Genomic DNA, 142435 nt, shown 5'->3' with positions numbered 1-142435 from the left:
CCTTAAGAATGTGATAGGCCTGCCTTTTTCTGGGTTATGCCTTTACCAACAAAGCGATTGGCCGTTTGGTGTAAAAGTGGGACTTCCCTTAATGCAACCGCCACATTATGACCAATGCCATTCATATTTCAACGAGTGGTCTGTCTCCTCCTTTGTAATGTCTCTGACACACCTCTCTCTCAATTTTCAATTTCAAATTTCATTTCCAAAGAGCTTTATTGACATGACAAATATACACATACACATCTCTCTCTCTCTCTCTCTCTCTCTCTCATGGAGTGCTCAGAAATCAGAAATCTCATGGTACGCACAGTGCGTACAGCCGTAGGCACCCATGGCCTCATTTGTAAGTTGCTTTGGATAAATGTGTCTGCCAAATGAATAAATGTAGATGTAATATATAGGTAATAATACATGAATTAGGTGTAACCTGAACCAATCTCTAATAAGCGCTTAGTAACCATGTATTAATGTGGTGTTATTTAACAATTAGTTAGGTCTTCATTAGTCCTTAATATGTAAACCCTAAAATAAAATACCAGAATTAAAAGAGAACTGGTCATATTGTCATAACATATTGTCATACAATACATTAATTTTGTTTTTCCAACAAATCCAAATGCTATGATAGTTCAGAATAAAAAACAAGTTTTAATGTATCAAAGGCTTTGAAATAATAAAAAATAAATAAAGTCATTATTCTCAATAACCTCACTGTAGTCTGGAATGTCCAACACAAGATGGATATGGTTATTGTTCTTCTTTCCATAATTGCAAATAGAAAACAAGAAAACTGTTTTTTCTATTTTTGGATTCAGACAACAGGTGTTGTAATTTAATGATTTACTGGCAGATGGAGTGAAAACTGCAGAGTGTGGTCACTTGATTACTTTTTCCTGTCTGTGCATCAGAATGAGTATTTATGGAAGCTCTTAAATGAATGTTACAAATACCTTAATTGATTAATAGGTGTGATTAAACAAAAATACCACACATATGGGGGCGTGGTGGTGGACGAGCAATATGTTCCCTCTTGTTAGCTACATTCTTGGACTGACTGAGGCCAGATAAAATCTTCCAGCAAACCTAGTCAAGCTCAGTTAAGACAATGCCCTTATTTCAGCCCTGTGTAAACCTACCTAGCCATGAAGAAGTGTGAAGTACAGTTGAAGAGTACAGGTGTAGAGGGTGAAATAAAAGAGTTTTTGCAGAGTCATGAGTGGTGAGTTGAACTTGTTTTTGGCCTGTCCACTGAAACTTTTTGTTTTCTGGGAACTGAATTCATGTTTTCATCCTAATGAAAATGTGGAATTCTTTGTTGCTCTGGTAGCCAGCTTAGCAGGGAAGTCTTAGATGGGTACCACCCTTAGATGGGTTTAGTTAGTCTCTTCAGCAGGATATTTTCCAGGTGCTCTTGGCATCTGTCAAAACAAATCTTCCAGTTTTCTTATATTTCCTTCTGTTTTTCCCATCATTTTATTGCACAGCTCCATGACTCACCCCAACCGTTTTAGCAACTACCTCAAGGGTATAGAGGCACTATACCCCACATGGAAACTGAACATGTAACTTTGTGGTTACAACTTTGTGGTTACAGTTTCTTCACAACCATAATATATTGTTGCTCTTATCCATTATGCTATGTGTTAAAAGCAGTTAAATTGGTGTTATTGGATCAGTTCACAGCCTCCTGTTTACATGGTGAGTCAATATAGCTATGTTAGGGAGAATGGACCTCTGGCTGTGTCTCTCTTAAGCCTTCAGACAGCTCCTATCTTAGCAGAATGGTGATGGACAAGGAAACATGCAACTGAAATCTGTTTAGGGCAGGAGTGTCAGATTCAGTCTTACTGAGGGCCATGCTGAGGGTTGTGAATAAAATCAGGGGCCAGACATTTATTACTATGATTATTTTTTTATTTAAGAAATATAAGTAGGCTATTAACTGTATTAAATAAAAAAAAATGTATTGCATGCATGCACAGTTCAAATGTTATGGTTTTTCCATGTTTGTGGGTAATTCTTACCAGCAAAACTGATTAATAAAGCAAAATCGTATTTATCAAGTGCTGAACCATGTTTTTTGTATAAAATGATAACTGCACAATTAAACAAACCACATTTGCATCATAGTAGCCTGCTTTTGTCTGTAACAAATCTATACTTTCAATGTAAAAAAAACGTGATGTGTCATTTCAGTAAAGTTTGGCGTCGCGTTGGTGTGTTGTGTGACAGTCACGAAGGTTCTGCCCAAATAATGTAATAATAATAATAATGTAAGCTTTGGAAACTAATAAATACTGAGTATTGCTAACTTGGCTAGAACTAGTTGAAAATGCTCTTCTGTGTTAAGTAAATGTTACTCACTGTGAAAGTGTGGGTTATTGAAAAATATCAAGTCACTCAAACTTAAAATAAGATTGATGTTAAGTAACTTTACTTTATTGATTCAAGGCATTGAGTTTGCATGATTTTTTTAAGTTAACATTGAAATTTAGTGTTCCTCTATACTTTTAAATGTACAGAAGAGAAACCTCAGATTGCAAATAAAATGAATTTTTTCATCATTTTGTATTTTTATATATTATTCATCTAATGTTATTCATTCTTATTGATCTGAATTTTGTGCAATATTATATGGTGCCCCATAGCAAAAAAAAAAAAAAATGAATTAGCCATGTAAAACTGAGCTGAAGATGCAGGTCTCACTGGAAATTGCTACACTGTTGCAATGCGTTGACCTTTGACTTTATGGGATTTCTGTGGTTCGAAACATTTTGAGACAAACACTCATAGAATTCGAAAGCTTAAAAATGAGAACCAAAATAATATTGATATAATAGAATGTAATAGTAAATATTTTGGCCTGTTTGTGAATTAGACAAAGTAAGTTGTAAATAGTCTTTTTCGCATTCATGACACTGTGGCCTGTCTGAATAACCAAGTTTACAATAGTGCTAGCATGGAAATTACATTTTCTGTTTTTGCCCACTCTACTCTAGCTGCACAGTGATGGGCAGGTGTTGGGGGCAGTTTCATACTGTGTGTAGTTGTTAAATTAGATTGACTTTGTCTTGACACCATATTACAGTCTTAGGATACCATATTGCCTGGATTAGAGGAATTTGCAAATGCACTGGAGACTGCCATCATCCCTCCTAGCAGGTGGTAACAGGCAGAACTCAAGGTAAACTGTTAGGCTGGCATCCCAGTGCAAACCTCCTCTTTGACTTGCCATGGCAACACAGGGTGCTTAGGGGAACTGGCAGAGTAGAGATAGTATGTCTTGTACCATAAAGATGACTGCACTGGAGACTCCTTTTCCCCACCGCCAACCCAATGCTCAGCTATTGACTATGGCCTATGATTTCTTGACAAAAAATGTTTAATGTTCCATATGTTAGATATGTTACATAGCATTTACTGATCAACACAGATCTTGATGCAATACAGGTGATGATGTCGAAGGGTGCCATATTAAAGAAGACCATTTATATATAAATCTCTCCATTCTCCTTATGTCCTTGTTTAATAAGCAAGGCACCCTTTCTCTCTCTCTCACACACACACACACACACACTACGATACAATTCAGAGAAGGAATGAAAGGGCAGAGAGGAAAGAACCCCACTTCAGGAAAGGTCACACAGATCATAACTCATACCAATGCACAATGTGTTACTTCCTCAGAACAGCTGAAAGAGATGCATGCAGAGAATATTCTGACTATATTGTTGTCTTAAGAGTGGCCCAAGGCCAGATCTGTAAGCCTTTGTAGCAATCCCCCTCAGGCTGCTGGCTGGAGGAAAGATACACAGAAGTACTGATGGCTGGGGAGAACCAAAGGGTCACTCGGCTTGTATGTGTTTTGTCCTGTGGTGTGAGGTCCATTTTGGATGTTATGTGGATACAACGACAAAACAAAGTGACAAAGCCTATACCTCTCTTATCTTCCTGCTTTATCTCCTCAAATAGAGTGAAAAACAAATTCACAGTCCTGTCTTAAAACCACATTAGGATGCTAGGGTTCTTTCAATGTCGTTGTCGTTGCAAAATGACATGTAATATACATTCAAATACGGTTTATAACAGAAGCAGTATCAAAACATGAAACCTTTCACATGGAATATGTCAAAGCCGCATAGTTTAAATGTATTGTAGAAATGAATGCATTAATCCAGAAATCAGTGTATTACATAGATTCAAGGTAAAGTATACTATACACCACATTATCAGCATGTAGCAGATGCTGTTATCCAGAGTAACATAGGTTACAATTTTATCCATTTAAGCAGCTGGATATATTTACTGAGGCAACTGTGGGTTAAATACCTTGTCCAAGGGTGCAACAGCAGTCTCCCAGTAGGGAACTGAACCAGCAACCTTTTGGCTACAAGCCCTGCTGCTTGCCACACTTATGTTCACATACATCTCACCTGCTTGATGAAAAAGTCTGCAAACTTTTCAACTGACCTTACATTCTAGCCCAGCATGACACCCTTGGTCTATTAGGAAACAACCTTGCCCTCACCATTTAATGGTGCTGACAACACTAATTGGACTCCCATGTTCTCAGCAAAAAGCTATATTGAAAAGATTATTTATTACTGCATACAAACTGGTCCAGTCCATAACAACTGTGATCGATTGCAATGCGTCCTTCTTTCTGTTGAGTAAGGGAGAGGTCATTGTGTCGCTTTGCCTGAGTTCTTTTTCTGAGCAGCTTTACACTCACGCTGATATCGTCGACCCTGAGGTTAGAGCTCTGAACAGATGAATTGATTTTACCTGATTGCCAAAACAATCCATCTGTTTGATGTAGTGAGATGTGATTCAAGTATTCCTGTGCAGGAGTGTGAAGCTGCCATTGCCAATGTGGATATTTTCACATTAACTGTGATAGTTGGAACAGAGCAATGCAATACCTCATTTGAGGAAGTGCTTAAGTGTCCTCTGTCAACTTTGAAAGGCCAGGCTGTGATTATACATAATGACATGGTAACTGTGAACAAGCACTTCTAAGGTACTTAAGCAAACAACATCTCACCCCATAATATATATTTGTTGTCTGAATGATATGTGTTAAGAATGCACGGCAATTTTTTTGATGTCGATACTCTATGCAGTACCATTTCTCCCCACAAGTAATCAATCAAATCTTGGAAAAACAATAGTTTCTCAGACTAGCGAGAGGAAGAAATAAATGTCCTCATTTACAAGATCACCATACTTCATTTAAATTTTATACAGGATCTTTAAAATGTAGGTCATTTTCATTTTTTCAGTCCACTCAAAATGTGCCATGCTTCAATCACTATTGCCAAACAGTCACACACATTATTGACAGCCACAATTTATTCTCTTTCATATTCTGTGAGATTCAGTATGTGCTGGATTTGGACAAAGATTGGCAGCACAACATGCATGAACAGCATGAACAGGGACAAAAAACTGTAGTTTTATCATTTATCAAAGCTTCTCCATCATGTTAACCTGTCAATCTCAACTTTGTAGAGCAGCAAAACAAGGAATGGAAGAATAGGGCAAAATTTGAAGTACTTGTCTCTATATCTGCATATATAACTATATATAACTATATAACTGTCTCATTGTGGAACTGTACACATCCTGTCCCCGTACTGTCGCTGTACCTACTGTATGCACTTTTGTAAGTCGCTTTGGATAAAAGCGTCTGCTAAATAAATAAATGTAAATGTAAATGTAAATCAATATGCCCTATCATAGCCATACTTTTTACATACTTTTTGTAGTTATTAACTTTGTTGGTTCAATCCTAATGCATATCCTAATTTAGTCATATAGTGTGAATAATGACTCCATAAAAATGATTAGGAATTAATTACTGAGAAAACTGAGAACACCGAAGACATCGAACTGCATTTGTCAATAGTCATTCTAACTATGTTCTAGACGTCATGTTGAGATACAGACAGTAGTTGAAGTAGCTTAATACGGTACTACTGTTTAGGCAAATCAGACTAGATGACAAAGTACAAAGACATTCTAAATAAAGCACGTATGTTTCTACCTGCATACTGGTAACGTAACTCCCAGTACAGACTCACCATTGCATTGGTTTACTTATGTGAGCCATAGTAGGACGTAACCCTATGTATCCCTACCAATGCATTCCAGCTGTAAGGTAATTTGCCACTGTACTTTCATTGCTCAGGAATTGTAGTGAAAATGAACAAACAAGAATGTCTTGGAAAAGGAGTTTATGCTACCAAGCGAGTGGTAAGATGCACTTTTTGTTTTATAATTTTTTATGTCCTTGTGTCAGTGCTCCCGCCCCCTAGCTATTGTGTTTTTGTTTTTCCCTGTCCATGTGCTTTTGTTTTCCTTGTGTTCTAGCCCTGCCCCACTCTCCCCCCATCTTCTCATCAGCCCAGCCCTATATCTACCCTGTTTGTCTCTGTCTTGTTGCCAGTTTGTTGCAGTGTGTTTGTACCTGTCTCGTTCCTGCTGTGTTTTCTGCCTGATCGCTGTTCCCCGAATCGACCCTGCCTGCTCTTCGACCTTGGTCCTGCATGCTGCCCTGCCCTGTTCACCTGATCTTCCTGACTACCTGGTTTAACCCTGCCTGTCCCCGGCTTTGATTCCTGACTGCGTTTGGACTGCCTGCCTGGTCTCTACCCCGCCTGTTTTTTGGTCACGATTTCTGCCCGGCGTCCTTATAAAGGCACTTTATCTGGAGTTCTCGTGGTCCGTGCCTTAGTCCTTGCCTGTGCCCTGACACCTTGGTTCTCATAGATTTTATGTTTGCATCTTTATATTGTAATTTGGTACTTTTGGAATATTGAGTGAAAGACAGAATAATACAAGGGTACCGAGATCTTTCTCATTTTAGATATCTGCCTGTCTGCATCAACAAGTGTGTGCACATTGTCAGCCTTGTGCCTTGTATCACATTGTTTTTCAGTTCAGTACCACAAGTGTATATTTCCTAGCTATCTGACAGTTTTTTCCACAGACAGTCCAGCAAACAGCCTAGGGTCAAACGCTAATCATGTTCTTTTACAGTCTGAGGGTAATCTACCAGAAGGTTCCATATCTCTTCAAAAGTTGTTCCAAGGGTATTAACAAAGTGTCTGTGTCCAAAGCTAGTTTTACAAACATGCAATAAGCTTCTTACTCCCAACACTAAAGAAGGTCTGGTAGTCTCTTAAATTAGGAAAGGAAGATTGCTGCCAGGTGGCTCTCATAATGAGCTTTCAGGCTGGTAAATTTCCAAGCTCCAGTCCCTCAGAGTGCCCAGGAGTGGAGCCACCTTTGACTGATGTACCTCCCATCCAACAACAACCCTCTGACTCCTCCCTACTTATGTCAGATACACCCCTCCTCAGCTCCAGTCTCAAGAGAGGTGATTATTGACCACAGGGCATCTCTCCGGGACAAGGCACCCATGTTTTTATCAGCCCTCACTGACTAATGGATAACTGAGAACACATACTGTTGGAGAGTATGAAATCAGCATTTGACCCTGGAGTTAGTTTCTTTGTTTTTCAGCATCCAAACAAGGGGAGAATGATCTGTGACTAAACTGAAGCGGTGTCCTGATAAATAATACTTACTTTAGTGTGTCCAAAGCCCATTTGATAGCAGGTCATTCTTTTTCAGCCCTTGAGTACCTCTGTTCCTGGGGCCTCCTACTGCTCTGAAGAACTAGATGTTCTTCACTTGGCAGTTCATGGGAGAGGATGGCACCAATCCCACTTTCTGGTGCATCTTTATTAACTATCATCTCTTTCTTGAAGTGCACTGTAATTGACACTGTTCAGGAACACAATATGTTTTAACTGCTGGAAGACAACTTCTGCTTCCTTGGTCCATCTCACCATGTTGAGTAACATCTTTCATTAGGTCTGTTGAGGGGGTGGCTAGGGATGCAAGGATGCTAGAGAAGTGAGGAATAAATCTATGATAATAACTTGTAAGACCAATGAATGTTCTCACCTGAGTTTTTGTTTCTGTTATATATTGGAATTTTGATTTTTATTTACTGTTCATACCTAAACTTAACTGTTTTTTGTTTTTTATATATTGAGCATCATTCAGTTTTAATGCCATTGCTTTTACACCATTATTTGATAATTTATCTACCTGAACTTACAATTATATTCCATTCTAAAAAAATAACAATAACAGTTATCTTAGATATCTTATATCTTAGTTATCTTATCTAGTTTCTGAAATTGAAAACAATGGAAAACTTAATCGTTGTGTGGACTGAAATGTCTTAATCACCATTGTTTGTGTAGGTAAGGTTTAAATTTCAGGTGAGCCATTGTGACTTCACATAAAAAATGATCCTTCTTTACTTTACTAAAATGCAGTTTTATTTTAAATTATTTCTTAATTTGCCATAGTTTGCCAGGTGGATAACACTGCATTTTCACTATTGTTCTTTGTTATTCTGAAAGAGACACAGGAAGATGAGAGAGATGTTGGTATGAGTGTTAATGGCCTGAGAAGAGCCAGGACAGGTCTGCAGAGTGCTTAACCAAATTAGAGGCCAAATTAAGATAGACGACACACTATTAACACTCCAGAATGTGCCCAGGGCTCCCTAGGTCCCAGCCAGGCGGCAGCTCCTGCATGATTAATTGGTGTTAATAGCCTTTTCTACTCCACTGGTGGATTTGCGCATCATCCAGTCTGCAAATATCTTACCTCAAAGTTTGTTTCATAAGACCCTTTTTTCTGTACAGCCTTTAACCTTGCAACAGTGTGAATGAATTAAAACATTTCTTTGATACAGCTAGGGAAAGCCCTTTATACTCACCTTTAAATTCACTTGGATTTTCATTATTGTTAACCAGATAGAAGTGGTTTTGATTTCAGATTTGGTTGACTGTGTTGAGGAACATATCAGCACATTAACAGTATGCTAGCATACTGTATCCCTTCCTGTGGGCCCTTTCCTGTGGTGGTTGGGGTGTGTGTGTGTGTGTTTGTGTGTGTCAGGTTGGAGGTCTGAGCTCTGATTATGTGCTGATATAAAAACCCTCCATTCTCTCATCTTTGATTCCCTTCCAGACGATGAAAACAGTGGTGCCCATCATATTTAAATATGCAGTGGACAGCCTGAACCAGATGTCAGGAAACCTGCTGAACCTGAGCAATGTGCCAAACATTGTGGCAACCATGGCAACTGTTGTCCTGATTGGCTGCAAGTCCTGCTTGGTTGTCTCTCAGCAGGGGTTGACTTCTTCTTGGGAAGGTTACTGCATGTTATGTAACAGCTGGCCTTTCTGTAAAGATTCATATTAATGCCATTCGTAGTTGTTGTGTTCTTATTTTTGCCTCCGCCCCCTCTCCAAATGGAGTCTGGCTTTTCTGTTGTTTACTTATTTGTTAAGTCACTTAATTGTAACAGAAGTGTTGTCAGGCACAAAGCCAAAGTTAGTCAGTAATTTACCAGCTCAGAGAAAAAGGATTAGTGGATTAGTTATCTTGCCATTACTGCGATGGAAGCCCAACACCTGCACTGCAAAGAACAGCATGAACTTTTCTCACGTATACTGTAAAGATCATTCAATCAGGATAGCAGGCCCCCATGGTGTAAGAATATTACCTGTCCTTTTTGGGTAGGATTTGATGCTAGAAAAGTGTTCCTTCATTGGCTGAATTGATTGATTGATTGGTTGATCTTTGTGTGCTGTGTTAGAGAAATATCTTTGGACTGTGCTTTTAGTGGGACTGGTTAGGTACTTCTCTCAGTGCTGCATGAATGCCCATGGCTTTCTTTTAGTGTGCAATCCAGCACTCGTTGAATTGGTGTCAGCAGGGACAAGATGCAGTTTTTGCATGAATATGAAAGCTTGCTCTGATTAAAAAGTTTCTGCTTTAAAAAAATAGAAATCAAATAAATAAATGTGAGCGATTCATCTCTGTGCGCAAGTCACTCTTCCGTGGAATAAAATTCACTCACACTTTCCCTTTCCCCGCAGCTGCATATTTTAATGAGACCATTTAAGTTCCGTGCACTGAATGCTGTTCAGGATTAATTGGAGCTGTGAAAGAGAAGTTCTTGTGGAAAACAAAGGGGAGGGGGGGAGACATTTCCCTCTCACATCACAAAGGCCTAGCTCTCAAATTGGAATTCATGTAAGCTTCTTATTTGTAATTCTTCAAACTCAATTCAGCAGCCAAAAGTAATTGTTCATATATTTCTTTGCTGGAATGACAGTAGGGATTTAAGTATAAATACACACACACACAAACAAATATACATGCATACATACATATATATATATATATATATATATACATATATAGTATACTGAAATACAAATGATACATTGAAATTTCATTCTTTGTGGTATTTTATTTTACAATACAAATTAATCAAAATTAATTATTTCAAGGTGACATTTTTATGCTAAAATATTTTCTGAGAAAAAATTAATGTTAAGCATGTACATGAAAATAAAAGATAAAATGAAGTACATGGCTTGACTTCCTTGACTGTCACAGGATTTGAGCATGTCACATTGATAATGCTGTGCCACAGCCAGGATGTGCTTAAATGCAGCAATGTTCTTAGGTTGACAAATTTCTGTGCTTGTCATCTTGTCCGCATGTCTCTGTGAAGAGCTGTTATGTGAAAATGAGTCTTCCCTGTTAAAAGATCGTGAATGTATAAAAATCAGTGGAATGATGAAACACTTTCACTTGAGAAGGGGCACCACTAGACAAAGGGAATTGCACATGTGCAGGCCCAGCCCTGATAACAAAGCCCTCCTGAGAGCGCTCCTTCATGTCTGAAGTACTGAGGATCCAGTCTTCTCTCCTTTCTTCCTCCTCCGAACACATAGCTGATGCAGAGGTCGACACTTCCTCAGTAATGATAATTGCTCACCAAAGTCACTTGACAGCTGTTGTCCTCACTGGGCCCTTTATACTGCTTTGTGAGACTCTCTTTGTTGAGGAAACTGTAGTGGATTAACCCTCATTACTGTCTGTGACCTCGAGCAGGAGAACATAAAAAACGGGTTACCCAGATCTTCCACGCCCCCAGAAGTCAGCCTTTCTGCTTCATTAATGAGACGTTCCTCATACTGTACGGACACAAAGGTGCCCTCTGAAGTCATTTGCTTTGTTGTGGAAGCCAGCAATTCAAATTTAGGGTTTATGTCTGTAATTAGAGAGTACATAGCAGAGAGAGCCTGGGATTGCAGTTGAGTTTTCTTAAACTTGAGACACTAAATGATTCATCGAAATCCCTTTTTATCCTTAGTAAAGTCCTCTGAGCAATTTTCAGTGTAGCCCAAGGCAGCTGAATGATGTTGGGTCTGCATTTTGGGGTTAGAAGAAAGCTGAAGTGACCATTTTGTGGCCATATATAGTCCACTTTCAAAACGTTTGCTAGTTTCAGTTTGCTTGATAGTTAAAAAGTGAATTTGAACCTGATGATGTCTGACATATTTTATGACAGTACATTTGAAAAGTAATAGAGGTTGAGTTGCAAAAAGCAGAGTCTAAATCACTATAAAACAACTGACTGGCCCTGCTCTTCTCTACAGTCTATGCTGGCCCTCATTTCAAAGGAAATAAAATGGTGCATAAGTTAAATCATTTTTAGTAGTTATACACACAATCCTTTGCAGTCCATGTATTTATAACTTTGTTGCTTATTGATCATTACAGAAAAGAAAATGTAAAACCATAAAGCTTTGTTCTAATTTGCCAACACTGGGCTATCCGATTTACTGAATTTTATCCAGTTCTGTGACATACAGATATACTTGCTTTTGTGACTTCATTGTTCACATGTGCAATGCAGTATGTTCTGGATACTTTTATTTGGTAGAATTTAAGTATCCATTATTATAAATGAACAAATGTCACTGATGAAAATGTTTAATTTTGTAATAGTAGGTTTGTAATTTTGTAATAGGAGGTAAGTTTGATATTTACACCATTTTCCCATCCAAGTGAGCAAGTGATCAAGATATGATTTATTTAGATCTAGCTGCTCTGTTGGCTTGCTTTTTGATGCTGCAGTTTATTAAATAGCAAAAGAAATATAGTAACCTAGCAATTAATACAATCCCCACATGTCTGAATCAATCTGGTTTAGCATGAGGCCAGTCTTGGGAAGAGTCATGAAAGCTATGCCTGGGTAAACACAGCTTTGGTAGTATAACAGTGATCATTTTTACATTTTTATATGGTAAAATATTTTGCAATGACTAGTTATCCACTCCATCATTAAAAATGCATTTATCACATGCTTTTTACTAAGCTTTAATAAAACTAGTTATTAAGGGTCCCTTTCAAGAGTTGAGAATCAAAGTCCTGATATATAATGGTTACAGTTTTTGTGCACCTGCATTTTGTAGTTGATAGATTTATTTTGGGAGTATTTTGTATTTTTGCTAAATATGTAGATACAGTATATTTGTCTCACATAGGTATATAATTACAATTTCAATTTAGTCATTTAGCAGATGCTATTATCCAGAGCAAAAGTGTGCTCACGTGTTAACCACATTCAGCATTTTAGTGCTGACAAGTACCACATTCAAAGTCCATGCAGTACATTGCTACAGTTGTTCGAAATGCCAAGGGAACCTGGAGGAAAAGATGGTTCTGATGAGATTAGAAACAATAAGAAGGTGACTACATTTGTCAATTTGTTTGTTTTGCAAACCATTCTTGAATGGTACCAATATGTTAAGTAGGAAAGATATAGCAAAAAAAGACTACTTTTATTAAAATGTTATAGAAATAGCATAATCATGACAATTGTATATGACATTGTTTGTAGAAACCAAGAAAAAACAATGATATTACTAATGCAGTCTAATAGAATAATGTTATGAACAGGTTCTGCAGTTTAGGAAAAAATTCCTTTGTATTTTGCATCACGATTGGTTAACTGGCTAACTACTCACTTTGCTGCCATTTACATTGGTTCACAGGTCTAATAATTGATTCAACAGAATTCTTGGTTTCATGTGGCAGCATGTGTAGGTTTTTCTGGGGGTATAATTGGGTTTGCTGGTTTATATACTGGCTAAATGGCTGACTTTTTGATTGGTGCATTAACATGTACATTGATCTGTTGATATTCATTCAGATAGATAAAGAGTTAAGCAAGAGTTGCCATATCTGTTGGTTTGCTGCTTAGTGTACTGGTCTGCAGTTAAATGTATTGGTTTACTGGTGTAGGTATTGATTTGTTGGTTTATGTATTGGATTAGTTGTGCAAATATTAGATTGTCAGTGAATGTACTTGTTTACAGATATATGTGCAGTATTCATTTTTACACCATTTGTTGATTCAGCCATAGTCTTAGTCTTTTAAAATGTCCTTTAATTTACTCAACATGCTGTTGTGATCACAGTAAATAAAATGTGTTCTGTTCCCTTCTTATAAAGCAGTAAACATCATGTGCTTAACAGTACTGAAGATCTACAAGATGTAGCCTAAATAGTCAGGAATTTTATGTTTTTCAATGTTCTCAAACAATTAAGGTACAGGAAGCACAGTAAACAAAACACTTCTTTTCTTGATAACATAACAAAACCTCTATCAGTAATGATATGACATATTGCGTCAAATAAAATAATCAGGTCTACAACATGGTAACAGTTAGTTACCCAAACTGTTGGGTATCACTGGTTGGTTCACTGGTTTGTTTTTATTCATGAAGGCATTCTGTTCTAGGCGAACCCTAGCTTGGTTCAACTACCCTCTGGTAAGGTCACCAGTGATACTAGACACTCTCTCTGGAGAGTTTTGCGATGCTGGCATTGAGAGTAAGTCCAGTAGAAGGGGCTTGAATGTTGGAAACACACTGTTGAGCTGAGTTTTCCTGAAAAAAATGTTACTGTCCTCTTCCCAACTCTATGACAATGGTTTATACTTGGTTTATACATCAATTCATGTTTGATGTATGTTTTGGGGCACGTGGAGTGTTTTGGCTTGTATTTTGCAATTAGGGTGTCTACTCTTGAGGAGCACCTTGAAAGCAAGACATGACGTAGCCTTCAGCTGACCTTAGAAACACACGGACCTCCTCATCTTCATTCTGTGCCAATGTCTCATTTGCCATATCCAGAAGGGAAGCAGAAACTGCCAGCAGATAGAAATGGTCTGCTTCTGGAAAGTGTGCAATACGTTCCTTCAGGTTATTTTTTATGTTTATGTTTTTTATGTTTGATAGAGCTACAAGGACAATTGGTACATGCACTGTCACCCAGGTGAGCAAGAAAGTCTGCAGAGCTGGGAGGACCAGTGAAATTTTGTTGTTTTGGAGTGTTTTTGTGTATTCTGCATGACAACATAATAAACCTTCTAAAGTACTCATGTGCTGTGATTTGCTGAGCATGAACAGTCTCAGCCCTCTTGACCAGCCAATTGGCATAGGTTGTCCTTCACCTAGAAAAGGCCATGCAAAAACGCTGCTCCACCTTGTGAGGTAGTTGATAATTAGGCACAATTCGCAAGCCTTCAGGAGCTTCTCTATAGCCTTTGAGGACCTCTTGAACCTTCTCACAATGATGTGAATTTTGTGCAGCAAACATCATAGATTGGATTCCTTATGGATTATGTTCACTACAAGCTGAAGTGTGTGGACCACACACAGCCTGCTTCTGTTTCTGAATACCTTTCAGCCTCATCATCATTTGAAGAGACACTCTGTTGTTCTATTTCTGTTTAGTCTTTCCGAGGCTGCCACCACGTTGCTTCCATTGTTACAAATTACTGTAAGGACTTTCTGGGTTGGGATCTTCCACTCAAAGACACAGTGATCCACACATGCCTTGATAGACTCAGCTGTGTGGGGATGAGCAATTTGTTGTGATGACAGAAGGACATGCCTAGCCTTATATTCTATGGGACAATGGAAATGGGCACTAATGGGGAAAGAAGTTATCATCCCCCTCTTAGTCCAAATGTCTAATCCAATCGTCACCTTTCAGCCATGAGCCAGTGTGGAAATTAGTTTCAGCTTCCCCTCTTCAAACAATTTGTCAGCGAGGTTTCCTATATTCCTCTTTTTCGGTGTGTTGAATCTTTTGTCAAAGATTTTTATCATCTCATGGAAATCCTTTTCTTCAACAATCCTTGAGAGAAGGCCTGAGAAGGCTATCCATTTCACCCTGGCTTCCTCTCATGTGCATTGCACTTTTGCCGCAAATATTTAGTTACCAAGAACAGGGATTTTTGTTTGTTTCCTTAGTTCTCTTGTGAACTGGATTTTGGATTTCAAGGGGATCTGAAGGACAAAATAAATATCATAAGTGTGCTGACCACATATGACTTTTTTTGTTATCTACTGTATGTTTTTATTATTTCAGTATTTCACATGCATGGGAGAAATGTAGTCTATCAATATATTTATTCGTCAAGGTATTCAATGACATCATATTGTTTTTAATGGTTGCACTGACTTTTTACATCTGCGTGTCCATTTGAATTTAAATGGCATGTCATCTCACCTGTGGCTTAATAACACAATATGTTATCTATGTTTGAGTTATATCTTATACGGAAGCTGAGAACAGTCGTGCTTGCAGTAAATTTTTTTTTAATGCTGTTATCTCGAGATCATGAGTTAATAAATTCGTTATCTTGAGATAACAAAGCTCGTTTTCTTGTGATAATGAGTTAATTATTTCTTTATCACGAGAAAATAAAAGGTTGTTTCCTCTTTTTACTTATAATGTTTACCAGAGATCAGGAGTGCCATGCCAGCATGCATCTTGACAACTGTAGCAACTGATTTAAACTGAAAATGTCAGGAGTACCCATTATTGATCAATGCATCAGACTGTATTTCAGTCAAGGTCTAACACAGGCAGAAATTGCATTGTGGCCTCTTGTTAGAGATAACATTCAGGAATCGATGGAATCAATGAAGGAATCAATGACTCAATGAACAGTGACTCTTCATGCTGAAGTAAACAAAATGATTCGATTCAGTTAAATGAGTCAAAATTCCCATCACTGTTTGTATTGGTTTGCTTGCTTATGTATTGGTTGAACAACGTATATATTGGTTTGTATGTATTGGGTAGCTGGCTAATACATTGTTATGCTGGTTTATATACTGGTTGCAGGGTATACATGTTTACAAATTTCGCAATGGTTTATTGAAAAGTGTGTCAGTTTATTTGTATTGGTTTGCTGGTGAATGCACTGGTTTAATTGCATATGTTTTGGATTTGTGGCACATATAATAGCTTGCAGGCATTTACAATTGGTTTACACTGCACCACCTATTGGGATGGGTTTACACTGCAGCCCATCCCAATAGGTGGTAATATGTACCTTTAAAATACACCCATGGTTGGCATGGTAATGCCAGGCAGCATAAGCGTGTGGGAAATTTCTTTCAGCTTGCTAGCAAGGTAAAGAAAGATACAGAAGTTTAAAACATTTAGCGAGCTAGTAAATATATTACTTATACATTTTTTAAGCAACAAGGTCTGATTAATCCAAGTTACTCATGCGAGCATTGTTCTCCCACCATGCTGCCCATGGGTGTATTCCTATTTACATAACTCTTTGCTAATGCAATTAGTCCATTTTGTTGTTCCCCTTTAACATAATTTGTCATGCAAGCAATGTGTTTATGGGGTTGTGCATGATGATCCAGTTGAAGGTGACAGCACTACTTAATGATCTTTGCTTTTATTGGCCAAATGGATAAAACAATGCGCTCTTTTCTGATAGTCTGCAAATAAGCGCCCTGTGAATCAAATGTAATAATCACTCACTGGGATTGGGAGATAACTTTCATAGTGTGCGTATCTCACACAGCATGTGAAATCATCCTTTGTCTGAGCATTATTCTCTCCTATTATAGGTGCGGGAGGAGTATAGAGAAGTCTGTGTAATTACAGATGTGAATGGAATTGGCCCTTTCTTGGAAATGTGTATTGTAGAAGGTGGGCGATCGTTATGATGATTTGCATAATGTGGTCTGGTCCCTGACAACGGCAGAAACCAACTGGTGCCTCTTTTTATTTAAGACACATATTCATAGTTGGGCCACAGTGTGCAGTTCCCAATATGGCACTTCGCGATGGTATTCATATTTCAATATTACATCTTAGTCATTCAGTGTAGTGGAGCTCCTTAATGCAATATAGCAGCTTGAATCAAAATATTTTGGGATTTTTGATCTTCTGTAAACCAGCATCTTTGATAATTCAAAGGATGTCAAAGATGTGTTTCTCTTTGTGATATATAATATTAGAAGTTTGGAGGTCACCTTACATCGGTCATCCTGTCTGTGTATATACAATTCACCTCTGCAGTGGAAGTGTAGAGTGCGTGATCAATGAAGCGCTGACATTTCACACAGGAGGTGGTGAAAGTGGCTTTCTTCTCTGTTACTCTCTCATGACCTCCCTGAGCTGAGCATTGGCTTCTGTCATGCATATGCCTGGTTTATTTACTCTGGTAGCTCAAGTATGCATTTCTTGTCCTATAAATCTGCCTTTCACGTTGGCCCCTCAGATGAAATGAGTGATTTTGGTTCTGTTGCCTTTCTCTTCTAACTCCTGCTGCAAGTGTTTATAGGTTTCCAAACCTTTTCAATAAAAAGGCTCCCCCATTTAATCCTTAAACTGATTTTGCTTATCATCTTTATTCAGCATTGCACCACCATGTTTAAATAAATAGGATTAACAAAGTCTTCAGTAGTAGTATTCTTATCCATCTCCTTCTAACCCTTAGTATAGCTGTGTTTTTCAGCCTAGATTTATTTTGTGTTGCCTTGTACTTGGTGTCAGCATGGCTGATTTAAGTATCACTGCAAGCCTGTATGCATATTTAATTGGATCTCCACCCACTCAAGATCAGTTCTGCCTGCACAAAGGCATCCTCTAGATCCTGAGCTGGCTCTCGATTGTGTTTTCTTTTTTGCTGCTAACACCATTCTGAACACGGACTCTTAGATCCGGTGATCTCAGTTTTGCCTTGTCAAGTTTGTAGATTTGATGTGCATATAATGCTTTATAATTTTTGCACCTGTAGTTACATTCTGGGTCAGACTTTTTGTCTGCATATAGAACGCACCATGCAACATTTGTCAGATTTCAGCAGCTTCCATATGAAATTACACTGTGCTCCCTGTCAACTGAGTGCCACTGTCACATGTCTGCTTCAAACTCTAAGGAAAGCTTTGTCTCACTTCAGCGCTCCTGTATGACAGAAGCTGTTACAAACATAATGTGCAACTGGTTATTCCAAAGTTACAAGTTACAGAAACAGAAAAACTATAGAAGAGAAATTGAATGACATGTTTTGATGGTGTATCAACATTTAGTTTTGTCAAGATAGGGCCAATTTGTATTCCTGCATGCAACATGACCTAGGAGAATAATTTATGAAAATGTCAATTAATAGCCCTTCTTTTAAATCAGACACAATTACTGTGTTTTAAAAGACCACTCTCTCTGAGCTTACAACACTGTTTTGTTAAAGACATTTCCCAGCCACTTTCAATTAATTGTACAAGTATATAATGAATATTCTAGAATACACTGAAGTATCTGGTATAATATATTGAATCTTGTATCTCTAATGCAAGTACCAGGAAGAAGCCAATGGCTGGAGGTATAAAAAGCATTGTCGCCTGATGAAGCTCATTATTCATTTGGTTCATTTGTATGCAACCTATAATTACTGTGATTAACATCTGTCCAATTGTTTCCAGCAATCAGTAATTGCTTTCATTGTGCTTCTCTGTATGACAGCACAGCACATCCAAAGCCATTACTGACCCACTAAAACGTTTTTATGAATGCAAATATAAACGTATAAGAGTGGAAATTTTTATCACTGCAATCAGTGTTGCTTTTTCCTTTTGTGTCCCAACCTTCCAAATAGCAGTGAAATTACAGCTGTTCAAGTAAAAGGCCCAATGGGGTTTAAAGGCACCTACAGTGGTTTTGTGAAAATAGAACCCAGGGACAATGTTTGGTTGTACGTACAGAGTAATTTTAAATCTGTCTGAACATTTGCCCTGGGGTTCATTTTCAGATACTAATTGACTTTTTCAAAAAAAAAAAACTATATGATTGTCAAGTTCCAATTTGTTTTTCATGTGAAGTGGTAATTATTATGTGAATTTAATGTCATCATATAAAATCAGACTCAGGCCCTGTTGTTGAACTGAAGTTTCCATCACCACAACTCCTTAATTTAACAATTCAAAAGCATATCTTTTACATGTTCGACCCATATGTAACATAAACTGCTAAATCTAGTAAACTACTGACAGATTTTTGAAGGCCTTTGGTGCCATCAAAGTCTACAGAAGATAAACATTCATGTAACACTGACAGAGGGCCATGAGTGTCTGTTGTGTCTTGATATTTGGCACTGTCTGTCACAAGTCCAGGGTAAAACCCAACAGCTCTGTTGGTGGCACTCACCCATTGCTCATGCCAGTCTTACATTCCCACTTATCTGTGATTTACGCTGATAGGAGGCAAATTCAAGCCTCAAGGATATGTACTTTACCTTTTAAAAGACTAAAAGGCACAAAAAGTGCTTAACAGCATTCCATTCTTTGTGCATTCTGAGAGGATAGCCATTATTGGTGGCAGTGGTTGCCTGTAGATATCACTATGTACATTCATTGAAGTACAGGGCCAGTTGGCTGTTGTATGCACACTGTTAAGTAGGCTGCACTGATTTGGGGTTAATATTAACACTATCCCCTGCAGTTGTGATGCAATGCATTGTGATGCAATGTATGTCATTTTGGTTTTAATTTTTGCTGAGCATGAAATTTGTTCTAAAGCTGTGTATGGACAAGTTATGTCTGAATTGTCTACATTATCAAATGTTTTGAATAGAGAAGTAATAAGTTAAGAATGGAATCAAACTTCCGGGTATTATGGATCTCCTTGGTGTTTGGGGACTTGACCTTTGAACAGTTAATGCTGCACTCTTATACAAATGCATTAAATGTCAAGCATGCCAATGCATTCAGTTTAGACACTACTCCATCTGACACATCCTGCATTATGAAATTTGGATTTCTGATTGTAAACATGACCTTCAGCTACCATTTTTGTTAGAAAAATAAAAACACTGTAAAAGAAAGTTGGAACATAACCACAGGGTAACATTTAATAAATGCCAAGCACTGCTACCACAGCCCATTATAGGATGCGGTTTGTTGTGAAATTGCTGTTCTGAGTGCAAAATGTATTGAGCAATCAATTTTCCTGTTATCTGCCATATTAGATAAAACACTGTGGTGTAAATACGCTGAAGTCATTGGCATAGCAGTGTGTTTTTATTCACTTTGTCTCTGCATATTGATTTGACCCTAAACGCCTAGTTAGCTATACCAAGGTAGCCGAATGCTTTTTTGGTCTGTAATCGAGCTGTAGAGACTTCATATGCCTCTAAACAGAACCGTGCAATCAATAAACCTGTTGTTGCACAGCCCTCCCTCCATTATCTATCTAATGACTACCTTCTGAGAGAGATCGCCTTTCTGTGTTCCACTCACACATCTCTTCCGTGGGCTGAGCAAGTCTCTGGCTGACACCCTACATTGTGTGGTGGATTTGCCATGCATTGACTGATATCTTATTAATTATGGTAAGAAAAGTATAAGAAAACAGTTCAACAATATAAAGGCAGTGTCTAGATTGCTGACAAAATTATTTGAGGCATAGGCTTGTAGAGCCTGAGAAAATCCATGGGGGGGTGGGGGGGTCATACCACAGGGAGAGAAGAGTACTCAGAAGAGAACTCAGGCCAATCAAGGAGCTGCTTTCATTTTTTCCTCATTAATGTCCAATGATATGGACTGCTTGTGCAAGATTTCATCTGTTATTATCCTCATTTACTTCTAGAAAGAAAGATCTGCATTTACACTCCAGGTACAGTATCACAAGGGGGTGGACAGAAAACACTTCCCAGCAAGGGCCACCTGATGTCCTATCACAGCATTATAAAGCATTTTTTTGCTACAGTTAGCACAATTTTTCACTAGCTATCACTTGTCGCCAACTAGCTATTATTATAAATTCTAAAAATCACTATGAGTATCTGTACAGTCCTTCACATTTCTGTTGTGTAGATGATAAATTTTACTTTAATAAGCATTATGACTTTTGCAACTTACCGCAGTGCACGTGATCTGCTTGGTGGGTGCTTAGGGTGGTGTGTGTAGTGCCCCACCACTACCGACAATTACATGTTATGAGTTAAGATAACTGTGTCTTCTGAACACCTCGCTGTAGGAAAAAACAGAAGCAGACAAGACACATTCCTGTTGTGCAGCAGTCATTGGTGCATCTAGCACAAGGACAGGATTCTTCTAAAGGAGAGTATGTAGAACCAAAGCAAGCCTGTCAAAAGGAGTATTTTATTCTTACAAGTGGAATTTTTATACAACATTAATACAGGAATGTGTTTTTTCCTATTTTTTGGCTGGTATGTAAAACATAATCCCTCTAGTTAAAAACTTGCACCACAGGGCATATGACATGGTACAGCAAGGTTAAAATAGCTGGCTTTCCATATAGTCTTGGACTTTTTACAAATGGCTTTCTTGTCATTAGCAGACACACTAAAATCAAAATTGTTATATTACATAGTTTGCTACAATTAATGTGTGAATAAACCAACTGTAAAATTGGTTTATTTGAAGAATCTAATGTTGTGTTCAGGCTAACAATGCCGGAGATTCAACTGTAAAGGATGTTCATTGAATTGATATGTTTGCTGGAATTAGATATGATTTTGTATGCATTCATATACATGTGCTTGCCTAAGGTACATAAACTCTATGACTATGCATAGATGTGTGTGGGTATGTGTATATGCATGTAGATATGTAGGCACATTTATGCAGATGTATGTATACATGAGGAAGTGTATGTGTTGCACACCTTATCTGAATATGTATTTATAAATGTGGGTACCCACATAGAGCATAACTTTCATAGTTATTTGATTGCAGTGTGTGTATGTATGCACATGCATGCATGCATCTCTGCACGCAGGTGTGTTGATGTGTACATGTACATATGTGCCTTAGCACAATTTGATGTGTGTGTCTGTGTATGTCCATGCACAGGCACATAGTTAAGTATGGGTGTGTATATATGCATGCATACATGCATTTAGACAATTCAACAGGCATTAGCACATGTGTTCATGTACTGTATGCATGAAGATGTACATATAGGCATGTCCTTGCATGCATGTGCATACATATGTATGTACACTATATAATGCACATAATATGTCATGTATACTGTATTTTGTGCTGATCATTGTATGTAATGTCTTGTATATAGGTTGGGCATCACCATGTGTATAAAATGAAATAAATAAATCAATCAATAATATTTGTGTGCATGTGCATGTGTGTGTGAATGAATAAAGTGTCAGTGAGTAAAGTTTTATGTATTTTTTCTACAACAGTGTAACCCCCACCAAATAAATAAATACATAAATGTGCTGCTCATGGTCTCTATTAAATTTCTGCCTCTTTTTAGTTTTCCCTCTACCTCTTTTTTCACCACTTTCCATTTTTATTTTAAATTCTGCAAATTGGCTTTAAAAATGGTAAAAGATATATATATATATATTCAAAGGTATGTAAAGATTGCTCCTATTGCTGAGCGAGGATGGATGTGGAGGTAATCTCCTAAAATGCTGGTGACTATGTTAGCGAAAGATTTTTTTCAGTAAATGGCAAACATTAAAGGAGCAGTGGGGCAACTGTTTAACCACTGCTGATTCCAGTGCTTACCTTGGAGATTACAGTGACAGGAAGCTTTGACTGAATGGCAGGTAAACAAGACAGTAGTAAACTTCAGGCTCTGCAGCAGGGATAATTTCTTGTTTTTATTGCTGAGTGTCATGACTGCGGCGTCTTAGCCGGTTGTTTTCTTTTCCCTGTCCATGTGCTTTTGTTTTTCCTTGTGTTCTAGCCCTGCCCCGTTCTCCGCCCACCTGATTGTCTCTACCTGCCTGCCTGCACACCTGCATCCCATCTTGTCATCTGCCTTGCCCTATATATTCCCCGTTTGTTTCTTGTCTCGTTGCTAGTTCGTCTCAGTTATCTGTTTCGCTACAAGCTATTTTCCTGTTCTGCCTGCCAGCCTGTTTTCCCGATCTTGCCTGTTTCCCTCGACCGTGTTTTTGGATCTGTTTGGTACTGTTTGCCGTGTTTTTCTGGTTTTCTGACTTTGCCTGTTTTTGACTTCGTTTTTCTGGATTCCCCGTATCGGCTTGTTATACTTCGCTTGGTGCACCCCATTCCGCTGTCTGCGCTTGAGTCCCTGCCTGAGTTGTGACACTGAGGCCTGAAATGAAAACCCATTAAATCAGATTTTATTCCACATTCATTTAGACATGATAACCCACAAAATCAAAGTAAGAAGAGAAGGCACCACATTTGTGAATATAAATTTAAAATAGATAAAGCCACTTTGCACAAAGAACATGATCCAGTCTTGTCTGAATTATGCCAAATGATACTCTGTATCTCCTGTTGTCATGTGGAAAAGGGTGTGGTCTGAAGAGACTAAGAACTTTTTAGCCTTAATTCCCAGTTACAGTATATGTTTGGCTCAAAGCCAACACAGCCCCTACACAATCCCTACTGTCGAGCATGGTGGTGGCAGCATCATGCAATGGGGTGGACAGGACAGGACAGGAGCTCTGGTGAGGATAGAGCGGAACATGAACAGTGCAAAATACCAAAAGATTTTAGAGAAAATCCTGCTACCCTCTGCAAAAATACTGAGAATGGGGAAGAATTTCACCTTTCAGCATGAAAATGACCCAAAGCATACAACCAAATCCGTACTGGAATGGCTGGCAACGGGAATATCTATGACCTGGAATGAAAGTCTTTTCACTGACCTGAACAGAGTTGTTCATAAATGGTCCCCTCACAATTTAAGTGATCTGGAACTCTACTGCAAAGAAGAATGAGAGAAAATTGCAAAATTTCGATGCAAGAAGTTGGTAGAGTGTTACCCAACCAGACTCACTGCAGTTATCAAAGCAACAGAACACTGCGTCTCTTGATCAGAAGGCTTCATTTGGATTGTTAGAGTAGATCATAATTGTATAGCTCCTCAGGAGTAACATACTTTTTGTACACTTGATTTTCCTGTGTGTTGGCTTTTTGCTACAGGCATATGTTTAGGACAGCTGCTTTTGGCAATGGTAAAAAAAATATTTTGACAGTGGCAGTATGAACATGGAGTTGTCAAAGAAAAAGACATTTTTACTGTTACTATTCCCAGCGAAAAGTGTCTGCAGGAACTTTAATAAATTCACCGCCAATTAAATGTTTGCTTTCTTTCTTCTGAAACCAATATAAAGATAAAATGAGAAAATAAGTATCATAATTATTTACTGTATATGCAGATACCCTCTTGTTATTAAAGTTCCTCCCACAGAATAAAATTGTATTTACTTAGTTGCCTTTGTATAGATTAAATTTTTATGTCTTCCTTGTGTCTAAAAGCAATTTTCATATATATTCTGTCACTCATGTCTACATGTGATATTTTAGAACAACACAAAGAGGTCCAGGATGTCTTAATCCAAGGATGCAGTCCATTAGATTTGGGTGAGATGTTAGCTAGAGCTAGACTATCTTTCCACACTCCAGGACAGTTGCATTGTCCCTTAACCTTCATTAGGGCTGTCAATGCCAATAAAAGCCATTCACCAAGATTTTTCTCATTAAGTACAGTGTGTGCATGTGTGTGTGTTATGTACATATGTGTATGCTTGTGAGTGATGGAAAGAGGTTGGTTGGTTGTAAGAAAACAACATTTTCTTTACTGAAGACTAAAGAACAAAAAGTAGTCTTAGCATGCAAGTACATACACACAGCATGGCAACTCAAAACTGAGCAACGAGCATGGGAAAAGGCCGGGCTTATAAATAATAGACAAAGTACCTGACACCACTAACTAGACACATTATATAACACATATGTATATAACACTTTAACTAAATGAGACAGTGAGCAAGCAGGAGGTGAGGCCATCTCGTGGCAGTCCTGGGAAGCAGCAGCGAGAAACCCAGGCAGGATGTTATGAGGGCACCTGTTGGTCATTGTGGGAAGCAGCAGCAAGGGAAACCCTAAGAGTATCATAATCCTGCCTTGTCTTGTAATTGTTATTGCATGTCTGGATACAATGTGATTAGTAACTATACCCTCATAAGAAGGATAAAAATCTATTGGTTTGGACTATTGTCATGCTGCATTACAGTATATCTATGTGCATGTCTGTATTTATTAGTATTTGTGAATTCTAGCAAAAATGATGATCGTCTTAGCTCACCAGTTTGATGCCTTAATTTGAACTAAACTTTGTTTCAAATCAAATTCACAGCCTTATTTATACATCATTGAATCATCTTTCCCATACATCATTTATCTGTTCTCACTATTTTGTAATGTTGGGTTGGGGCACAGACACGTCACTCACATACCCATTGCTATTTTGTTCCTTTTATTTAGCAAGTGTCGTTGGTGTCATCACACAGCTTGAGGCAGACTCCCTTCTAGGTACACATGAAAAGCTGAACTGCTGGAGGGAAGGCAAGTAGAGAAAGCCTGTGGTGGTAAGCTTGAAAGTGATGGAGATATTGGTGACAGGTAACTAATGTGGTTTGTTTGGTGCTTTGGGGCCATCGCTTTAAATTAAAATAAGCTCAACTAAGTGTCACACCCAAGATTATGGAACCATTTGCTGAGGGACCAGGAAGACAGAGCTGGTCCTATATGATTGCATGCTGAGAAACTTTTAGGGAAACAGGCGTTCATGTATCTCCCAAAGCGGAAGGATCTTTATTGCATGCAATGAGAAGGAACTCATCTGCTCCACCCGTCAGATGGCCAGATCAAATTGTCCCCCCGATTGGAACAATGTTGCCAAGTGATAGGCCAATTCCCAAGGAATGGATGACTCTGGAAGGCTTGTTAAACAGGCGCTATGTCTCTGTTTACTCCCCCCCTGCATGTGCCCTTACGTTGTCCTCTGACTGTGTGGGTCGGTAGGGTGGAAATGCAAGTGTCTTGGCTGTGCTTGGAAATGTGTTGATGTCTAGCCCCAGCCTCATTCACACGGTAGAAGTGCTGAAGGAGGAAGGGCAGGGCAGTGCTCCCCTGAGTGTACAGCCTTCCATGTGTTTATTCATCTTTCATGGTAGTCTACTAACAATAGTAACATGTTAGCTGAGATTTGCTCCAACCTGAGCTGTGTCCAATGAGCTGTTCAAGGAGCAACAAAATTTGACTATTTACTCAGTTGATGCTGTGAAGAGACCCTAGCTGACTGCTGGGTGGGTATCAGAACCTTAATTACCTGCTGTTGATTAAGTCTGCCTGAGGCATGGCAACCTCACACAGTCTGTGGGACAATTATACGGCTGCTCTCTCTTTTCTCTGCCCCTGCTCTTCATGGTTTGGCTGAACTAAGGGCCATCTGAGACAGTAGGGATGGAGTTATTATGTGATGGAGCTTCACCATGGATATGGTGGCCCCATCTCCTTCCCACTGGCCACACCCCATACTGCTCATAGCCAGGAAAGGAAACTGAGGGAAAGTCTCTGTCCTGCATGGAAAAATAATATTATCTTCACAAATGTCATTTGTTTACACACAAGTATCATTTACATAATTGTAGTCATATCTAACCATTTGTAGGTAAACATTTTATCAAACTAATTATGACAGAATTATTATGTCTTTAGTGACTGCCTAGTTCCCTTTTCTGACATCACAAATGAAATCTCAGGCTTGGAAATGTCAGTGTTTTAAGAGAAATAGTTGGTTTTGAACATGTGCTCAGATGAAACTTGCATTGTACTTTCATTTGACTTCCCTCTTATCCTTTTGATATTTTTTTCTGTGTTGTTATACATAATTTACTTAATTACTTACTTAGTTACTGTTAAAAAGTGTTAAAGAACAAATTTATAATTTGTTCATTAATTCAGAGAAACTCAGCACATTAATTTTTTTTCATGTTTCATTGATAAAAGAGGGTAATATAAGACATTTTTAGAAGGATAGTCAGTTTTATTGCAGAAATGTTTTAAGGCTTATTAACAGTACCCAACAATATTAAGGGAAGAACAGCTGGAAACAGCAGCTTGGATGAAGAGGGAATTGAGGATGAGATATGGGATTGCATAGACCATTGCATAGAAATAGTACTTATACATCACATCCAAATGTCAGAAAATATCACGGTTAAAATTCATATTTATTTGCTTCACAGCCACCTTTAACAAAAGGTGCCATAGAGCACCTTACATTTTATATGTACTGAGAGACATTAAAAATTCAGCGAACAATTTTGGCTCTAGTATTTCCTCAGAATATGTGTTCCTAAATTATCAACACAAGTATTGTCTTTCACCTATTTCACTTATAACAGTCAAATAACTGGCAATTAAGCTGAACAACTTAAATAGTTTCCCCACACGAGTGTATTAGAAAGGTTTGCATAAATGTAAAAGGTACATGTGTACATTGAAGCATCTCTGGGATTGTCATCTTCCTGTATTTGAAGTAATTCCCTTAATATTGTGATGTCCAGATCAGTTAATCATATTTAAAATAAGATGTTGGCTCCAGCATACAAACATTGGAGCCTGTCATACTCAGTGACAAGAGTATGTCAGCCTGATGCTAAATATATCAGTGGCATATGTTGTAGCACACAGATATTGAAAAGAAACTGCCATAACAAAATGGTTTCAATGTTATGTTGAGTTGCAAGCCCTTGTTCAACCTGCAGACAGTCCTTATATTACAACTAAGGATCAAAAATTTAACCCTGTGATTATAAGCCCAATTCTCTAATAATAACGTCACAATTCTCCTAGAAGCCAGGATTAATACTTTAATACAAATACTTTAATTCCAAGAATTAAAATTATTAATCTGCCAAACAGTGGATTGATGTTTGTTGTGTGGCTTTATGGGTTCAGTTCTGTTCATGTAAATTTTTCCAGACCAACTTAATGTAGTGTTTGTCCTCATTTATAATGTTTCAGTGAGATTAGTCTCAATAAATGGGACTCAAAAAGACAAGCCTATTCAATATTTTTTGACCAAAAGCTTCTTAAAGCTTTGTTGCACAGCTACATGCAATGTCAGTCACATGACTGCTGTATGTCTGCCCTATACTTGATGTCAGTGAATGATGTTTTAGCCTCTCATTTTCATGACTGTGCTGCTGTTCCACACATGCTGATGCCTGCATAGTCATATTAGTTGCTTGTTCTCCCAGTGAAGTGTAACTGTGTCCCATAGATGCTGTTAGCTCTGGGAGATCAAGATCTCGGCCAAAAATTAATGCAACTCTGGAAATAAATGTTGTGATGTTGCATAAGGTTGTTGAAACAATGCCGCAGCGAATACACGCCGTAATCAAAGCTAAAGGCGGTCCAACAAAATATTAGAGTGTGTGACTTTTTTTTTGGCCAGGCAGTGTACATGTATCTTACCACCTCCTAGAAAAAATCATTAGCTTATGTTGCCATGTTGTTGTGTAACTCATTATACGGCTCACTAGTTGCCTTCCACTCAAGGTTAATTATCAAACCATAAAAATCAACTTCATGGACTTTATAGTCTGACGCATTTTGTGTACTTACATCTCTTAGTTTTGTTGTTCACAGCAATATTCTCCCTTCTTTCTAAAAGAATTCTTTACAAGAAATTCTGTTATGAAACCCTCTCACTCCCACCTCCTTTCCTACCCAAACAGGGCAGTAGCGAGCTAACTAAAATGGGAAGACCCATGGGAAGGAGAAAACTTTGTTGTCTCTGTCAGCTCTGCCAGCTCTGTCTCTGTGCCTCAAAAGTGGCGTGTGATGACTCTTCTGGGCAGGGGACGCCTCCATCATTCAACATTCACAGTTTATGTTAAGTGCATCCTAACCCAGAACAAAAGATGATACTGGGCCAAAAAACCTCAAAAGGTCTCAGTGTAGTTAAACACTTTGTGATTATAAGTTACTCAAAAGGAAGTCTGCAAAAAGCATTTGCACATAAACACACCTAATGGGTGGGGTCCTGAGTGGTTCAGTCAGCAAAGCATCCAAAGCTGACTGTGCCATTTGACAGAGATCCCAGGTGGTGCAAATTAGTTTTGTTCCACTAGGGATAGTGGTGAGTAGCCAGGGCCTCCTCATCTCACTGTTTTCGGGCGGAATGTGACTCTTTGGGCACCTGCCAGTTGCTCAGATGATGTCTTTGGAATAGCGCCTATCCTTCATTTTAGCACGCTGTGTGACTTGGATTGTGAAAAATAGCCACTGGCTGCATGTGAGCGTATTGCAGGACTGCCTATGCCTCGGTTCAGTGCTCCTGTATGAGTACAGGGGTTGTTGTGGTGAGAGTAGCCTAAAATATTATTGACAGTTCCAAAACAGGTTATGTAAAGGCAAAAAGCACCAAAGCATGACACTAATGATGCCTAAGGAGAAAAAGCATTACAACAGCTGTTGCCTAACTATGCCTTCCAGTTTACACCTATACCTCCCCTCCAAAACTACCAATGCTTCAGCAATTACCCACAAGAGAGTTAACTAACCATGTTTCAAATCTGACTAGCAATTACAGGTTTTGTCACTGCTTTTTTATTGGCTTCAGATATGTAACACCCTCCTGCTCCAGGTTTACACCACACACACACACACACATATATATATATATATATATATGGATGTTGCTGTTTACTTGGTAACAGTACAAACAGAAAAACTGACAACACAAAAAATATATACAAAATCACTAGTTAAATAAAAAAGAGCATTATGTTATACCTTCGTCAGTAGTATTCTAATAGTTAATACTTTAATGGGAGTATGAGGTCAAATGCAATTTAACCTTTTCAGTATTTTAAATTTGTTATGAAATGTGATTCAGGCAACTACAGTTGAGGAATGTGCATTATGCTGAATATGAGTTGTATGAAAAGTTGTATGAGATGAGACACATCAATTCCCATCAAAGCAGCTGAAATATAGGTTCCTTTCTTTGTATGCAATACTTTAAAGAACCCAAGATTCTTTCTTAGATGGAGTATTCTGAGTATCTGTGATCTTTAAGAGCAGACATGCTTGGTCTCTCACCTGCGCAAGGCATTGTGACAAGAAAAATTACAGATGCTGTTGAGGCCAAGAAGTACCACTATGACTTTTCATCCTGCATGTCCCTTTACAAATGTGGTGCTGAAAATAAAGCTCTAATAGTACTTTATCTCATTAGCAAACTTAAGATCTAGCATATTGGTTCTTAGCTTAAAAAAATGAATGACTAATCAAAAGACTGAGTTACTCGGGAAGAGTTTCAAACATCTGCCATGAAATCAGTCACAAAATTATGCATTTCTGAGATTTATATGTTCCACTAAAATACTTGTCACTTTTGCTGGTATGTGATGGAACAGCAAATGAAGTGTACCAGGCACAGATGTCCATATCTAGAGCTTTCTGCGCTGTTGTGTCTCCATGTTGCGGCATTGGTTGGGTTGATAATGATGGTGACCTCTCTGTGGTTATCAGAATAATACTTCCACACATCCAGAGAGTCACACAAAACCCTCTAATATGAACTGAGGCACAGCCAGCAATAGGGAAGCATACCTGAGATTTAAAATTTTGCATCATAAGGTGAAGGCAGTGCATATGTCCACGTGAGCTCCTATTCTTCAGTGTAGAATAAATTTGTTAAAAAGCTCTCAAACACCAATAATATTCCCATACATTTTTACAGATCATCACACTATCCTTCAAGCAGACGACCATAGATGTGCTGCCTTGATTGGGTATATTGAATGACATAAAGAATTCTGGATGCCAATAAACAGAATGAGAAGACATCAAAAGTCATTGCGTGACCCAAACTCCAGCTTATTCTCCAGGGATGCAATAGAAGAAGCAGACATGTTGAGTATCAGATGGAAGCACATTGCTCCCTCTTAAAAAGACATTAGGCATTTATTTATTTTTACTGTTGAGTGTGGGAGTGTGCATTTTCCATTTATGTCTGTCTCCGCATGATACTCATTATGATCTTGGTATAAAAAAAAAACATTGGATTGTTAGCATTATTCAGAGTAAAAATCAATGGTATTTTAGAATGGGTGAATACTGGAGCCTTGTCTTCTGGTTTGACCATATTCTTGGCCTAACATGAATGGAGATGGTATTGAGGAACAAGTGGACCATACATAATTCCCCTCTCCCATCTCCCCTGAGAGAGTGGATGCCAGCTTTGTCCTACACGCTTGGAGCCCTGCCCAGAATGGCAAGTGCACAGTTGTGGCACAAAACTAGCGGAGGTCACATGACTGCTTCCTGCTGCGCCCCAACTGGAGTCCTGAAGCAAGGCTTCCTGCTCTGAATCAAAGTTTGAGCAAGTGGGAGATAACATCACTCATAAGAATAATAGACAGTTTGGTGAATCATGCCCCAGGCAGTTCCTCTCCCCAGGGCTTGAGGAAGGGGCTGAATCTTTTGATCTTTTATCATTTGTTAGCAAATTTAAAAATGGTTATGAGGAAAACTCCTGACATTAGGTGACTTCATGGTGTGTACCCTGCCTGAATTTGACAACTATAATTTTGATGTTAAATTTGATAAGCCAATAATGACCCGACTTAATGAGGCTGACATGCCCTAACACTGGAAGGTATTTTTGCTAACGGTAGTATTTACATCTACCAACTGGTTTCCACTAGAGAAGAGAGTACTATGGTGAAATACTAGATGTGTGTTTCCTCGTTTGGATCTGTATTGGATCAGTATATTTCATTTATATATCCTTACACGAGAATGTTACAGAATATAAGTAAATATTGGGTGAGGGTTGAAGCTGGCTGGGGTTCTTTTCTTTCTCATGGGGATTCTCTCCTAGTCTGTACTTAAACGACAGATTGTATCTATACTTAGACTGAGGCTGTATTTATCTACTGGTTTAAGCCTTTGGAGCTGTTGCTTGAAGGAAAAAAAATGTCTGAATTAGTAGCTAATTAACACTGCATTCAGGTCTGAAGCATTTAAGTACCAATATTAATTACTGTTTTTTTTTCACATGCACTACCGCTGACCTGTAACCATCTCATGGTATTAAAAATGTATTTTTAAAACCTGTTTGCTTGCGAATTGTGTTACTATGGAGATAATTTAGTCTTTGTTCATGGCTTTTAACCAAGTGTAAATTGTGGCTCATAAAATTACTACTTTTCATTTATGCAAAGAAAAGTGTGAGCACCACTGATCCCAGACTACTCCTTGGGTCTTCTGTTTTTGATAAGTGCAAGAAGGAATCTGAAGTCAGATGAGGGAAGAGAGTCTGCATGCCACTCTTTGCACATTTCATACCAAAAATGTACTGTTTACCCATCTTTTTGGGAGTATTATGGTAGTGAATGGACTCTATTGCTCTCTGAAAATGGAAAACTATCACATTACCACATTAATTGATCTTTGCAAGGGTTATCATGGCAGGCCTTGCTGGAAACCCATGTGTCTGCTACATATGAATAGTAGCATTGAGGCCCCAGGGAGGACTATGACCCATATGGAAAATGGGCTGTTTTGGTGATGATTGAGAACAGATGTATACAGATTTTTTTTATCAAATGAATGCCTTCAAGAAAGCTGTGTTTTGAAAAGATGACATTGCCCGCAAAGTTATTTTTCAGAGATCCAATACAAAGAACTTCATCAATGAATTACACTGGATTGCAACATGTTGGTACTGCAGTTTATCTACATTCTGTATCAATTTTAACCCTTAAAGTTGTTTTAGATTTTGATTGTTGTTATGATTATAGTTGGTTTTTATTATCTTAGATCAGTTGTTCTGGCCAGGAAGCATCCAGAGCATAGACAGTGATGCTCATACCAAGGATGAAACAAAACTGAGTAGTGCCTGGGAACCTCAGTGTTCCAAGCTAATTCAAAAGGATAGGCAGCAGATTTTAGTCAGTGTTTTAACTGAGATATGGATGTTAAAATATCCCTGTATGCCCTGCGAGTCTACGCTTGTTTAACCTCTTCACGGGGAACTCAGCTACACCCCACTACCTTTGCACCACATTTAAGTTACTAAAGAGTAGGCAAGGGTTAAAACCGGACCGTGCAGTTCTGTGACAGTGTTGCCTTAGCACAGATCTGCTTTTGTGAGATACAGAAGTTGTTTAAACAGCTTGTCCCTTAACCTTCACCAGATGGATGTGTGCCGGAGCAATTCTTGGATTGGATTCAGGAGCAATGCCCTCCAAAGAGAACATTTATATTTGCATGTTACATGATACATTGTCCATTTAAATGGGGTGTGTTTAAAACTGCAGTAAACACGCAGGGACAGGACATGTGAGTGTAGGAGGGGTTTCCAACTGGAACATTATAAGGACACATTTGTTTATCTGTGCTAATCCCAGATGCCACATCAATTATTCTGTATTTTGTTTGAATATCAAAAATTTGCTGAATTTGATGTATGTTCTATTTTGAGGATCACAAATATAGTACATCTGGGAGTCTTCTCAAAGGGAGAAAGGGTCACAACTGCTGTATAATTATGCATCCTGCCATCTTCTTTTCTAAATTCAAACTTCTACCTCATGAATTGCGAACAAATTTGCTTAGCCTACATGGGCATAGAGAGATTTTATTTGTATGGAAATATTAGCTGCTCACTTATCCCAATCTGTAATATTACTGAATTTGTCTTAAAGACGTTAAATACTGAATTGCAACGCAACACATTTTGCCATTAAAATTCTGCTCAATTCGCTAATATCTCCAAAATACCATGCCTTGACATCAACTTTGCTCGCTCCTCGCAGAAAAAAAAACACCTGTTTTTCTTACCACGTCCCCGACGCGCTGCGCGGCCTCGTGTGAATTGAGTGTGCGCGCTCTTTATGGCAGGTCGAAGTGAAAAAGGAGGGGGAGAAACGAACGTGCATGCTCCCGTCATCGGGGAAGGGGGGATACAGCAAAAAAAAAAAAGAAAAACAGCGTAACAATGGCAGCATCAAGCACCCCACTGTAGATGGTTGAACAACCGAACCACCGGCGCCATGAATTAGGAATACGTATGAGTACGACCAGCATGTGTCCGCTGTAAATCCAGAAAATCACATGGAGAACGGAATGGCTGAGTCCCTGTTTATTTCGTGGAATACGAAAAAATCTGTAATATAAAATGGAGTGGTAGTGGGAGAGAAGCGCGCTGTCTCCATTACCGAGAGGCGCGTCCACCTGCTGATAGTGGAAGTCCGGGTTTGGAAAACATGGAGAAGTCTCAGCATTAAGGAAAAAGACAAATTTCCCATCATATAAAAAGAGACGGGGAAGTGAGATCCTGGCGACGGGAATAGTATTAAGAGGTAAGTTGGTAAAATAATGCGGTTACATTTACTGCAAAGTAGGCTTCATCCGTGCGAGAGCTTGCTGATACATGTTCTACAGTCTGTCTTCTACAGCTACATAGAAGAAAATTGGGCTTTTATTTTTATTTACATTGCGCAGGCATAGTGTGGTCGCGTATTGGAAACCTATGCATTTTCATGAGGCAGCGGTGTCTTATGAGCCGCGTTCGATTAGCCTGCTACCTAATCAAGGCAGCTACTTTTGAACTCTGCATCATTACAATGATTACGAAATCCCGAAAGTACTTGATGATATATCAATTCATGTTGCACGCTGAAACCATGGGGGGTTAAGGGTCGTTAAAATACGAGGTTCCGCTGGAAAACTTAGCTCAATTACTTTTTTCAGGAGTATTATGGTGTTCACAACCCCGAACAGGATAAACGCACATATTCCTGTGGATTTTTTGTGTGTCTGGTCAGTGGAATTGGTTCAACCGTGTGGTCATTGCATAGTGTCCTACGACCTTTGCAGTATACAGTGTAGCGCCGCTTTGTTGTAGCATTCGATTCTGGGCATGTAGTTGGTTGATGCCTATTTGGGAGATAGCCAAGGGGATTACTGCAGAAGCCTTCAAAGATTGCTTCTAGTTTGTAGAATCCTGTGCAGTGTTTTGTTTTAGTAATTGGTTACCTGGATTTACAGATATACTTTTTATCTTTTAATGTTACTCTTCCAGTCTATCAGTGAAGATCGTCCCAATTATTTTCTAGATCAGTTTATTAATGAATCCAGTATTTGGTCAGGTGTTGAAATGTATCATGGTTACCTTAACCATGCTCTCTGTATGAGTTTTATATAAAGGCAATTTGATGAATGACTGTTTCTTTATTAATTCACATAGTATTGCATAGTTTGTGAATTACTGATGGGATATTTACCCTGTCACAGGTGGTTACTCCTGGGATAGCGCTGAATTGCACGATGAATTTTTTTTTGTAAAGGACGTTTATATTTGTTTTAAACTTCATTTCTCAGTTGCTTTGGAGCATCACTTTACACATTATGGTTTATGGTGAATGTTAATTATTATATTGTAAATGCACAAACATTGTCAGTCATTTATGCAGTATTTTGTATGATGGACAACATAGTGACTTGAGCAAACACATAGGCCCATCCATCTATGATCTGTATTCTGATCCTTGAATTTCTTTGATGGGGGGAGCTATCTCACTAGATCATAAACATTACTGATGCAGACTCAACTGTGTTTTCCTCATGACCCCTCCAACAAGGTGAACAAGGTATCCATCTTCGAGCTTTGTTCAAGGGAATTAGTTTGTGCTGAAGGGAGTTTACAAGACCCTGCCAGTTTCTTGTATTGGTGGGAGGATGAATGTTGTTGGATAGTTTCAGGCCATTGACTTAAAGTCTGCTGTGTAGTTGTGCAGCACCAATAAGTGAACATGTGTCCCTGACCTTGAGGTTAAGGGCCCCTGATAAAAGCAACCCCTGGGTATAATTTGGGAAGGTTGGCGCTGGTCCTGTATTGCAGACATACCCAGTAACATAATCTGTTTCGTGTCACTTACATTGCTTTTCCTTTCTTCACCATATGAAGAAGAAGAGTTTTGATTTTCTTCTCATCCTGAGATGTTTTCTGAGCCTTTAAAGGCATCTCTAAAACATTCACTTGTTTAAATTATAGATATTTCCATAGTTTATATGATGATGGATATTTCATCAAGCACCTGTTTCTTAAAGATAAAGTTGTGTAATATACAGTGTGTGTTACAGTGATAATAGCACCAATAACAAGAAAGCAATATTTGAATCATTAAAATGCAATCAATGCAATCAATGCTTACTGCTGAGTATAGTACAGAAACCGTGTATTCTGACAGTTACCTTTAAGTGGAGGTCGCATTTGAAAAGCCTCAGATGGATCACGTGAGCAAAGCTGAGGGTTATGATGTTACAATGTTACCTTGCTGCATGTCACGTGCCAGGCACCTGAGTATTGCCTTGCAGTCTGAGGCTGGATTGCTGTGTGTTACAGTGAAACTGACCCTCAGGGGAGCGGTGATGCCAGGATATTGTGGGAGTGCCTGTTGCGCGGGGCCTCGCTGAACAGTTGCCTGCCATGCCCGGTTTCAGCCCACGGCAGCGGGCCCTGCTGTCCCGGACTGCGCAGCCGCGGTGACTGCGGCGGCTGCATGCTGTAATTAAACGGAGAGGCAGGGTCCTAGGGAGACGACTCGGCTCTTTGATTGCTTTTCGTGGCCAGAGGGAAGGAGCTGAGACTCTTCCAGTGGGGCGGAATGAGTGCTAAGCTCTTAACTGCCTGCACTGAGCTTCTCAGATTGACTCCGCGACGATTCTCACGTTTGTATCAGGGCTCGCCCACTCGCAAAACGTTGCTTTAGTCACAAAGGCAGGCCTTCCCTCTCAACCCATGGATGTTCCATTATGTTTATATGTGCCTGCATTGGTACGGTGAGAATTCCAAGGGTTTAAGGCCCTGGCATGTGAGTGTTCCAGCCAGGGAGAGTGGGCAAAGACTGTAAAGTGAAAGACAGTTATTAGTCCTGGAGCATGCATGTCGTGTTCACAGCAAAATACTGCTGTGTAGACACACTGCTCTTGTTGACATCTGGCTTATCACAACATCACTTATCAATTGCTGGACATGGCTTTCTAAGCACTGACCTGTCTCCTTTTGCCTCTTCTCCCTCCCAGGTGAGTGAGTGTTGTTACTTTATTACTGCAAATCCTTGGCAGTGTGCTTGAGTTCACACCTTGCTGGTAATGGCTTACCTGTATCTTTTAATAGAGTACGTCCGATGTAGAGGCATCAGACAGTACAGCAAACATGCTTGAAGGTGAACTGTTAGGAGGAAAAGAGCTAGGAAAAGCGTGCTTAACACTTTCCAAAAGGTTTCCTTTACAAACGCTAGATCTTTGTGCAATCGGTTATAATAAGGCTGAAAATGTTCTTAAAAAGCTATGGAGATTTCACATAGCAGCTGATTTACACATTTTGAAAACAAGAAGAATTAAACATTTAAAGTGCTAAAGGTAGAGAAGAGGTAACTGACCCCACAAATCTCGAGAGAATTTAAATAGCCCATCCCTGATTTAGAAGATTTCTTCTCTGCAAAAGAAACCTCTCGATTCACTAACAATTAGCAGTCATATTACAGTACATTGTATTTTCTTGATATGCAGATATAAATAAAACTGCTAAAATTATGCTTCAGTAAGAGTGAAGCTGAGCAAAGTCTACTACACTAGCTGGGCTATTGCACCCTGGGGATTCTAATGTTATATAGACATTTTTTGTGTGCTCTATGACTGTTTGAGACCTGATACTGAATAAATTAATTGCTGATATCTTGGAGCTGAAGGGCATTTCTGAAGTGTTACTGATGACAAAATGCATTCTAAGGCAGGCTTTGATTCAAACTCAGCGGAAACAGGAGCATTGTACAGCATCAGGTTGTGTCCACTGGATCCTTTTAAGAGGGGCCTGGTGTGGACCTGGTAGGGGTGCATTCTCAGGGGGGATTATGGAGAACATGTCCCTCGAGAAAACAGGCCTCAGTGATGACAGGGGGCTTTTGTGCTGCTCACCCCTTGAAGCTAGAGACTAGTTTAATGCACTGGCACAGTTTGGGGGAGGAGACAGCCAAAGAAGCTGGGTATTAATGGGAACTGAACAAAAGATCAGGCCGGGGTTCCTCCAGCTAGCATTCTCCTGAAAGCAGCAACAGAGTGTTTTTAACTCAATTTGAATTTTTGTCACCATGTTATTTTTGGTCTTCCCGTTTTCTGCTTTTTGAAATGTAAATCAAATTAACCAGCACATTTGTGTGTTAGCAGCCTGGTTTGTGTTAGCATTGTAATTCTGAGTTCAACATGCGTGACGCCTGACAAAAAGTAAACAAATAATCGCAATTAATTCTCGTTGGAGAGTTTTTCTGGGTGTCGTTTTTCAAAGACCAAATACAAGCAGTTTTTAGGGTGATTGAATCAGGGCGATGGATTTAGCAATGGATGGCCTCCTGCCACCACAAGGTTCAAATGTGTTTCATTAATATTATTCTGCAATTTACAATTTTATTGCTTTTCAGTCATACACTGCAACTTTCATTATTTAATGAATGGCTTCTGAAAACTCACTAGAACACAACATTGAGCCATGAATTTGTAAACCCTGTGTTGTTGCCTGTTTCTATGTCGGACTAGTACTGTATGGAAAACATACACATACACAGTTAGCCTCTTACACTGAACACTGGTAACCACCAGAAAAATGATGTGTACATGGATTTAAATAGAATTTTGAGTTGCATGATGCACAATGGCCATTTTGTGTGCCATATGATTTTATGAAGCGGGTGGAGATAAGAATAATATTATATGAATTACAGAGTTCAGCATTAAGGTTTTTTCAGATTTGCCCAGCTGGGCAAGTGGGTCAGAAATGTAATTGCCTGGATATAACATACTTTAACTGTAATGTAAGGCACACGGACATAATCGTTGTCATATGTTTGATCTGCATGTTTTCTTTGCAAATTATTCTCTCCATGCAGAGATCCATTAGACCTGTTCTGGGGTTGGCTGCCCTTTTTTGGTGCAATGCAAGCTTTCTGTGACAGTGACTTGCCACCACTTTTTAGTTTCTGTTTGCTGTAATTGAATAAAACTCTACTCAAGATGATGAATCTGAATTATTTTCTTTAAAAAGTGGCTAAACAATTCTCACTGCACTCACCCTGTCCTCTCCCAGTTGATGAGATGTAAGCGAGTGAATGTCTGGGTCCAAACTGGAGACCTTATCATAACTGGGTTCCAGTTTGAGCTGCTGTCATTGCGCGATCTGGCTGCATCATGCTGCTTCAGCAGTTGTGAGAAATGTAAGCAAGGTACAAACTCTACTTTCTCTAACAGAAAAGTTTACAATGGCTAGATACTGTAGCTAGCTGGCTGGTTAAGTAGCATACTAGCTAATTAGTTAAGGCAAGATGGCTGAGTAAAAACATGGGTGCACTAGCAGTGAACAAATTTACTGGCATGTAGCTAATGTTAGCAATTGAATTTACATTTGCTAGCTAGCTAGTTATTGTTTCAGGCACATACCGTTAAGGATTTTGCTTGGTGTAAATATGGAGTTGCAGAGGTGGAGCTGATGTCAGCACTTATTGCAGGTCAGTTTATCAGGCAGATCAGTTAAGTTGCATCAGGCAGTGACACTGGTTTCACTTGTTTCCAGATGAACAAGTATAGAAAGTCTGTCTTTACAGAGTTTTACGTCACTGAAAACTGCAGGAGGTGCGTTAGTGAGCAGTGTTTGCAAGCCCACAGTGTGGCTGTACGTGTGACCGAATCTCTTAGAGGTTTCTTCTTGAAAGTCATCTTCAGTGATATATTAGCTATCTGGTTAAAAATATCTTGCTCGTTAACATTAACACACCACTACCCAGCTGGCTGGCTGTTTATCCAGCTGTCTAGCAATATAATGAACACTGTTGATTTTGGCAGCATTTTGCAGTTTTAGTGTTAGTCTTTTGACTGAAATATGAAGTGTTAGTTACATTTTTATAATTTCTGTCTTAATTTCTGTCTATAATTTCTGGCTGATGAAAACTGGCCATTTTGGTCTAGATCTAGTCGCATCTTTTTGTGTAACATTTTTTGTTTCTGTCATTGCATCATTACAAACCTTATCCTTTCACTGAACACACACGCATGTGCTTAGACAACAATCACATCATATAGCTTTAATTGTTAAACAAAAAAAAAAAAACTATTGTCACGTTCTATCCTAAGGGTCAGGGACTCCCAGCTGTGTATTTGATATCTGTCACCACTAGTAAACCTATTTAAACTATTACAGGTCTTTTTTTTTAGTTGACAGGTTGAATCAGGTGTGCTAGTACTTGAATAGATCTAATACTAGGAATGATTGGGTCAAGTGTTACATGACTTCATAAATACAAGAAAAAAAGAGTGGACATAAATTGGTATTCTAATGTAGAAGCTTATCAAATATATACAATTTATTCCTGTTTGATTCAAGCTGAGTTGTAACTTCAAGGCAATTAGTCACTAGCTAATATTATTTTGCCTTCATGCCAAGTGAATGTCAAGTTTAGACCTTGTGGGAAGATTAGTATGTTGCTCTAATACTCTAAATTTGTACCAAGCCTCTAAAGCTAACTGATAAATTGGCCTCCAGAACATATACATCTAGTTGCAGCAAATACAGCATTTTCTGTAGCATGCCTACCTCATTTTTTCTCTGTACTCACTTAAAATTAGCATACTGTAATTAACAACAGCATGGTAGACTGATTTTAAGAAAGTTAAACCAGTGAGGACAGCATGCAACGTCAATAGTTTCCTAGCTAAATATAAAACACATTCATTTGCAAAGAAAACATTAATTTGAATACGCAGTCCCCTTACAATTGTGCATTGTTTTATAATAATGTACAATCACGATGTACTTTCCATACCTCTTCCATATCACCCTTAAATGAGCCTGCAATCTTTTTAAATATTGATGTAAGCTAATGATACAAAACTATCTGTCCAGCTTAAGCTAGTTTTCAATTGATAGCCCTGTTGGCAATCAATACATGACCAGTTTGATTAGACTTGCTCTTGACTCACACACACGTCAATAAGATGCCACTCTTCTGGCTGACTTGCAGCTCTAAGCTTTGTCATCAAGTGAACAAATTCCTTGCCAGCTACACATTTTTTTTTTTTTTTTGTATATCCGATTGTATTGAATCTGTTTTGTACCAACTCATCCAAGCTACTACCAGTAGCAAACAAACCAGCTAGCAAATGTGCCTTTAGGTTGCTGCCTCCCCAAGAAAGAGGCAGCAGAGAATTGTTTGTGTGTATTAACCTGCACTGTGAAGAGACAAGCACGTGTTATTTGCTGACCTGGGTTTATTTCTGGCTGGCTAGCTAACTTGCTTCAGTCTGGTTCAGTTGCTGTTGAGAAACGTGTGAATATTGAGAAGGGTAGTTACAATCAAATAACATATTGACAGGGACTATGCATATTATTTTGTATTTTTACACTCATGTAGACTAGCAGCTAAGAAATAGCCGAAATACACATCATCCCTTGTTAATGTCACAGGCAATTGCTACCTTGTGATATGGATTTGTATAGTCAAGAAGAGATCTGAACTTGAGAGAAATTTACAAGGCTGGTAGACAGCAGACAGTGGTCTAGACAGTAAACAGTGGTAGACAGCTAGCAGGCCATCACAGTTTATCGGGCTACCTTGTTCGACTTGGTAGTGTGTTTGAATTTTGATGTGTTTTTTAAGGTGTATTTTGCAGGCAATCATTCAGATTGTAGCCAACTAAGATGATTCAAGATTTTAGCATTCAACCTGCTGTAAACAGCGTAGGAAGTTTACTTTTCACAACACTTATTAATGGGAAGAATTCTGTTGTTTCATCTATCTGTGAAATGCAAGGTGCTGTTGGTATATGGTTGTGTAATGTATAAGTAACAACTAGATTCATGCTATGAACTGCATCTGGAAAAGCACATATACTGTGTTGAGTGGCTCTGGTCTCTGTAGCAGAGCTGATCAAAAAAAAGTAAATAAAAACATAAATATTTGTTCTCATTTGCAAGTCCATCAGGTGTTACAGGATTGGGCATGTAAAGAGAGACTCAGACAGGTCCCTAAATATGTCCCATCTATAAAGAATTACATTTCTTAGGTGATCTTCCAAAATGAGGGAAGACTGTAATGATGGCTGCTGTCGAGAAAGGTGTTGCGTTTGGTTCATTATGGCTAGTGTGTACTGATATGAGAGATAAGCATTTGTAAAGCTATGTCCCCATATACAGGGAACACCAGAGAACAGCCCTAATTCATAAGCACAGGAAGTTTCAGTATATGCTATGTGTCTCCGACTTAACATTTTCATGTAGTTTTCTTAGAAGTTCACTTCAGCTGTGAGATTTTTACATTCTGTTGATTCATACTCACACAAATAAGGGAAAGGCAAATAAATCATGAATGACACAACAGACATTCGATCCCTCAGTTATCATAATTGTGGTGTCTTGTGTTTTAAAATGTATTTTTATCAATAAATGTTTTATCCATGAGGGCAAATGAAATTAAACACAACCCAAAATGGTTGCAGTAAAATACATATAAATTCAGTATAATTATATCACATTGTTACGCTAGTTGTGTCCCCTATCCTTTCAGTAAATCCTTATTTTCTCAAAATTGCCCCCTATCACATGTTCTGACATTACTCCATGGTTACACTGTGCTTTGTGTTTGTATTGAGTCCTTTTTAGTTGTGTAATTTAGTTGGTACTTCACTTAAATATGACTGTACTGAGTATTTTCATCAGTCAACATTTCAAACATAATGGTCGCTGTCCCGCCACACCTACTTAGTGTGAATGCTAAAACAAGAAATGTGGAAAACAATGACTTTTGCATATCTGTCATTTTGTCCTAAAATAAAAAAAAATGGTACTAGCACTCTGTGTCTGGTTACTGTGTGGGTTTTTTTCACTCTTTCAGTAGTACCCAATTCAAGTTTTCAGTGAATCTGATTATTCATCAGCCTGGTTAAAGGTAAAACCCCTTCATAGTATATTTTAGATTTATTATCTTATCCATGATGGCTGCCCCTGTAATTAACATTACCCTCAATGCTTTGCACTGTAAACAGGCGACAATTAACAGATGTTTCTGTAGGCTGAATATAATGAAGTGGGCTATGCAGACAGAGCAGATTAATGTTGAGAAGTATTATTGGAGGGTTTGTGATGGAGAAACGCAGCAGAAAAACATAAAAATGGAGAAGTAGCAGCAGAAGTGAAAATTGGACCATGCGCAGTTACACGGAGTTGGATTTCAATTCTTTGTGTTCACATAAGCGTCAATGGTACAGGAATGAATATTGTAATGAGTCAGAAATCAAAGTCATTGTGAACAATTCTGTGGGTTACAGTTAGGGATAACTCCAGGTAAAAAAAACTCTTGGGGGCCCACAAATTTTTCAGGGCAGAAAAAGTTCTCAGAGTTTTCATTTCTGAATTTGCTATGTCCAAATCCACTTGGTTTTGTCAGAATATGACTTATTTAATGGGTAAAATGGTTTGTTTCAGTGTGAGAAAATATGTATGTAAGCCAAAATGTTACCATTGTTTGTGATTGTGTAACTCGTTGACTGGTTAGTTTGCAAAATATATCTATCATTATATAGTTGCAGATAGCTAAAATTACATTGGCTTGCTGGCTGACTTGCTGGAACATACGGTTTTACCTTATGCGAGGGAGGTCTGTGCTACTTCTGCATTTATATCCAGACCAGCACACATAAGTCACAAAGATAGTCATTTTTGTAAACCACAACAACACAACATTTTTTACAACATCTTAAGCATCCACCTCATTGTGTATTCTACGTAGCTCCTAGTTCAGACCCTGGTTCTCTCACGTCTGGACTATTGTAACTCCCTTCTTGCTTGTCTTCCTGCCTGTGCCGTCAATCCCCTGCAGCTAATCCAGAGTGAAGCTGCTGACTTGACTACAACCTCTCTAAATGTAGTCAGTTCACACAATTCACAAAGATACCCATAACAGTAAACCATAACAAGTGACAGTCATAAAACATTATCAGTACACTTGATTTTAGATAGATGTTCTAGTTAATACATTTGCTAAGGTATGTCGTTTTACCACTGCATTTTATTGTCAGTTATCAGCTCAAGCCCCTCCGTCTGCAGCCAAGCTTCTCGGACCTGGAGGATGGAAAAGATGACGCATGCATGCTAATAAATGTAAATTTCAATCTCACAAGCATAAGGGATTGAGTGATAAGTAGCCAGCTTTGATTGTTTTTTTTTCTATTATATTTGTATTTACTTAATTGTTCAAGTGTAGATCTAATTTTAAAAGTCTGATAATAGGAAATTTTGTAGGACTACTAATTGCACGCTTCAGAGCCAGAGGGGGCAACCAAAGAGCTACATGCTGCTCTGGAGGCACAGGCTGCTGGCCCCTGAGTTCACCTACTCATTTTCTCTGCAGCAGCAGAGACAACTGTCCTAATTCTTCCATGAAACACTTCATGTGAAATAGGGCGTAGATGCTGGATACATGGTTGCCCATTTCATTCCCTAACAAACACAAGTGTCTAGTGATTTTTTGCACAACATGTGCTTGACTAATTGTCACTCTACAGCCACGCAAGACTAATCACAAAGACTCGTGAATCTATGATAAACCAATGGCATGTAAAACCCACATACCTCATTTTCATACGGAAGGCAGAAATACATATGTATACAAATAAATGTAGATGTGTAGAAATACACATGAAATTCTAAAATAAATCTAAAAATACATAAATAATGTTGTTAATATATTTATGTATGTATTTATTTTATTTTTACATGCCCAAGGGTCCACAAATATCCTGATGTATGATTACATTGGATATCAGCTCAAGCTTAATGTGTGCTGTTCATGATGGGAGTTTAAGACCATTCTGAGATTTGCTTGATATTTTACAAATTCAGAGGGAGGACGAGGAATGCCACTGCAGACAACATATTTCCGCTAACATTGAACTGAACTAATTAACTCTCCTCTCTTACCAAATGTATCCCTGAATTTCTGGATGAGACTCAGTTTGCTGTATTTATATATAATTACAGTATCTGGACACTAATTGATATGGTGACAGTCTATAAATGAAGACAGAATGCATTACTTGCTTCATTAAAATCAAGATTTAACATGCTACAGAGTCTTGACAACATTTTTAAAAGTAAAGAAACAAACAACAAAAAACAGAAGTCCAAAAAAAATGAGTGCTTAACACTTCTGGTGGTCTACATTTACTGATCATTCACCCTGTTTGATTATTTAAAAAAATCTTCATAACATGGGAAGAAATAATGATTTCCCACCCCTGCCACAAAACTCCCTGTCAGGAGACCTTTTCATCCATCTAGTTTCAGTCTTAAGCAAAGCTTAATACTGGATAAATATTGATTACATTTTTAATAAAGGGAGTTCGTTGAGGGAGCTGCCGACACCATTTCCGTGCAGGGAGGAGGCAGACTTCCTCTGAGACTCCAGGCTTCACCCTCAAAAATCAATTACTGCTCACTGAGCGCATGTCATGCTTTGCCGCTATGTACACGCCACACCATTATTACTCTGCTTTTTATTCGGCATCATTTTTGATTATGGCAGTGAAAGGTGTTTCATAGCATAGCACAGTAGCATTTTTGTTCTCTTTCAGAAATTTTGATCCTCCTAATAAAGAGCAATGTGGTGTATAGCGATGCCGTGCTTTTACGACTGAGATCAGTTAAGAAGTACTCCTGTGTGTTAAGCTGTGTCTGAAAGCTTGTGTCCTTACAAATCTGTAATGGGAATCATCTTTATTAGTATCTCTTGTGTACATTTATTAGAACAGTTTGGTCACAGCACGAGAATTGCTATGTCCTGTAAGGCACCAGAAGGCACAGTAGGGGTTCTGGGATGAGACAGGAAGGGGGTGGGGGTGTTGACAGCTTTTTTTTTAAATGCACTGTATGACAATGTGGCATTTTTTTGTAGCATACATCTTGCATTACAGCTGCTCTTACAGATAAGCTGGAGTTTGCATAGATCTATGTGGCTTATGTTTATTTTACCGCATGACAGGTTGGTGGGTAACTTGAACTGCACAGGATCTCTCTGCAGTGAAGGCTGCCCGTAATTACTATACCTAATTATGTATTTGTGCAGGGCATGTCACATCAGCAGCTTTGTGCACAATGTGAGGATGTTCATTATGATTGTCATGAGCGTTCTGACATTGCTGGACAGAGGCAAGTGCAGAAGGCATTGGATTCTCCACAGAATATCAGTAGCAGCAGCATGGCTGGGTATTTCCCTCCATTTTGCTTAGTAAAAAAAACAACAGAAAATAAATATATGCGCAACCATACGGGGGGAGGTAGACAGCAGGCAAGCTGAGATAAACAGAATCTTTGGATTTCTGTAATCCGTTTCATTTTCTTTTTCGGGGACTCTGCTCTTTGAGGAATATGGCTGACTCAAAACAGCAACAGTGTTGTCATCCTTCTCCTCTCCCCTTGTTTTTGCGCTCACTTCCTTCTTCTCTGAGCTTTTACCCACCAGCCCCCTCTCTGGCTCTGATGAGCGCACACATCCTTGGCTCTTCACAGGCTGTTTGGCTGGCTGGCGGGCTCCCTCCCCCATCCACAAGCAAGCAGTAATTGGTATTCAGAGGGGCAGCTGGGATCCACACATTGCAGACAGAGGGGGAATTCAGTGAGTCAATACGCTGGTTCATTAGAGCACTGAGTCACTGCTCGCTGCCTCATTTGTTTATATTTGTCCAATATTCGCTCATGAGAAATGCCCACCACCCATCGAGTCAGGCAAACCTGATGCAAATGTGAATTATTCTCATCCGGCGCCTGGTACCTGACTGCATACCTCTCCTCTGCAATATCTGGAGATGTTTACTTTCAGCCAGGAACACTATTAAGTTCTTGTTGTCCTTGTTGTGTTCCATTCCTTGTTATGTTCTGACCTTTTCTACTGAAAGGCTTTCTATCCATTAAAATCTCATCCACTGTCTAGTTGAGCAGGTGTACTCTGTGCCTGAGTAAATATGATGAGTAAGTAGATGCAAGTCTGATTCACAGGCTAGAGGAGCAAAGAAGAAAATGAGTGTGCTTTTGTGTAATGTTTCCCACTGTTTGTGGTCATGTTCACAGTGACCAATATAGAAGGGGTCAGAAGTTGACACACCTGTAAATAATGTCAATGGGGAAAATCTGCAAGTACTGGAATGTAACAGTAATTTACCAATACTAGTCCATAGTTTATTGTCACATGTTGCAGTTTTTTTTGATATTCCGAGACTGAATAATCCAAATGGTTAGTGTAATGTGTGGCCATCATGCATGGAGCTGCTATGCTGGCATTTTTTTCTCGCTTGATTTATACCATACTGATAACAATGTAATGCAGCTGTCATTGCTAAATCAAATACAGAAAATCTGCTGAGAGCAAGATACCACCACAGTATAACAATCGGCCTTTAGACCTCATTTGCACCACACATAATGGTTGACGTGATTCTTGGATTTTTCTGGAAATGCCTGCCATGTAAAAGGAGTTGTAAAATATTTTGTGTGTATCTTTGTGAACGAAAAACAGCTTTTCATATTCTTCGTTAAAAATTGCCATGGCACATTGAGGCTCAGAACATGATCAGGGATGTCTTTTAACCACAACTTTTCCAACTAGCATGATTTTTAATTGTGTGCCCAGTGACAGAGAGAAATGTGCTGTGCACTCCCTATATTTTCATGAGCTTCACCTCCATGGCCTTCCCACCTCTCCAGTTCAACTGACTTTAACCTCTATCTCAGGGCACTGTTGTAGTTCACTGGAACTAGGAGGAGAGAGTTACCTCGAGCAGTGGTTCCCAACCTTTTTTGTCTTATATACTCCTTGAGCTGTTTTGCCATGCCAGTAGTGCCCCCTCTCTCATGCGTGTTGATGATTCTCCTAAGTTGTGCTCTGGTGCCACTGTAGATGGGGTGGCTTCATTGAATTATTTGTCAGGACTTCGCCGCAAAGAAAACACTGTGGCTGTGGTGGATCGGCGGACGTACAAGTAAATACATACAATGCATACAAAATATATTTTTCACTGAACTGCTGGTGTTTGGGCTTGGCCTCTTTTTACCTTTTGTCACCAGGCTCCCCTAAACCTGAATCCAGAGTGACAGCAATTATATTATATTATATTATATTGTATTACATACCATATATGTAATGTGTTATTTATATTATATAATATATATTATATTATACTGTATTACAGCAACTGTAATATTTATATTTAATATAATTAATTTAATTCGCTGTGTACAATTAATATTATATATAATATTTGTGTGTATATATATATATATATATATATATATATATATATATGTATAATGGGGGGGGGGGGGGGGGTGTGGATAGTAAATAACTTGGGTAACGTCAGACAAACATACAAAACTTAGGGATCCGTGTATGACGATTATTCATAACAACCAATCTCATTCTGTAGCTTTTGCAATATCACACAAATTTCAGACAATCTGCGGTGTTTAGCGAGCATAATCATTTATTCTAATTACGTGATTAGTGTCGATTATTCTGTGAATTATTTGTTTTATTGTTAATCAAGGAGGATAAAGGGGAACAGGTTGAAAGTAATGATAGATATAAAGGTAGTGTTTGGGCTTCCCCTGTTTCCAGCTCACCTGCCGCCACTGATTATTTTGTATTTATTTTTCATACAAAGTGGGATGTAATGTCAGCCCGATGTTGGAGACAATGCAGAAATTTGCTGTGATTTCAAAACCGGATTACTCGACAACGCTTTGTTGCACAGAGAAACATCGGAAAGGGTAAATTCTGCTGTTTATTTTGATATGCGGTTGTTTTGAAGCGATAGTGATTTATTCAGCCGAGAAGCAGGAGTGTGAAGAAATTAGTAAAGATATTACTTTGCAGAAGTTTGATCTGTTTTCATAACGTGATTGCTTCGGTATGTACAAACATGTGACTAGCATCATTACAAAGCTCCGGTTCTGCTCTTTATGAATTCCAAATCTATGCAATGGCGGGTTCATGAGTAATTCAAACAAGAGTAATGGGTGTGGAGATGGACGCAGAGCTGTATGTAACTATGATTAAATTTGATGTAAATTCAAAATTATTTTTCTCGCCAACACTTTGTATAGACAAGCAGACGTTAGCAATGAATACTTCGTGAGTAATTCAACCTAGAAGAAGGGATGTGAATCGAGACCCCTTGTATTTTGCACCCTGTACATATGTATGTATAAGTTTCCAAGTGCTGATTGCAGCTTTGTTGTTGGCTATACCTTTTCACCTGAATATTTGTATTTCTTCTGATAGTAGTGAAATGATTGTTTCTTTTTTATTACTTACGGTCCTGTAGGCCTGTGCGATATGACGATATCTATCGTGTGAGGATAGAAAAACGTCTATTGTTTTATATTATGCTCTATCGTTTATTTCATTGTGTCGCAAATCACACACTTTACGGCAATATTTTTCCTCATTTGGATGACGCTTTGCGTTCTTTCACAAGGCAGGGATGCAGGCAGGAATTTTGCATGAAGGCAACACAAACATGGAAGAGAGTGAACGTGACACAGAACTATAGTTGAAAAGTGTTTTCTATTTACCTTTTTATATTTTATACATTAATATTTTATATTTTGTTACATGCTTAACCCTTTTGCACTTATTTTTATGCTATGTAGCTCGCGTGTTATGTTACATGGTTTGTTGTGTTTTCATTAGTGTTATTAAGCTTCTCATAGTTTTCAGTTAGCATTTGCTATATTTTAATGGTAAATCACTGTTTCTTCAAAGCTAAAATTAGCTGGAATTTTTCCAGTCTAGTGTTTTAACTGCACCGGTTTTAGCATACGCGCTAAATGGCTAATTACACGGCTGTGACCGTACGTGCGAAAGGGTTAATTGAAAATTTGCACAAAGGTTCTAAATAAAAGGAGAAAAATATTCAAATATGAGTAAGTACCTTTTATTTGTCGAGTATATAATTCAAAATGTAATGAGAAATAGGCCTTTCCATGTGGTCATTTTATATAAACTATTTATTCATTGAATTTACAAAAAATGTGCTATATTGTGATTTGGGATATATCGTTATTGGGATACGAAATGACCTGTATCGGGAAATGAGACTTTGGTCATGTTGCACAGCCCTACTATCCTGTATGGATGAGATTCTCATAAATCATTTATTTGTACATACTTACGCTTTTTATTTTCCTTAAACAATGTTTTATAACAAACCAATGTCACCTTAAAATAATTAATTTTGACTTTTTGACTGTTTAAAAAAATATATATATATCACACTGAACAAAATTTCAGTGTGTAATTTAGTAAAATGTGAGAGCTGGTCAAGGGTCTGAATCTTACTGCACTGCAGATAAGGCACTGTATATCTGCTTTGTTCCCAGTGCATCTCTGTATCTGGATTAAAGAATACATTGGATGTGAGAATGGTGGTGTGCATGCATCTGCAGCAGAAAACATAGGTGTCGCATTACCAGGGAATCACATTGGACAGTTGGTTTGTGCACAGGAAGGGAAGCCAATGCAAGAGGCGATGTGTGATCAATAGGCATTGTTACTGTCATTAGGCAAGAGGCTCTTGAAAACCTATTCAAAACCTCTTGTTATGGCTTCTGCAGCTGGGGCCTTTGTCATACTAGAAAACAAATGTGGAAACTGAAAATATAGCAACTCTTTTGTGAGTTTTCTGAGGTATGTGCTGTTAAACACTGCTTGACTGATACAACTCACACAGTACTGTGGTGCTTTCATTCTTTTCTCATGGACTGCACAGTGCAGTAATAACCATCTGCTGACTTAACCCACTCCCCAAAATGAATCAAATGAGTGAAATGTGCTTGGGAACATTAGAAGTGCAGGTGCTATGAGAGGTTTAGCCATGTGTGGTGTTCTGTCAAAGCAAAACAAATGTATCCATGTCCCTTCAGTTGGGGCAGCAAGGGAGGTTTAAAGCATTGGGGCTGTATTTAAAGTTGCCTTAGGATAGAGTATGTACAAGGATTTCTCTCCAGTCCAAAGAACAGAGAAGTAGCTAACCGTTTTAAGCCACTGGAGTATGTCGACTATGTAAAAACTCATTAACTTATCCACCTTATGAAGGCCCTGTTTTGGTGCATTTGTTTAACTACCCCATATGCAGTGTGCCGATGCAAGCCCCCTTCATGGCCCAGTGTGGTGAGGTTACTGCAGAAAACAGATTCATGTCAATTATGATTTCCAGGTAGGAAAGCACTTTTGATTGTCTCCCTCAGAAAGTCAATGTCTTAAATGCAGAGGAATAAAATTCAATTGTACCTTCAAGAGTTTGCAAAGTTGACACCTCGTAATCTTGGATACTTGTAACAAAATTACATGAGCAGGCATTTGGATCAATATGCCTGATTACAGAAGAGGTGAACAGGCACTTTGCTTTCATTTGTAAATTTAATAGCATTTTTTCCATGTGGATTACCATCAGGACAAAGGCTTGCACAGCAGGCCTGTAACACATAAAACACAGAAGGGAATACTGACTTTCATTAAGTATATAACATGTGAGTAATTAATCTGATAATAAGTAAGAAGATGTCAGGAAAAAAAATGCTGATTCCTGTATGGTCCTCACTTACTGTTCCTGACTTACAATGTGATTTTCATAAAATGTGTTATCCAGTTTTCCAAGCACCACCTAGTCAGTTTAATGTAGTGTTGAACAAATATTTTTAAAAATAAAATAACTGAGATTCCAAATGTTGAGCGTATGTGCAATTTTGTGTGTGCATGTCTGTGCCTCGAGACTCTCCCTACTCTTTGGCAATTCTGCTGCATGGTTTGTTTTTGGCGGGTGTCAATACCTCACTTGGCAATTCAGAATACCTGGCAAAATACCAGTTGAATACAAGGAAAGGTTGTAACTCCATTTATTAAGGTGAGGCCCAACAGCAACAAGGGTTCAGACCAGGCACTAACAATGAAGACAGGCTTGGCAAACTTGATGTACTTCTCCGTGTGTGTAAGGAGACCAGTGGTGGTGTCATAGTTTCACCTCTCAGACATAAACGGAGTGTGTTTTTATTGTAGAATATGTCACAGGGCTTGGGCAGAAAACACTGATCTGCAGAAACACCCCACAGGGAGATCACCTTTGCTGCTTCGGACACCTTTGGTGTACTTTTGAGAGTACAAATGTGTGTTAAGCATTGCCTGCAGTTCATGAAAAATAGGCAAGGTTACATCTATTTTACTTTTTCTTGCTTTGCATTAGAAAAAGAATGTCACTTGGCTTAAGTTTTTTTTTTCCACCAAAAAGCCTGGTGCATGTGTAATGTGATTGCAGATGTTGTAGGGCAAACAATGTCTTTTAACTGTGTACTCATCAGACTGGAGTTATTTGCATTTTCATCAACACTGGTAGACAATAAGCTATTGAATCATGTAGCTGTCCTTGATGATGCAAAAGTAATAACATCACTGACTTTTAAAAGAGAAAACAAATATCAAAGCCCTGGCATGGGCGCTGTTGCATATTAATAAGGAAATTTGGCCTGTGCAGTTTAAAGAGGTTGGAAAGCAGAGCCCTTCTTCTGAAGTTACTTATTTATTACTAGCATTATTTTTCCTTCTTGTGTCCTCTGGTTTGAAGTCAAATGAAATAATTATCTTCTGAGGCGAGGAACACAAATTACTTGTGCAGTCTGGAACAAAGGGTCCTCTTTAGTCAGAAGTAATTCAATAGTTTTTCTTGATGTCAGCCAATGTATTTTTTCCTCTCTGATCAAATTAATTTTGTAAACTAGAATATGACCCCATGGCAGCTTCACACAGAAATTTTTGATTTTCGTCTACTTATGTCCCCTGTCCGTTTTGGTCAATGTCATAAACATTTTGGTCTCAGAAGAGATGAGGAATATTTAGGCATAAATGTACTATTTATATGAGATTTTAATAGTAGTAAAGAGCAAGTTAACTACAGTGAAACATAAGAGAAATCCAGTTTCATTCTGTCTAATCAATATTTATGTGGGATAGTGAGAACCTTGCATAAAATAAAATATTTTATTAATTGCATTTGGAATTGCAAGGGAATGCATATCTCTGCAGTGAATCATCCTTTATACAAAGAACTGCAGTTTATAGTGCTGTGGGTGAAGTAGATTTGTTATAAAAAATGCATCCTGATAAGCCAGTGGAATTATTCAGAAAACCATTGCCCTGTGTGTTGGACATTTTGAGGGTGATTGTCCTGTGTCCATTTTTCTTCATCTTTCTTTGCTGCAAATAGGTTTTTGTGGTTTGGTTTGGTTTGGTTTGGTTTGTTTGTTGTCTGTCAGTGAATGACTGCTGGCTGTCCTGTTACAGGACCCATCCACATGGCCCTTTTCAGAGGTTACCCTGTCATTACATTTTCTTGGGTTACCTTGGACGTTATAGCTGACACTTATCAAGAAAAGGTGGCCAATGAGTAACCTATGTATTGATCACCTGCTTTGTCATGTGATGCCTTCAGGCTTTCCCCGCATCATTCCTTCAGTGAAGCAGTGTAGAGGGCAGACCTGACATGATGATGATGATGATACTTAAATTTCAGGCTTGTCTGACAATATTCTTGCATCACAGCAGCTCCATTTGCAACATCACAGAGAAGACAGAAATTAGGACAAAGAAACAAAGATACATACATTTAACATTACCATCACTAAAGACAATATTCAACGTACATTTGATGTGGGATTAAGCTCCATATTTAATTTGATAATTAAATTAATTTTGAATTTCAGTGTTTTTATATCAAGTTTCATACAGAACAAAATTTATCATTTGTAATTCAGCAAAATGTGAGAATTGGTCAAGGGTCTGAATGCTTTTGCAAGGCGCTGTATATAATTCCTTGCTCTTGTAGTGTGCAGTTTGGTAATCATAAAGCCAAAACATGGAAATTCTAATAACATAATTACAGTACCCTTTCTTTACGTTTGTTATAATAGTCCTTTCCATCTCATATTGCCTTGGTATTGTATGAGGCTTCATTTCAGTTCTCACCATTAGACAGGCCTTTGGGGTGGGTTGCAGAGTATTCAAATGCACTCACAAGCCTAAAAGATGATTGGCTTGATAAAATGAGAAGGTCATTGGCTTTTTGTGAGTGAGTATTATTACATTGTTGAAATGGGGTATGATTACTCTCGTTTTTCATGGGGAGAATAACAGAAAAAATCTTTCACTTTTGTAAAGAATGAATCATGTAGCCACGCAGGAGGATATATGCCCTTGTCCTATTTTTTTCTTTTTGTTGAAATTTGGAATGATCAGAACGCAATTTATATTATTGCAATATTTTTTGAGGTGCAAAAATCTATTTATTTTACGAGTTTTAACTCGTTTTAACAGTGTATCTGTCTGCCTGTCTCTGAATTTGTTATAGTCATACCAGTTATAGGACATTGTACCCGTACATTTAGATTATACCAATTATGATGCTAAATTAAGCTGTAATTTTTTTACATCAGAAATTTGCATACATACTCCATACATACAGATTATGTGCAATTATTTAGAGAAGGAGTAAGATAGCAAGTGGTAAATGTAGCCTGTTGGGTAAGGTAGGAAATGTGATTAAAACAGAGGCAAGCTTATTAGTAAGAAAAATTTAGACATCTGTAATGAAAGTGGTTGATGAATTCATGGCTCAAGCAATCATGTAATAGAAATATTAAACTCGCTAGACAGTATAACACTGGAAGTGATTTATGAAGGATTTTTATGTACAGCGCTCTTCAGAAGACTATCCAAGTTTTATGCACATGTCTAAAATGAAAATGTACAGTATATTACCATTTAGCAAAATCATATGTATACCCAGAATCAGATCCATGAATTAAACCAAGGGAAACTTGAAATAAAATGTGTATTGCTAGTAATTATTCTTGGTGTATGATTGTGTTTACTGTCAGAAATATTTAATATGTCTTGTGTTCATGGCATTCACACTTTGATTTGCAGTGATTAGCCATCTAGTGAATTAACTTGCTCACTGAATTTTATCAGCACAAAAGATGTTCTTGAAAATGGTGGCTAGCCAAATATGCTAGTGCTACTGTGGTGTAGCTAGCCATTAGCTTGAGTGGAGACTTGCTAGCATTTGCTGTTGGCTAAGGTTACTGAGCCAAAATTCACAGAAAGTGATCTCTCCTTTACTCCAGACATGTACTGGACCTTATGTTGCAGCTGACATTATGATCAGTTACTTGCAATAAAAGTAGCTGTTTTCAGTTTGCCACACCACACACACGAGGTAAACAACATTATTAGAGCATGTTTGTGTGCAGTGTAGTTCCTTTGGTTGGATCTTTCTATCAGTTGCTTCGTGCAGGATGCATAATACAGTAGCTCAGTCATGAGGATGCTGGACAGTCCAGCTACATGTAATATCAGCTTATGGCTGCCAACACTATAAGCCAAAATTAAATATAAAGTTTAGTGAGTGCTGATTGGAATGCTATTCTGCACAATCAGTGTAGCTGTACTGCTAGCTTTTGGCTGTGGTAAGAAATACACTTTAAAATGGAAGCATATGTGGCACGTTACATCTCTTAAGATGGTGCGCAGCAGAGAAGTACTGATGAACACAGAAGGCCCAGACACACTTTTGTGTCTTTGAAAACTCACATTATCTTGAAACAAAAACAATGTTTTGTTCCGAATAGATTGTTAATGGAGCTAACAAAGTTCACAATCGGAGGAATGTGCACATTGGAAAAATGTGCTTGCATAAAAATGTTGCCTTTGTCAGGGCCAAGGTGGTAATTCAGGACTTGTACCCTGTAGTTGACTGAAATTGGAATTCCGTACTGTGGCAAATCTGATAAATATGACACTTTCACATAATGGGATAAAAGGATGTGATATATCAGCTGTGTGATCATAGTTATTGTGGATGCTTTTTATTTGATCGATTGGCAGTTTTTCAAATATATTTTTATCTGCTTCATGCTTATATGTAGCATCTATAACAATATCAATTCTGAATTGGCTTTATGTTACCCAAATAGGTAACGCTTCAACTTCATGGAAGAAAGCAGCGCTCTGGGGAGGGGTGGTTAAGCAAGGGTGATTCCTACAGCCAGGCACAGAATGGGGTGCATATTAGTCTCTCTTGAATTAGCCTTTTAAAGACACTCCTTGGCAGAGATGGTATCAGGTGGGGCAGGCCGCTCTTAAGGTGAAACGGAGGCTGCTAGTTAGTTGCAGGGATGTCATCTGCACGGAAGGAGAGAAGGCCGGAGCATGAGTAGGAGCGTGATGAGGCAGAAGCAGGGTCTGGGTGACAGTTCGATATAATGGAAACAGTCAAGGCCAGGGAGATTTTTCTAAGAAATTACTAGAAACAACTAGTAGTTTTGATGAATGTCAGGTATGATATAATTGAAATGGGCCAGCCAAAAGGAGGAACGCGTCCATTCATTCTGTTAGCAGCCATGCTGGGGAAGATCCATGTAAAGTACATCAGGTGCACAAAGAGCACCTCTCACCTTGTGAGTTGCTGTAAATGTTTAAACACATCTAGTTTATGCTTTGATTATTTTATGTGCAATTGATGAAAATCAGCTGAGGAAGACATGAGGATGACTGCAAAGCAGTGGCATTCTAGGTTCCCTTAAACCAAGCTTCTACACAATCTTGTTACATCCTAGCAATGTTGTGAGATCTGTGGTGCAGGTGGCATACTTAGCACAAAGAGGGTGAGAGGCCAGAATATTGAATGTCACAAGTTAAGTGATATGATTTGATAAAGGCTCAATCAGTAATAGAGATTTAAGACACGCTGTAGAGAAACAGTGCTACTGTATCCCTACAGATAGCATCCCTATAGATTTTTCCAAGAATGCAGGAAAATGTGACTGCCAGCAGTCTGAATTGAATGATGTTATTGATTGATTTCAGAACAGACTGGTAAAAAAAAAAATCAGATGACCATGAATTGAGTTTTGAAATAAATATGAGTGTGAGTGTGGAAAAATAAATTAAATGATCTAATTATGAAGACATACAGTTCTTTGTAAATTGTCTATACTGGGGTCCATATAGCAATAGCAACAATGCAGTTGGTGGCCTTTGGCCATATACCCTGGCCCTGGCCCAGGCAATGGGTTGGACAATAGAGTGCCCACAAAATGTAAAAATGATTGACTCAATTTACATTAGACCATTTTATTTTTATTCACAAATGTGACAAATTCATTATCGTCTAGCAGCCATGCTTTTTCATATAGCAACTTTTCTTTGGCACTTGAGATGGAGCTTAGTACGAGAATTGTACAAATCAAATTTTGTGCCAATGGTTCATGAGGAGTCTCCTTTCAAGCGTCAAAAACACTGATTTTGCTACCTTTGTAAGTCAAGTGGCAAGCGGCTGTAGTGATGGGCTATTTCACATACAAACTTTTCCTTGATAAATTAGACCCAAAGGCTCTCTGCAGTACATTTCACATCAGTTGGAGGTACAGTTCATCAGAAGAAGACATGAAAAATCAGATCAATTTAGTCCTGAATGAAAATGGCATATTAATTGGCAAATTCTGTAAATTCTTTGTTGTTTAGCAGCCCTGCATTTTCATCTAGCAACTTTTCCTTTGCAAATGACATAGAGCTTAGCACAAGGTTTATGCATACCAGTGGCCAGTGCGAATTGGCCTGATAGGTCATCAGGAGTTGGCCTCCAAATTATTCGACATGTGCCATTCATCAATATTGGACCTATTGCAGTCAAAAATAGAAAGGTGCCTACGAAGTTCCAGTCTTCACAATCTTTTGTTTTGTACTGAGGGCACATTGAAAATGTGCCATCAGCTATAATATGGCAGCCAAACATGCGACCACTGTGCACCATTTTAATACTAAAAACACTCTCTTTAGGGTTCTGGAAGATTGCAGGGTTTCTGAGCAACAGTCTAGAATTTGGAAACATTTGAAAAGCATGGCTGCATTCTAGTTCACGAGTGGGTCAGGGAAGTGTGCAAACCAGGCCATACTTTACGTGACATCACACAAGTACATACTTGTGAAGGAAAAGGATGTTATTTGGGAGTGAATTGAGACACACTGCGCTGTCATCAATCCAGCACCAGGACTTCTGCTGATACAAGGGCAACGAGACCATGGAAATGACAGAAGTGGTGACATCTAGAAAGCTTTTGTAAAAATGTTGAAAAACATTATTGATATCAAAATGTGTTTTAACACTACACAATTTCAAAAATTGTATCCCCTCCCCCTGTATCGCTATGTCATTGATGTACAGGCAAATTGCAAATTGAGGGATGGTTTGAAGGTAAAATTAAATCAATCTGCAGGAAGTAAAGTATTCAATGCAAATATCAATATGGTCAAAGGTGCAAAACCTTACTCTAATGTGACAGTCCATCTCAAATTAATTTTAGAGTTTTTTGATAAGCAATGCGACAATTTAAATGTTACATAAAATTTTACATACATGTTACATACACGTTGATAAGTGACCTTGGCAGACTATGTGCATTGTAGTGAACAACAGATTGGTATGAAATGTCTTGGTTTTCGAAATTCAGTATTGAAAGTCTTCACTTGATAACCAGATACAAATCAGGATGCAGATTAGTCTGAGTCTTGAATTCTAGCAAACCTTTTTCAATTCTGGATAAATCTCTGGTCTGGCAAGTCTGGCAAATGAATACATATAAATGAAAATGTCCCTTGTCACAGTTTCTGTTCGCTTTTCATTAAAATGCAGCGGAATCATTCAGTTAAACATTACTGTAATTCTCCAATTCTTACGGCATGTGTTCATTTACACAGTAAAATTCAGTACTATCTGTGGTTAAGAGCATCTATGGGATGTCAAAAATGTAAAGGTAATACTAAATGTACTCACTCTTGTAAGTCACTCTGGATAAGAGCATCTGCTAAGTGGCTAAATGTAAATATAAATGTAGAACATTATGTTTTTAGGGCAAGTGAGCTAAAATGCAGATTGAGATGCAGCTCATGTCTACTCATAGTAAGACCACATTTGCAGATTGATTGGCATTTGGTTCCTATGTAATTCCACATGGCAACTTTTCCTTCGCAGTTTGACTAGAGCATGCCCAAAAGGTCAATATGAAGTACGCTTCATGAGAACATGTTTTTTAGAGTATTATTTTTTGGAACAGAAAAAAATTCTAAAAAAAAAATTAAATTGCTTGCTGTTTTGCTGTTTTATCAAATTGCATTCACATTGGGTACATTATTCGAGCATGATCAAGGCTGTTAGCATACAAATTCATAAATAAAGGTTGAAATCAAGACTGATCTAACTGTGGAGAAAATGGGCTCATTTACATATTTTTGTGCATATGATGCAAACTGATTGGCTTATAGCTGCCATATTTTTGCATATATCAGCTATTCCTTCATAGTTTAGATCAGTATAGATATTGCTATCATGCATGCCAAGTCTCATGCAAATTGGCTTTACCGTTCATGAGAGGATGCCATTTTTGTTAATATGCTAAATTTTCAAAATGTTGAAAGATTCAGTATGGCAAACCCGGTTAATCTGTATATCCATTACTTACGGCAAGGGGCATATGTGTGTAAAGCTTCCGGACTGTGTCTTGTGACCTGTGAGTACGGGTCAGGCATCATGAGATGTGGTCTGTTGCCCTCTACAAGCCTACAAAGTTCAGCAAGCTTCTGATGCATTTTCATAGCCAGTCTTCCAATAGGCAGTTACAATAGACTTCCTACATCAATGGTATATGGACTCTTATTTAAACTTTGTCTGACAAAAGGTCGAATGCTATTTCAGTTCTGTATGTGTCTACATGAATATTCTACCAAAACATACAAGTTAATGTAACTCGAAGATAGTGATTTTAAATATTGTGTTATAACTCCACTTGCTAGTAAGTATTAAAAATGCTGTTATATCTTGAGTTAACCTAGCTAAAAAAATGAAAGCTATCAATAATAATGGTACAAGTAATGCTACTTACGACTACTAATGACTGCTGCTGCTACTAATAATAATATTAATAATATCAGCTATTATTATTATTATTATTATTATTATGAGGGATGTCACACTTCTCACAGATGGCAACAGAATCAATCTCCCATGTGCCAGCATTAGCTTTGTCTGAAGGCCTTTGTGATTTTGCTGATGTGTTGTTGAGGTCACTTTAAGAGCGCGGTGATAGTGATAGGAAGTGGGGAGGTACAGTAGCATGTTGATATTCCCTGACTGCTCTTCACTTCAGCGGTTGCAACAGCACATCTCACACAGAGAGGCCTAGATGTGAGACACAGTGGCTGGGAGGGTGTAAAACGCACACACTATGTCTGCTTATTGTGTTTAAAGCTCTGGTCACACTTATTTGGGTCCTTTCTCACTGATTAACAATGTATGTAGTGTGGTGTCTTTTTTAAGCTCGGGTAGTAATCATAAATGGCTTTTTTTTTTTATGTCCTTTTAAAAATCATTTTCTTTTCAAGATTCCTTATAGTAGGGCTTCTTAGCGTTTCAGCGGTGGGAGGTGCTGTGAGTCATTGCTCTTTATTTACGCACTGAGCCCTATTGTTGTGAAGGGTGCTGTCTTGCTCTTGCTCTGCTTAATTTTTTTTTCTTTTTTTTTTATCAGTGCACAGTTAACAATAAATGTCAGCCACACTGCATGGGCCTGGGTGGTTCAGTGCTCCACAGATGGGGGGTGGAGCAAAAAGAGCCTGCCATTTTATTGATGCTGCTGTACATGTGCTGGTTGCACTGGCGGCTCGTAAAAGGCTGATCACTGAAGGCATTCCCAGACACCTGGCACCCTGCGGTGGTCCCGTGTTCTGCGCAGGACCCAGCACAGTCACTCGCCGTGCACCTCTGGTGTTCAGCAAAAATTACCTTTTATTTAACAGTGGGAATGTATAACTGACATGACATTCGGCATCTGGATAAAGCTATTAATTACAGTTGCAGGGCGCATTGTGGTCGGTAATTACAAAACGTGGTTGTTTACCCTCCCTGTGCTGGGAAAAGCCTTTCGTCTTTGTGAGTGCTGTGCTGTGTGGGGTGGAGGGGCACAAAGACGGTGCTTTTCATCGCTAGCCGCTTCCGACCCCGAAGAGAAAAATAATCTGATGCGGGAAATGTTTCTCTTACTTTGAATTCCCTAATGCTACGTAGGTCCTTCTCTGCTTAGGAAGAATTCTGCAATCGCCGTGCAATGTTTTTGGACCCCCCCCCCCCAACTAGCCCCAGCCGTTTTGAGATGTGTCCTGTGTAAGTGGAGACAGCTGCCTGGGTGCAGAGAGGGAGGAGAGAGAAGAGGCTGAATCACAATTAGCTATAGTTTGCCTCTCTGAATGCGGCAGCACAAACGCTCAGGAGGGGCATCGACTGAAGCACATCTCAGGAGCAGCACGGCTGGAAAAATGGCTCCATCGTGTACCCTGCCCATCCAATGAGATCGTCTGAAGGCGGGGTGCATTTTGTAGTATACAGTGATACAAGCCATTGCTCTTGGTTTGCCTGCATTGATTAAGATAGTCTTTTACTGCATCGTCTTTGTTATGAAAATCCAGTGCAGTTTCATAATAGAGGCTACTCTTTTTTCCCCCCATTCCATACAGTTCTGTATAAAGCAGGGTGCTGTTATTATGAAGTACAGTTTTAAAAATGTATCCACAATATGAATGTCAAGAGGTAGGTTGATATGGAAAGGAAAGACGTTTGTTTCTGTGAATTGGAGTGCGCATCAGCTCTGAATGCCTGGGTTTTTAAGAGAGCATGATTGGCATGTGTGTGTTGCTGCCGGGTTCCTCTGCAGGAATTTTATATAAAAGCACTTTCAACTGTGGAATTATGGAGCTGCAGCAGTGCGGGGGCTACAGCAGGCTGTTTCCACCTGTCAGTCAAGCTGCAGCAGCTGCATCATCAATGAGGACAGACTTGATTGAGCTCTGGTAGACACGCACATGGCACCAAATGATGTACATGATTTGTTTGTCACTGGTCCACTGTTATACCATATTGGTCATTTCACCAGTTCAGAGGGGCAGAAACATACAGAAATATTTCAAACATGTACTACTGTGGTTTGCCTGGGAAAGGTTTAGTCAAAAAACAGTGCCTTGCAGAAGTATTTAGACCCTTGACTAATTATTACATTTTACTGAATTGCAAATGATACATTGAAATTTTGTTTTGTGTGGTATTTTATTTAAAAAAAAAAACTGATAATCAAAATTAATTATTTTAAAGTGGCATGGGTTTTATGTTAGGAAATATTTTAAAGAAAAATAAAATACTGAAATATGCTGTTTGCATAACTATTCCGTCCCCACACATTAATATTTGGTAGAGTCACCTTTTGCTGCAATAACAGCTTTAAGTCTTTAAGCCTTTTGGGGTAATCATCTTCCAGCTTTGCACACAGTTTTGGATTGATGTTTACCCATTTTTCTTGGCAGATTTGCTCCAGGTTGGTTGGGTGACAGTTGCGGACTGCAGATTTCAAATTGTGCCGAAGATTCTCAATGGTCCTGAGATCAGAATTTTGACTGGTCCACTGCAGGACATTCACCTTTTTGTTCTTCAGGCATGCCTGTTGCCCAACGCATGTTGCTCTGGCCTTGTGCTTCGGATCATTGTCCTGCTAAAAGGTGAACTTTCTCCCAAGCTTCAGTTTTTTTAGCAGACTGAAGCAGGCTATATTTTGCTCCATCCATTCTTCCTTCAATTTTAACAAGATGGCCAGTTCCTGCTGATGAAAAGCATCCCCACAGCATGATGCTGCCACCACCATATTGCACTGCAAGGATGGTGCTTATTGAGACATGGGCATGTAGGGGTGGGCACCACACATAGCCCTTTGAATTTTGGCCATAAAGCTCTGTCTTGTCTCATCTGATCCAGCATCTTAGGTGGGTCACTCTCGTGCTTTGTGACTTTCCTGCCACCTTCCTGTACGGGCCGGTTTTATGGAGAGCTCTTGATATTGTTCACTGATACACCTTTACTTCACTCTCAGCCACTGAACTCTGTAGCTCCGCCTCCGCTGTAGCTCCGCCTCCGCTGTGCCTCGTCTCACAAGTCTCCTTCTTCCTTAGATGCTGAGTTTTGCGGGACAGCCTTTTCTAAGCAGTGTTTTGTTGTGTGATGCAGCTTCTGCTTCCTGACTGTTGATCTAAACAGTGTTCACTGGGATATCCAAACACATGTAGGGATATTTTGAACCATTTTCCTAATGTATGCATTTTTTTCTTTATCTCTAACTGTTCTGAGAAAGAAAACTATGTTTTGTTTTTTATTCTTCATTTTCACACATTTTAGTTATATTAATGGTTTACAGGTAGAGGCTAGTTTTTTTTCATCTGTGTGAACTTTGAGCTTCTAAAGCACTGGGGTTGAATACGTAGGCAAACAGCATATGTAGCAACTAATGTGTAAGTACATGTAGTAACCAAATACTGAGTTTTCAGCAATCTGCCCAGCGGTGAGTACAGTGTTGTGTGAAATAACCCAATGTAGTATCATAGCATGTATAAAATCAGTGTGCTGAAAAGCCTTTGCAGTGCGTAGGCTGAGTTGAATGCAGAGGTAAATTCATGAATTCCTGGTCTTTAGTGGATTTGCCAGCATTAAATTTGAATGTAAAGTAGTTTTTTGTTAACAAATTTCAGATGCTTCTACCCAGTTTGTGATTTGACCTTAAAACAGTAACGCCAGCAACAACAATGCTACACGTTGGAATGAAAAGGGGCCTACAACAAGGTCAGTCTTATTTAGTGGAGGTAATTAGTTTTAAGAAATTTGCAAACGTATCTGCTCAAGCCAAACTCCCCAGAGCAGACTGAAATAAAACTTGGTTTTCTCTGTAGTTTGCTTCTGTAGCCTAAGTGTTTATCTTCTCTTCTTTCTGTTTGAAACGATTACATCATGTGTCTTATGTTTAGGTGCCAATGCAGAGCAGTGAGTGACACATTGTCATCAATTAAGTTGTTATACATGTTCAAAATGGTGTTTTGCTTGAATAGGAAATTGGACTAATGTGATATCGATACCTAACCTAGCTGGTCTACCTTATCTAGCTAATTAGCCTAGCCTTGGAGACATGTTAGCCATGAAAATCTTCTTTACACTTGCATGTTTATGAATAAAGTCTGCATATATTGTTTTAGCTAAATAGTTATCTAAATTGGGAGGGACCTGTTGGCTCTGGGTCCATGGGGGTCACCAGTTGGCCCTTGCTGTGTTGCATGGGCACATAGGAGAATACTCAGGGCGCTGGCTTACTTATGGCCTCCCTGGGAATTAGTGGTGGCTTGGAAAGGGCAGTCGGGGTAGTGAGTCTGGTACTGGTGCGGGGAGTGGCTGTGGACATAGGGTGGGGTGCTGCGGCCCAGCAAGTTGGTGGGTGAAGCTGGAGGTCACCATCTAGCAGAAGAGGCAGTTACACCCAGTCATTTAGCTGACACTGGAGCTTCAGGCTATGAAATGTTAGCGTGTTGGTACAGGAATGCCATTAAATCCAATTGGGGAGTAAAGTCAACATTTTATTTTAATAGTAATCCACAGCCCCCACCATTATGCAGTTAGGAAAAAACAGTGCTGCTTTTCCCAGATGAAATCAAAGTTATGAGTATTGTTTGGTATTTGAGTGCAAACATTGCACTGATGAAAATGCTAACATATTTGTTGTCTCATTCATGAAAACTATAGCATGGATTCTTGCCAGCGTGGTCACAATTTGTTACTTCTCATTGTCAGTAGTGGTATGTAAAATCTCAACAGAAATGGCTGAGAAACTGTATTTGATATTTGATGTTGAATTTCATTGTGTTTGATTTGAAAGCTGGTTCAAAGATAAATTGTAGTACAACTACTGTTGGAGTAGTCAGAGTACATGTACAGTTTGATGGTTGCAATTGCTAATCAATTTGAGTTCACAGTGAGCATACTGTACAATATTTATTGTAGCCACATATGGTGTATTATTTGTATGCATTTTCTTAAAGACTACACACTTATGCTGATGTTACACATCAACTTCCATGTAACTAAAGCTGTATACACCATACACCAGTTGCATATGACATTACATGCAACGTCACGGTTACATGAAGCAATTCACAGTCAACTCAAATGTGATTTTTAAATTGCAGACAATATCACATTTACATCCTTTATGTAGGTTTTAAAATAATTTGTGACTCTGATTGCATTATTATGGTGCTACAATTTTTCCAAATAAAATTGAAGTAAAAAAAAAAAGTCATATTCAGCTCATTAACTAGCTACTGATCATTTCAAATCTTGTCACGCTATAATACAATGAGTTGGTTACAGGTGGAGAACATCTCCTTGAGTCTTCCCCTGGTAGATTTGGGTCTTGAGAAAGTACTGAACATCTCCCACTGGAATCTGGGTTCTTTTTTGAGTACTTTAAATAATATAATTTAATTGCATTTACACTACCTGAAAAAGGAGGGTGATTCAGAATTGGATGCACCATTGGATGATGTTGTAATAGTATGAAGATCAAAAATCTGACTCTTCTTTAAAAGAAGTGCTCAGCTTTGACAGTAGACAGAACTGCATGTGATACTTTGCTTAATCAGGAATCCACTTGTCATTAAAGTATATAAACAATATGTCTCATATTTAACTGCTCACAACCATTGCAAGGAATACACCCAGGGAAAGGGGGTGAAACTGATTAATTGACAAATAGCATTTACCCTTTTCAAAAGAAAAACTAGAGTCACCATCTGAACCCAGATGGATATCTAAGGATTAAACATTACTCTTTGACTTCCTTTTTAAAGCAGATGTGGGGTTTCTACACGGTTTGTAGTAAAAAGTTGGCCAATTGGTCAATGACATATTGTAGATTTCATTGTTGTGGGATTTAACACGCTGTGTGACACCAGCACTGGTTTGCACTATGTCTGTCACACTGGTGTATTCTTACAGTGCAGTACTCTCCAGAGGGGTGAGGTCAGAGGGTAATTTAATTGCTTTGTCGTGAAACACAATGTCGGCATCCATCTCTGAAAGGCAATAGATCATGTCTACCAATGGATGGATGACAGGAGGAATTTGTGGCAGATTGTGCTGGTTCAAACCAAATTTTATTTCCTGCTGATCACATTCTGTCATCATGCAATACCTCATAGATTGTTGAAGGTTCCTCAGCTACACTGAGCCTATCTCATGGTCACAGTTTTGTTCTGCCAGCTGTACTGTTAAAAAACCCAATGCTTTTTGCTGCCCTTTTCTTTGAAAATTTTCTGGCATTTGTATGCATGGCTGCCACAGTATTGTGCACTTGTGCAGCAATTATGTATATGATATAGATGTTCATCATTAACCATTGAAGTAGAGTATCCATCATGAGCCTCAGCATGAGTTAAAATTTGTCCCATGTAGCCGAGGGCTACTGGCTATAATCTGTGCTGTGTCATCTGCACCCCCTGCCCCTCCCCTGAGGGGGCAATTGAATGTTTGAATGGCAATTGAATAGTAACAATTACCATGCTGTGTTCTCTCATGGTGTCAGCAGATGATGTTTCAACATATTGATAGCAATATGTTTACATGTGTTGTAGATCTGGGGCGTCATATGCATATCAGTATTTTGCTTTTGTCCACTGGAATGTGATCTTGAGAATATGAGTGTGACTCCACACTGCTAAATTGAATAATAATAATAATAATAATAATAATAAACAACCATGGTAATTTGACCATAATGGTGTGGTTCATATTAAATTGAGAGGTTTGTTTGCCAGGCCGTGCCCATGGGAAACACAAAGAGAAGAGAAAGGTGAGGAGGACGAGGGCTTCTTTTCCAGTAGATCTGGGCCTAGGGAAACACAGGGGGCCTTATGGCTGGTTTGGTTGATAATGGCACATTGCATGATGGAAAACAAAGAAGCAGATTTCTCTCCATTATTATCTTTTTCTTTATGTCTTTATATCTCTCCCTCCTTTTGCCTTTCCCATTTTTGGTCAGATTTCACTTTTTCATTTTAATATGTTTTTTGGTATGACGTTAGATATCATTGTAATAGTGAACTACATATTAGTGAAATATGAATAAATTATAAAATAAAGCTGTCCCCTTCACACTTAGCAGTACTTTAGTATTCATTTCTTTCACCCCAAACTAGACCAGAAAATAGTCTGAATGGTTTATCCTTGTCCTTAGTGGGGGGGAAGCACACATCTGCCAAGGGGTGGCTTATGTGTTACCAGAGTTTTCTGGTGCTTGCCAAGTGTTGCCTGTTTGTACATTTTTCAGTTCTAAAGACGAAGGGATTTGTATTGATGTAAGGAATGTAGAGCTTGCTGGGGGCCTGATAGCTGCTGCAATTGGCTCTGTTTCAAGGGGAGTCTGGGCTGGACTGTGTAGGGTGGTGTTAGGGTGCACCGAGGGCGGAGGACACAGAAGACGATGGAAAAGGTGGAAAAACGGTGGCAGTGCAGGAATATTCAGTGATGATTTTTTACAAAAAAAAAAAAAAAAAAACTACACAAAATAAACAGACAAAATAAAAACTAAGCTTGCTTGGCTATATCTGATAATCAGATCAAAGTCTAGCAATCCCCACCTTTTTCAACAAACTTCTCCAGCAACTCCTCCAGAGCTCTAAAAACCCCCCTGGTTATTAGGGTGTAGCTCCTCCCACTAGGCACCTTCCATTTTCTCAAAAATCAATTAACACAACAAAACAGAAAATAATAAAACAATACATAACAAACATGGCCATGAATTAAATAACAAACAATCAAAAACCAAAGAATAACAAAGGAGGTACTGAAGGCAAATAATGACTAGCAATTATAAATCTGTGTATTTCCCCCCTTAAAACAAACAAACAGGTGGTAGTACCCACTACTCCCCCTGCAGAAATAGTACCTGGTTCCCCCCACTTCCTGTTTGGCAGTGGATGAAATAAACAGCCTGGTAAACGTTTGTTTCCGTTTCTTTTGCTACGTTTTTAAAAGTTAAATTAGCCAATAAACATTTTCAAAAATGTTTTTGTTGCTCCGTTGTCTTTTATAACCTTTACCCGCTGTTGTTAAAATATAAGAGCATAGTTATTTAAAACGCTAATACCGCCATACGAACAGGCCTTATTCAGCACAGGGTAGCAGGCTCTTTAAGTGGCTGCATTAGTTACAAACACAGTTAGTTAACAAACTACACAGATACATGCAATACAAACACACCCTTAATACAAATGTTGTTTAGCTGCCGGCAAGATGTAAAAAGTGTTGTGTTGCGATGTTCGTGTTTTGCGCGTCTGTGTACGTTTCAGTCTCATCACGGTGCTAGACCATGACAGGTGGGATGAGGAAAGACAACACAGTACACACACACACTTGATTCTGATGACAAAACATGTTCAGGGATTGCAAGGTGAACTATAATGGTTTATGTTCACGTGTCTTGTGGTAACAGTAATGCTATTCTACCTAACTTTTTCAGTCACAGCTTTATGGATTGGTAAATGCATGAATGTGTTACCTAGATATTACTATATTGGAAAAAGGATTAGTGTCACAGTAACTTTGAATGTCTTGCATAATGTCTTGGTTTAATGGACTCGTTATCTCTTAAGATTTGGCTTTTAGCCAGGTGACATTCTTGGTTATGTCACATTTGGTATAATGAAGTGTTATGTCTCCCTTTATGAAGTTTGACATTTTCTTGTGTATGGTTTATGAAGGCATTATGTCGTGTTTATGAAGGCTTTACATATGCTTCATAAAGCCTATATAAGCAACACTTTGTTTAAAGTGTGAACCTATATTTTTAAATGTTGAATCGACATTTATGGCTGGAGATACTGTTGCTGCCGAGTGCACAAGTTTAGAGAACACTGGAGAATTTGATACTTTCTAAATCGTGAAAGATTTCTACAACTTGTGTCTATGCGTGTGTGCCCAATGTGGTCTCCATTCGAATTAATACAAACGAGTTATGGGTTTGTTGGATCTCCTAATGCTACCATGGATGGCTTTCTTCAAAGGAAGCAGACTTGTACTCCCCAGCAAGCAACTGCCCTCACTGAATTACTCCTAGTGTCCATTCATTAAAAGACATATTTTTGAATGAAGTTCTCATCTTTATTGTTAGTTAGCATATGCCTAAAACAACCTCAAGCTCAATTTAAAAGCCGATAGATAAGTAAGAGCCACTGAGTAATTGTGTGATTCATAATCTGAATAGTTGATTATTCGTTTCAGTAATCAAAATAGTTGTTAGTTGCAGCCCTACTCCGTATGGGTTTTTTTTTTGTGTGTTGTACCTCACTTGTAATTCGCTTTGGATAAAAGCATATGCCATGAATAATACATGAATAAATGTAAATGTAATCTCCAAAGATGTATATTAAAAAAGATTTTATAGTGGGGTTTTTTGTCTCCTTTAGTATTACCAGTCAACAGACTGTGTTAGCCTTCTGTAGTTTACACGTGTGCCACTTGTAAACCTACCTGTCGTGTTGCGGGCGAACATGATTGCTCTTTGTTGAAACTCCCCATTTTTGTCACCATGTCCATTAGATATGTGACATAACAGATTTCTAAGCAGTATAGCAAGATTGTGACCCCTCGCAGTGCAGATTTGGTGGCTTGTTGGCTCATACTGTATAGTAAATAACCCCAGCAGTTCTGTCTGTGATAGAAGGCTGTTAATGACTTGAGAAGGACAGCCCACTGCCAGTTACCTCCACCAAGTGATTATGACAGTACTATATAAACTGTGTACAATATTATTAAAAATACTGAAAATAAAAAAGACTCCATGTAACCTGCAAAATAAGACTGATTAACTCACACAATATTTTAGTTAATTTAGTACCTGATTTTGTTTGGATTGTTTGGATTCTCATATGGGAGTGTATATCATCAAAATATCAGGCTGTTCCTTGCAGTTTCCACTGATATGTTAGGTAACCACTTTTCAGCAATCTTCATGCATTTCTTTTTCCCCTCTCATTCTTGTGGAAACGCCCCTCATCTTTACGCCAGATTATGCTGCTTGGGTTGTGCAAGACAGTACAGGTAGCAATAGTTGGTGCTTATGGGATGTCCCTGCCCAGTCAAGAGGTTCATTAGAGCACACAGGCCAGGACAAAGTCTCTGCATGTGTCTGTGACTCATGGATCCATTAACATCTACAGTATAATGGAACAGGCCACGTTTATTCATTTACATTTCTGCCACCACCTGCATTCAGCCTTTTTACCTTCTTGGCTGGTGAGAGCTTTTCGATCTCTTTCCTTGACTGTGTCATTCTCTTTGTTTTTCCTATTTTTGTCATATTGACTGGTTTATCATGGGTCATACTGGGCATGGTTTATTGTGGAGTTCTCAAATAGCCCCTGAACAGGACGTTGGCCATTCTCAGCCTATTTAGATCTGGAAATAAATTAAAGATTGGGCATCTTGTGCTATTTTCAGAAGTCAGTAGGATTTGACATCAGAAACCTCTGGGATCAGCAGCAGCTGATGAGTTGGGGCAGCAATATCAAGAATCTGAAGCAATTATTATATTATATTTTATTTCTGTGTAAAATGTAAAAATGTTTTCTTTAAAGTATTCAACTGTTGAATGAATGCTGATGATCACTGTCATGCTGAAATGTCAATTTTTGTGCAAGATTGAGCTTCTTATATGAGTATGCTGATGTCTTAGCTGATGATAGCTTTATATCTGTTAGAACAATGATATTTTCATGTATATTTTACAACTGAAACATTTGCAGTGCAAATAATAAGAAACTCTAAATGTGATTATAACAACATGAAGAGTGTACAGTTTTGGACAGAGCTAGCTAATTGGCTAGCTAAACATGTAGATATATGTAAGCTTTTCATCAACTAAAATGCTGATTCCCATATTTTCTGTGGTAAACTCTGTTGCAAGAGGTATGTAATACACACCAGTAAGCATCATCCTTTACTAAAAAAAGTAACAGAAGAAAGCTGACCTGCTCGGCATAGAAAATGCAAACCACAATACATTGATGAAGCAATTCTCGAAGGAAAGACGTAGCAGTGAGCTTCGGTGACTGTAGAAAGCCATAATTGGAGTTTGGATGATGCATGTTTTGTGGTTATGTTAGGTTTGATCGCACAATGAATATCAAATCCCAAAACACAGTTATTGTACAGGCCAAGGAATTCAGTTGTTCAGTTATTGCCATGTCCACTGCATTTTACATCTTTTTAACATGGAAAACCCACAAATTGAAGTCAACCTAATATGTATGGTGATATGGTACTTTGATATGTATATTTCATTGTGTAAACTTTTAATAGGCCCTGAATCATCATGCAGCACATGGCACTGTACTGTCATGATGCTTTTGCAATCTGAAAAAATGCTGTATGTGCTGGGTTTACTCTCCAGAAATCAGTGTGTGACTGAGTTCATGTAATTTTTTCTACATTTTTAAAATTTTTATCTAGGTGTACAGATCAAGTAGCTCTAGTTGAAAAGATATTTGTTTACATGGTTATTCTTAAATGGAAGTAAAATTGAAATGAAAAACTGATTAATTGTTTTAGATTCATAGATCAAATGGGTTTAATAATGTTTTCTGTTCTTTTTACAAATAATCCTTTTGCAGTAATAATTCTGACCCATGGAGAAAACAATTCCATTTCATATGTAAAGGCAAGACTTTGTTACAGTGCCTAGTCTCAGGCTATACTGAGATTGGGAAGGGGGCTTTGGGAGATGCTGATTAACAGGAAGAAGCAGGGATTAGGGCAATGCATCATGAGAGAATGGCAGTAAAAATGCTCATATTGAATTCTGCTAACCAAGTTTCATATGGGCAGCCTTTGCTCCCTAAGGCTGCCCTCTAAAACAAGCTACAGTATCAAGCCAGATGAAGTTTGCACCACCAGACTTCACTTCACTTCAGACCTGCCAATTTGTTAGTATTGTGTGTCTGTCTGCCAGGTTGGCAATTGGCATGAAACTTGGAGGGCAGAGACAGGCTAGGGAGTAACTGGAGCCAGTGGAAGTGCAAAAAGCAATGCTTTCAGTTGTACAGAGAGAGCGCAGAGAAATCTAATGGGTTGAATGAGGCTCTTTCTAAAGCTGGCCAGGACACAACCTCCATGTCCATTAATTCAGAAATAGAAGTGGCTAGTGAACTGCTGTGTGACCATACCAGCCACAACAAACTCTGGAGCATACTGCATACTGCATATTGCTCATACTGCAACATGCCTGTTGCATTCAGTGTAGGCAGTTTAGGCCTTCTCAGAGACTATGTCATGAAAACAGGATGAGATGATACTGAATTTGTTTTCAGAGGGCTTAGGTGCTGTCTGTTTCTGGGGTAGGGGGTTTTTGGGGGGTTTGAAAGTATTCAAAGGAAATTTTAAGTTTTTTTTTCATGTTGTTTTGAACCATTATCCTTACCATATTTGTGAAAGAAAGCTGGCAACACATATTGTATTTGTACACCTAGGAAGAATAAACATGTTGAAATACATATGTAATTATTTTGAAAATGCAACCAAGGGACATAAAGGAGACAGACAGAGAATTTCTTGAATTATTTCAACATTTATTTCAACTGCAAATATCGCAGCCCTCTTTTGAACACTTCACTCTCCTAGCTTTGTTGGCCCTGTAAAATCTTCTAATGAATCTTTTTTAGTCCAACATCCCAGGCTGAGGTCCATCAATGGCCACCCAGCAGGAAACTTCCAGGTGACCATCAGACAGCCTGTTTCTCAGTGGGGTCTTGACCTAAAAATGAAACTTATTAGAGAAGGTAGCGATGGAGAAACTTATTATGTTTGAATCAGAGCACAGTGAAATATGACAGTTAAACTGTATCACCAATATTCATTTGTGGAGTAAAACTAGATGGGTCCTAAGAGTTTCTGGTTGGTGTTTGTGTTTATTTCAGTCACTAGCAAAACTAGCGTGTTACCTAACTTTAATTCTAGGTTAGTATAAGTTATGGTAACAAAGGATACTCTCAACTGCATTTTGGAACAGCATTTTTTTATATGAAAAAACTCTTTGACCAGCAGTTTTCACCAGAAAAAGATGTTACGTGTGAACACAGCCTAACTTTGTTTAGCTACCAAGCCACGTTAGATACTAACGTTAGTTAGTGTAACTTAATTCAGTACAGTTATACCTATGTAAGTTAGCTAGGTTAGCAATTTCTTTAGACTACATTAGATATATATATGTTCTCTCTATCTGATATCGCTATTGTTAACATCCACAATAATTACTCCCTAAAAAAAGGTTTTATACTTCATTTATTCTTTGTCGAGGCTTACCTTATCGATGACTTGCTTATCCGAGTTGATGGTTGTAACTACCATCCCGAGTTCAAGGTCGGAGAAATATCCAATCAGCTGTTTGATTAGCTTGGCGATGAACATCTGTCACATACCAATCACACAAACGCTCGTCCAAACACTGATTGTTGATTGGCAGGTCATTCCTGTTGCCAGCTTACCTTTCCGTTTGAGATCAAGCCACTTCTCCATTTTTTTTTGCCTTTTTATGTTCATTCAGCTTAAGGCGCTCCACTGAAACACTTAAGCGCAGCGCCTAAGCATTTCTATGGTAGGGAAAACCCTGCAGTCATAACAAGATTGTTCCTATGCAGAACGGGTTGAGAAATAAGATGGATATACAGGTATCATAAAGCCAAAATGCTGTAATGCTCAAAGAATCTCAAACGGTACAAAGTCACACCAGAAATACATTCAGCATACCCAGTGCTGTAGCCACCTTACGATTTAATATGATTTACTGAAGTTGAGGGGAAAGGTCAGCTTAGGGTGTGATTATAATGAAAGTGTTGCAAGCATGACGTGCCTGCACATCAAGCTGTCATAGGAAGGACTGGCTGCATCAGAGACAGCTATGCTTCTTTTTGTGCTGTTAATTAACTCCTGCTCAAAGTAAAGGTTATAATGTGTGGGCTTCATGAAAAATGAATTACCCAGAATGCAGCACGGGAAACCACTAAAAATAAATGTTAAATGCTGAATATCTTGAGTTTCAAAAGAAATTATTGTGAGTTCTACATTGCAGACAATTCTATATACACTATATAAGTATGGGGACACCGGACCATCACACCTATCTGAGCTTATTGGACATCCCGTTCCAAAACCATGGGCATTAATGTGGAGTTGCCCCCCCCCCCCCCCCCCCCCCCAGCTATAACAGCCTCCACTCTTCTGGGAAGGGTTTCCACAAGATTTTGGAGTGTGTCTGTTGGCATTTGTGCCCATTCAGCCAAAAGAGCTTTTGAGAGGTCAGGCACTGATGTTGGATGAGAAGGCATGCCTCGCAATTGGCGTTCTAAATCATCCCAAAGGTGTTCAGTGGGGTTGAGGTCAGGGCTCTGTGCAGGCCACTGGAGTTCCTCCACACCAAACTCGTCAAACCATGTCTTTATGTACGCTGCTTTGTGCACAGGGGCACAGTCACGCTGGAACAGGAAAGGGCCTTCCCCAATTGTTGCCAGAAAGTTGGAAGCATACAGTTGTCGAAAATGTCTTTGTATGCTGTAGCATTAATGTTACCCTTCACTGGAACTAAGGGGCCTAGCCCAAACCCTGAAAAACAGCCCCAGACCATTATCTCTCCTCCACCAAACTTTACAGTAGGCACTGTGCATTCCAGTAGGTGGCGCTCTCCTGGCATCCACCAAACCCAGATTCATGCATCACACTGCCAGATAGTGAAGCGTGATTAATCACTTGAGAGAACACGTTGGACGCGTTGCTCCAGAGTCCAGTCCAGTCCAGAGGCAGCGTGCTTTGCACCACTCCAGCCATCACTTGGCATTGTGCATAGTGATGTTGGGCTTGTGTGCAGCTGCTCTGCCATGGAAACCCATTTCATGAAGCTCCCAATGCACAGTTCTTGTGCTGATGTTGCAGCCAGAGACAGTTTGGAACTCTGTAGTGAGTGATTCAACAGAGGATAGGTGGTTTTTACGTGCTACGCACTTCAGCACTCGGCGGCCCCGCTCTGTAAGTTTGACAATAATAGCACTTACAGTTGACCGGGGCAGATCTAGCAGGGCAGGAATTTTGCGAACTGACTTGTGGCAAAGATGTCATCCTATGACAGTGCCACATTTAAAGTCACTGAGCCCTCCAGTACAACCCATTCTACTTCCAAGGTTTGTCTATGGAGATTGCATGGCTATGTGCTTGATTTTATGAACCTGTTCACAGTCGGTGTGGCTGAAACACCCGAACTCAATTAGGACAGGTGTCCACATACTTTTGGCCATATAGTGTACAATGACCAAGAAATTTTTATGAATTCAGTCAGTATTTCTGGTCAGCGTTTCTTACTTTTAGAGAAAACAAAATGCTTATAACAATACAGGGAAAAAATACTGGAAGCAGATTAAATACGGTAAATCAGTTTTGATGATTTCCATCATTTGGTTTCAGCAGCTGTGTGTTTCAGAGAGGCCAAGCTTGCTTTGTCATTGCTAAAATGAAAGACTGGATTGTATCTGCAAACAATAGTAATGACCTTGGGTTTACTGAATCACATCAGTGAATAGAGGGTCAGAGCATCCTAAGCATCCTACTGTCTTTCACAGTGTCCATTGGGGCTATAGGCTATATGGTGATCTAAAGTGGATGCCTAACTCTAATATGAAAGTACATTGAAAAATACATTATGTGTATTTGAGCAGAAACTCCAAAGACAATTGACCTTTGCATTTGCATAAAAATAGTTATAAAACAGCCTTGAGAAATGGCCATTCATTGGTCTCAAAGGTATGCTCTGTGAATTCACCTTGTTGTGCTAAAAGATTTGGAATGATTTCAGAACTGTGTTTCCACTGTGTGGAGGTGAAGGCCTATTGCCATGTTTCCCTGCCTGTGACAATGCTGCCACCAAGGTGTCAGAAAAAGTGGGGAAAAAAAATCTGTATTCTGAGAGGCATGTGTCAGCAACAGCAGGTAAAGCAGTTTAGGAAAATTGGCACCTGACATTCTCTGAGGTCTTCAAGCACAATTGTGTCACATCTCTTTAAAATCATTCCAATCTGCCACTTCAGAGTGGCAGAGGTCTTTCTGTCCAGTTAAGGGAAAGGGTGTTTGGCTACCCCCTCCATTACTTCATTCTTTACCTTCCTTTCCTTTCTGTATTCAAGCCCTGATATTTTAATCACCTGGGAAGCCTCTCATATCCACCCTCCAAGTTGCCCCTGGTTCCCGTCAGTGTAATAGTGTACACCGGATTACGAGCTTATTTCCCTGGGGTGAAGATATGAAAGCGAGTGTCACTCAACAGCGCTCTGCAGCTCTCTGCTCCCAGCATCAGGCTGAGCTTTGTCAGGGAGCCTCCTTGCACCAAAATGCTGAGCTCTTATCCTGTGCACTTCACAAATGGAAGAAAATAGAGGGAAAAGGTGGCAGAACACTTCCTTTTAATTATTTTTCCTCCACGAAATCATGGGTGCCAGGGTTATTGGCTGAATTGATTTTATTCCGGCCCTATTTCGGATGCGGTGAGGTTCCTGTAATTGTCTCCTGGACGGCTGATCCTCTGTAGAGTGCCCCTGGGATGTGGGGGTGTAGGATGGGGAATGAAGGGGTGCGATGCTGGCAGAAGAATGTCGCACATATGATGGTTTGATTGACTAGGCTCTTCAGTGACATAATACATTTAATAACATGCTTTATTTATATTGTGCTTTTCATTTTAAAAGGAAAAATCTCAACGTGCTTTACAGACGTAATGCTTTATATGTCAAAAAGAAAATCTCAATGTGCTATACATAATACAGAGTGCTTTACAGAGGAATGGTGAATTTAAATACAAAAGACAACTTACAGCAAACAGCACATCGACCGAGTTTGCCAGATGAAGGAGATCGGGTAGACTGTTCCAGAAATGAGGTGCAGTGGAGCGGAAAGCCTGATCACCCATGGTTTGTGGTCTTGCAGTAGACACAGCAAGGAGCCTGCAGGAGTTTGATTGCAACAGACAAGGAGACTCTTCAGGAAAGAGACAGTTGCTGTTGAGGGTTTAAAAACCAGTTGGAGGATTTTGAAGTGGATCCAGAGGCTGATGAGCGAGGCCAGGACAGGAGGGCAAACTTCCTGGTCTTGGCGATGGACCTTGGCAGCAGTGTTCTGGACAAGCTGCAGGCCCCAGATCACCTTATCTGGGACCCCACCAAAAACAGTGCTGCAGTAATCATTTCTGGAAGAGACAAGAACGGAAATGCCTCTATAGGACAGGCCCCGAAGAATAGGTCTTAATGTTCCTCTGGTGGAAGAATAACTTTTTGCAGACAGATGTGATGTGTTTTTAGCAAACAAGAGCAAAGGGTCAAATACTACTGTCAGATTGGTAACAGAAGTGGCCAGTCAATATGGCCATGGACCTCAGAGGTAAAGTTTGAGCCAACATTTAACTGCTGGGGTGGCACTCGTGCTCGTATTTCCTCCAGGCAGGTGTTCAGTTTGCTACAGGCAGTAGTGGGGTTTGGTCTTTATGTAGACCTTATCTGTGCTCATCTCACACCTAGCATTTTAATGCTTGTTATAACATGTCTCTTAACAAAAACAAAAATCAAAGTTTACACATTCATAGGAAATTGTAATTTAAAGCAAAGTCTGCAAGTGTTTATTTTGTTTATAGAATGTATTGTAAATGTTTGCAAAAAACTTAATGTTTGTAAATGAATATTTACAAATGAATGTTTGCAGTACGACATTCTTACACATATAAAAAATATATGTGCATATGATAATATACTGAAATGTGGAATTTTGGTTTGCAGAATCCCCAGGTGTTAGGCAAGCACATCAGCAGTTGTTTCTTTGTTACATAAAGATACACACGAGGCGGGCAACATTTGGGTCCTGTGACCAATCATACCCTAGGTTTCAGCCAATGACATACTATCTGTGCCATTAGAAGTGGACTAAATTGACTGCCAAGTGTACATATAAAATGTTCAGCTTTCCGTTTTCACAAGGTCGTCCTCCTTGTCCCTCCTAGCCAGAAATTTCTCCTGTGTTCCTCAACCATGTTCCAAAATGGTTTCTCCACTGAGTAGCATGAGCTCAAAATTTTGTATTGGAATGCACTCTTCTGTAATTATAAATGATTCAGAGTTAAGCAGTATTAACATTTCTGTTCTTATTTATTGATATTTATTTGTCTATATTTGTGCTTCTGTATGTGTTCATATATGCTTGCAAGTTGTGATAACATTGCTCAAATTTATTGGATATGATAATCAGTGTCATTTCTTGTTGGAAGCATTTTCATTAATTGTTATAAAGGCAAACCAAGAATGCTTCTCTGCCCTGCTTTGGCCTTGGATTGTAAACCCCTCTAGCCATCTGTAGTGGCCTCTGGCTTCTTTCACCTGTTGCTCCCCCTATTTGTTGTTTTTTGAAGGTGCTGAGTGCAGTGTTACCCTGTAGCAATTGGGAATACTATGGAGGCATCTGTCTGTTGTCTGTATTTCTGCTTATCTTAGCACAAGCTTAGATGGGACACTTGGTACATTGATAATTTTATGGATTCAGGGATTAGAAAAAACATTTCATAATATTCACATTATCACGTTATTCACATTCATCTTATTGATTTAACATGCACCTTGTTGGCTCTTCTAATCCACTTGATATGTATAGAAGGCTCACTTATGTTAATATCCAGATGAGGTAAATATGGGCTTGAGCAGTAGCCAAACGTTTTGTTCTCTTTGCTTATCTTTGGACTGAACAATGTCATTGTTGTCAGTAAAGACAATTACCTGTCTGGTTGACACAGATGTAATTTCACTATTCGGCCAATGAATTTGAGGGACTTTGTAGTTTGTATAATTCTGGATGTGAAAACACTTGTGTTGTTTAGAACTCACTTGACATTGATTGTGACTATTTGATCATAAATGGTTGACCTTATGCGGTCTCTAAATATGTACCTTCCTAAACCTGCAACGAACTCCCTGGTGTCCACTATCTGCACATGGCTTTGAGCAAAGGAGTGAGGGCATACACAGTACATAATGATGTAATATGTTACAACATGCAGTAACAGTGTCGTCAGTGGTTTACGTAGTATGCCAAACAGTATATATGATGATGACAGAAGAGTACAGAATTCTGAGTTCTGTAAAAAGGACTGGCACAAGGATAGGTGCTCTGAACACTCCATCTTCCACACAATATCCCTGGTCATGAGGGCAGTGGCAAATTAAAAGAGTAACCACTAGGGTTGCCACCTTTGATTTGTGAAAAACCAGGACACTCAATTTTTTTTTTTGAGGGGGGGGTTTGCAAATATACTATGTCTCCTATTGCCTGTCTTATTTATATTTGTCCTGACGCAGACACACTCCCTGACGCAGTTGCACTTAATCTGGACTCTAGGCATGTCACAATACCAAAAATTTAGTAGTCGATACCAATACCTGTGAAATTCCACGATTCTCGATACCCTATTCGATACCATGGTAAAAAAGCAAAACAATAAATCCCATGTACTTTAACAAACACTCCTTTATTAAAAACATTTGAACATTACAAAAAACAGTGGCATTTAGCCTTCAAGTAATAAATAAAAAGAAACAACTATTAACATTACAAAAAAGAACAGTGACATGTAGCCTTAAAGTATTTAAAACAAACAATACTGTGCTTAATTACAAACAATCAACTTTTTATGATGGTACAGCATTTCAATTGCAGTACCTGGCCAAGACTTGAAAAAATATGGAAATAATAAATAGGCCTATATATAATAATAAAAAGAAACAACTATTAGCATTACATAAAAGAACAGTGGCATGGTATTTTCTGTGCCTCTGAAAAGCTTCTGATATGGTTTGCTGTGTATGTGTTTGCTAACTTTGCTCCTGCTTCTCCTGGTCAACGCCCTCCTCTGGCTGATACTGTGAAAGGAAAATTATGAGATTTCAGTTATCAGGTATAGGTCAATGACTGTAAAATAACAGCAAAGGCTGCACACAACATGTACTCACACGCGTCCTCCTCGTCTGTCTCTCCCCCCATTTCACAAAACCGACAATAAATAGAAAGTTTTTTTTTAAAAAAAAGAACTAACATTACCTCTAGCTAGCAACTGAACTCACGGTGGGGTCGTGAATGTGGATGCGCGTGGCAGACTGATAGCCGGGGCAGCTGCTAGGCAATAAGGTAAGCTTTCGTATTTCTGCTACCAATCAAATAAAAGTATACACATGGCCAATCGTCACTGTGTTTTATCCGTTTTTACCCATTTACGGACACAGGATTAGATGTATACACATAACCAGGAAGAAAACAGAATAACAGTAGAAGGAAACCAAATGAGGTTTTATTTGAAACTATGAAATTCTAAATTGGAAGCACATTTCCACAAAAAACCAAGACAATTCGTGTTCCGGGAAAGAATATTAATTTTCCGGGACAGTCGCTTAAAAAAGAGAACAATCACGGGAAAACCGGGACAGGTAGCAACCCTAGTGACCACCTCAATCCAGCCTGACCGACAGACAGAGAGAGGTTTTTGTAAACCCACCCTTGTGCAGCATGTCAAATAGCTTTTCTGACCTGCTTCAACCTGCAACCTGTGTAGGTGCAGGCACAGCCATACTTAGCCATCAGTGCTAATAAATGATTGAAAGAGCAGGATGAGACAAGGGAAGTCAGACAGTATAATGTTATACATTGTTATCTTTTCAGTATTCAGTCTCAAAATTAAACTTGAATTGTTCTCCATATCTGTTATTATTGGGTTAGATATTGCAGAAATGTTTCTGTTACTGCAAATGAAATATGAGTGGCTGGCACAGTACTTGCCATCGCCTGGTCGTCTTTGTCTGTGCATGGATGGTGCCAAGCTGTGTGTGGGTGGCTCCCGAGAGTTTAGCACCCATTGTATCTAATCAATCGCTGCAAATTAGACAACTACTGTCAGACAAAGAAGTTGCACTTGCAGTACTATTAACACCCAACACCTAATCTGAGGAATGTGTCTCCCTTTTTTCAGCTTTGTGCAAGCAGTCGACTTCTCAGCAAGCATTTGAAAGGGAAGGGAAAACAAACGAAAAAGGACTTAACACTTCAGTGTTTCAGGGAAATAAAGGGAAGTGCCATCATTTGTAGCGTATAGGCCAGACTCGGTGAAGGTTTGTTGTGTGGATTGGAAAGCTACTACTGCTCTTCCAGTTCAGTAAATCATAGTTTCATCAGTTCCACATGGAAAACAGTATTAATAATTACATTTTACTTTAAGTGTAGCTTTCCCTTTGTAATGTCTGAAGTTGAGGGACCCTTGGAAAAGCATCATTGTCACATTCCCACAAAGCCAAAGTTGGCCATTGCTTGGACATACCTGAGACTTTGTAAATAAGAAAACGGCACATTACCAAGTGAAAAGCAACTTATAACACACATATGGTTCCCTGATGGATAGCAAAATTTAACGTTTTTCTGAACACTTTGAAACTCTTTTGGACTGTACATTCCATACTACAAATGTATCTTCGTGGGGAACATTCACATTAGTCTTGAGGCAGCTGTACTACTTGTTTGTGAGATGGTTGGAAACATACAGCACAGTATGTGAGATTTGCCCTAAACACACCTTAACACCATGCTTTTAAATACCAAATGACTACCAGATGTTTCATTCGCATATTTCTCCATTCTGTCCTAGTAACCAGTAGGGAAGTAAGATATATTGCTTTATTGTGTAAGGAAAGAATTTTTATTCTCAAGACATGTGTTTATCTGTTTGACAATCCTGAGCAAAATCACAAGGATACCATGGATTTCCTTGTGAAAATTATACATTTTAAACATCATAAAATAGTTTAACAGAATAAACCAAATGGACATCATGTACATATTTCTTTTGAATGACCAATACGAAATGTGAACAGCGTGCTTTTCATTGGTTCAGTACTGAGGAAGAATATTAATGTAATAACCATACATTTGTGTGATAAATGTAATGAACCTAAATGACCATTCTATGTACAGATACAAGGTATTTGTAGCAAATTGCCTAATTACCCTTGAAAATATGAGAATATAAATTCTAAAATGACAATTGCAGGCTTAGTTGTGGCTTTGATTTAAAATTTTAAGTTAGTTGAAATAAACTTTTTTAAGAAAATTTTTAAGTGAGAATAATTTATTGATGACAGTTTTATCAGCCTATTCTTTTGAAATAGGCTGATAAAGTGAAAGTGGATTATCTGTTTACATGATGGTTTGACCTTCTTTCCACATTTTGTTCAAAATATTGATTTATTTTAATAAGATGTACGCACTTGGCAGATTTGTCTCAAAAACAATTCTGCATATCACTTTCCGAAGGTATCTGTACCTTCAAGGGTTAAATATATTGATGGGTTATGAAAGCGTGGTTTGGCACACCTTTGGGGCGTTGTTAAGCTGCTGTGGTGTGTGACCTATCGGTGTAAGTGTTGGATGAGTGCTGAGTGCTCACAGTGTAGAGAATAGATACAAACAGCACCATGGATCCACTATTGTCCATTAACCTTCTCTGCGCTAGTGTCAAGCCTGCTCCCAGGTCTTGGAGGAGGCCCAAACCAGACTACTGCCTTTACGCACACCACTTGCTAACCCAGTTGACTTCTTTTTAGCTGACTCCTTGCTTCTAGCACTGCAGTGTGGATGACATGTAATGTCAGACTTGGACATTTGTTTGTGCTTTGTCTTGTTTGGTAGATTTACTGTGCAGCAAGGTGGAAATTTAGAGGGCTCAATTTTCAGTAATAGTTCACTACTTCAGACACCAGTAAAATCAAGCATTGTTTACATGTGGATTATGTCAAAAGAAGAGGTTCACCATTAGTATGGATAGAGTTGCACAGAGGCACAGATAGACCTCTTTCTTGCTGACATGACTGTGACCTGCATATGCTGCATTGTGGGAGGTGCCCACGTCTTATCCAGCAACCACATGTATGCCTAGTCTGATGGAAATGATCATATTGATTTGCTCCCTCCAGCTCCAGCGCCTATAGTTTTGTTCCAATCCCCTGGACTCTTTCAGGTGAATAGCTAACCATCAGCATAGCCAGTTGATGGTGTTTCTTTATAACCTATGCATACCTAGATTCTAAATGACAGTACCCTCCAGTATTGAACTGTGGGACGCTCCATCCAAGAATACAACTTATTACACTGACATGACCAACCAGACTTCAACTGTTGGGACACTTTTAATGTTTAAAGAACTCTGCATCCCAAAGGGAACACCTGTCTCAGAGCAGTGTAGAGGCTGATTTTTACTGCTGTTGACTATAGGTGTCATGCAACAGACAAAGCTGAGCTGTTTGTAGTTTCAATGTCATGAAAACTCACACCATACATGAAAGTGGAAGTAGCACCTCTGATTACATAACTGTCAGTTTTTTCTGTTGAACCTATGGATGAGGGAGACGGGGTAAGATTGTAAATATTTATCACAGCCACCAAAAATGTCCCATGCTGATATGGTGAGAATAAAACCTGATATCTAACTCTGTGAGCTCGTAAACCTCCAGGACAATCTCATGCATTAACAGTGATCACTGCAGTTTAATGGCCTCAGTGCCTCTGCTCCTGATTTAGATTCAGCAAGGCAAAGTGAATGTAGCTCAGATAACCAGAGCCTCTTGGAAATATGATAATTGCATTTCAAATTGGAGACCTTTTCTCTGTGTGCAAAAAAGTGATTGAATACTGTACGCAAGGGCCTGATAACCGTGTGTGCTGTTCTTACTGATGGTGGTTCAGATTTGCAAGGGCAGCCAATAATCTCTCTCACTGTGTTATTTTTCATCAGTTGCTGTACTGTTGATGCACTGCATCTATCTGCCCGTATCCATCAAAGAAAGTACAAATGTGTACTTTCCATCTATTGAGCCCTGGTATCTCTGGCTCATTAACTAGGGGGGCTGTGCATTCCTCTGGGATGCTGACAGGGGCTGAGCTCCATGACCTTTAACTGCTTAATCAACTTTTAACACCTCAGTAGATCATCCCAGCTACACCTGCTATGGGCAGAGGGAGGTAGGTAGATGACCAGTAAGGTGGAGTCTGCAGTGCAGATATGTGTCGGTCTGTAAATGTTAGAGCTCTCTTTACATGAAAAATCATGTGAGAAATCTTTTGGTCACTTGCTTGTTTGGTAGAATTTGTGAAGAAACTTCTGTGGTGAGAAACTTGTGAAATGAGAGAAACCAAACAGCTATTACTGCACGGAGGAATCAGAAAGACTTTTTACACTAAATCTCATGATTTGATAACTTACTGTATTTGCATGAGGATTTCTTTTGTTTGCTGGAGTTCCAAATACTTTGCCTGCATTCCAACAGTTCCTGTTTTCTTCACTTGACAAAAAAATTGACCCATCTTGCTTCTTAAAGACTGCTTTTGTCTTTAGTATTGGCGTAGGCTGTCAGTCAAGGGCAACGTCTTTGTTTGAATGGCATGACTGGGCAAGGACTGAGCAGTGTGCTGAGCAGTAAGGAGCTGCCAGATAGAGAGATTAGCAGTGGGTTTTGCAGTGTTGTGTAGAAATGAATTGTCCCTTTTGGATATATGTTTGAGTGTTGTAATGGAACTAGAGTTTGACTGATATACCGGTTTTGCTGATATATTGGCCACTATCGGTCCCTTTTGACACTTATTGGTCCATATCGGTACCGGCCTCCTCATGTCAGCTTTGCTAATATTTTTCGCCCCCGTGTGTTTACGCTATGTTTGGCAGACTTATTTTAGGCTAATTCAACTTTCAAAAAAAAAAAAAAATTATATATATATATATATATATATATATATATATATATTAGTGATGCACCGATCCACTTTTTTCACTTTCAATACCTGAATTTGGATATCTGCCGATATCGATACTGATACCAATACCGATACCAGAGTTCTTTTTTCTTGAATATTATTATCACTATTATTGTTGTTGTTGTTGGCATTATGCGTAAGGTTACATGAGGCTGTACTAAACCACAACACACTTCTTATTAAAAGAGCAAAAAATATACAAAAATGCATTAAATTTAAATGTATTCCAAAGCAATTTATGTAGCTGTAACTGTAGTTTAAGTAGGCTTCACAGGAGTACAAATTGCTCTGGCAACTTCTTTGATGTTTTGAAAAACTTGAACAGATCAAGTGCACAGCAATGCATTGTCAACTACTAGTAAGCAGATTTCTATACATGAGTTCAAAAGTAATAAGAGAATTTCAGAAAGAGCAAGGCACAAACTAATGCAGGGGCACATTTTAACATTGCTCGTTGCTAAGGTTACAAACACAGTAGTATGACGATACCTCTTTTGTTTATTTGTTGCCGTATCAACAAAGGCCAAAAATATAGCGAAACTTTTAAACGGCCAGCGCAATATAATAAAAGGTTCGTCAAAAGTTCATTAAAGTTAGCGTATCTAATACTTCACACCAAAATTCATTTTTGATTACTATTTTTTGTGTCAGCTAAAAACGAGGCAATCGATCACTATTTTGAGCTTTAATATGTTGGTAAACATCTTGTATAGTGTTGTAATGTTTTGCTAGCAAACAGAAGTGACTAGGGGAACATAGTAACGCTGTGGTACAATTTTCTCCGCTTTGAAGAAACGTGAAGCAAATTACAAATCTGTGCAGTGAGGTATATTTTACATAGTTCATTTTTATGAATATAATTTATTACAGCACGAGGAACAAGCCACGAACAACAAACAGAGGAGGTCTTGTTGAAGTGCCCCACCTACGCCTTCTTTGTGTGGAAATGATGAAAAAAAAGTATATGTTGCATCTGTGAAACAAGAGCACATTACGGTAGCAGACACACACAACATTGCTGTGAAAAAAAGTAATTTCAACCATAAGTGTATTTACAAAAACACAAGAAAAACAAAAAGTGTTAGTTTGTGCCCCATTCTCTCCGTCTAACTCATAGAATGTTGGGAGACAAAAAAAATATGCGGACTACTGGATATCTTTTTAGAACTGTTTAATTACTAGCCTAATTAATTAATTTGTTCTACAACATTTTGGCTATGGGCTTAAAATTTTTAAATATTAATATTAAATATTATTAAATATTTATAATTCATAAAAACATCAGATTATGGAATCTGGATCGGTATATGGTTCGGTAACGTTAGTCCAATATCCGATGAGTGAATTACGTCAGTATCGGCATCCGATACCGATATTGGATCGGATCAGTCCCAACTGTAATACATATATCCACATATGCAAACACATTATGTAAAGTTTTTCTACTTTTAAGTTTGTAAAAGAATAATTATTTACTCAATAAAGTGGTATTAGATATGTATATTGTCTGTTGCTTCTCATAGAAGGTATTTGCAAACAAATTCATTATGATTCCCTTTATGTAGTTTTGTTATTGCAACAGCTAAATACGATAAATGAATATCAGCCCAAAATATCAGCCAAATATCAGTTATTGGCCATCCTAAGCCATTAGATATATCAATATTGGTATATATATATATATATATATATATATATATATATATATATAAAAGCATATTGTTTTACTTATCTGGTTTTCATTGTTATAATTGTAGTAATTTTAAGTTGACTTACTAAACCTGAAACCATGATAACCAACCTGGTCAGCTGCCTGAGTTTAAAATAATGGAGACCTATAAAGACTGATTTGTATCTTATCAATCAACATTTTCCATCTTCCTACATTGTTCTTCACAATGTTTTACAATGTTCACAAAAGAGTAAATAAATAGAAAATGGGGCCCAATTCACTTTCACACAGTAGCTACCTCAGTTGGCTACCACTGACCTAAGGGTATGGCTGGTGATTTTCTATATTCTTCATATTGTCAACAAATCCTATCAAAAGACCAAACCAACAACAATGGGACACTATGGCACAAAGGAATAACACATATCAGGCTTTGGAGACATAGGCAATACTTATTAATATGATAAATTCATTGTTGTTTTTGGTCTTTTCATGGGATTTGTCAACAATAAGAAAAATATAGAAAATCACCAGCCTTGTCTTTCAACTCTATAACAACCATCAGCTGAACTGTCACAAATGTTTAAAACCTCAAACCTTGAACCTGTTTGACTCTAAATGGTACACATATGATTAACACTTTCAATTAACTCCAAGAACTGTTATCCAAGAAAGCATTTCTCAACATCTCTCTTATTTTTATGTCCCAGATTCTAAATTAAATTGTTATTCTTCTGAATTCAATTTTAGAAGACACAAATAGATTAGATAGCAATTATTTCACTTTATATCATAAAAATATATTAATTTTTTGTCACTAGATATTACAAAAATGCCCAGTTAACAAAGAAATCTCGTGGAAACTTACAGGACCTGCACAAACTCAACACTGAGAAGCTTTCCAATAGGGGGCAGAATGAAAATGGTTGAAATCGATATTTAAATATGAACTTTTTTCAATGTCAGAAAACTGTAAAATGAAATCTTTGATAACTAATAGCTCTAGTTTGTAAAATATAACTTGATTGGGAAAAAAAACTGAATTTTTGCAATGAATATAATTTCAAATTAGGACAAACGGAACCATCTACATATAAAGGGTGAACCAATGCCACATTGGAAATACTTCAAAATAAAATAAATAATTAATAATTATTAATAATAAACAAATTTCCTTTTTTTCCTCCCTGCCACTTCAGCAGTGTAAAAAATCCTACAGAGAATGTTGTTAAATTGGCAATACAAAATAAAAATAGAAAAATTCCAGAAATGCAGTGCATTTAGCTACGAATGGACATTTTCAAAACAGCGCTACTTGTTTAAATCAACAGGTCATGCTAAATATATCACAAAACAGCAACTTAAAATTCACACGTTAATTTGGTGCCTGTGACTCTTGCTCCGTGCTCTCACACTCTATCACCGTATGTCACTCATTTGGTTTCTCTCACCCTCATAATCTTGCTGCAACACTCTCAATACATCTCTTATTGCCCTCTCATTCATGCCCATCTCTCTGTCACTCTCCCCTTCTCTAACAGACATAAAATGCAACCTCTCTCGTAGTTTCTAATTGTTACTCTCATTCTCTCTTCCTTTTGTGAACATTTTGAAAGTTTGTTAAAACATATTCAGACATCAACATTTGAAACTAAGACCATTCCACTCCTACATATAACAGTTAAACATGCGGATCCAAAAAGATTTCTTTTGTTAGATGATTTGCGATAATACTCCTGCTCCAAGCTTTCCTCTGTGATACTTCAGAGCATTCCACAAAAGGTCTTTGATGCTCCACGCTCCACTTGCAATGTCTTGTCTAAATTGTTCCTTCAAACAGTTTGTTTTTTAGCACTTGAGCCTTTGTTGAGAGGTGGTTGCCATCCAGTTCCATCACAAGTTATTGTAGAACCTCAAATGTGTACTTTAGGTTAGGTTTGTTGGGTAGCTCAAGTTCAATGAGTACATGAGGCCCAATAAAATGGCAAGTGCATGCATCCATGGTCATTCCACCTTCATAGAGTGAGCTTCTGAGCACGTGCAATGTCTGTCCTACGGGAACTCATCTAGGACATTCTTAATGTACCGTTTTGATTGTGTGATTCACTCAGCACTGTTACATTGTATCAAATCAAGCGGCTTTTGTGGTATTAACAAGTCTTCACTTTAAGTTAAACCTACTAAAGTGGACTAGGTTTAAAAAGCTAACACAGATATATTAATTAAATTGGGTATAAGTGCATTTATTTAATTCAACAACTCCAGTAATCCATGTTTCTAAGACATCAACATGCTCATATAGGAACTTAAATGAGTGTCTATTGTTGTGTTTGTATCAAAGAGGATTTTAGACATAGTTTTGTTTGTGCATTCATCTGTTGTATATGAGCGTTCATGTGGTGCAGGTGTTTTTGTAGAATTTTATAATAATTATGTGTAATTTCAATGAAGGTCAAGATCAGCTTTGTTCCTCAGTTATAGTAAACCTTCTGAAAAACAGCGTTGCTAAAAGGCCTAGTCAATCAGATGTGATTAATCTCCTTTCAGAATACTTGTGTTGTGATGATGCTATTAATGTCACCAAGGGTTCTGCTGTGATGAATCTTTCCATCATGATGACTGACAGGGTTGAAAATTTTCCGTCATTATGAAATTATGTTGTGATATTGTCTGTATAAATCTATACAGAACAATAAGGAACAATAAATAATGTGCATGCAGGCACGTGAAAAAAACACAGCATTAACAATATGTAAAACCAAAACATTGTTTTCCTTAATGAGGAAAGGATCCTTAATATCATGAGTAATGGAGAACTATAAATGCATCTAGGAAGCCAGTGTACATCTGCCGTAAAAGAATTGAGTTGATTAACTGGCATGTAATTGACAGGCAATTGGGCAAGGTCTGCAAGAAGAAGAAAATGGTCACATCAAGTATAAGGTTAAGAGTCACAGTCACAACTGTCAGTTATTCTTTGAGGTCCTTAAATTGTTTCGTGCTAAATTGTAAAAGATTCAATGCACATCAAGTGACTGTTTCAGAATTGTCTGTGCTCTTTTGAATCAGGTTCTGACATGGTTTGGAAAATGCCGTGTTCTAAGCCTTCTCTATGTGTTTAAAAGCGTGCTCTCTGTCCATGAACTTTTATTCCATCAGAGAGGCCAACAAAAATGTCTAATTTACAGTTTGGTTTCTGTATCAGATCAGGCCCTGTCAGCTTCACATTGGTCTGTTCATTACCCTGACTTGTCCCTTTTATATTTCCTAATCTTGAATGCTTTTAGGCCTTTATCATGTATTTGAAGTGTCAGTTTGATTGACCATCAGTTTTCAAAAAATCTGTCCCAGATTTTTCCATACACACCTTTCCCTGACATGTTATTTTTTTCATGGTGTCCTCTTTCTCTCTTGAGCCCATTTCAATAATTAGTAACATTAAATTAAGCGAATACTTGTTGAGGGTATCACACTACTTTTTTATAAAGCCCCTTGTTCCTGCCAGTGTGGAGCTGGCTTGTTAAACATTTATTATGCTGATACTCTTGGGAATGGGAATGACTACTGTATTGTGAATAATTTGCTTAAAGATCTTTGAAACCAATGATACGTTCTCCAAATCAGACATAATATTTTATAGTAGTATAGTAATATTAGTAATAAGTAGTAATATAGTACACAATATTTTCACCTTTCTTTGCTCTATAATTGCAGCAACAGCATTAAAAAACGTGTGAGAAATCCTGAGCATTGGGACTTCACCTTCACATTTTCACTGTAAAATCTGGCAACAGTTGCACCTGGAAATGTGTGAAGCATTGATCTAGTTGGATGGAAGCTACAAATTATGCATAATCACTTGCTTTCAACAGTGTTATTCACTACAAAGCTGTAAGAACAAGGCATCTGTTGTCAAAATGTCAGCTGACTGCACAGTGAATAAACTTCCCTGTCTTTCAGAATTTACAGTAAGCAAAAAAATCTGACCAAACTGAAACTTGTAAGTGATCCAAGCTTTTGAGATGAGAGAGAGACACATATCTTTTCAAAAATTACTGCTCTGGGTCATTAAATAGAGACATTTGTTTGCTTGAGACATTGAGGTGATGAGGACTCCAGCAGCTGTTTGAGCCAAACTAAAGAGACAAATTACAGCAATCAACATCATTACACATCTCCCCAGAGGCAGTGTGTGCATGCTGGATGGCTGAGTGTGACTGCAACATCAGCAGCAAAGCAATACCATCACACTCACACTCACTCTGCAGTTGGCTCTGGAAGAAGTAGGTAGTACAGATCACCTCTAAAAAGGTAATCATGGATAAGACCTATGGTGTTACACAGACATACCAGTGACAGGATAGGTCAGTAGTCATCACTGGCCTGCAGTAAGTCTTTGGTTATTTTCCTTGTTTCACTTCCTGTTCTTTCATAAACTTATGTGATTTCTGTTTAGGCAGGAAATGCCCCCCCCCCCCCCCCCCCCCCTCTCCGTTCTGATCTCTTGAAACATAGGCTAACGTGGACTGAAAAAGATGGCTTTACAATGTGGATTTACTCTGATAGTCCATTAAATGTCTCAGAAGCGCTGCAGAACAGCAAACAAATGAATCACATTTTCGTGAATCACCAGTCATCCCGAGACATGCCTCATTATGCAGAGGTTATGGATTTCACAAATAGCACTAACGGTTGTCAGATTGTTGTTGTCAAATCCTGGAAATCTCATGAATCCTGCCCATGCATATCTTATAGGTATTGCATTGAAGCACTGAAGTACTGACATCAATGAAATATTTTGTTATCTTATGATTTCAGTGCGTTTGTCCAGCACCCAGCATCAGCTTTAGTCAGCTAGCTAGTTATTCCATTAGATGATGCAGTCCTCCTTGCACAGGTGATAACTATTTTAGGGCAGGGAGGGTGTTTGACATTTGATATGTTACAGCAAGATGCCTAAATTTGACACTCAAAATGTGTCTAGCTAATGAAATTATCTATTGAATGAAATGATAATGAAAAATATATTGATCTCTTTGAACAGATGAGGTGAGGCAGATTTATCATTACATTAACATTACATTACGTCATTTAGCAGATGCTCTTACCCAGAGTGACTTCCAAAGGTTCAGGTTCGCAGGTCGCAGATTTCAGCAGAGGACCAGTGGGTCACAAAGCCATGAGGGTGCAGTCACAGTGCAGGAGCATTTTTTATCGGCAACAACTTTTCTTTCCAGAGCCTTGCATTCCAGCCCCGGTTGGGCAAAATATGCTCACTGAGAGCAGAGATGCAGGTCTCTGAAATTGGTAACTTGTCCGTTGAGTTCGGTAGATCACAGAAGGTGACATAAGATGGTGTCATTACATGGGGTCTTTGCTTCACTGGCCAAGAGGCACTCACTAACTCACAGGTCTGTGAGTCCTGGATTTGGCAAAAGAGTTATGTTGCAGTGTTAAATTGATAGTACTACACATTGCTTGGCAATGTATGTAGGGGTGCAAACATGGTGATTCGGGCACATAACTGCTTGGAAATTATAACGTTCTTGGGTGAAATTGCATTGGCCAAACTCCCTCTTGTGGCTTTTAGTGGTGTGTGAGGTAAGTGGCAATGGTGTTTGTGAACCAGGGCCTCAGAATTCTTTAATCTGTCCCTGCCCATGAAGTTACAAAAAAGAAATACTCATTTGGCAAACCGTATTTTGTAAAAACTAGTGAAGCACTTGTTAATTTTTCTGTGCTGTGCTTGTGCTGGTGTTGGTGATTTTTTTTTTGTTTCGGCTACTTGTTTCTGAGATATTCATTAGTGGTGGCATTGTCATCTAAAATAAAGTGAAAGATCAGATACAGTCTGAATTCTCAAAATGTACATGAAAAGTCAGTGGCATAATCACAATGATTTGTTCATTTTTGCCATATGTGTGAGCATGTGGGTGACACACCCAGGCTCCGCTGCAACTCAGCTGGGTTCATGGATTTTCTATTTTTTAATTTTATTAAAACAGACATGGCAATAACTTGCTATTTTATTTATTTTTTTATATTATTTTAATGTTATCTTGTGTAACAATTTCAGTCAAGGAAGAACCCCTAAGTAATATCCTCAGACTTGTTGAAAAATATAATAATAAAGATAAAATATTTTAATTAATTATATTGATATACAGTATATATTTGGAAGATGGAAGAGGGTTGGCTGAGTTAAAGCTATTCCATGGCTGCTGTGTGAAATGGATGCTTGCATCAATCTCAGTCTAGGCCTAGGGTATGAAGTGCAGGAATAACCAGAAAGGGTATAGGGAATGTTATCAGTTTTAGTTGGTGGATAGCATTCAGAGGGAATGCTATCCACTTTCTTTCAAGATGGTTCTTGATTGGGTGATAACATTTCTTCTTTCTAGTGGATTTGCAGCTGCAGTGAAGGTACGTTGATTTGATGCCTGAATGTATCTCTAATAGTATATGTTAAATACAATGATATAATCAGCTGTTATACTGTGTACAAAAAAAAAGTGTCACATTTTTTAAGACAAAGTTCAAAGACTCAGCCCCTTTGAATGCTGTGTAAGTGCAGCATTCAGAATCCTGTTTGAATGTTTCCTGTAGAAATTTGTCCAGGAAAGCTATTTGTTGTTCTGCTCTGCTTCCGTTGGAAGCTATGCACTTACCCCTGCTTGGATAATTGGCCCCAATGTCTTTATACCCATTAGAGCAGATCAGGTGGAAATGGGAGAGGCCTGCCATTTTAACCAGTTCACTACCAGTTCTGCTGTGTACAGTGTCTTCACTCTGGATAAGAGTGTCTGCTAAATGACAATAATGTAATTTAATAACAGGTGCATTACAGGAAAGGAATATATGGCTGCTTTGGGTAGGTGAATATTTATTTATTTATTTTTTTTATGCTGAATGCCAAACTCTGTAAATCGTAACAAAGAATGTAACTTAATGATAATAAGTAACAAGTAATAATTATTATAAGATAATAATCTGTCTCTTTAAGGTGTGTGTTGGGAATGTCACCTGCTAGTGTAGATCTCTGTTGTTTATATTGCATTCCATAAGAAAATGTATATGTTTCATATCAGTTCAACCTTATTTCCTTGGTGACTACATGTTGCCATGGTTGCAAAGCAAACTCAGACTCAGGGCTGAAGAAAAACAAACCTTTCATAGGCAGACCTCTAAAAGCCAAACAATATAATTATTTCTAAGATTAGTATGTTCAAACGGAGGCCAGTATGTCTCACATAAAATTGACAGGATAGTGTCCTGAAAGTTTTTTTTTTGTTGTTTTTGTTTTGTTTTTCATAGTAATTTTACCATGTATATTTTCAACTTGTTAAGAGCAAAATACCACCTTGCTAGATGAGAATACTTAGTAAACTGTTGAGCCAAAGGTGCTGCATAGATGTACAATGAATTTGGTAAAGAGCAGCAGTACTCTCTATGTAGTACTATTATGGTGAGAAATAGAGCATCTATTGGTATTCTGTGACAAATAAACAGTTGTTCCTAGTATAACAAATACAATTATTCATTTTATTTTTTGTCTTTTTAACATCTTAGTTTCATTGAGATTAAACATCTTTTTCAAGAGAGACCTGGCCAAACACAGCAGCACATGAAATTTCGGACAATTTCAGACACATTTAAAATAAAAACACAAGGCATTACAGTTCAAAAGTAAACATCAGTTGTACACATTGTGTCTACAGTCATGATGCTCAGTAGAGGTATAGTACAAGAGTACAGGCGTAAAAGAGTTACAGACTCCCATTTCATTTTCTGCCATGTTTTTAACTTTAACTTAACTTTAAGTCATTCCAAGAGAAAAGCATGTGTAATTTTGTGTCCTTTTGCATCTCATTCAAAGTGGAAAGAGGCAGAGAAAAGGAAGGCTTTTTTGTTCAACTCCGTATGGGTCTTGAGTACAGTCAGAAGGATACAGTTTTGTGAACGCAGGCAATAGCTATTTGTCTGTTGGACAAACAGTACACAGACACAGGTAAGACTGTACAAGTACACAGGTAAGACTGAACTGTCTCAGTATAGCCTTTTAAATGAAAATGTACCAATTATGTGGTCTATGCACAGCTAAGAAAGGCCAGCTTGCTCTCATACAGGCAGTAAAATAGTGGGTCAGAGCTGTGACAAGTTTGTGACAGACCTCAGCGCCCTGTGGTACAGTGTTCAGCGTTAGGGGTGGGCATTTCAAGCAAAAATACTATTCGATATTCAGTGGGAACTATTTGACCATTCTTCGAAGATGCCCCCCCGGCACGCGTACACACACACACACACATAAAGAGAGAGAGACCCATTAACGCTTTTCACAACTCTGTCTTTTTATTTTGATATCATGTTCTTTTGTGATGCAATGCTTGTCTGAATGAGCTAGAACCAACAGCAGAATTTAATTAAACTGTTAAAAATCCTATAAAACACAGGGTATAATGAACTGTGCCACCTCCTTCCCCATAAAACACACAGACAGAAATGGATAATTTCTTTTCCGGTAATTGGGGATCAGCCTCTCAGTATGTTTAAGGTAACATGCTCCTGACTCTTCAGGCCTAACAAAAGGTAACAAAATCCTATATGCCAACGGCACAACCGAATAAAGGAAAATTATACTTATTTCTGTATTTTTCATATAGCAGCATATCAGTGTTAATACAGCTCAAAAGGTGCTTGTGCACCTTTTATTGTTTCAGTCAGTATCACAACAAACTGTTTAATACATTGGGGGAAAATGTGTGCTGACCTCAACTAAGCCATAATGATACTGATAATGATTTTGAACATGTCTAAATTCTGAACATAACTGTGACGGCAATGCTGACATGAACATTAATTTTTAACTGTTCAGACCTGTAACCTATTCAATATTTTTATTTAGAAAATTTTATTTAGACCATGTCAACATGGTCAGGATGAAGACGGGAGCGCAGTCTGTTTACAATAAGTCCTGCTGTAGATAACACCCTCTCTGATGGCACACACATTGCGGGCACACACAAGTATGCCCTTGCTAATTTTTCCAGGCAAGGATATTTGTTTTCGTTGGTTCTCCACCAGTCCATGGGATCAATGTGGAGGGGTGGGTACATGTCCTGGCAGTACTGGTTTAGTTCAGTTGTCTCCGTTGTTTCCGCGTTGTAATCCTCGCCAAACAGGACTGCGATGGCAGAGGCAGACACAGCATCACTTGATGGTTTTTTTTGGCCAACAGCTCAGTTTCATCTGATTCAACTGCGATCATCTCTTCCATGCCCTCGGAGCTGCTTGAGAGGAGATCGCACACCTTTGCCTGCACAGCAAGTTTAACTCCATCATTTGTGAACCTCAGGTGTTTGTACCTCGGATCCAGGAATGATGCGATGTATGCAACCTTGCGAGTGATGCTGACATCTGCAGGTACAAGTCGCCGCTCCAGTGAAGCAGACACGGTGTGCTTGAATTAAGACGCTTTGGGTGACTCTCCCTGGAACATGTCATGAATAGAATTCCACCTTGTTCAGCAGTACTGCACTAATTTGTGCTCAGACAAGCTCTGAAGTGGTTGCTTTTGTTTCAACGCTTGTGTTGCGGTTGTACTGTGGTGGAAATGAGAAACCAGATGACTGGCAGGTGCAACCACATGGTTTATGTGTTGAAGCTTGAATCCGTCATTTGTAGCGAGTTGGAGTGAATGTGCAAAACAAGGCTGAAAGTCCCATTCCAGGCGTTCAGTGTTGACTAACACCATGTTGCTAGTGTTGTCATGTACGCATGCTGTGACTTTTCCGTTTAGTCTCCAGTGTTCAGTAGCGGTGGAAAGCACATGTGCCAGGTTTTCAGCAGTATGTTGCTCTGGCATTGCTTTGGTCTGCAGAACAGCACTCTGTATTTCCCAGTTGAGTATGTAATGACAGGTGACCGTTACATACGATTCAGTTGTAAGTGCTGTCCATCTGTGGACAGATCTGTGGTCAGAGACAGTTTTTCAACACTCACTCACCGAGTGTGCAGCTCACTTGCATTATCATCATATTGTTTCTCCAGTTTTGCGGTAATGGTTTTTCTTGATGGGACTGTAAACTCGGGCTCAACAAATTCCATCAAACTTCGAAAGCCCTCGCCTTCGACAAAGCTAATGGGAAGCATGTCTTTAGCCATCATCTCTGAGATGAGGGCCGTTGTTTGCTCTGCATGTCTAACATCAAACTTACTTTGTCTGGTGACAAAGGTAGCCATTGTTTGTTGATCTATGGATGGACCTTCTGCTGGGTGCTTCGCTCTCAAATGACTGTGCATAGTTATGGTAGACTTATGATATGCTAGCTTTACCTGGCAGAGTTTGCAGTGCACCTCATTTTCGTTTATTTTTTTGAAGGAGTTCCACACAGAACTTTTTGACGGCTGTAGTAGTCCTTGGCTTTGCATGTTTCTCCTGTTTGTACGGTAGCATCTAATCTCACAGCGCCACACACATTTTACCGGTGCCTGGTAGTAACACCTTCTTCTTCTTCTTCTTCCTCTTTTGTTGTTTATTGGTGGTTGACAAACAGCCTTTAGGTGCATTACCGCCACCTTCTGGCAGTAGTAACGTGTTACTTACTACCAGGCACCAGTAAAAACAAGGGAGAATATATTTTTTAAAACAAGACGATAGTCGCATAAACTATTCGATTTTTTATAATTTAATGACTATTCGAAAATTCGAAAATCGTGGCCCATCCCTATTCAGCATATGCAGTGACGTCTCAGGGGCACATGTATAAAATAATTCCATAATCTCAATTGGGCAAGAAGGTAGCAGAGACAAGCCTGTTTCTCACCTCAAAAGATAAGCATGACTCGTCACAAAAATAAAAAAAACCACCTCAAGCTTTTTTACAAAAATAGAAACCCACATTGTAAAAATGATTTTTTCCCAAGGCTGTCTGGGTTATAAAAGTCAGACATTCTTCTATCAAGAAACCCAGGTACTTATAAGTCAATGCCCTCTCTATTTTCCTTCTCCTGTACAGTGACTACTACTACTTGGAAGAACCTAAGGATCTTTCTTAGATTACATAAAAGCCATCAGCTTAATTTTATCTACATGTAACATTAACTTCAGCTGACAGAGCTGAGCCTGAAAAAATTGTGTAAGTCGGTGGAAATGGGCCTGTAGTTGATTAGATTAGGTGTGCCATCTTCTAACAGAGCAGAACATAGCTTGACTTACGTGCACTGGAGATGGCATCGAATATCCGCTGTTGATTACTACCGAAGCTCTGCAGCGCAAAAATGGTATTTGGGACAGCCCTAATAGTAATGAACATTAAAATGTCATTGGTCTCATTTTAAAAGACTGGTGATTGTTAGACTCAAGACAGAAAACATTTTTCTCCATTTTTCATAATTTACTGCACTATCTTTTACAGGAGAGTTGCCATTTATTTCCACTACAGTATGGTAGTGAAGTGGTGAAGAGGCAGACTTTCAGTATTTTGGTCTGCCATTTTCATTTATTATCACTTCATTCTCTCAGTGGTTAAATTGGCCAATCAGTTAATCCACTGGGAGCAAAGGGAGGATTGTATTATGTTCACTTTTTATATTTTTCCATATTTTAGTGGACTTACAATTTAATTGGAAATACAAAACAAAACAGTGATCCAAATATCTTGCCAGGGCTTCTGTTGAGCTGGCTACATCTTACAGTGGTCCATTGTTACTGTAAAGATTTTCTTGTAGCTCTATGCATTTAACTTCAGTCACTTTTAAGAATGCAGTGCTCATAGGGATGACGTGCCCTGGATAATCGGATTTGTTGTACCTGTACTAAATCTCATTGAGCTCGTCCCTCAATATGAGAGTTTCACAGAGGAGACATTGCAATCATCTTTTTAGTTGTTGCGCTCTGGCACTGCTACGGCTGATATGCTTATGTAGCCCCATGTACTCTCACTGGACACAAAAATAATCTTTGGGGTTCTTTATTTGGATGGGCTATCAGTTGATGTTGTAGCCCGGTCCTTTGAGGAAAACCAGAAGGTTTAAGAATCACAAGTTAGCATCAACTGGAAACAGTCTGATCTAAAAAAAAATCTTTGTCCAACAACAATATTCACAACAAAATAAAAAGGTATCTGTCCACATAAGATTTTCTGGGAACAATTGTTTGTTTACAAAAAAAAAAAAAGATTTCTTCTCAATAGTAACAAAAGTGTCACAGAATGACTAACTTTCCCCCTTTCAAAAACGGTAGTGGTACACTAGAATTGAGCATAAATACACTTGTTACCACTTAACATGCTCCTTAACATTACAGTATCATTCATTTTCAACATATAGTCCCACTTGAAATGACCAGCTAGCATGCTAGCTCCAGCTGTATGCTCTCTTGAAAATTGAAGAAATTAAAATGCTAGACTTAAACAAACAAACCATTACTCTTATTTCATGTTAGAAATAGCCAAGTACTATCAAGGTAAATTTGTTTTCTATTTCCTACCGTTATTCTTCACCCGAATTCCATTTACATAAAGCTAGCAAAATGGTGTCCATTGCCAGGGTGCATAGCTAGGAAGGCTACTTACGCACACGGTGGACTCAGTCATCGTAACTGAGAACACACTTTCTTGTGTCTTGTTTCTTGTATGTCTGAAAACAAAGAAATATTCATTTAGAGTTAACCAAGAATATTTTCATGAACTATAGCTTTTGAATTTTACCAGAACCGAAGGAACTAGCTACATCATCATCCATTAAGAATGCTAAATCAGTAATTGCCTCTCTCAGCCATCGACTAATCAACTAGTCAGAAATGTGTGTCATTTACATCCTTCCTTACTTTAATGCTGATTTATTAATATGTAGTACAGTGCTTCTGATCAAACAGCTTCCAGGGGTTTGTTTTCCCCTACAACCACCCTATACTAGATCAACGACCAGCTGTAATTTATGTAGGAAGATTTCAATGAGTATTTCCACAGCTGCTTTACTACAGCCGGTGCCTAGGGAGTGCGAGGCCTCTGAGTGTCAGCGCTGCCTCATTGCCATGGCTTTCCACAAAGTGAGAGGACTGTAGAAGGTCAATGGTCTCTCAGCAGCCACAGCAGCTCCTTCAGTCACTCCCTCTTGTTATGTATCTCTCTCTCAATAAATCCCCCTCACTCTGCTATGCATTCATCGTTACATTTCAGGATTACTTGGCCACACGGAAACATAAGGTGTAAATTCAGCTTGGGCTTTGTTTTCTCCCAGTTTAACTATTTTTAATGAGGTGATGGGGACAATAGCCTGGCTTGTAAGCCATCTTTTCCTACTTCTTGGCTCCCTCATTAAGTACACGCAAACACATTCATTTTAAGAATTGTGGGTAAGTAAATCGTGCAAACGAATCTTTGAATCACACACATTTGTCCAAGCAAGATTTTTTTCCCTCTCCCTGGGCTCTTGGCTAGCCCTGGGAATGAGCAGACACAGAAGAATACTCCAGGTGCAGTATATGATTTCATAATGGACCCAGCCTGTGAATGAACGGAGATAATTGGCCGTGTTATCTCGTGTTGCATCTCCAACAGCGCAGGCTCCACCCACCTGCCAGGCATGCCTCTGCTCTGGGATGCCACCACAGACAGGGAAACAGACACCTCGCCAAGACCTGGCATCAGCCCTGTGACTTCTTGCTGCAGCTGCTGGGTGATCATATTTACCTCTTTAATCAGTGCCAATGGGGGCCATGTTGTCTCGCACCACGGTCTTTGGTATATTGTGGTGAAAGAAATGTTAGTTGGAAAGGCAATGGAGGCACTTGATTTTCTATTTGCTCAGTGCTTTGCGACTTCATAGTTTAAATACACTTTTTCCCACTTTATAATGGATGTATGACATACCGAGGGGAGGCCATGGCAGAAGTTGTTGTTTAACATTGTGTGTCTCTCTACGAATGAAGACCTAAAAGAGCAACACAAAAAACTATTTCTGCAAGAAGTGCTCAGAATGCTTATGCAGTATGTATTTTGCTTGATTAGAAGATAGACAGGGTCTTGAGTAATCTTACCATAGACTACAGCGTGAGCTAAAATGAATCACAGGGGACAATGAAACGTTTCTCAATATACACCATGTTAGAATCTCTACCATTGAACACATCCTGAACAGGAGTGGAATCGGAAAATGGAATGAATGAAGTAACAAAACATTATTCTGTTTTTTGTTTTTGATTTTGGGTCAAGTCTTTCCTGTGTCTTAAAAAGTGATCTGAAAAAAAAAAAATATTTTCATGCTATGCCACAACAGTATGTATGTTCATTTTGGAAGTGAAAATGTAAGAAGATCATCCAACGGTATGATCAGGCCATAAACGCATATAAATCCAGATAGTACTGTTTTCTATTTACCACTACAGTGTGAAGTTCGTGTTCATTTAGAGCTCTTTATATGATGATATGTGTGTATTATTTGATGCAAATATTTGATTTTGAAAGGTGTTGTTTTTGTTTTGAAGTCAGTGTTTCATTTTACATAGACTTTGTGAGATTTTGCTGAGTTAAAGTGTTTTGAGCATTGTAAGAGCTTTGAGAACATGAGACACTATTTTGAGAAATTTGTGTAAACAATTGAGAAGAACTGTAAGCAGAAGGTTTTAATAAAGAGGTGCAGATTACATTCCAAATCCTTTTGTTTGAAAACTTCTACATCTTTTGGTAGTTTGCGAACTTAAACTAATAACTCTGAAACTCTGCACAAGCTTTCATTTATTTTTTCCTCCAACTGACTGTGGTAAAGGTTCTGTACATGAGGCAACAGCATGAGTCACCACACAAACTGTGGATTTCTCCTCAGCAGAAAGGCTCTTCTGTCACTTAACCTTATTTTTTCCCTTGTTCCTGGAGGTGTTGACAGTAAAGGTGATTCATCCTGAACATTGAACATGTTCGCTGCACAGGCCTTCTCTAATGAGCTGAAGGGTGCACAGGGACCTTGAAACACAAACAAACCCCGCAACAGCGCGGGGAAAGAGAGGGCATTCTCGGCCCACTTTGCCAGTGGCAGATGACTGATCTGTTTACTCCAGTGTGGGGGGGGGTGCTCTAAACTCACTGGTGTAATCGCTTAATTAGACACACTCCGCAGTGCCTGTGGCAGCCACGGCCTGGGCTTTTGCAAGAGAGAGGATCACACCCTAGTAGCAGGAAAACAACCATGATGGAGGAAGCTAGATTCTGAATGGGTGCCCTCTCGTGTTCCATCATTCATTCACCGCTCTGCTATTGCGGTGCTTTACAGAGTTGATTATCCAACACTGTTGGCTTTGACTGGCCTGTGTGACTGCCCCACATGACCACCTGACAGGAGACATTGCTTCACTACCTGCCTGCTGGAAATGTCACTGCATCTGTTGAGTGCTGTTCTTTGTTAGTTGCAGTGGCACTGCAGTCCACAAGCTAAGCTAGCACAGAGATGAGTCGGAGGAAGACATTTCGTATGAGGCTTTGGCATGTGGACCACAGGTGCCCGATCGACCAGCAGGGGTCGCTGTTGCTAATGGGACTGAAGCCCCTGCAGCCGTACCCACCCCTATCCCCAGCGGAACGAAGCCAATGTGTTCCGCCTGTGACCTCCCAGTTGCCTTCAGAAAGTGATACGGACAGGTTCAAACCCGGGCTGTAGCGCTTAGTCCTGCACATGTCTTTTGACCATAACTTTTGAATCATTGCAATAAAAAGCAAATACATTATTTTGTGTTTATTTTTCATAGAAAGTGGGATGTAATGTCAGCCCTTTGTTGGAGACAATGCAGAAATTTACTGTGATTTCAAAACCGGATTACTCGACAATGCTTTGTCCCACAGAGAAACAACTAGTATCATCGGAAAGGGTACGTTCTGCTGTTTATTTTGATATATGGTACATTGTGAAGCGATAGGGACTTTGTGACTTATTCACCCGAAAAGCAGGAGTGCGAAAATGGGTGAAGAAATTAGTAAAGATATTACTTTGCAGAAATTTGATCTGTCTTCATAACATGATTACTTCAGTATGTACAAATATGTGACTAGCATCATTACAAAGCTTTTTCGGCAACACTTCGTCGCATAGCCAAGCAACTAGCATCATTAGACCCCCCCCCCCCCCCGTATTTCGCACCCTGTCTACACTGCGCCTCATTTCAAGTGCATCTGTGCAGAGGTTTTCTATGTGGAACTTAACGGTGTGACGGAAATGAAATCAAGGAAGCCCTCCAATGCAAAGGAACGGTTAGAGAAGCAGGGAAAAGCTTGGCAATCCACCAAGTCCGATATGCTATAGACGAGGCATGAATGTGCTGCAACAATTGAGCTGTCTGAAGTGGGCAAGCTGTTAAAATCTGCCAAACTTCAAATGTTCAATCTTTAAATCTGTTGGAAGGCCAAAAGGAACTGGTATGGTGAAAAAGCCTCATCATTTATTCATCAATGATCTGGAAAGAGAACCTTTTTATCTACTTGTAGGCTTCAGTTGATTTGCCCACAATTTGAAGGATGCTAGGGCTTTGAAAATAACATATGAGTGTTACACTCACTTCTCGTCCTTCACTGTTCTGATGGCATGTTTTGGCAGTTTTTGGTCCATTCCAGGCGCTGTGTTTTTCAGGCATCAATTAGGTTGTGGGAACTTAGCAAAATGTGGCCACAGTGCTTTAATCTGGACTAAACATTTGAATCCAGCTGTGAGCGCATCGTTAGAAAGTTGCCCTTGCTGACAGTGTTGCACATCCAATTGGTATTACAGACTGCTCTGCATTTATTACAAGCACCTCTCTTTGTTAGAGACAGTTTAGAGATAAAGTGGGTTTTGATAGTGAGTTGTTCTATCCACTCTGTTTCAAACATCCTTCTTCATTAGTGAGATACAGGCAGTTGAGAGACAGTGTCACATATTTCTATGTCACCTCTCCTTACGGTGTTTGTTGGAGAATATATTTGGCTTTTTGTGGCTCTTAGTTTCACTGTCACTCTCCCGTAGCCATATGTAATCAATTTGTTGGTAGTATTAAAATGGGTATGTTTAAGGGGGTCTCATCTGCGCTTGGTATTTCATCTTATGCCAGCAGACAAAACAGTGGGGTTTAATGTGTTAAACCAGAAAAGTCTGATTGCTAAAGTGTTAATTTATACTACTTCTTGTAGTGGCCACGCCATCCTCATTGCTTTTGCTCTATATGAAAAGAACTTTTTTTATAAGCACAGGTTTACCCCCCAGGAACACTACTGTTATGTGAAAGCAGATGTACACTTACTTTAGGTATGTTTACACAGCAATGAGCAGTGCTAAGGTACACGTGAGGGGAAAATGTTAGATTAGCTTGCTAATGCAGGCTAGTTTGCTCATTGCTCACTCTCTAGTTACCACATTGAGTTAGCAAAAAGGTTAGCTTTGTTGGTTAAAATGCAAGCAAGTTAGTGTTGGTTACATAGCTAGGTTGTAGTTTAATCGAGTTTAATCGCTATTAAGAAATGTCATTATCCTTTCTCAGAGTACATCTGATTCTCAAGCAGTCACATTTAGCAACTTGGCTTTGAGTATGAACAGTGTACAGTTACTGTTAGGAGCTATCTAACAGCCAGTGAACTAGACAGCAAAAAGTAATGTCATTGAAGCATTATGAAACGTATCTAACATGGAAAAATGCATCTTATAATATTTGTGAAGACTTTGTTTCATATAGAAAAGGTTTTAAATAGTCCTATGCATTATTTTGTGGAAACATCTTATTTCCTTAAATAATTGCTGTGATGATATGTTGGAATGTATTTGCAAAAGTAAACGTACAATTTATTTAAATGAATGCCGTTTCTTATTCATCAGTCTTGTGAAACAAGTTCTGTGAGAAAGCATGTTGACAGAGCTTGTGTTAACCTGAAAAGTGCATAAAGAAGCAAAACATGATGTTTGTGGGGGAAAAATATATCAAGCAGGCTATATTTGTTTCTTTGTTTTATCTCATGATCTGTTTTGATCAAGGTATTGGTGCATATTTATCAGTAAAATCCTACCAAATGGAAAAAGTATCACCATCAATTCACCCTGCCCTTCTCAGCTTCTCAATCAACCCATAACTGACTCTCAGAAATGTGTATCTTTTGCATCCCTAATAGGTGATGCCCTCTTTTGTAACACAGTTCAATCCTGGTAGCCCCAGCACATTCCACACCTGGGGAATTGAATCCAGCTGTTATCCCTATAGACACTGTGTTAAAAGTGGTGTTTCTGAGCACAGCTAAGAATCAGATCTAATGAAATGCTAGATAAATATGGCATTGAGCCAGTGGTTCCTATTAGCACTGCATAAGTATTTGTTGATTGAAATGTACTTATATATGAGGAACAGTATTAATATTCTATATTGTGACATGCTTTGTCTGACTGTTCATGAATGACTGGACATGGAGCACAGGCTAGCACGAAGTAGCTGAGAAATGCTTTTATTGTGGCAGTATTAAAACTAAACAAGGACTAAGCTAGCACACAAAAATGACAAAGCCAAAATTCCACTGATTTTTATACCACCATGCACCACATACATGCCACTGTCCTTTAGAAGTCAGGGAATATAGTTCAGGTTTACAAATAATCTCACTTTTTATTTCACATTGAGCAAAAATGTCTTGACTCAGCTTGGAGCCATTTACTTTGCTTTCAGATCTTGTAATGTCAGTTTGTTGAAATATTGCATCTTAGGCCCATACGTCAATCCCACTGTGAAAAGTATCTGATGACCGGTGTTTCTTGCCAGGAGCATCCACTAGTGTATGTCCACAAAAACGTTAAAATATTTTGAAAGTAATGTACCCCAAAAAGCATTTCACCCACAGTTCCATTTTCAAAGTGTTACAATTTCATGTAAATTGAACTAGGCCCATTGTAGTAATATGGATGTCCTGTTACATACATACTACCTTCTTTAGTCTTATAGTCTTCTAATGGCCAACCAAAGAGATGCAACAGAAATTGGCCATTCTATAGTCTACACTGTTTAGCATTATAAGATGGACATGAATAAAAAACAAGAAAGCACATGCAAACTGGCAAAACATCTATGATTAATGTGTCATTTATGTCATACTTAAAAAATTGAGGTAAAACGCTTACTAGAGCATGCCATTGTAGCTAAACATTACCAATCAAACATAATTAACACAACTTAAATTATTTCCAGTAATGTAGCATCAAACCAAAGTTAACCACAGTCATATTACTGTTTCTGTTTTATTTAATACAGTTTATTTAAGAATTACCACATATGCATTTGTTTCATTCTGTGTTTGACAAGTTCGGCTAAGGAAATTTCTCAGTTAAATAAGAAAAAAACGTGTTTAAAACAGAAATATTCATTTGTACTTCTTTTAAAATTCAACTTATCCTAGATGAATGTGACTGTTTTTGTTAGTTTGTTTGTTTTTTAATTGTAAAGAAAAGGAAAGGTGTATTGTTTTGTGAATGACTGTTTGATAAGGGAGAACATAGCTGTTGAGCAACAAAACTGAACTTATAAAAAAAAATAATGGTAATATGGTTCTGGTGGTGCAAATGGACAAATATTCCTTTACTACTTGATAGTTGATTTATTATTCTTGGTAACACTTTGTTTTAGAGCCCATTATAATTTATTAATAAAGCACTAATAAACCAGTAACAAATGATCAAGTTGACAGTTATTAGAGCCATGTAAGGCGTAATTATTTAATTTAATGACTTATTATTATTTATTTATTTCTATGTGTATTCATTTTGTAAAGTTGTTAATAAGGACCGAAATAAACTATTACTACTACTACTAATTAAGCACTTGCCGGGCACTTTCATAACCTTACTTTGTATGTTTGTTTTGAGTGCGTTATTGTCACATACACCTTTGTTAATCATTAATTATGCATAATGTAATCAATTAGGAATTAATAAGGAAAGTATTAGCAGCATATTAATGATTCTTATGTACTAACTCTTTATTCATTACATATTGGTTATAGGCTCTACATGCCTAATTACAGGATTGCATAATAGGAATAACATTACGCACTACTTATCCATTAACAGTGTGTTTCTACACTAGATACTAAAGACCTGGCAATAAGGACCCTCTGTTCTGAAGTGAGGTTTTATTTACATTCATGGATACCTTATAAGGGACATACTGGATATTATAACACTAATTAGACAGTCCTGAGCTCTTAGTATGGACAATTTTACCCCCTATTCTAAAGTGAGGTTTTATTTATGTTTAGTAATAAAGGACATTCAGGTCACCTTAACACACATCTTAAAACGCTGCATCAAATATAAGCTCAAGACAAGAACTTCATTTACACTTTTTTCATTGCTCCAATCCACAAACAGAAATAAACATTAAAAATCACCACAGGTGACAATGTCAATGAAATGAAGTAGTTTAATTTGCAATTACTTAAAAGTGTCAAAAAATAAAAGTAGCATAACATGAAAATTTAAAAAAAAACTTAAGTGTCCAAAAGTTGCACACAGGAGACTGAGAGTGGTTTTCAGTTCAAAAGCAACATATTTATTGTTCTTGATCAGTATATTATCTACAAAATAACAGTAAAACTTAACTTTACGAAAACCTAACATTTTTGTTTTGTCAGTATTTACCTGAAAAATTAGGCTAACAGGCTAAGGGCCCCTTTGTCATTCACAAAATGGCTTCCCATTGACTGCTACTAGCAAATATTGGCATATGTTTGTTTTGGATTAGCAGTGGCTAACGTATTCATTGTCAGTTTGCAATATATAAATGGAAAGAGTAAAATGATCATGTTTAACCCATATCAATTTCCATTTAGCCAAAGAATTCTAATAAATTCACACACTTCTTTGTCTTATTTAGGAGCAATTCATTCTTGACAGCGTTTCTTTAACCATTAACATACTTAAGTATACAGTTGTCATGATTTGAAGTAAATTTGGGACACTTTACCTGCGAAAGTAAACATTAAAATCTCTGTGCTGATGCTGTGCTACAGAATGTTGTAGGCTTTTGCTAGCTGAGACATTCTGAAAGCCTAATGGTGCAATGTGAGAGCTACAGACCTTTTCTGTGTGCTACCTAGCAGGATGGTAGAATTACCATCACTTTTAATTCAAAGGATTATTAATGGCCGGTGAATGACCGCATTGTAAGGCTGGACATAACAGGATTAAATGTTTGTTAAAAATGTAGGCTACTCATACAGTCATTACTTGACTGTATGAGTAGCCTACATTACTGGTTGGTACTTATATAACTGTCAGTATTATATGTTAAATATCAACAATCCTAAAGTAAGGATATGCTTGTGCAGTTACACCACACTGACTTAAGGGAGCACCACAGAGAGTGCTCCTGCTACAATAGAAATTAAAGTATTTACAGCAAAAATGATGTATAGTGGAAGGAGTGGAGTAGGATATAGATGCACTTGAGCATGTTTCTGTGTTTTTTACATGGAAATATAGATTATTCAAGTTAATATTTTTATGTATGGCCTTTAATTAGTGTTTTTTACTGTAGAAATATACCTTTAAAGTATGACTTTATTGTAATATTTATAGATGATTGAATGAATTTATATTTTTATGTAAATATCTTACAGTATATTGATTGTTAGTATGATGATCACAAAGTGAAATATGGTACAGAAAAATAATAGCACATAATCTGATTCACCACCAACAGCATATTTGAAAAGAACAGTGAATTGATACACTTGGAACAAATTTTTACAACCTTCTCAACAATGTGCATCAAATGAAATAACTCTTGAAAAACCAACATTAAAAACATTTTAAACTGTTAGATGTGATTTTGAACCCTGTGTCCTGATCATGATGTGATGTCGGTGATGCACGGTCCTCCTCTGTCTCTGAATGTCATTCATCAGTATCTGCTCTAAAACACATTATGGTAAACTCTGAATTTGTGTCTTGGATGTAAATTGCGCTGTTTCCAACAAGTATTTAACTAGAATGCGGTAAGTAGGATACTATGCTGGTTCTGCGTACAGTCTCATTCACGGTGTTGTTAAGCACATTTATTTACTTGTTCTCTTACTTGTTGACTTACGCAATCACAGTAATTCAACAGAACCTTGCATCCAAGGATACCAGAGCACCTTACCTCCTCAACATCCACCTCTTACTGCACTGAGAACTGGGTTCTACAAGGAATGCACCAATAGACACTTTTTTTTGGCAGGTACTGATATCCAATATGCATTTTAGTATGTCATTTGAGTTTAATTTACATTTTCTGACAGTTATGGGTTAAATTATTCTTAGCCACACAGGCACCTCAGTGAAAGTGGTAAAAATGACAGGTGGCTATGGAGTTTAAAATCATTGATTAAAAGCTTCAAATAAAATGTTTCTATCATATGTAATTCCAGCGTCTATTTATAACCTTCAGCTATGAAATGACCTCAATCCACAGTGAACTTAACTTTAAAAAGCATATAGAACACATGTCAAAACAAATGTCAATGTCAAAACAAACGAATTTCAGTCTACCTTACTCATGTCCATTGCACTGAGCCACATTACAGTCCAACACAGAAGTACATTTGCTGTAGTATTCACCTTGATTATAGACCGAAAAGGAACACTAATCCTTGAATCCCCGTCTTAATCTGAACATTTTTTACCCCTAGAAGGCTAATAACTATAATGTAAATTATAAATGCGATTTGTATGGCAGGTCTTATTTTGGTCATTAGAGTTTAACCCTTTCACATGTAAGTTCTAAATATCTGCAATCCCCCCAGAGTGAGTTGTTTTGCCCGTGATAGCAGAATGTACTCAGTATTCCAGAATTGCCTTGTAATGCAATAATAGAGTTCTCGGTTCCCACAGCTGCCTTCAAACCATGGCTCTGTGCCTTATTATTTTCAAATTGTTTTTAACTGTCGTTTGCGAGTCTATATTGTATTTCACTGTGCCAATTTGCTTCACAGGCTGTTAATCTTGTGGGGTTTTTTCTAAGAGAAGAATTTCTGAATTAAGATACTGAATTACAATTACACGTTTGTCAGGACCAGATATAATAAAAAGATGCCAGAACATACAAATGATAGCCATATTTGGACTTCTTTTGACTTTTATAAGTTGTTATAGTGAATTATTCCAATCACTCGTGAGTTTGCTTGTGATGTGATAAATTGTTCAAAGAAATTGCTATCAGCACTGCAATGGTTTCTGTCCCAGAATTAGCTAAATTTCTGGTGTTAGCTCACTAGCCTGAATTTTCCAGTTTGTATATTAATGTGGCGGTACTGCATTTAAAAAATAAACTGCTCACTTTGAGGACACACATTTGTGAAGACTTATGCAAATTGTTTGTGAAAAGACCCAGACACTGATTGTTGCATCAGTCGTGAATAGACATTCTATAACAGTTTTCCAATCACATTGGTGTGATTGTACTCTCCAGGGATCAGCCTGGAATGATTGGAGTGATCTTACTCCTCCAAGGGTTAAAGTTCTAGGCATTGTTCTATATGGTTGCCATGGTGAATGTTGCAACTTCGCAGGGATTCATTTCATTCTGTGTAGGGTGGTTCTGAAGTGTGTCTTGACACTTGAGCAGAGTAGAGGGTGTGTGGCTCTAGGAACCCCTCTAATGCACCTCTCTGGTTTTAAGATGCTCAATTCCACAGAAGTGTGAGGACCACGTCCTGTATAGCAGCATTGTGGAAAGGTCACACCTAAGGACAAACAATATTGGCAAACAAACACAATGTACAAGTCAGGGTCCATGTGGAACAAAAGAAATTACTTACTAGAAGCTAACAGTTCATTATAATCCTTTGAATCGGCACCAGCTCAGCTTGTGACCTGTGTTCATCCTCAGTTTGTATGTCTGTCTTGTTTCTACAGGTTGAACAGTGGTAATGATGCATGGAAGGAAAAGAACCAGGCCATATTGATGGATGTTCTACAGGAAACCAACCTTGCTGTGCCGGCCCAAAACCTCACACAAGTCAACGGGGCGGATGAGAGAGGTAAAGGGTCAAGTTTTCTGTATCATGCCACAGCAAAACTTAGCCTTGTAATGTTCCTGTCCTTTGACACAAAATTCCTTGGATTGAATTTTTAGATTATTTATATTTATTTACTTTGCCAGACTACCTAAGCGATAATTATTTGTAGAAACTTCAGTGTTTGATTCCACTGATTCCCATGCCAGCTCCAGCTTGTGTCTAGCATGAACCGTTCACTTAGCATAATCATCTCGCCAAAACATGTTGGAAATAATTTTCTAGGGTTTATTTTTAGACTTCTTTTATGTCTGTTTGAAAAGATTCCATAGATAAAATTTTGAATTAAATGGTAAGAATTCTAGTTACATCGTCTATATTAGCAAGTATGTTTAGTTCTCTTAAAGTGGACATGATGCTTTACATCCTCCCATACACTCACATTTCTTCAGCTTTTTAAGACCAGAATCCGATCTGATTCTTTCATGTCTATTGCATATATTTAACATGAAATTTTCAATAACTACAACACCCATTGCAAAAAATGAATAAAATAGGTCTCACCTAAGTTAGTGATGAGAGAAGCTCTTGCGTTTGGTCACAGTGAGTTGTGTGCTTGTTACACTGCTTTCCACATATTCTACTCTTCTAAATGCCTGGGATCACCCAAGGCAAGAAGGCTACCAGCTGACTTACAAACTTACTACCAAAAGGGGCAGAGTGGGTCATCTAGCACCCCCTTGTCCCACCACTCATTAGCACTTTCTAGTAGCTTGTGAAGTAACGGTGAATCACATTGATGCTGTCAGGAGGAGATGCACCTATGCTCCATTCTGCATTTGCTCCATTGTGGAACACTGTGGGACTCGTAACATGAAAATAAAGCAGTTGGATGCATGTGCATGTATCGGAGGACTGCATTCATCACATGTCAGTGCTCATGTGCGAGCACAAAGGGTGCAATGTGTACAACTGGCTAAAGGAATGAAAAGGGGGGAAAAAGCATAAACAACATATGAGAAATCTGGTTTCAGGAGTGTCTATTCTCAGCAGTTTCAAGACCAATCCATGTGAATGCCCACGGCTGAGGGAGAATTTCAGCATTTCAACACTAAAATTATCTGTACACAAATGAAGGTCATTATATGGTGGGTCCAAATCGTATATAGATCACCATTAATTACCACTTGCTATTATGATTTTTTAGAACTTTTGGAGATGGTATTTAGGTGTAGTATTTAGGTGAGGTATGCTGACTTATCAATGATTATGTCAGCTGTTAAGCAACTTGATGGTGGGGACTGGCTACTAAAGAGAAAAAAACAAATCACCTGATGGAAACCATTATGTGATGGGAATTGGGCTACCTCCCATCTGGATCTGATAGCTTTAATGATTTCTGCTGGTATCCCATCAGTATGTGATAGTTTGGTTACACACAAGACTCATCTCCCATGAGAATTTCATGCTTTCCCTGAACGTGCCCCATTAACATAATGATGTTAAGTACTAAGTACATGCATGGTGTATCTCTAAAGCTTAACTCTCCATACTGGTGCAGACTATCCAAATGGATGTTTATAACAGAAAGATGAAGTACACACAATGGCAAATTCAACTCAAATATTAATTTGAAATCTAAATAAAATTTTAACCAGGGCCCAAATTATGAAACACAGTAATTTGGTTGCTTCAATTCCAGTTGTTGTATGAGTGCTGTTAATCTGCAATGAGAAAGTAGGAGCACATAAATGCAAATGCATGGACACCAAAGGTAATGTATTTGCAGTTTTATGATATGGTCTAAGTTTATGCATAAATATACTAGTATTAGAACTAACAAAGTATTGAAAATTTGTATATATGTTTCAGTATATGAGTTACAAAGCAGCTGTCTAAATAGTCCAGAATATGAATTCCATAAATGGCACTTGTGTACTTTTTCCAATTTATGTAGTACAATTTTATATGAGTCTTACAAAATATGCCCCAAGATAAGACCTCTCCTAATCCTTTTCTCTTTGGAAAGGCTCCAGAAAGCAATTTAATAGTTGATTCCTTATCCTACACAATCTAATATATTTTCATCCCTAACCTTAAATAAGGAGTGCAAATAAGGCACTGACATATGCTAGCATTTTTTAATTAAAAATCTTAAAAAGAGCAAGATGTTATATGTATCATTTCATTTGTACAGCCTACGTGTGATGATGTGGCTGCATGCCAGCTTCAACACATGTACGTTCATTCTCCAAATGAACCAGATCCTCACTTGTTTAAACATTCATTCTGGACATATATTCAGCTGCCTGTTGATTTGTTTCATATGTCATCTGTTTCACCTTGCCGTCTATCTCCATGTAATTGTGTCACTTTACATTCTGTAACATTGCTAATCCATACCGGTTAGGATTATGCACTTAGCTTTGTTCACGTTTCTCCCCACAATTCCCTGTTCCATTCAACACTCAGATACAGCAGGCAATACTTACCAGTCCTTTATTCAGTATACCACACCAGTAGGTTGTCCACTTTCTCATTTTCTGTAATTTCGCCACTCCATTCACTCCTGGTTAACTTCATTATTTCTTTGCTCTACCGGAGGCACCACCAGTCAGATGCATCACTAATGAGTCCTGCCCATAACATTGTTTTGGTGGTAGTGAGAGGGACCATTTGTTTTTTTTCTGTGTGTGTATGTATGCTAGTTGTGTGTCCTTATAACAGTCTGATAGGTGGGAAATCTGTACCAATTTACCTGTAATCAATGTTCATTTCATGTGAGACATTATTTCTTTGTACGTCTTTGTGACAAATTGCCTGGTACAAGGAAAATGTATTATTTCCCCCTGCTATTGGGAAATGGTATGGTCTTGTGGAGGAAACCCTGATTTTCATTGTCTGTTCAAGCAGTTTGTTTCTGGCTGTCAGAGAGAAACACCTGTTGTTTTGTGTGCATCTTTTGTGTGCTATAGTAGTGAAATGTTCATCAAAACTTAGGGAGTGTTGGTTTAGATAGGTCTGAAATTACTTCATTTTAATGTATTATTTTTGTTAATCATTTTTTATTGCTGTAAATACTTTTCCTGCACACCTTTTCCTTCACTGGATGTCAATAAACCTTGCATTTTTTTCCACTGGATTTTGTTGTCCTGCGCTTCCCTATCACCCCCTTGGCCTCTCGACAACACTACATCCTTACACATTGTGAAGATCTTTGCTGTGTGTCAGTACAGTCTTATCCCCACTCTCAATGGAAGGGAGTGTTATGCTTGTTTTTTTCAAGTCCTGCTCTTGTATCTTTAAACTGAAACAGTAAAAAAAAGAAACCATGAAAAGTGAGGCTATCACGGATTATGAGGCTATGTCATTATATCATAACATGAAGTATTACACAGATTCTCAGCAAAACAAGTTGTAAAATATAGCTGCAAGCAGCGATGAGGGGGCCAAGCAGTCCAGCAGGGTAGAGTCACCATGGCAACTCGATCTGGTCATGTTAATGTTTTATGTCAATTGACCAAAGATTGGGTGTAACTGAGATATGAGCTCACGTCCTGTTTGGCGGATTTGCCTCCAATTTCGATGGACAGTGACGGACAAATGCTTTCATATATAAAAAATCCATCTGATAACTTTTGTGAGGCTTGGTCCGAAGATCATCTATGCCAAATTTGATGAATATTGGACAAAATTTGTGACCTGTGAAAAAATTTCTTAAGTTTTTCATGAAAAAACAAAATGGTGGCCGTGTCAATTAAGTTGACTTGACAATTTGTCATGTCACATCTTTGGGATCTCCCAAAGTATCACCTGACACAAGAATCACTTTTGTCAAGGGAAACACATCGAAAATTACAACGCAAAAATATGTTTTTGCTTATTGCAGTGCCCCCCAGTGCTCAAATGACTATATAGTTCATATACCATAGTCCATATACCAAGTTTGGTGTCAACACATCAAAGCGTTGCTGAGATAAGCCCTCACTTCCTGTTTGGCAGCTTCACTGCCGATTTCGATTGGCTGTACTGAACAAACGCTTTTGAAAATCAAAAATCCATTGGATAACTTTAGTGAGGGTGGGTCCAAAGATCATCCGTGCCAAATTTGGTGAAGAATCAACAAAATACAGTATGTGGCCTGTGAAAAAAATTTAAACCTTTTGAAGAAATCCAATAGGGCAGCCACATCAATAAGGTTGACTTGACAAGTTGTCATGTCTTGGCCTTGGGACCTCCCAAAGTGTCCCCAGACACAAGAATTACTTTTTTTAAGGCAAACACATCAAAAGTTATTGGCAAAACATGTTTTTACTTATTGCAGCACCCCCCAGTGGTAAAATGATGCATTTTTTGCACAACGTCAGGAAGGGATCCCAAGTTCATGTACCAAATTTGGTATCAACACAGTTATGATCTCACTTCCTGTTTGGTGGCTTCGCTGCCAATTTCAATTGGCTTCGAAAATCAAAAATCCATATGATAACTTTTTTGAGGCTTGATCTGAAGATCACCTGTAGCAAATTTGGTTAAATTTGGACAAAATTTGTGGCCTGTGAAAAATGTTTAAACTTTTTCATAAAATCCAATATGGCGCAAAATCCAATATGGCGGAAATTGACGTCATGGAGTGCATTGAACTCTGCTTGATCCAAGGAATCCAATGGTACCTCATTTAAAAAAAAAATCAGGCATATGGTTCAAAAGTTACGTGCGTAAATGTACCTCCAACTTTGACCCATTGGTGGCGCTAGAGCATTCGAGGCGCTGACATCAAACTTGGTGAAAAGAATCATGGGACCATCCCCAATCAGTGTGCCAAATTTCAAAACTTTTTACCATATGGTTCCATGGGCTGCCATAGACACCCTAGCCAGAAGAATAATAATAAGAAAAGGTGGAAAAAAGAAAAGGATTCTGCCCCAGCTGTTTTTTTTTTCCGTTGTCTTTCTTATAATTTGTATCTGGGTATGCCATCAATTGGCAGGAACACAGTGACACCTGAGCATGTTTGAGATGACTCTGCAAATGTATCCAATTAATTTTGGATTGTAGCAAATGTGCATTCATTTCATTTGGATGTTTGTTCCTTCATCTAAATTGTGAGGGCCATGTTACAGTACTCTATGTGTTTACAGATTCCCACAACATGGACTGTGAGGTAATTATGATTTCAGAGAAATTACCACCAGCTCCACTTGCTCAACTTAAAACACATTTTTTGGTGAGCAAGACTTGCCTTTAAAGCATTTGTCAGTGATTAGGAGGTAACTTGGAACTCTGGGCAAGGCTTATTGATTTAAATGGTAAATTAAAATTAGCTTTGGTGCTTTGGTGGTCGGTGATCAGTCAGTGTTGGTGCACAATGGCTGTGTCCCAAATCACATATTTACATATTGTGTACTAATACATACTTAGTATGTACTCTGTACTAATTTGTTCAATACATATCAATAAGTATGCAAGTATCTATGCATCAATTTTGAATATACTTCCCTGTCAAAATTCTAAATGAATGAACTCTGACGTTAGCTGCAGTTTAAGCAGGCTAGCTATGTATGGTATTTTGAACTCATGACAAATATTACAACTGCCATGTTAAGTCATGTGACAGTACACAAAATGATAAATGTTGGTGTAATGCCAATAGCACATCTGATATTTGTTAAATTAGCTGCCTGTATACTAACTGCGTGCAACCTTAGAAATTGTCTGTTATTTTTTTGCATTATTAACTTGGCCATAATCCCCACCCATTCTGTTTTTCAATGAATTCTGGGATAGGAAATCTGAAACACTTCCTGGATAGTTTGCAGCTGATGCACACTTCTTTTTTCAGCAATAGCATGTAGCATGTATCTGGGTGCTTTCATGCATACCATACTGTCCATAGTATGCTAGTTTGCCATTTGGGACACAGCTCATGGAGTTTGCATGGTGTTACATCAGGCAAGAAGTACACCATTACATTAAACACTGATGGAATAAAGAACACCATGGGTAACTTCATTTCAATCAGGAGATTACATGCAGGTTTGCATGACTACATGCCTTTCATAGTAAGTGAATCAGTCATTGAGATGTCAATAATAGCAACCTCTGAGGAACAATCAGGCTATTTTCCATTGGTATTCATTCTTAGTAATTTTGCACCTGAATGTGTTTTGCAGTCAAACACCACCAACCACTGGCGCAGTGGCATTCAAATATTTATCCTAACTCATATTGTTGTTTCATTAAAAATGCATTCTGGGCATTCAGATATTTTGTTCCATGTTTGAAGAATGGGTTTTCACTTGTGTTGTATTGTACCTCACTTCTAAGTCACTTTGGATAAAATTCTGCCAAATAAATAAATGTAAATGTAAATGTAAGAAATAGTTGGTCATTTCCCAAACAAGAAAAAAATAGTAATTTTATAAAAGACTATTTTATTTGTTCATTTCAAGGATCAAATTCTCACAAGAGTCAAATCATGATTCTTGTAAGCAGCATGCACATGGATCTGGAAGCATGACACGTCCTCAAAGTGTCTATCAGGCACACAAAAACACAGATGCACTGATCCTCACATTATGTGGATGTCATTAGAGCAGTGCAGAGCATGGGATGAGTCATCAGAATCATTTAAACATTACTGAATTTGTGCTGCTTTGTTTCATGGTGATGCAGTTTACACTTTAAGGGCATGCATCACTGTATAATATTGGGTTAGACCTCATAAATCTGTACATTTAGTTGAGTCCTAGCTTGGATGAAGAAGGGGATGAAGGTTGCTTTCAATAGCCTCAGTTTAAATGAAATGCTTTGAGAGAAATATAGTCAAATTCTGTGTTGCGTATTTTGCAGTATGAGAAATGGCTGCTTTTTGTCAACCCTGCAAGTCTTGCAGTTCATAAAACTGAAGCAAGGAATATGGAGACAACCTAGTAAGATATGGCAGGTGTTATCACACTGCAGTACAGGCAATTTAGTGGTAAGGCTGAAACATACTTGTACCTGTGTAAATGGAAATAACATATTAGGGGAATATATTTACCACTTCTCTTTCCTGCCCATTCTTCATCCAAATATGGGAAAGTACTGTCCATGTGCATGCCACTTGCTATTGATTCACAAGATTCACATGCTTAGAATGAACCTGAAGCTGAAGGTTGTCTTACACAACATTATTATTACATTGTTATTAGATGTGTTTAAAACTCTTGGCCTCTATAATTTGTAAGGCACCACTCTAGATCGGGGTAGGGTTGCCATCTGCTCATAGGCATATTTTGCATTAATGAAAAATAGGATGCTTCTGGAAAGGCCACCTAGTGTGATTCTCTCAAAAATCATTTCTCGCAGCTGTTTTTTTTTTAATATGTAGATGTAGGTTGAGTTTTCTGGAAACAACGAAAAATATTTGAAAATTATTTAAAAGTATTTAGAATAGATATGCACCTAAAGTAGCTGCACGTTCCCAGGCTTGACATCCTGCTGGTGTGAAGGGGAAGTAGGACCAGTATGACCAATATGTGTCTTTGTGATCAGTTAAACAGAGTCGGCTATTGACATGCATCATTTGTTAAGAGGCTGTTGGTGTTAAATTGAAACAAAACTCCCTTTCTTCCTTTATTTCAGTCTGTGGCAGACTTTGTGTACATGTTTCAGCTGAGTTTATCTATTATCCTGAAGAATAAAAAATAAAGACACCAAACAGCAGTGACATCTACTATTGCATTGCATTTTTGATATTGAGGTTGACTGACTTAGAGAAAATTACAGGTGTAACGAGACACCGTGATTTATAGTTCTCTCATTATAACTTAGATAGCCAAGCTGGTTAATATAGTCAGTTTGCAAGCCTTTTATTATAAGTAGCTAGTAAGTTATTTTCTACAGAAGATAACTTTCACCAAGAAAGGTTTAAGTGAGTTGAATTCACATACAGCCCGAGTCTGGGCTCGTAGACACTGCTCATGCAGTTTCCCAAGACATGGACCTTTATATGAGGTTTAAGGTCTCCAGTCTGGAAGAAGAGCTCACTCTTGTCTCCTCTGCTGGGAGGATGAGGTGATTGCAGTGACAAAAAAGAGGATAAGTCAGTTAACATGAATTGTTCTGAGCAGAGTTTGTACAGAAATATAGGAAACAGAACTAGAACAGCATGGGCCAATTAAATCACAAGGCAAACACACAGGTGATTACAATTATGACAAAAGTAATTTTTGTACACACTTTATATTACAGTTAATCTATGCCATATTTGGGCAAGTACAAATGTAGTTTGGACAAGTACATTTCTGACCAACTTGCCTGATCAGATGAGTGAAAAGAAACATTAATGTTGAACCCTGAATGAATGACTGAACTTTTGACTCTTATCTTTCAACAGTAAATGGCTTATGAAACAACAGAACATTTTCCTGTTTTTATCCATTTCCCTATCCACTCCTGTACATTCTTTACCATGAAAACAAGCATTGACTTTGTGTGGTTCAAGCTGTGAATTGCGCAGGGTTACAGTATTTCAGGCAACAACAAACACTCAGTTCTACTAGTACATATGCAAAGATATTTCCTTGCATTGAGAGATGGTAGCCTAAGGGCTAGCATCTCTCAGTGTGACTCCAGAATGCCTCCTCTCCCCTGATCTCTAGCCTCTGTCCATATTTTGCTACCTCCATAGTGGCCTGGTCAGGGATGTAGTGGTATGTAAACCCTAAAAGCCAAGTTATGTAGGCAGCAGCAGCATAGTATTGTTTAATTCACTCTCTCCCTCTGGCAATAAGTGAAAGCAGTCTAGTATAGTGTACTGTATATCTGGTGAGTGTATATTGAGTGACTTTTCTCATTCCATATATTACAACAACTACAAGTCTAGCCTACAACATGTTGACAACAAATTTAATAGTAAATAGTTCATTTAAATTCTCATTTTAAGTAATAATAGACAGAAAACATTTTCACATCACAACACAGCATAAAGTAGCTAAAGACACAAATATTGTAAAGTGCAATACTAATCACATATCAGTCCAAGCCTATGGCTGAAAGTGCCTCTACAATGGCAAGTTCTTGTAATGACAAGTTTCACATATTGTTGCTTTCCATTGATTATTTTAATGAATGCCAATTGTAGAGCGGATAATAAGAGGTTGACTTCTTCCTGGAGCTCTTTGGTGGAGGAAGATGTCTCTCCTCTTTTCCAATTATGCTCTTTGTCAATGTGTGGATGGCCTCATTCAGTTATGACCCCTGTGACCTCCATACGACTGAAAGAGGATGGCTTTAACCCTGACATTTCCAGATTGTAACCATGTGGCCTTAGCTGTAGCTTTTGAATGTGTGACAGCTATTGTTTGAGTGGCGTGCTCTACAGAATGATCGAGGACAACAGGGAAAGCGGTAACTGTTATTTCTTGCTCTACTGCAAGATCCCATCTCACTCAGCCTGTCCACGAAATTCTTTCGACTGAGGAAAAGACAGCTCTGTTAGAAGAACTGATTCACATTAATGTCATTCTTTTTCTGAGGTGATAAATAGCCCTGCATATGTATGCTCCTGTGTATGTGCATGTGCGCAGGTTTGTGTGTGGGGGGGGGGGGGGGTTGTATATCTATGAGTTGCTGTGTGAGCAAGAGGCCATCTGTCTCCTGCTGGACCATTAGCCTTTCAGTTGTTGATTTCTGAATAATTCTCATCTGGCCCTCAGTAGGGGTATAACACAGGTACAGACGTGGCCAGCTGACTAGCTGACACAGTGTCACCCTCCCTGGCAAATTAGTCTGATTAATACTTTGATGGTTTATTTACAGTGTCTTACAGCAGAAAAAGACACCTAAGGAGGGAGATCCTTTTTTGTCCTTGTTTTGGTGAGCACGCGCAGTAGGGAGTATAAACTGTCTTGTCGTAGGCATGACACAGAGAGCACACAAATATGAAATTGTTTGAACTTACTGGACTGAACAATAAGTTGACCTTTGAATTTACCCATGTGGGAAAGGACCTGGAGTTGCTCCTATGAAATCTGAGCCATTGCTAAAATACAGATCCATGTAAAGAGTGCATTATGGACCAAAATGGATCAGAAAAGTTAATGTGTTGTCTGTCTGAAAAGGTATTGCCTTGTCCGTGTCTAAAGATCTTAGCCACCCTGGTGTTAAAAATTTCTAAAGTGACAAAACTGAATTCTGTGATGTGAAATTGTATTTTTCAGTAGGCTAATTATGTATTCTCATGTGTCCATAAATCAGCACATTTTCAATTCTGTTTTCCTGTAATCCATTTACACCTCAAATTACAGCATTCACATGTAATACAATTATTGGGGATTCATTTTTTTTTCTTCTTTTCAAAAAGGCAGCATTCATATACAATAATTTGGCAGTATTTATAAATGGTGCATCTTCTATTGAGTTCTTTTCTGCTGTGTCTTGGATATAAAAAGTAATTTCAAAGACAGTTCTAGATTGGGATATTTGCAACACTAAAACCCAGATGAATTGTATAATTTTGTATTGTGGGAGAACAATGTACTTTAACCGGTCCAAACATTGAATGAACACAATCAAATTATAGTCATCTAATTTAGTGTAAAGCTCTTCAGTCTTTAGTGTCTTTTCACCCTTTTGATGAGCCATTACTATACCTGTATGGTTAGATGGTATTTTAATAAACCTAAGTATGCAGTAAAAGCTGTTTAACTATTCCTCTATTTTTTTTTTTTTTTTTTTGAATTTGACAATTCTTATTGCCAGTATTATTGTCATTTTATTGAAAATATGTCAATCAGTATGTTGCAGCATGTATGGATTTTCTGTATAAGATAAGTACAGGATTAAAGAAACACGGAGTAAATTCCTCTCCAGTTTCATGGCCATCAGTTTCTTACAATATCATGAAAGAATGGCAGTTACTGTGGGAGAATGATCACTGTAGATGCCCAGACAAGACGCATAGGCACATTTATCTTGTAGGGCGAGGGGTTGAAGGCACGCATTTAAGAAAATAATAGGATGTTTTATGTATTGATAATGAATAGTGTTAATGTACAGTGTATGTACCCTAATAAAAGATGTACACTTAAAGGTATCTGTGTATATAAATCTAACTATCTAGCACTCATGGTCACTATGTTCTGCAGTCATGTATTAAATGAAAAATTTTGCCTTTACACATTTATGAGTACTATTAGTATGGAGAAAACATTAATCAAGGCTTTAGCACAAAAAGCATTGATGTGTAATGCCATGTATCATTTAAGGCTGGTATTAGCAAACATAGAGAAAGTTTAAATGCTGTAGTGCAAAGGTCAAATCATACTAAGCAGCCTGTCAGGTCTGGAAATGTATGTGTTTAATTCAGAAAAAAGTTAAAGCAGAGTACTGAAGAGAAAATTTTATATGTTGTATACTATGTACACTGGACATTGAAATACATTGCTTAAAGAAAAGGTAGGAAGCAGGGAGAGTCATTATTGTTATATACCAGCTTGTGGAAATGTCTGTTTGTGTGCTGTGCAGTATATACCTGATAACTGATTATGCTGGCAAACATCTATCGTCTGTCAAATCAGCTGCTGTAGTTCTTTAATTAAAACATTTTCTTCAGCTGACAATTACAGGGATGCAATCACAGGAGACTAACAAACTATTAACAAAACAAGCCAGGAGTAAAATTGATCAATTGAAGATTGACTTCAACTTTATCAGTGATGTTTATTGTGTTTGTATTTTTCTTGTAACACAAATTGTACCCTCTGAAGAGGGCAAATAAAATTCCATCTGATTCTGGAATAAAAGAAAATAAATGAAGCCAGATTGCTGCATGTTTCTTACATACTGTTTATGTTGCCCTCCACAGGAACACATGAACATGGAGGTAATCTGAAGCCTTACGCTGCTGCAGATGCTGCTGTGCCTCTCCCTTCATCTGCTGCTGAAGCAAATGCACAAAGAGGAAGCCAGGAGTGCCAGAGAGCTGCGCTGACCCCACCCTCTCCGCTGAGTCTGAATGAGCATGCTGTCCCAGATGAGTCCTCCACCCATGCCATCTCCCTCACCTCCTGCACCACCAAAGTCGTGAGTCCCTGGTCAATGCCTGAGGACTGCGACAAGGCGCCCTTCCCCATGATGGTGCCAGGAGGCATCTCAAACCTAACAGGGGACTGCCTGATGCAGCCAAGCCGCACCTGCCTTGGCTGCTTCATTGAGACCAAGGACACTCCAGACTCAGAGCCCGAGATCAATTTGAAAATGGGAGACATGAGCCGGGAGTATGACCCCTGCTCCATCCCCGACATAGGCATGCAGTGTATGAGCTCCGGAGACAGCAGCCGTTTTGGTGACCAGCTCCTGTCTGACCAGCTCCTCAGCTATCCTGAGCACAAAGTCAGGGAAATGGAGAAGAGGGACACTGAAAAGTCAGACAGTGACTCTGAGGACCCCACGTCCAAAAGCATTTATGAGGGCCTGCTTCTGGACAAGTGCAACGGTGAGGAGGCACTTCTGACGAATCCTAGTCAGGACTGGGGCTGTTTTGAGTCCTTCATCAGCGAAAGCAAGATGGAGCTGCTGGACCTCTGCTCCAAGAATGAGCTTTCCGTTAACCTCTTCTCAGAAGAGGATGTTGACAACTACATGTTTGACGATGATGACGACTCCACGCTAAGCAGCGATGTGTGTTCCCTTAAGATCCGCTACGAATCTTTCCAGGACAATGTGCGGGAGAAGACTAATGCCCTCCAGGAGGAGGCCCAGTTCAACTTCTTTCCAAGTGTCCTGGTAAACTATGCCAAGAAGGAAGGCGGAGCCATCAGGAAGAACACAGATGGGGTGCAGCTTAAGGGTGATGATGTCAACCTCTGGGGGTCTGAGGACAAGGGAGACAAGAGTGGCATCTCTGCTGATGGCACACCGGATGTTAGCTCTGAAAGTAACTACTTGTTTGATTCCAACACCTCCACTGAAGACTCTGGTGAGTACAGCGATGACAGCTCCTGCACTGGTTCCTCCTATGACACTCTACGGGAGGCCAAGGGCAGCCACCGTTTCCTGTCCAGAGAGAATTCCAGCTCCTCCAGTCAGCTGAACTATGGACTCCGTGCGAAGAGAAAAGTCAGATACAGTGAGGACTACTTATATGATGTTGATTCTATTGAGAGTGAAAGGAACACGGAGAAACGCGAAAAGCAGCCATCTGGTCCAAAAGAGGAGGAGGACGACGACTGGTGTCCAAAGAAGAGGCGAAAATCTTCTCGCAAGGAGCCTCCAGTGGTTATAAAATACATCATCATCAATAGGTTCAAAGGAGAGAGACACATGCTGGTGAAAGCAAGGAAAATTGACCCAACAGACATGACAGTTAGCTTAAATGAGGACTTGCTGCAGAAGTATGAAAAATTAGCTCCTCTGAAGGAATACTGGCAGAAGAGGCAGCAGGAAAGGCAGGAGCGATGTAGGCTGGCACTGGGAGATAAACACAAATTTTGCCTGAACGGTTGTAGACGTTCCTTTAGTTCTAGTCCCCCAAAACGGAAATACAAGATTGCAAATAGACTCAGGATTCAAAGAATTCAAACTGTGGAGCAATCACCAAACAAGCAGGGCCCCTGTTCCTCTGATCACAAACAAGAAGGCAGCACGGAAGGTGAGGCAGCCATCACAAATGTGCCATTAACAACAGCAGCCTCCAGCCACACAAGCAGATTAGACCAAAGTGACATCATGGACACTGGAACAGTAAACAGCAGATCACAGGAAAGGGAAGATAAGAGAACTGGAAACAAAATTGTGAGAATAAGGAAATTTAGAAGTGAAGCCAGACTAAGGAGCAAAAAAATAAAATGCATGCAAGAGGATAGCAAAAGCATGAAAAACCTACCAGGGATTTGTCCCGTATTAGAAAACCAGAACAGTGTCAGGGATGTAATAGATACTACGGTTGACTCTGCTGCAAGCAAAAAATGCAGCGCTGATTCCAATGAAAAATCAGCTTTTAGACCAGCCACCTGCTCTCCTGACAAAGGCACGCCATCTGTAAATGTGGCTGCAAGTGTATCAGTTGTTCCTGGAGGGTATCTTCAGACACTGCTAGATGCATCTGAATCATCGAGTAGCACAGGAATCTCTTACTTCCCTCAGCAGCATTCCAGGCAGTATCCACTTGGTGTTTCCCCAGAGGAGAAGCAGTTTGCTTCTCTCCAGCTTGCCCAAAGCTGTGTGCTCTCGCCTCCCTCTGAATCTGAGCTCCAGCAATCACCCCAGAACTGCACAAACCAGATGGAGGCAAATTTCACCCAAATGTGGCATACGGAGTCTGGTTCCAACCAGCCACCATTTGAACCTGACATTCCTGAGTCCACTATTTTGCCTAATGGCTTCAGTGGCCCCATGCCTATGTCTTTGGCGGACAATATGGCCTTCTCGGAATATAGTCAGGTCAATCTGGATGGCAACAGGGTGGTATATGAAAAGAATGATATACCTGAGCAGCCTCTTCAGCCGAATGCAGACTATCAGGCATGCCGAGCATCAGGCGGGGAGGGAAATTTAACATTTCAGAGAGGCGTCCTCAACACAGACAATGGGAGACTGATCAGTTTTGATTCAGTGGGCTCACTGTCAGCCTCTTCCAGCAATTACAGCTCTCTAAGTTTAAAGTCCTGTGAAAAGGACACTGAAGATGACATGAATGACAACTTCTTGGCCCACTGCAGTCCGAAACTAGTGATCCAGCAAAGTGTTGATGAAATTACTCCCCTGAGGGAGTCCACAGACCTGCTGGACATCTCTAACTTCACTCCAGATAAGTTTCGGCACTCGTCCCTGTCCGAGATGTCACCCCCAGACACGCCCAATTTGTCTCCTCAAGTGACAGGGCCAGAAATGAAGGGAGGAGGGAAAGCCAAGGATTTCCAAGATGCCAGTGAAGTGGCACTGGGAAGTACAGCAGAGATGAAGTGGGACTGCAGTGCCATGCCACCGCAGGTGCAACATGGCAGGACTTTTACAGTGGACAGCCATCAGTTCCAGTTCCACACTTTCAGTGATGATGATGGTGTGGGGCTGGCTGAGAAGAACAGCAGCTTTGACGGCTTTGATGAGCAGAATAACTCAATCATCAGTGGTACAAAGGGTCCAAAGTCAAAGAAGAAAACTGGCAAGCAGAATTCTGCACTGGAGCAGAAGGGTACAAAGAAAACCAAGGCTCCCAGAGCAGCCAAGGCTGAAAGGAGCAAAAGCCCCCGGCAGAATTCGAGGTCGACCAAAAAGATAAAAGCTCTACTAGATGGGAAGGCTGCTAAAGGTCAAGCAGGAGGCTCCAAGACACCCCCAAAATTCCGAAACAACTTGATTTCCGCTGCTCAGTCAGTGACAAATACCATGACTGGATCTCTCACCAGAATGTCTGGGGATTGGCCCTCACTGAAGGAGTCAGGCACAGGTTGGTCTGAAGGCAGCAGCAACCTTCTAGGTGATGATCAACGGGAGTTCGAGGAGCCTTCCAACATCCTGTCCAATATTGCATCTGGCATGGCCGAGGTTCAACGGTTCATGATGGCCTCCATCGAGCCGCTGTGGAGTCCTGGGTCTGGAGTCTGCCTGCCCCCAGAGGCTAATAGCCTGAAGTTAAAGACACTCAAAATCTTGGCAGGTACACCACCTGATTTAAAGAAGAAAGGCATCGGCACCACTAACACAGGGGCAACTAGAGGAAGGAAGTCAACTGGCAGGGGGGGTAAAAACCAGGCTAAGCTCAACTCCTCCCATCCCTTCTTCCCCCCTCTTGCACTGGACTGCAACATGTTTGACAGGCCCAGCCTAGGCATCCCTGGCACCAACGGACCCCCCCACAAAAAGATGTACCGTCACAAAACCAGTGCGAAATTCACCCGGGATGAAAACAGTAAGGGGAAGCGAGCAGACCCAAACAAGGATTTAGCATTGATGGCCTCTTTTGAAAAACTGAGGTAATATTATGTAACTGTGGCTGCAGTTGCGTCCCCTCTCACTTTTCCTCCCGCTACTTGCTCAGCCCCTGTCCCCTTACTTTCCTCCCTTGTTGACTCAATGCAAAAGCTGCATGGCAAAGACATTATCCTTGACTACCCCCGCCTCCTTTTTTCCCCTGAAGAGAGCATTAATAACTTGCATGAGAAACTACTTGTACTTGCAAACTACCTATTGAGTGATTGTGTCCAGCTTGACTGGGATTTGAAACTACCATGGCTGCAGTTTTTTTCTTGCTCTGTTGCTGCTTCAGTTTTTGGTTTTATCTAGTTATGGTTGTCTTTTGGTTTATTTTTGTAAGAAAAGGAAAAAGCCTTGAAAACCCTTTTTGAAGCCTTTCTTGTGATTATGCTATGGTTTACAAACTTTTTTTTTAGTGAAACTTGCTGCCCTTCCCCAATAATGTCACCCTCTTACTGTCTGCACACTTCACTACAGAAATGCTTTAAATGAAAACATAAACACCCCTGTCTTATGTACGCAGAATATGGATCCCCTTCATATCACAGTCGGTATTTTACAGCCTGACTCATATCATGAGTGGAAAACTACGAAATCTTGTAAAGACAGACTCACCCATCTTTCCTTATAGGCTGTAAGTCAGCCCAGGAGTGACGGGAAAATGTTTTAAGTTTCTGCTGACAGCCAGACTTTTCTTAATGCAAAAAGGGACCTTTTTGTAATGATTCTATATATAGTGAACTTTTTCATCTTGGTTTTCTTCTTATTCTTGGAATGGAATTCTGTTATTTGCGTCTTGACATAATTGCTTTTGGGGGGCCTTAATGGAATAGGGCCCCCAAAGATTAATTTCTAAGCCTGGGAATACATTGAATATTATTTTAAATATGTTCTAATATTCTTTGTTCAGATTCATTTTTTGTTAATGCAGTTGTACAAAAACATATGCACTATTTGCAAAAAAGATAATATTGAAATTCATGTGCCAAACTATGAATGAGTAACTGTACAGACATTTTTTATCTATATGAATATTGGCTGTTTTGTTTTTGGACTCTGAAGAAAGTCGGTATTACAGAGACGTTTTGTTTTGGGACCCCCTCCATTGACAAGCATCTGCGGCTGGCAGTGGTATACAGTCAATCATCTTACCAAAATGGAAAGACTCGGATTTATTATTATTATAATTGTTTGCTTTTTACTTTGGTTACCAAATTTATCTTACCTCAACACCACCCAACATAGAGAAGCTTACAGAGAAGTAAAATGGAGTCCTGTTGAAAGCTGAGGGAAAATGGAAAGAGTTTCCAATATGAGATTTATTGGGCAAAGCAGGGCATCAGCCAGAAGGAAGTCTGAAGGTAAGTTGAATAACAGTGCTGTGGCATGTATTTGTAATCTTTTGAATGGCAATTTGGTAAGAAAATAGTTACCTGATGAAGAAATTTGAAACAGGAGCAAAGTTTGTGATTGACTACACATAGATGTCTGTCTTATCTGAACATTGTAAGAATTTCAAAAACTCAGTGAAGCTCTAAGGGCATGAAAAAAGAATAATTTCACAGTTTCCCACTGCTTTTTATGGGGTTAGCAGTTACCCTATAAAAGTGTTTCTGTCTCATCATGGGGTGAACAGTTCAAACAATGATTCAAAACAAGCACTTGAGTTTAGTTTAAAAACCATTTAGATCAGTGATTCTATAAATAAGCAAATTAAATGTTAACATCCTTTGTTATCGGTTTTATAACCAGTTTTATACTTCCTTTACAATATATTGTGCCCTCTATATTTATTCATGCCTCTGATGAATATGAGAGAAATGATTCCGATGACAGCTATAAATCCAAAGGCAACAGCTGCAGATCTCAAAAACAAACTGGCATCTTCAGGGTATATAGTAAAAAAAAGTACAAGTCTCTTGTGTGAATGAGACATTCATAGTTGGGTTGCCTCTTCTTCTTTTTTTTTTTTTTTAACAAATTCAGAATGCCCCACAGCTACGACACCCGCTGCCAATCCAGAAGGGTGTGGCTAATGTGTGCTATCCTCTGAGACATGTGTTGTCAACCACCACTCCTCCAACAGACTATCAGGGGTCACTGTTAAACTTCAGGACAAGCCCCTGGCTGACGTACCCTTCCCTATGTCCCTGACGGAACAAAGCCGATTTTTGTACTGCTGCTGTTGGGTCCCGGTCATTGTCGGCTGATGGCATAACTGGGATTGAATTTAGGCCATAGCCTTCAATCTTGGAGTTGAGACCTCCAGCACTTTTATTGGTTGAGCCCCTTGGTAGCCAAGAAGCAAGAGTACCAGATGTTAAGGAAACATTTACTCCTTCCTATTTTTCCATTTCAACTTGGTGCAAATCTGAACTGCATATACACTGGCTATTTAAATTGTTCAAACTCCCATTGGAAATAATTCATTGGTTTGAGATTGATCATTCCAAACCTACTCTTGATGGCATTTTTCTGTGGTACATGGAGTCTTTGTTTACACAGCTAAAAACATTTAAAATCATATATGCTGATAAGTATTAAAATGCAACAGACAATTTTGTCTCTGAAATTTGCCAGTAATAATAGTATATGCTTAGTAATAACCAATAAAATGATTTTTTTTTCACTTTAATAGACTAATAGTAGTGTAACAAAACAATACTAAACAATACTCATCTCAGTCACTTTGCTCTTATATGTAACACCATATTATGATTGTAAGACAGATATGGATATGATTGTTGCAATTTACACATGACCTTTGGTCCTCTGTACTCTGTAACAGTGTGTGGTATCACCAGATATGTCCCAGCACAGTCTCCTTCCACATCGATTCATGCTTAGATAACTTTTCAGAGGTGAGTTTCATAAACATTTGGAACTCAGACGTGTCTTATGCCCATGTTTAATTTAATTACTCAATGGATGGATGGAGTTCCAAATAGCAAAATGGACTCGAGGCTGGTACACATAATTCTTGAAACTGTAAATTAACCCATCACATATTATTACAGGGCTATTGCAGAATCTGATAAACTGGGGCTAACACACCACACAAGTCTTAAATGTAGGGATTGTGGGTCTCGACAACAATTATGGACCTATGCATTGTTCTCCAAAGGTCACTGATGATCCCCTAAAAGGTTACAAATCACTGACCATATCACTCCAGGATACACACACACAAATGTCAGCATCTGTTTTTCAGCTTTTTCAGTGAACTTGCATTGCATTGCTTCTGTTTTTTGTAGTGGCAGCTGTGTCCTTTGTAATAGGTGTTCAAAGTAGGAGTACAAAGAACGAATGTAATCAACATTGTTTTGCAATGTTACACCTTGCCAGTACAATTTTGCTTATGTCTCACATCTGCTTGCTTATACTATGAAATCTGATCCAGTTTCAAAGATCTGGTCAGTAAATGGTGTGGAGCTGAAATAATAATAATAATAATAATAATAATAATAATAATAATAATAATTTGCTCTATGCAAATATATTGATATTAAAATCTAACAATTAAAATATTTTAAGCAGATAAAACATGTTATTTTCAAAATCATGTTTTTGTTCATTTTTATTCAGGGGTATGAATATGGAGGGCATTGTATATGTAGCCATACATGCACATTTGCTAATATTTTTTTAAAGGAAAGGAATCATTTCAACACATGGTTTGTGCTTACTAGAGGCCAAGAGGTGAAACCCTTAGCAGTTCCCAGTAAACAGAATGACAGGCTTAAGTACAGCACTGTAGGCACCAAAACAGATTGTTCTTCACATGGTTGGGCAAAGCACCTTGTGTGAATAAATCCCTTGTTTTAGTCAACACTGTCACTTTTCTGTATTAATGTTTTTGCAAAAGCCTTTGGAAAATATGTTTCTCTGAATGCTTTTAACTTTTGTAAACATGTCTGGAGTGACCAGATGCCCTGTGCCTGGCTGCCCCATATGGGCTGGGATTAGTTTATCTCCATGTGGTAAGATATCCCTAGTCACATGTAAATCACAGGGTTACATCTGTTTAATTGATACTTCCCAGACTTACTTCTTCTTATTTGCTTTCTGCTAGAAGACAGAAACAGAAAAACACGTCATTTGGTTCTTAAATATCAATTAGTTTAGGATCGTAAAATTCTGTTAACAGAAAATATGTTGCAATTGTAAGTGTAAAGCAATGTTTATAAATCTGGTAAAATTTCTATATTAACGTTGTATAAATTTAAGGTAGTAAAATTGAATGAAGTGTAAAGGATTTTAACTTAAAGGAATGCAGGAATCATCATTTGATATATAGCATACAATCAGGAGGTGCAGAAGGTCTGTGATTTCTTGAGGACACCAAGCATGTTGAAGATTTGCTTTTTCTGTGTTTTCTGGTGTTTTGCAATGATCTGAAATACTTTTTATCAATAACTTCTGGTTTGTAACATTTGTAGCTCCTTTCTTCTATTTGTGGCAACAGCACACAGAAAAAGTTTTGCATAATAATATAAAACATATAAAATATAAAACATATCAATTTATAAATTGTAAAAAGGATGCCTTGATAATATTGTGTTACAGGAGACTAAATGAGAACTGTTAATGATCAACACCTGTAAACACAAGTTTATAACAACATCTCATTTTATTTTTTCCTCAGGTATTGCCTAGCATCATCACCAGATTTTTTTTCTTCCCCAAAAATGAAACAACATACTGACAGTAGTGTTTGAATATTTATTTGCATAGTCTCAAAGCTGTAGCCTTAAAGCCCATCATTAGTTGTTTTTTGATTGACCATACAATACTATTTTGTATTAAACCACTTATGTACCATTGGCTCAGTGATTACAGTTTGGTTTCTTCAGAATTATGCAAATATTGCTCACCCATAATTTTTTTTGCTTAATATGTAGATTTTTTAATTGCCTGAGAGCACTTTTTGTGTTGTCTGTGCAAGTTAACAGATCATCTTGTTTCCTTAATCTGTCATCCAAATGCAGTTGTGTCTCCCATTTCATCTTTACATGGTGATCCATTCAAATCACATCAATGGTTGGTCCTTGATATCAGGACTGGTACACTAGAAATTTAGAATGTCCAGATCAGCAGTGTTTTTCATTTTACCTTATTACATTACGTTACATGACATTATTGTGTTATGCTCTTATCCAGAGTGACTTACATAGGTCATTTTTTTTAACGTTATCCATTAATAAAGTTGGATATTTACTGATGTAGTTTTGGGTACAGGATACAGCAGCAGTGCCCCTCCAGGGAGTCAAACCAGCAACCTTGTGGTTACGTACCCTCTTCTTTACTACTTTGCTACACTCATGCTTAGGAAGAGGGATCATTAAAACCACCAGCTGTTCATCCCAAGTTCAATCTTTCTTTGCAGTCTTGAAGAATATTTAAATTACCGAACTGCCACATGTGGAAGCTTCCTGTCTGGAGGTGGTAAGATTAGACAGTAAGCACTGAGGCAGGGACGTGTTTTTAAACCACTGACTGAAGCATTTCATCCTAGCTTCCTCTGCTTTGCATTTTGATCATATCTGAGCAGCCTTAACATGGCATCTGTGAGGTGCAACTGCAGAATTGAAAATAAATAGATGATCCTGGCGGGTATTTTCTATATTGCATTTTATACAAATCCAAATATTAGTGGCAGTGGTATTATTTTAGTAGGGATTATAGATCCATATTTGTGGTCTTCGGACTTAGTGTAGTGGCCAGAAGTCATTCCTTATAGTTCTGTGGAAATACACTGCACAGGCAAAATACACTGCCTTTGTAATTACAGTGCCTTTTAAAGGATTTTTACAAGGGGTTTATTTTTCAGATAACCTATGTCTTAATTACTAAGGGCAATTTTGTAGCTTTATGCACTTGTGAACCTTCCCATATTTTTTTCTTTTGGGACTGTCACATGCAGCACGTCCATGCTGTGCTCAGACTGCGCACACAATGTTCTCTCCATTAGACATGTGTCACATTAAAATTTGCAGACTACACACACACAGAGAGAGAGAGAGAGAGAGAGAGAGAAAGATACAGGTTTTTCAAGTCTGAAACAGGCTACTGAAGACAGTATTGGCTATGGCTATGACTAGAGGGCAAGTGCTAGACTAAACTGCACTCCAACCTACTGTGGTTTGCCTGCACACTCTAAACTGCACTCCAACCTACTGTGGTTTCCCTCCCACATGTCTCAGGCCTCAAATGCATAAAACATTAGCCTTTATAGACTTAGTGGGGCAATTGCTCTGTCGTTAGCGTAATATTTTGTTAATGTCTGCCCCCATGTAGGCCTATGTCGTCACTTACTGTGTGTGAAATAAAAGCTATATAGGCATAGCTCTTTATATAGTCCTATGATTAATACAGAAACCTGGCTCACCCACCGGTGGGTCAATGGGACCCTGGGGGTTAAGGTTTGCAGAGATAACTTCCTACATCTTCTTCGAAAAATTGTTGGCTGTTTTATTAATCTAAATAGTGCCTTCTTTATTCATCACCATGATTTTTGTGCATCGTGTAGCACCATCAATTTTCAGCAAAAAGATATATATATATATATATATATTTAAAACAAACAATTTAGCGATCAAACACATTTATTTAATGTCTGTGCACGTCCCTGAGTAATGATAATAATTCAAACATGATCCAGACCAAAATACTTGTAAATAGAGGGTTACAATAAAGTCGTAACTTTAGTTCCCTTTCAGACACTTCAATGACAACAGAATCCAGTAAGGGTCTTATTATTTATTTATTGCAGGGAAATAAACTTTATTTTTGGTGGGTGTGAAGCCAATTGTATAAGAAATATATAAGCCCAATAACAATTACAGTAGTCTATAATATTTATAATACATTGCGGATCCAACTCGCAAAGAATCCTAAATTATGTCATTAAGTGGCATTCTTGTTAACTCTATGTCCTGGCAGAGAATATCTATATAGACGGGCTCTGGTTCTGGGTAGATCTCCAGCTTCCAATTTCCAGACAGTTTAACTGTGAATCAGCTGAACCCGTGCGTGTTGTTACGCAACAATCACGTTTAGCTTAACACACAGCTGTGTGCTAAACTCATGATATTTCCGGTTTAAGTAGTACAGTTCTACAGCGCAGCTAAGATAGCTGTCAGAGCAGTTGCCCCAGTGTTTCTTGAGTAAAGAAAACGCTGTACTTATTCAAACAACTAGTTCTTTATTTAGCCTTGCATTGCAGCTTTTGCATTGCAAACAACCAGAGACTGTCTCCAAACAGCTGCCTACTACTGCTGTGTATTCTTCTAAAGTATAGCTAGCTGCTATACTTCATTTATCATCACTATTTCAATAATGGACAGAGTTTTAACTGAGTTTTCTAATCAGTATTACTTTCGATGAAGTAGGGATTGATCTAGCTAGTGAGAAAAAGGCTATGAATAATCTGATCATTTCTTGTCACATTGCTAGCTATGCTAGTCTCCTCAGCAAACACTTCCATCTATAATCACAATGTTAACATCAGAGCTAAATTTGATAAACAGGTACACTGTATAGTTTTAACTGAGTTTGCAACCTAGGGCTAATTTGAAAACATTTTATTGAGCTATTTGCCGCAGATGAAATCGCCTAGTGACTGTTTACCTTCAGCTCTGCTGTGTGCGGCACTTCATTCAAGATGGAGGCGGGGTGGAGCTATGAGGGTTTGCTGACAATTTGAGGATCCAGTGGAGTTACGAAGTTTAGCCACAAGCTCTTTTTAATACTTTTCATCGGTTAAATGTTTGTAAAACCCACAGACAGACATAAGGGTGACCAATAACATTGATTTATGAAAAAAAAGATGAAATATGGAGATACGAGGTTTCTGCCCAACAGCGACGATAAATGCACAGTAGAAATGTATTGCAATATAGAAAATGGCAATAATTTCTATATTTAAACATATTGACTCAGCTAAAAATGTATTCTCTAAAATGTATTCTCAGTATGTCATTTGTTGTATGGGATGAATTGTAGTCTACATAAGCTGTACATAAAATGTGATTATAATGTACTTTGCAGGAAAATGTTTACATACTGAATTGCTTATAGTGTCAACAAATTCATGTATAATTACTTTAGCGTACTATAGTCCTGATTATTTACTGAAAGGTGTTGTTAGCAATACTTTCAAACTGGAGACAACATACGGTGTCATTTGATAAAAAGAGTTCAGATTTGCAGGCATGCCCTCTAGAAAGAGCGGGGACAACAATAAATGCACAGCACAAGCACACGTTTTGTATGCATCTTTTCCTGAGGGGTAGCTCAGATTGACAGAACATTGGCCTTAAAAAACTGTTCCTTAAAACACACATCTTATACATTCTCTGTTTTCTGTAGGAGCCAATGGCTGGATAAAGGTTATATATAACCTTTAAAATGTTTTTACCGTACTCTCTGTCTCATTATGTTTGTGAGACTAATTTTCCTGAATCATCAAATTGTGCTTGACTATCAGTGTTTTAGTATTTGATCAGTGTTTGTTGGCTGGATTGATACAAGCCATTCCTACAGAAGGCAAAATTAAATAGGCAATGTTAGAAATCATGCAACACAAGTCAGCAAATGTCTGTATTTTTGTTTCATAGTATCTCTCTAGGGATTGATAGCATTCATCTTAAAATTTCAAACTCCAATTTAACAACACCCACTGCTGTCATTGAAATTGGTAACATTATTGATTAAATGTTGGTGTTTGTCAGCAGATGCCTTCTCTAGTTAGCTTTGTTCCTTGTCACATTGTCAGGGTAGACCTTTTGCCAAATATGATGTTACTTGATATATTTTTTTGCCCACCATCGATCACCTTTCTACACAGAGCAAAGCAGTTTGAAAATCAAGATGAAATTTTTAAACTTAGCATAGCTGGACATTTTGTTCTGAAGGTTTTTTGTCCTTTTGCATTTTTGTCTATAAAATTGAGCCCTGAGAGTATTATAGAAAGTATATAGAAAGAATATATGTATATATATATACAGTTGATTTAGAAAGTCTACACACCCTTTGAATAGTTCTTGTTTTATTGCCTTCAGGCCTGTGTTCTTCACAGTTCTGAGCTGTGGGGTAGTGTGGCAAGACAGAAGCCACTTCTCACAAAGAACATCCAGTCTCACCTAACTTATGCATAAAGACAGTCTGGATCACCTGTTGCCACATGGAAAAAAGTGTTCTTGTCTGAAAAGACTAAGGTTGAATTTTTTGGCATTAATTCCAAACAATATGTTTGGCGCAAAGCCAACACAGCCCATCAGCCTAACAACACAATCCCTACTGTCAAGCATGATGGTGATGGCATCATGCTATGGGGCTGTTTCTCTTCAGCAGGGACAGGAGCTCTGGTGGGGATAGGGGGGAAAATGAATAGTGAAAAATACCAAAAGATTTTAGAGAAAAACCTGCTACCCTGCTACCCTCTGCAAAAAGCTGAGGATGGAGAAGAATTTACATTTATTCATTTGGCAGACACTTTTATCCAAAGCAACTTACATAGGTTACAGTTCTTTACAATGTTATCCATTTATACAGCTGAATATTTACTGAGGCAACTGTGGGTTAAGTACCTTGCCCAAGGGTACAGCAGCAGTGCCCCAGTGGGGATCGAACCGGCAACCTTTCGGTTACGAGTCCTGCTCCTTAACCACTACGCTACACTGCCGCCCCGGCGCCCGTGCTTCACCTATCAGCATTACAATGACCCAATGCACACATCTAAATCTACAGTGGATTAGCTGAAAAAAGGAAGCCCAATGTCCTGGAATAGCTCAGTCAGAGCCCTGACCTCAGCCCCAATGAAAATCTTTGGACTGCCCTGAAGAAAGCTGTTTACAAGCAGTCCCCTTGCAGCTGAGGTGAACCTGAACAGTACTGCAAAGAAGAATGGGAGAAAATTGCTAAATCTAGTTCAGAGACAAATTTTATGCAAATGGAGTCACTGCTGCTGAAAAGTAAAAGGTGCTTCCCCCAAGTATTAATTTAAGAGTGTGCAGACCTATACACGACATTCAGAGTCTTTTTCAAAGTATTACAACTGAGACATTCAATTTTCATGTAGATATTGTTGATTACAATGTATAAATAAAAGTGAAAAACATCTCACTTGTCTTGATTTCAACCAAAAACAAGGCATTTTGAAAAGGTTGTGTGAATATATATATATATATATATATATATATATATATATATATATATATATATGTATATATATATATATATATATATATATATATATATATATATATATATATAATTTTGGTGCCATTTCTATGGGAAAATTAATTCATCAGTGAAATAAATGGGCTGAAGGAATGGGTTTTACAGTGACAAATTACACATCTGCCTGTTACAGCAGGGTGGCAGGTAATCTTACATTATCATTCTGCAAAGTGTCATTGACCATTTACAACAAATTAGCACGATGGTCAATGATTGATTGATTTCTTAGCAATAAAATATATGGTTGGACAGATGGATCATGCTTCATTACTCCTTTCGGCAGTATTGCCATTGAGCATACATTTTCTTGTTTTACCTAGGGAGATAAGACAGGCACCAATGTGCCCTCCAAGTGTAACAACAGCTATGGTGCCACTCCAGCTTTTGCAGTGTTTTTGTTTTATAGATTTTGCTCCAGTTGGTTGACTGTCATAGTCAGTTCATCCCTGCCTTCGTTTTCCCTGATTTTCCAGTGTATGTTTGGTAATGTAAGGTAATATCAAGGGAACTTTCACTGATCTCTCTGGTTGTCCTTGTTTCTCTGCCCTCCCATTTATTCCCACTTGCCAGGTCTGCCACGGGGACAAGCTGCGGATTGGACACTGCACTGAGCCCATCTGGCCCTGTGCGGATTGCCTTCTCTCACTCCTACCTACTGTCAATTGAATGTACTCCGATGTTATTATTATTATTATTTTTTTTTCTGTACAAGATACCACTGTTGAGCTGCTGCTTTTTAATGGTGCTAATAAAGCACACAGTCACACAAACACGCACACACATACAAAAATATCAAGTAAAAACTTTTCCCAGAGTCAAAAAAGGAAATGAGAAAAAAAATCCAATTCTCTCTGTACCCTCTTTACGAATGTATAATATACTGTTATGTTATGTTTGATGTACTTATGCCATAGTTTTGACATCAATTGGAGTTACTTTTTGCCCTTTTGTTTAAAAGAATACTGAGCTTTATAAATATTGTCTAGAGTTGTAACCAGAGGGATTCTTAATGAACTCTTGACATCCTATGAAATCTTGTATATTTTTCAGTGTGCCAATTTGTAACATATTTTGTAAGTGTATATTTTTCTTAGAAAGTGCTGTGAAGTATTCGTGTGTATGTGTGGGTACCCTTTTTTGCGCCATCGTAGGCAGTGAAAAGGATGTATAACAACAAATTTCTGGTTTTAAAAACCAAAAATACAAATGGCAAAAAGAGAAAAAACCTGAAAAAAAAACTTAACTTTTTGTTGGCAGTTTTGTAAACAGACCAATCTTGTTGTAAGAGTGTAGTGCTAAAGTGTGTAAAAACAACCAAGCAAATTAAAAAAAAGAATACAAGAATAATAACACAAATTTGTGTACTCTTTGCTGTTTTATAGATTTTCATGTAAATTATTCTAGTATTATTTTGTTTATGTTGTAACTGTTGCAAAAGTTTTAAATATTTGTGATCAAGCCTGTATGGTGATAATGTAATATTGGTAACTTGCTGAGTTTTGTAATAATGTTTATGGAATAAATATAAAAATAAAATGAGCTTTTGATCGCTGCTTTCAGAAGGAGTCTGACTTCGTTTTGTCAGCATGTAAAGGATACTGTTAAATTGTTAGATATATCTGTAGTCCTGTCATTTCTGTATTGATTGCATTACAGCATTTTGGTTGTTTGTAGATGTGTTGCATGCAACTATTAGCAAAGCTGTTTAAGACATATACTACAAGATCATGAGCTTGAATTTTCTCAGTATTTTAACTGAAGAGATGCTGCCCTAGTCATTTAGAGCAGTGAGGCATCAACCTGTTATTTCAAGTCAAAAGGTAATGCACATCTCTTATATTCTGGTACTTCTGCAAAATCAATGTTACCAAAGTCAAATCATTGGGATTTCTCAGTTTGAGTCAGCACACTGAGCTAGCTGCAAATGAACTGGGGTGCTGTACTTTCAGATTTGTCTGTGAAGAGTGTGCTGCTGGACTGAAAATAACATTTTGCTCCACTGAGACACCTCCCACAGAAGGAGAACAACATCCCTCAGTCTGAGTGGTAGGTAATAACAGATTCTGGAGTCCATAGAGGAAAATGCAACCCTGGGCCAGAAAAGCAGTCACATAGGCAAACGTCACAGACTGTGCCCCTTAGCTCAGTTCTCTGTATTGTATTTTTGATCTGATTTCATCTGCTTGGCCTGATGTCAAACTCTTAGAACTCGAGTGTGTGTACATAAAGGCCACCAGGGCGACAGCTTTGTGCTCCTGGGGAGAGACACTTGCCATTGGTGAGAAAATGCAAAATATCAAAAGCACCACCATAGATGAAACTGAGTAATCCCAAAGCAATAATAAAGCCACTTGGAAAAACAGTGAATAGAAAAAATGTCACACCACATTTAAATAAGTGCCACAACATCACATAGTCCCTCAGTAACCTTTGCGGTATAGACTAAGCTGAAAATGTAAGCTAAGTGGTATAATAATGAATACTTCAACATCTAGTGTCAATGTATGAATCTGTGCCATAATATCCCTAAAGTGCTATCAGTCAATTTCCAAAGTCTTCTAATCTGAAGTCCCTTTTTGTTATGCAACAAAAAAGACAACAAAATTGAGGAAGTTTCAAGTCTCCTACACTGCAGGCCTTAACACATGGAGGAGACCAGTCCCTGCAATCCAAGGGGAAGTTTACTCCCTCTAGTAAATGTCACAAAACCTCCTCCAGAGATAGGAGTCATGAACTCACAGATGAGCAAATGTATCCACAGTCTACCCGAGCAAGACCAAGTGCCAGAGGGAACAAAGGTGCCTGATGCTACGTTGCCTCTTTTCTTGAGATGTACAAAGTGCCTCTTGATGGGAATGAAATGTGTGTGCGTGTGTGGACTGCAGGAAGTTGAAAAGATTTTAGAGGACTGAAAAGGTCTGTAAATTATTCACTGCCGAATGAAACGTTTCTAGTTTGTCCATCCGCCATTTTGTAGGGGCTCTGTATTCAACTAGGCAGCAGATAAAACTCCTTACTGACTCAAATCCTTGCTCCTTTTCTTGTCATTTTAGTGGTCTCATGAATGGAGACTTTCTCCCTCCCCAAATATTATGCTTCTGAAGCATGGCCAGGACAGTAGTACAAAGCCTGTATAGATCTTCAGGGCATGTTTGGCTTTGTCCTGAGGGAGGGTGGAGCTGGCAAGCAGCACTGACCTGTGCAGACCAAGGGTCAAAGACACATTTGCTTTATTTTACTGATGTGAACAAAATATGTTTTGTTTGATATGTTGCAGATGCTGAAGGCAACTTTGCTCCAAAAATTGTCACACATCCTCTAATTTTACTGGTCTACTAATCAAAACTGTTAGCATTTATTGTTAAATATTGACCATGGAGACCAACAATCAACAGCAAAAAATTTACAATTGGCTGGTTTTAAAACAGACTCCATGAACCAACCTTAGAGACTGTTTGCCCTAGAATATGAAATTATTAATTCATGCTTAATCAAGCACACTGGTGTAAATATCAATGGTGCAATGCACCGGGGCCCAGAAGCTGTCAGGGGCCCATGTAGGAAGATGATTTTTTGCTGCTTTACTATTGTAGGTGGGTCCTCTTGTGCATTGACCGTTTCACGCAGTCTTCAAAGTAACCATTCAACAATACCACTAAAATTACTTGTAATTGTGATAGCTATATATACCACCTTCCCACTTTGTTTATAACACTTACGGTTATGAGTCATAGCCTATTATTATGTATTTTTATTTGTCCTTATTGAAATGTTCCAAAACTGCATGCTTTATTAAAAATAAATGTCATTTCTACCCACCACTTATTTAATTTGGTTGCTTTCTTCTCAAAAGTTACGAAGGAAGAAGGCTTGCTGGGAAATGCTAATTTGTTTGTCTAATGACCTTGCTCCCTGTCATTTGTGATAACTTGCGTGGATGTTGTGACGTCAATTTTTTCTCAACAGTTCAACCTTTTAGCAAGAAGCAAGTGTTCTTCAGCAAATGGACGATAAGTTAGCAGCATAAATAATGTTTAGCAAGCCCAAACAATAAAGCCGCGCTCAAAAGAGGAAGGAAAAAGAGAACAGGGTGAGTGGACTGCTAAACTGACAAAATTAGATTTTTTTATCCATGCTTCATCGAATGCTGATGTTAGCAATGTTGACATGCAACCAATTGTCTGCTTTGCAATTGTCTGGAGTGGTTGTGTGTGTGTGTGTGTGTGTGTGTGTGTGCGCGTGCGCGTGCGCGTGGGTAAGAAAAAATATTTGCACATAATTGCCAATCACAATTATGTTATGCTACAGATCAAGCCCAATACCCCCAAAATGTTTGAGAAATGGAATAACCTATTCCATATTTGCCATGGAAAGGGCCATCAGGATGCTGAATCTGAAATGCTCAGAGCTAAATAAAATGTTACTGCATACATTATTTGTATTTTTCCTTCAGACAACATTGTTCAGCTGTATATATTTGATTTTGTTTATCAGTGTTTAGATATGACCTGGTATAATCTTGCTACTCAGCAAGTCTTACATGCCATGAGTTGTCAAGCTGATGTGAAAATGTATGCAGAATCCTTTCCAGTCCAGGCAAGGTGTTATTTATATTAAAAGAGTAAAACCTGACATCAGCCAAGGTTTGGGTCATACATCCAGGTTTTTGTGACTTGTAATTCTAGCGGAAAAAGCAGCCAGAATTGAATGTATTGAATGCTGAATAGGAGAGGGAAAGCCCTTGGGATACTTCAAACTCTGGTCGATATACTCCACTGAAGTGTATGCTCTCTCACAACATAAATAAATAAATAAATAAATCAATATCAAAGCTCCTCTCACTCCTTGTGTAGCATCAAACATAACATATTTAATCAAGGCCACCCCAGCTAATGCAAAACCAGCACCTAAAAATCAGATGTTTAGTTCAGAACACACTGGCACTGTGATGTAGCTCACAGTCTACTACAGGGGACTCCAGGAGAGGTGTTACACACAATTGTCGATGGAAAGCAACTTGGATTGGTGCAGCTGGCGCCCAGTGTGTATGTGCCGTGTTGTCAGCACGTATCACACAGATGAAAAAGTAATGAACTGAGGCCACCCAACAACCTGGTGTGAAAGGTAAATACGCATTACCTTAAGGTTTGAGAAGAGTCAGCAACACTCTCATCAACTAAACTTTACTCTAGGGGAATACACAGCTCAGGAGGCAGAGTGCTATCTTTTATTTAATCAGCACAGAGGTGACAATCTCAATCACGCAGACAGCACACTAATGTAATTATAAAATAGAGAGTGGCTGATGGTTTCTCCACTAGAAATGTGCAGATGCATTACCAAGCAAAAGGGGATGCTGCAGGGCAGGATTAATTCAAACATTTCCAGCCACCTGCCAGCTGTAGATTATAAACCACAGTTCAGGATGGACAGTTGCCAGTGGACAGGAGCAAAAGCAGCCCAGCTCAAGTAAAAATTGCATTTCTTATTTAACAACTGCTCCCCAAGTACCATGGATACAAAAAATCTCACAACACTTTGGTTCAATATGG

The 142435-nt window shown here is 38.6% G+C and overlaps 1 protein-coding gene across 1 annotated transcript; it reads left to right on the top strand.

The window, feature by feature from the left end:
• Positions 1–34061: 34061 nt before the first annotated feature.
• LOC118774749 (neurite extension and migration factor-like) lies at positions 34062–137787 on the top strand. The gene is made up of 4 exons (XM_036524221.1): positions 34062–34417; positions 110584–110708; positions 122533–128002; positions 137454–137787. The coding sequence occupies exons 2-3, from the start codon at positions 110633–110635 to the stop codon at positions 126642–126644; spliced, it is 4188 nt and encodes a 1395-aa protein (XP_036380114.1). The 5' UTR covers positions 34062–34417; positions 110584–110632; the 3' UTR covers positions 126645–128002; positions 137454–137787.
• Positions 137788–142435: the final 4648 nt, after the last annotated feature.

Source organism: Megalops cyprinoides, chromosome 3 (genome assembly GCF_013368585.1).
Source record: "Megalops cyprinoides isolate fMegCyp1 chromosome 3, fMegCyp1.pri, whole genome shotgun sequence".
NCBI lineage: Eukaryota > Metazoa > Chordata > Actinopteri > Elopiformes > Megalopidae > Megalops > Megalops cyprinoides.
The sequence above is the reverse complement of the archived record's forward strand: the minus strand, read 5'-3'. Positions and strand labels throughout refer to the sequence as shown.

Coding starts and splice junctions, on each gene's coding strand:
- LOC118774749 (XM_036524221.1), top strand. CDS start 110,633: ATGGATGTTCTACAGGAAACCAACCTTGCTGTGCCGGCCCAAAACCTC. Junction 110,709..122,532: donor CAACGGGGCGGATGAGAGAG/GTAAAGGGTCAA, acceptor TGCCCTCCACAG/GAACACATGAACATGGAGGT.